At 53.7% G+C, this 140,323-nt stretch overlaps 4 protein-coding genes across 6 annotated transcripts; 1 reads left to right on the top strand and 3 right to left on the bottom strand.

Moving 5' to 3' along the window:
* The first annotated feature begins 34,716 nt into the window (after positions 1-34,716).
* On the top strand, positions 34,717-51,305 carry PICK1 (protein interacting with PRKCA 1). Of its 2 annotated transcripts, none has more exons than XM_065886740.1 (13): positions 34,717-34,900; positions 35,059-35,156; positions 36,285-36,396; positions 39,814-39,942; positions 41,762-41,828; positions 43,045-43,134; positions 45,539-45,592; positions 46,342-46,404; positions 47,371-47,504; positions 47,898-47,990; positions 48,813-48,863; positions 49,859-50,003; positions 50,468-51,305. In XM_065886740.1, the coding sequence occupies exons 2-13, from the start codon at positions 35,116-35,118 to the stop codon at positions 50,740-50,742; spliced, it is 1,254 nt and encodes a 417-aa protein (XP_065742812.1). In that variant the 5' UTR covers positions 34,717-34,900; positions 35,059-35,115; the 3' UTR covers positions 50,743-51,305. The 2 variants fall into 2 exon arrangements, with proteins under 2 accessions (XP_065742812.1, XP_065742813.1); XM_065886741.1 differs by having other exon boundaries at positions 34,764-34,802; positions 50,468-50,855.
* A 2,213-nt stretch (positions 51,306-53,518) lies between these two features.
* On the bottom strand, positions 53,519-57,864 carry SLC16A8 (solute carrier family 16 member 8). Its single transcript, XM_065887795.1, has 4 exons — positions 57,651-57,864; positions 56,776-56,919; positions 55,713-56,534; positions 53,519-53,835 (listed from the first exon to the last, which is right to left on the bottom strand). The coding sequence occupies exons 1-4, from the start codon at positions 57,862-57,864 to the stop codon at positions 53,519-53,521; spliced, it is 1,497 nt and encodes a 498-aa protein (XP_065743867.1).
* A 2,421-nt stretch (positions 57,865-60,285) lies between these two features.
* Positions 60,286-86,818, bottom strand: BAIAP2L2 (BAR/IMD domain containing adaptor protein 2 like 2). Its single transcript, XM_065888130.1, has 14 exons — positions 86,768-86,818; positions 85,597-85,672; positions 84,796-84,882; positions 84,251-84,312; positions 75,554-75,625; positions 75,214-75,330; positions 74,279-74,425; positions 64,636-64,788; positions 64,176-64,314; positions 63,786-64,008; positions 61,612-61,770; positions 61,071-61,278; positions 60,562-60,605; positions 60,286-60,361 (listed from the first exon to the last, which is right to left on the bottom strand). The coding sequence occupies exons 1-14, from the start codon at positions 86,816-86,818 to the stop codon at positions 60,286-60,288; spliced, it is 1,614 nt and encodes a 537-aa protein (XP_065744202.1).
* Positions 86,819-88,289: 1,471 nt separating this feature from the next.
* PLA2G6 (phospholipase A2 group VI) lies at positions 88,290-129,254 on the bottom strand. 2 transcript variants are annotated; one of them, XM_065886799.1, is made up of 16 exons: positions 129,046-129,254; positions 117,379-117,594; positions 116,183-116,366; positions 114,422-114,609; positions 112,118-112,214; positions 110,767-110,949; positions 107,077-107,185; positions 105,870-106,028; positions 104,042-104,120; positions 101,487-101,650; positions 99,571-99,721; positions 91,073-91,209; positions 90,547-90,701; positions 89,221-89,388; positions 88,616-88,689; positions 88,290-88,466 (listed from the first exon to the last, which is right to left on the bottom strand). In XM_065886799.1, exons 1-16 carry the CDS (start codon positions 129,252-129,254, stop codon positions 88,322-88,324), a joined length of 2,418 nt encoding a protein of 805 aa, XP_065742871.1. In that variant the 3' UTR covers positions 88,290-88,321. The 2 variants fall into 2 exon arrangements, with proteins under 2 accessions (XP_065742871.1, XP_065742873.1); XM_065886801.1 differs by lacking the exon at positions 105,870-106,028.
* Between the last annotated feature and the right edge of the window lie 11,069 nt (positions 129,255-140,323).

The following is a 140,323-nucleotide window of genomic DNA, read 5'->3' as shown; positions in this document are numbered from 1 at the left end:
ACTGCTCTGGCATTTTGAAAATGGTGGCACGTCCTCCCAGTCCTGGGTGTGTACTTCTGAGCCTGCGGCGGAGTGGGGACTCACACTGGGGCAGAGAGCCTGGCACTGCCCGAGAGTGACAGTGCCTGATGCCAGCTTGGCAAGGTGGGCCTCATCTCCCATCTACGCCTGGTCCAGACAATGTAGAGGGCTGGTGAGAGGAGCCTGAGCAGGGGAGGCTGGAGCTCTGGTTCCACCTGGTTGGGCTGGGTCTCTCCCTCCTCAGATGGTAGGACTCTGGGCCTTCCAGGTGTGGCCACCTGGGCTGTATCTAGGGGCCTGCTGGGTTGGGAGGAAGAGTTCAGAGCATCTGAATGAGGCATGAAGCCTCCTTGACATCTCGGGGCTGGAGGGGCCCTCCGCTTCCCGCAGGCCTCTCCATAGCACCGGCCAACAAGTCGCCCACCTCTGCTGGCACACCTCCAGTGACATGGAGCTCAGGCCTCTGCACATGGCTCGCTCTGTCCTTGCCCAGCCCAGAATTTGGGGAAGTTCTTTCTGAAACGTGTCTCCCTATAGCTTCTGCCTTATGGTTCCAGTTCTATTCATTGGAACTGCAGGGAACAAGTTAAGCCTCCCTGAGAATCGATTTCCTTGCCTGTAAAATGAGAAGGATCGTCCCTGCCCTCCTGCCACGTGGCAAAGGCTGTCATGTGGCTCTTGTGGAAAGTTCTCCAGATTTTCCTAGGCTTCATCTAGGGTTTCCTGTCCTTGGGAAAGGAAGGTGGGGCCGTTGCTTCTGTAAATAAAGGCAGAGTTTTCTGAGAGGACTAGCTCAGGGTGAGGCCCCAGGCTTTGGTCAGGATCCGGGCTAGGCTGTAGTCAGGATTAGTACTCGGTTTGGGGCCAGGGTCAGGGCTCGGGCTGCAGCTGGGGCGAGTTCATTCTGGGAGAGGGTAAGGGCTCCGTCTGGGGTCAAGGTCAGGATTCAAGCTTGACCCAGGATAAGGGTTCATTCTGGGGTCAAGACCAGGATCATTATGGTTTGGAACAGGGCTCAGTTTATAGATAGTGTCTGAGATAGTTTATCCTGGAGCTAGAGTAACGACTCAGTCTGGGGTCGGGGCTCAGGCTGTGAAGAGGGGAAGTGTTCGTTTTTGGTGCCAGGATGAGGATCCAGTCTGTGGCCAAGAAGGCTCTACTAGCGTCCATTTGGGGTTTAGAGTCAGGCCTCTGGTTGTGGTCAGGGTCAGGGTCAGGCCTCAGGCGCAGGCTGGGATCGAGGCTCAGACTTTCACCCTGGTTTGATGGACAATCTCTAACTGGAGTCAAGGTTCCGTCTGTGGCTATGGGTCAGGACTCAGTCGGAGGCTGTGTTTTTTTACTATTAGGTGACATTGTTTGGGGCTGAACTCTTGAATATGCTTTTTTTTTTTTTTTTTTTGCATCTCGCTTTCTAATGGCTCAGCTCACCAAGGTTTTTCATGGCAGACGCCAGTCTCCAGAAGCCATCACCAGAGCTGGCAGCACCAGGGTGTGCCAGGAGAGCACACAGCACAAGGGTTGCCAGTGAGGCAACATCTCTCCATGCGGCCCATGGGAGAAGACCAGAGTGCGATTGATATATGTGAGCAGGGGAGGCTGGGGGTCAGATACAGGTCAGGGTCAAGATGGCCTGGGCAGGTGAAATCCTCTCCAGACTCTTCAGAGGTGTGAGAACCAGGCCACTGCCCTCAGGATTTCCAACAGATTCTTGGGGGTGGTTTGGGGTTGGGAAACATGGCTGATGTGGAGAAGAGTGGCCAGGGTGGGACGGGGTGGAAGAGGGTGGAACAGGAGAGAAAGAGCAATTTCAGGGGCATCTGGCCCTTCTTTCTGTGCAGACGTGCCTTGCATGGTGAATCGTGAATGTGTGTGTAGACATGTGTGCAGGTATGTGGGCTGGGAGTGTGTTGATGGGGAAATACTTGTGCCTGTGGGCTTGTGTGTATGGATGTGCCTATGTCTGGGAGTGTGATGGTAACAGCATGCATGTGTTTGAGGGGGCTCGTGTATGGCTGTGGGTGGTGTCATCATGGGGGTAGGGTGACACTGTCCTCCACCCTCTACATTCCCTCCATCCCCAAGCTGCTGGTGCCCCTTCTTCAGCCCTCAGCCTCTGCATCCCCCGAGGGTCCTGGCCATCCCACATGACTGGCATCTGAGCCCTTGACAACCCATCAGCTGAGAGCCCATGACCCACTGTCTGGCAGCAGGAAGCACTCCAGGAGCAGTCCTCTCTGGAACAGTCCATGACCTTGCCAAGAACATCCTCAGGAGGCGATGGGGGAGTGAGACTCTCAGGTTATGGGTCCTGGTTATGACCCTGTGGACCACACACCTCCCAGATCACCCAAGCACAACCTAAATTCACAGGAACCTGTCAAGGGAAATAGACCAGCCCAAGGCAAACAGAGGGAGTCCTATGGGAGGACAAGGGTGGGCACAGAGTGGGGGCACCAGCTGAGGCCAGGCCACCGTCAGGGAGGAAGGTGGCATCCCTTCATCACGTGGGTGTGGCAGCTCACTGCAGTGGGATCTTCAGTGCCTTTTGAGAAGGTCAGGCGGGATCTGAAGGTCTGCTGCTTGTCCCCCCCTCCATTGCCACTGTTTTCTTGGTTCTTTTTTGCCATCACCGTCCAGTACCTGAATAGGTGGAAGATGGCCCCTGGACGTTTCTATGCCCTCGTCCTCTTGTGTTCTCCGTCTCCTTTTTCTTAGCCCCCCTTCCCCCAGATCTCTGGGGTTTCTTTCTCATCCAAAGGTCAGCTTCACATTCACTTACCTCAGGGTCATTATAGGGTGTCATTGTCTGAAGGGACTTGAGTGCCACATCCACAAGTGCGGGCCCCGAGTAAGAGGGCTGCTCTGTGTATGTCACTCCTGCCCCTTCACTCAACCACTCACTGAGGCCTATCGTGTACCAGGCCCCCGGCCAAGCATCCAGGGCACAGAGGAGGATCCTCGGGGAGCCCACTGCCACCTTGGGGGACAACAGCCAGCAAGGGAGGGCTGGGCTAGGGGACTGCCCAGCTGGGGAAAGGCATCCTTGAACCTTATTCAGGTGTGCAGATAAGGAGGAAAGGCCAGGCAGGGTGTGTGTGTTGTCGGGGAGTGGCCCAGAGCTTGCTGATAAAGAGGGAGCTTGGCCTCGGGGCTGCTTTGCCGAGCTCCTCCTCATGGTTCGTGGGGAGGAACTCCAGAAGAAATAGTATAGTTCAAGGGTTAGACCCAGGCGATGCTTTCTAGCCTTGTAACCTTGGAGAAGCTAATGAACCTTTTTTTCTTTTCTTTTTTTAAAAGATTTATTTATTACTTATTTTATTTATTTTTGGCTGTGTCGGGTCTTAGCTGTGGCACGTGGGATCTTTCATTGCAGCGTGCGGGCTTCTCTCTAGTTGTGGCGTTCGGGTTTTCTCTCTCAAGTTGTGGCGCGCGGGCTCTGTAGTTTGCAGCACGTGGGCTCTAGCTGAGAGAGCGCGGGCTTAGTTGCCCTGCAACATGTGAGATCTTAGTTCTCTGACTAGGGATCGAACCCTTGTCACCTGCATTGTAAGGCAGATTCTTTACCACTGGACCACCGGAGAAGTCCCGCTAATGAAACTTTCTGAGCCTCAGTTTCATTATCTATAAAAGGGCATAATGGCATCTGTCTCCTGTGAGAAGTGTGAAAATGACAGTCTCACCTCTTCCATCCTTTAAATGGGGCCACAGACTTCACTACTCTAACGGTCCAAGCAGCTGTCTCTGACTTTTTTTTTTCTCCACGCCGCACCGCACGGCATGCAGGATCTGAGTTCCCAGAGCAGGGATGGAACATGTGCCCCCTGCAGTGGAAATGCAGAGACTTAACCACTGGACCGCCAGGGAAGTCCCTGTCTCAGACTTTTTTGATTGTGTGTCCTTCTCAGTAAAAATGTGGGGGGCACAATGTCCCAAATGTGTACAAATAGTCCTCACTATCAGAATCTGTCTGGCTCCTGAGTTTGAATGGCAAGAATCCAATGCCAAGTTTGATTACTTAGGCCATTATTGAAATACGTTTGGTTCCTGAGTTTGGGGTATGAAAGGTATCACAGAATCTATTAGAACAGAATCTATTCAGTTCCTAAGTCAGATCTCAAGGTGCACCTGTTTGTTTATTTATTTACAGATTATATACGTGTACTCTATATTAAACATATGCAAAGTAGAAGTTTCCAAAAAATGAGTCAAAAAATTTTTTAAATTAATTAATTTATTTTTGGCTGCATTGGGTCTTCGTTGCTGCATGCAGGCTGTCTCTAGTTGCAGTGAGCGGGGGCTACTCTTGGTTGTAGTGTGAGGGCTTCTTGCAGTGAGCGGGGGCTACTCTTGGTTGTAGTGTGAGGGCTTCTCACTGCGATGGCTTCTCTTGTTTTGTTTTTTTTTTTTTTTTTTTTAATGTCGGTTCATTGGTTTGTTTATTTATTTATTTTTGGCTGTGTTGGGTCTTTGTTTCTGTGCGAGGGCTTTCTCCAGTTGCGGCAAGTGGGGGCCACTCTTCATCACGGTGCGCGGGCCTCTCACTATCTTGGCCTCTCTTGTTGCGGAGCACAGGCTCCAGATGCGCAGGCTCAGTAGTTGTGGCTCACGGGCCCAGTTGCTCCGCGGCATGTGGGATCTTCCCAGACCAGGGCTCGAACCCGTGTCCCCTGCATCGGCAGGCAGACTCTCAACCACTGCACCACCAGGGAAGCCCGCGATGGCTTCTCTTGTTGCGCAGAACGGGCTGTAGGTGCGCGGGCTTCAGTAGTTGTGGCTCGTGGGCTCTAGAGCGCAGGCTCAGTAGTTGTGACACACGGGCTTAGTTGCTCCGCGGCATGTGGGATCTTCCCGGACCAGGGCTCGAACCTGTGTTCCCTTCATTGGCAGGTGGATTCTTAACCACTGCGCCACCAGGGAAGCCCAAGAGAGTCAAAGTTTAAATGGAAAGAAATGCTAATATTTTCTTTCTGCACCCCACTGGGTCATTTTGTGTTTCCCCTGGGGTGTCTTACCCTTCTTGGAAGATTTCTAGGCTGAAATGAGGGGTTTTGAGGGGTAAGGACGCATCCAGAGTGGTTATCCCAGAGGGTCTGAGGGAACCTAGTCATAGGAGCCGTTGGTTACCAACACACTTCACTGTGCCTCTGTACCACCCCCACCCTGTGCTGGGCCTGAGGTGTCAAGGAGGAGACACAACATCTGCCTGAAGGGGGTTGGTGATGTCTGTTCATCTTTTTCTATTGCTCTTAACCGGTTACACAGAAAGGAAACTGTTTCTCTTTTTTAAAACTTTATTTATTTTTTAATTGAAGTATAGTTGATTTACAGTGTTGTGTTAGTTTCAGATGTACAGCACAGTGATTCCGTTATATATATACACACACACACACACATAAATACTTTTTCAGATTCTTTTCGTGTACAGGTTATTACAAAATATTGAATACAGTTCCCTGTGCTATACAGCAGGTTCTTGTTGTTTATTTTACATATAGCAGTGTGTATATGTTAACCCCAAACTCCTAATTTATCCCTCCCTCCCACCTTTCCCTTTTGGTAACCATAAATTTGTTTTCTGTGTCTGTGAGTCTGTTTCTGTTTTGTAAATAAGTTCATTTGTATCATTTTTTTTAGATTCCACATGTAAGTGATATCATACGATATTTGTCTTTCTCTGACTTACTTCACTTAGTATGATAACCTCTAGGTCCATCCATTGTCTCTCTATATATGTACCACATCTTCTTTATCCATTCATCTGTTGATGGGCATTTAGGTTGCTTCCATGTCTTGGCTATTGTAAATAGTGCTGCAATGAACACTGGGGTGCATGCGTCTTTTCGAATTATGGTTTTCTCTGGGTATATGCCCAAGAGTGGGATTGCAAGATCATATGGTAACTCTATTTTTAGTTTTTTCAGGCACCTCCATACCGTCCTCCATAGTGGCTGCGCCAATTTACATTCCCACCAACAGCGTAGGAGGGCTCCCTTTAAGAAAATGGTTTCTTAAACTCTAAAAAGAACTTCCTTGAAAAACTGTCTGTGCCTGGTGCCTTTTTTTTCCCCCAGTGGTAAACTACACATGACATAAAGTTTACCATGTTAACGATTCTTAACTGTACAATTCGATGCCATTAAGTACATTTACAACGTTGCACAACCGTCACCACCATCCACCTCCAGTACTTTTTCATCTTCCAAACAGAAACTCTACCCATTAGACAGTAACTTCCCATTCTCCCCCCACCCCACAGCCCTTGATAACTACTGTTCTGTTTTCTATCTCTATGAGTTTAACTACTCTACGTATCTTATAGGAGTGGAAGCTAACACTATTTTTCCTTTTGCATCTGACTTCTTTCACTTAGCATCACGTCTTCAAGGTTCACCACGTTGTAGCATGTGTCAGAATTTCCTTCCTTTTTAAGACTGAATGATATTCCGTTGTATGTATAGGCCACATTTTGTTTATCCATTCATCTGTCAGTGGACACTTGGGTTGTTTTCATCTTTTGGCTATTGTCGATAATGATGCTATGAACACAGGGGTACAAAGACCTGTTCGAATCCCTGCTTTCAATTCCCGGTGCCTTTGACAGAGAGGATTCTTTGACAAGTTTTCCCGTGGTTCTGGGTCCAGTGATCACAGTTCTGTAAATTACAGCATGCCGTGGGGCTGGTCACAGTTGTATGTGGGAGCACAAGACGTTATGAGGGCGCAGGAAGGCAGACGAAGGGACAAGTGGGGGGTACGGGCACTTGGTGGCTGACTCAGGATTCCCCAGGCCGACGGTGTGGGGAGGGCGAAGCTCGGAGGGTGGCTGGAAGGTGGTGCATCTACGCAGGGCACGTGAATCCACCTGGCTGAAGAGTGGGGAGAGCGGGGCAGGGACCAGGCCATGGAGGGTGTAGTCGACCCTTCGAAGAACCCAGGTTTCTCCTGGACGGAAGAGAAAGCTAGGAAGATTCTTGGATAAGCTTGGGAGGGGGACCTAGGTAAGACTGTTCCACCCCAAGGTCAGGCTCAGCTGCATGTGCCTCCCTGAACCAGGGGAGGCCGGGTGGAGGGGAGGCCTCTGCCCCACAGTAGGTTTCTCCCTTCTTGGTGTCTCCCGGCCTCTTGCCCACCCAAGGGGCCTGGTCTCCTTTCTGGTCTCTCCACCCGCCCTGAGAAGACATTCTCCGGCTGCTTGACCTCTTCACGCATTTGACATTTCAGTCTTACCTCAGTCCCCTTCCCCAACAAGCATCCTGGATGTGATTCTGTCTCTGCAGACACGTGTGCACGCACACTCACTGTGCCCTTGCACACAGCACCACGCACACACGTGTGTGCACACACGACACCCCTCACTCCTACACGCACACGTGCACACACACACACTCACACATATGCGTGCACACGTGACCGCAACACTCACACACACACAGTCTCCCCTCCCCCACTTCCTCCCATCTCTCTCGTTTCCAGACTTCTGGGGAGGTGAGGGGGCAGCTACCATTTACTGAGAAACCACGGGGTGTCGGTCACTGGGTTTGGCTCTTCCCATGTCTCCTCACGACGGTCTTCCTGGGTTGTTACCATCCCCGCGTCGTACAGGTGCACGAACACCTGGGGAGCTGACGGTCCCCCAGGAGCTGCCGGATCCGAACTCTGCAGACCCCCGCGGCACTTTTCACGGCCAGCTCAGGGCTTTTCCCTGTCATAGACTCACCTCGTCAAGTTGACCCCAGGGTCAGAGCCATGTTCTCTCCTCTTGTGTCTCCTACATGGGCTGGAACTCTGAAGATGCTCAATAAATTCTCTTAGGACTTCTCTGGTGGCGCAGTGGTTAAGAATCCGCCTTGCCACTGCAGGGGACGCGGGTTCGAGCCGTGGTCCGGGAAGATCCCACATGCCGCAGAGCAACGAAGGCCGTGCACCACAACTACTGAAGCCTGCGCTCTAGAGCCCGCACGCCACAACTACTGAAGCCTGCGCGCCTAGAGCCCATGCTCCGCAACAAGAGAAGCCACTGCAGCGAGAAGCCCACGCACTGCAACTAAGAGTAGCCCCCGCTCGCCGCAACTAGAGAAAGCCCACATGAAGCAACGAAGACCCAACGTGGCCAAAAACAAACAAACAAACAAATTCTCTTAAATCAATGATTCTGAATTCTGACATCAAGGGGTGGTCTCAGGAGCCTCAGTTGTGTCCTTGTGCTGTCCCCACTGTCTGGAATGTCCCCCCATCCCGCTCTCAGACTCCCTTTCAGGGCCCGGCCCTGGGGCCATCATCGGGAGACGCCCCTCCATATCCTTGTCCTCCATGTTTGCGGCGTTCAGTTTGGGCCTCACCTCCCCACGGGACTCTTTCATGCTAGTGGTTTGTTTATTCATCTGTCTCCCCCATGGGACAAGGAGCTCCCTGGGGACAGAGCTGTCTCTGATTCACCTTTGGGAGCCCAGGTGCTCCTGTGGGCCACACAGAGCAGGCTCCTCGGGAACATGCCTCACGCGGGAGAACAATGCAGGGTCCCGAACCTTCTCCGAACATGCATTTGGTTCAGGTCCAGACGAAGGGGGGCTCTCCTGCCTGCTCTTGGGAAGGCTTTGGTGGAGGCCTCCCTACAGGTGCCACTGCCTGAATCCCCCATCGCCCCAGGCATGCTGCCTTCAGATGCACCAGGTTGGGGAGGAGGCGGGCGTGGTGGGTGCCCTCGGCCATCCTCCTGGGCACTGAAGCCCCGAGTGGGCAGCTTACGAACAGAGCCGCCCAGTTTCTTCCTCTCTCCTTCACGCCTAGGGCAGCCGGCTTGGTTCACCTTGGGGACCTGGGTCCCCTTCCCTGGGTCCCTTTCCCTTCCAGCATGGACAAGGCAGTGGGTACAGATGCAAGAGTCCAAGGGACTTGGGATCAGCCCTTTCTCTGCCACCAGCCACCTCTCTGGGCCTCAGTTTCCCTCTCTGTACCACTGGAGGGGGGTTCCCTGACCCTCGGGCCCTCCCCAGCTGTGCCCTTCTTCGACTGTGAGATTCTGAGAGCAGAGGCGGGAAGGAGCAATGGCCCCTCTCTCCCCACCACCTCTCCCTGTCCCTCAGGGTCACCCCAAAGACGCCCCCTCCCCCGGCTCCCTGGAACTTCCCTGCAGCTGCAGGCCTGGTGAGACAATTGGGTGTTTTAGAGAAATACATTTTTGGGCTAATTTGCCATGCATAAGTGTTTCTCTTACCCTTTAAAGGCGGAGAACAAAGAGGCCTTTCTGCACCCGGACAGGCTGCTGGGGAGGGGACCGCAGCTGTACCGGGCCGAGACCCTCCTCCCTCCCTCATCACTGCGAGCGCCCCGCCATGCCGCCCACCGCCCCCCAGGAGAGACAGCCTGGACTTTCCCAGCCTCCCCCAGCCCCCTGCCCCCACTGCCTCTGAGGCCTCTCTGGCCCTGCCCCTCCCCCGCCCCCACCCTCCCACCAGCTGCCCCAGGCCAGAGGGAAAGTGTGCGCGGGTGGGAGGATAGATGGGGAGGGGGCACGCGGGGAGAGAGCAGCTTTCCACGTGGCTTGCTGGGGTGGTGATGGCCTGGCGGGGTGTGTGTCAGAGTTCCTGCGGCTTATGCCCTAGGGTTACAGGGTGCGTGATGGTGTCCGTCATCGGGTGAATCGCCAGCGTGTAGGGGGACACGGCAGTCACTGCCTTTGTTCAGTCGTTCATTCGTTGGTTCATTCATTCAGCTAATCACTATTGAGTCCCCCCCACGGGCAGGTCTCGGGTGCGCCTGTCCCAGAGGGATAGAGAGGCCCCGACGATCACAATGAAGTGCACTAACTTCACATGCTGCCTGGAGGAGGTGACACCTGTGGGAGGGGGCTTCGTGATCGAAGGTGCAGAGGCATGAAAATAGGTGTGTCGTCCTGCATGGGGACGGGGCCCTTGTGCACAAGGGGGTCAGGAGCAGCCTCCTGTGCCGGGGTGATGGTCCTAGAGCCGGGGGATTCTGCAGCACGCCCTCCCTCACCAGAGCTCACCACCGGCACCTTTGCTTAGGCTGTTCCTCCGCCTGGAACCCCTTCCTCTCACTCCCCTCTGTTCTGAGGCCACACCTCTCCTCCTGGCCCCTGACCCTCCGCCATCAGGGCCGGCCCCTCAGCTGTCCTGGTCTGTCTCCCCGGCACACCCAGAGACAGCCTGAGAGCTGCCCTTTCCCTGTCCGCACCCTCCCCCATCTTCAGAAGCTCACGGAGGGCATGGCCTCGGGTGTCTTCCCAGCACCCAGCACAGGGGCCGTGCTCAGGAATGGAGCAAGGAGGGCTGGGCGGCCCTCTTCTGTACTTCTATCAGCAGCGCTGTTTCCTGAGCACTTATTGCACGCCAGACACCAGATGCAGGCACATCTGTCAATTCACTCAGCTGTGACAACTACATAAGGTAGGCGCTGTGACCTGCCACTGCTCTACAGATGGGGAAACTGAGATACGGAGAGGTTAGGATTTTGCTAAAGGTCGTCCTACTCCCAAGACAGGAGGCATCAGAGTCTGGGCTGTAGACCCTTACATCAGCATCGCCCAAGGGCCACCGCTCCCTGGAGCCTTCTGGGATGGACTGGCCCACACTGGGTTCTCCTTCCCACATCCTGTGGTTTGCTCTGTTCGCTTCATCCCTGGGCCCTGACTCTGCCCCGTGTGGCTGTGAGAGACTGTGAGACGCTGCGTTGAGCTGCAGGGTGTCGCCCCACGAGAGCCGTGGGGGGCTTGGTGACTTAGACAAAGAGGCAGGGCCAGGGTGGGAGGCTTGGCTGTACAGCGCTGCCTTAGGGGCAGGGATAGCCTTTGGTCCTTGGATTTCAGAACCAACAAGGGATTCAGAGCCCCTTCTAACAATCCCATCCGGTTCCCTCATGCTCAACGTGCCCAATGGCACAAGTGACACCTCTCTGTGCTCCAAACGCCGGCTCAGGTTGACTGCTCTGTCGCTTCAGGACGCTCTGAGTGTGTGCGCACGCGCACTCTCGGGAGGTGAGGAGAGGGCAGAGAGCGAGAGGGACACTGGCTCCACAGCCACCTGAGTCCTCTGTGCGGGCTGGGGAGGAAGGGGCTGGCATCTACCCCGCCCCACCAACACATGCACTCCCGGATGCACGCACCCTATGGAGGTCGGAGCCATACAGGCAGAGAGCGGGACGTGGCTGTGGACCCCCGGGGGCTCCAGGGGAGGCCCGGTTGTGAGGGGCAGGCGGCTCCGGGCCTGTCTGAACAGGGGCGCTGAAACTAGCCACAGGCCTCGCAAGTCCTGGCAGCTCCATCACGGCCCGCTGACTGGCGCTCATGGATGCTGACTGCATGCCTGGCCTGTGGGCAGGGCCCGGGGTGGGTGCGCAAGGCCCCTGCCCTTTCGGAGAAACCCCTGGTCCGCAGGAAAAGAGCACCCGGGAGGATGGAGTCCAGGGGCCTGAGCCCGAGCCGTGTGTCGGCTGCAGGGTGTTTGCGGGGAGAGGCGAAGGCGGCAGAGGAAGGGGTGTCACCCACTGCGGAACTAGGGAAGGAAACTAGAAGGTGAGAGGCTGATGGGCGGGAGGGGGATATATTCACAGACCCTTAGAACGTGAGAGGTGGGTCCTTGGAGATTACCTCGTTCATACAGGGGGGAAACTGAGGCCCAGGGAGAAGAGGGACTGGCCCAAGACAGCGACGGACCCAATTCAACAAGCAGTTCCTAAGCCTGTGGGGCACCAGGCTGAGAGCTCAGCCTTAAATAAGGGCCTGTCATGCCTCAGTTGGCCGTGGTTCGGTGGAACGTTGGACACACGGACAGATAAGCACTGCCCAGAGCCATGAGCGTGACCATCAAAGAACGTACAAGGCAGATGGGTGAGGGGGTGATGGAAGACTATGATCTGGGCAAGACCTCTTGGCAGAGGTAACATACGAGTTGGGCTTTGAAGGATGAAGAGGAGTTCAAAAGGCTGAACAGGGAATGAAGGGATTCGTTTCCAGGTAACCTGGGTGGTTTAAGTTGATTCTTGCTTTTGCCACCCCTGAGGGCAGCAACCAGTCTGTCCTCCATTAACACCCCATTCCGCTGGAGACCACAAGCAGGCTGGGGGTGGCAGGAGGGTATTGGTGTGTTTCTGCCCTGAGGCAGGGGAATGGATTCAGCGTTTCCCAGAGCCCCAGGCCCTGACAGAGTAAGGAGGACTTCAAGAGGCAGAGATGAGGGAAGGGCATTCCAGAAGAAGGGAACAACATAAGCAAATGCCTCTTCAGCGAGGATCATCTGTTTCTCTGTAGCCGGAGCACAGGGGCCAGGAAGGGAGCCGTCCAAGATGCAACATGAAAGATCGGCTGATGCTGGGACTGGACTGCCCTGTGGCAGGAAGGAGATCCCACGAGATTTAGCACAAGAGCGACTCCCCCAAGAGCCCAAGACTGGGCTGAGAGGACCCAGAAGCCTCCAGGGAAGCCAGGAGGTGGGACTCCTGGACGGTGGTGTGCTGGTAAGTGCTTAACAACCAGCTCGGTCAGGGAGGGGGTGGCCACAGAGGGATGAATTGCCAGTGTTCACACTGTGAAAACTCCCACCGGGGCCGACTTCAAGCTTCCAAGGTGACATCAACAGGCTTGGAAAATTCCAGAAGGTTTAGCAATTGGCTCTCACGAGCGGGTAGGGGCCGACACCAGCACACTACTGTATCGTGAGCTTTAAGCTGTAGCTCCGGCGCTCAGCCCTGCTTCTCTCCCGGTTCACTCCCGAGGTGACCATCAATGGGAGCCCAAGGATGGAGAGGTACAGAAAGGGACCACTCCGTGGCTTGTCCGCCACACTCTGAGACCCCAGGCCCTGTGGGTCTGAGCCTTAGCTCATCTGCTCACATGCTGGGTGACTCAGGCCAACCCCTCCCTCCTCTGTGCTGACTCGCTTTTGCAGGATCACTCCTGGGATGAGAAGATGGCACAGTGGGGAAGAGGGGATGGGGCAGGATTGGGCTGTGAAGGCCATGGGAGCAGGGGCAACGGTTCCCTGGGGATGAGGGACAGGCCCACCCCCAACCCCTCTAGCCCCAGCTCATTTGCCCGACAAATCCATCAGATCACCGGCAGGGGGCGGCACAGGTGAGCTCCTGTGAAGTGAGGGGCTTGGGAAGCGGGGTGGGGAGCAGGGTCGGAGGCCCTGGGCGAGAGGTATGTAGGTGGGCTTACAGAATAACACCTCAAACCCTGACAATGGAAGGGTGGGCTTCCGGGCCTTGATACATGTTGGTGCCTCTGCCTGATGCCGCCCCGTCCCTTTCTGTCACTTGGAAAACCACTCACCCATCAGGCCTCAGCTCCAGAACACCTCTACCAAGAAGCAGAGCTTAAGAGCACGAGTCTGGGCATCATCAGACCTGTGAGGCCCTGGACCATCTGCTTAGTTTTCTCAACCTCACCTGTAAAATGGGGACAACGAGGCTAGTAGCTTGTAGGATGGTTGCAAGGGTTACATGAGATGCACACGGCACAGGGGCCCCACTTCTGATAACCGTGATATTATTATTCCTTGTTACTCCCCCTTCCCCCATGCCCTCTGCATCCCCACATTGCCTCGTGGATACCCCTTCGATCAGGTTGCAATTATGGCCATGTCTGTCTCTTCCGGGGGACACCGGACCCCTGAAGGTGCGGACTGGGTCTGATTTGCCTCCGGGACTAATCCTGGCCAGGTCCCCGGCCTCGGCCGTGACATCGACCCATGCAGTGTCCCGGCCAAGTGGCTGCTCCTCCCGGAGCCTCCGTTTCCTCACCTGTGACCTGGATGATCTCTGAGGCTGCTTCCAGCCCCAAATGCTGTGAGTCTATGTCCCAAGCCCAAGTCACCACCCTGCCCCCAAACCAGCCCCCACCCCGCTTCCCCGCCCCATCAATGGCTCCACTGTTCTCCAGCGACCCCGGCGTGAAACTTCAGAGTCATTTTCGACTCATCCGCCCCTTCATCCCCCCGCAGCTAATCATCAGCCACGACAGTTTTTCCTTCAAAACGCTGCTCACATCCGTTGTCCCTCCCTGGTAGTCTAGTCCCCTCCGTCTGAAGTCTGGATGATTTCGTCCGCTTTCTAACTGGCCAGTGTCCCCTCACCTTCCATCACACCCAGCAGAGCTCTGGAAATGCCACAAGTGCGCTCCTAGGAACGCACCCCTGTGAGCCAGAATGGGATTAGCTGCCCTGACTGTCAGCGAGGGCCCGGGGGAGGCTGGGGTCTCGGTCTTGGGGGTAGAGGGAGCCCCGTGTGGAGTCTGGGGGTGCACATAGTAAACGCCGACCCTTCCCCGTCATGTCCCGAGTGGGTCACCTCCCGAGACAGCCCTCCTGGCGTGCACACGCATGTCCACGCACACGTCTCAGTCACACCTGTTGACTCTGCTCTTTGTTACGCGTGGTGCCGAGCGTGGGCAGGGGCTCCGGGATGGTGAAGACACGGGCTTCGCAGAGGAGGGACCGTTCAGCGGGGTCTTGGAGGACGAGGCGTAGTTCGGCTGAGCAACGATGTTTCCGGTGGGGCAGGCAGCCGCTCCATGGTGTGGGTAGAGGGGCTGGGAGGCATTCGGTGTGGCCAGTGCTGAGAGGGACCGGGTGGGCCAGGGACGGGCTCCCCGCTGCCCAGGGGTGAGCAACGGCAGGGACCCCTTATCGCCATCTGTAATTCATGTCCCCTGAGCGGAGCTGACTCCCCCAGACACGGAGGCAACTCCTCTGTAAAAAATTCAAAGTGACAGTCTGTGGGCCTGACACTTTGCAGTTTACACAATGCTGTCCTTCCCTAGGCCCTTGTCTTTCTTTCCTGTGAGGTGGGACTGGACAGGGCTTGTTGCTTGCATTTTACAGATGAGGAAGCTGAGGCCCACAGAGGGGTAGGAGCTTGTCCAGGGTGACCAGCTGGTCTTGGGCAGAGTCAGGCCTGGAAGCTCCCTGGTCCTGGATCCCAGAGTCTAGAGGTCACCGGCAAGGGAGGGGGCTCAAGCCTGGTAACCCAGGTCCTCCTGGGGAGGGGCAGCCTCTGTGGGACTAGATGGGCCGATAGGTCCAGCTGCTGGGAGCCCTGGACCGAGGATCGTGCCCACTGGGTCTCGCCGGGGCAAACCATGCTGGTCTGGCTCAGCCTCTGCCACGGAGCCCCCTTCTGGGGTGCGCTGGGGGCAGGGGTCTGGCCCGAGGAAGCGGGAGGGACTGGGTGGCGGATTTGTGTTTCCACTTGATTTCCTCAGTTGTTTTCCAAGACCGGTGGCAGGATCCCCAGGGGCGGGGTGGAGGCGGGGAGGCCACCGGAAGGCACCACGGCCCTGCTGCCCGCCCCCCACATGACTCCCCCGACTGACGACAGTGCGTGGAAGCGCCTCGAGGCTTCCGTCCTGGCGAGGGTGTGACATGGGCCAGGGCACTGGGCCCGCGCTTGGTGACTTCCCGCGTGACCCGCAGTGTCTCCAGTGCTCTTTCCACTGGTCCCAAACTTTAGACTGTGAGTGCCTGCGACAGCCACCCGACCCCACTTGCAGCACCACCCCATAGCTGGGCACCCAGGACCCCAGTTCTCCCAGTTCCCCTCCGACCTCTCCAGCTGCCCCTCTCAGCTCCATGGCCAGTTCCCCCTCCTCCAGCTGCCTTGCCACAGGCCATCGGTCCCCGACTGCCCCAGCCAGGCCACCCTGGGCTCACGTCCCCACTGGTTGTCTTTCCTGCCTTCCGGGGCTGCCCTCGCTCCGCTCCGGTCCCTGGCCTCAGGCCTGGCCTCTCCCCTTTCACTTCCCGCTGCGTCCTGGGCCTATTTGCACCTTCTCAGACTGGTGGCGAGGAGTGGGGTCAGCTGCTCCTGGCTTCAGGATCCGCTCCGCCACCTCCTGGCTGAGTGGCAACAGTTGAATTGCAGCCCTTCTCTGTGCTTCAGTGCTGGATCTAAGGAGATAGAGGTGCTTGGCACAGGGCGGGGTGAGGGAGGTAACGCAAGAGTTCAAAGGAGCCAGGCTTCTCCCAGCGTTAGAATCCCAGCTCTGACACCAGCTGTGCACCCCTCAACAATGATGATGACAGCTCCCTGAGCCTCAGTTTCCTCCTCTGTAAAATGGGTATAATAATAGTTCCTTCCCATTGGGACGGAATGAACTATTCCCACAGGCGGGATTCTCGACCTGGCTAGGGAAGGCTTCCTAGAGGGAGTTGTGCCATACAGCTCTGAACAGTGGGTCAGAATCAGCCAGAGACAAGGGGGGTGGGTGCTCCACAGGGAGGGCAGGGCTTGAGCAGAGGCTGGAGATGGAAACCGGGAGCTTTAAGCCCGAGGCTGGAAGGGGTGGAGGTGAGACTCGGAACTCTGGCCTAGGAGGGGCTGGGGCTACCCAGGATCCCACTCCAGCCTCCCCACCCCACCTTGCCAGCCAGGGCACAGCCCTCACCTTTCCTGCTCTCCCAGCTGGTTCCCTGCTCCATGCCTTTATTATGCTGGTCCTTCCATAAGCCCTCCGGTGCCTCCTGGCCTATGCAAACCCTACCCATCCCCCATGATACTTACAACTACAACTTGCTTCCTCCAGGAAGCCTCTGGGCCCCCTGCCATGGCCATGCCCCTCTCCCTCCCCCACTCCCTCTCTCTCCTGCTCCTGTTTTCTCTCACTCCTCTGCAGCCCTGCCTGTTGCACAAATCCACCGTGTTGACCATCCTGTAAGTGGTGCACAGGCCTGGAACCCAGCAGGACCCCGTGACCATTAACCACCATCAACAGTGCCTCCCTGCCAGCTTTACACCCACCCGTGCGTGCACAGCTCTCACCTCATCTGATCCTCACCACCACCCTCTGCGGCCAGAAAGGATGAGGTCCATTTGACAAATGAGGATGCAGAGGCTTGAGAGGCCTGGGCTGCCTACAGCAAGTCAGTGGGGGCAGACAGGATCACAGGGGTCTCTCTCTCACCTGTCCCACGGTGTCTACCACGGCTGGGGTGCTTTCTGTTCAGTTGGAACCCCCAAATCTGTCCTGTTTTGTCCCTCTGGGCCTCACAGCCTCCCTCTCCTACCCGCTGGCCCCTCTGTTGTCTGAAGCCCCCTCGCACTGTCACTACTTTCTGTGGCAACTGCCCCGCCCCCCTCACAGCTCCAGCCCCACCTCACAGCTCCAGCCCCAGCTCATGGCTGCGGCTCTGGCACTTGACAGGGCTGAGCTGGGCCACAGGGGCATCGAACACGCAGAGGTGCAGGGCAGGGCCTAGCATTAGGGGTCGGGAGGCACTGCCCCTTCAGCTGGCGACCACGTGCCATCTCTCACCTCTTAGAGCCTATTTCCACCCCCTGAGGATTGATCTGTACCCACACGTGGGTACAGATGTGGTGTTAAAGATGAGGAATCTGAGGCTCTGGGAGGCCAGGGACCTGCCCGAGGTGGAAGGCAGGGTGCTGAGCTCCTGCTTTTCTGGGCTGTTTGCTGATGTCACAACACAGTGGGGCTGGGGGGAGGTGGCTCCCGAGAGCCCTTTGTGAAGCTCGAAAAACTGCCCGAAGAAGAGGCTTTGTTCTTCGACCAGGGGTCTACAGGCAAGGATCGCGCTCCAGCGGGTCCCCTTCGGACGCCTGGGACCCCACCATCTGTGAGATGCCCCCCACCCCGGAGCGGGGGGAAGCCTTGCTCTCTTTAGGGCCCTGCCTGGCCCAAGGACCATGTGACCCGTTCTTAGCACCTAGAAAGTGCTGGGCCAACACTTACTCAGAGAATGGTTGCACCTGTGATGGGAGGGTGGGAAGCCGGGGAGGAGGAGTGCGAGAGGGGAGCACGCAGGGTTAGGGGCTGTGGCAAAAGTCCTGCTGGGTCTCCAGCTCTCGCCCTTGACCTCTGCCGTCTATCTCGCACACGGCAGCCAGAGAGTCCTTGTTGAAATGGAACTCAGACGACAAGAGCCCTGCTCCAAGCTCCTGTGGGCCCTTCACACCTGGGCCCCTCCAGCCTTCCCGGTGATCTGACCCCCCGGCTCACTCTGCTCCAGCCACTCTGGTCTCCTAGCTCTTCTGAGACTCACCAGCACAGTCCCTCTCAGGGCCTTTGCATGCGCTCTACCAACTGACTGGAATATTCTCTGCCCAGATGTTCCTCCTCTCTCCATTCAGATCTTTGTCGAATGGCACACCCTTGCAGGGGCCTTCCCTGACCACCATTTCTAATGTAACCCCTCCTGTCACTCTCTCCCTTTGCCCTGCTTTGTCATCGTCGAGCTTGTAGCCACCTGCCATTAGCCTGTTTACTTGTTCCTCAGCTGCCCCCCGAGGGCAGGGCGGCCTGTTTGGTCCACTGCTGAGCCCCAGAGCCGGGTCAGCGCTGGGCACAGGGCTCCACGTGTATTTGTGGAGGAAGGAAGGAAGGAAGGATCTCTTTCTCCTGCTTATTCATGGGGTGCCTCCCACACGTGGCCCAGTGTCAGGTGCTTTTAGAACGACGGGCATCAGCAGAAGGGACCACTGCTCACCTCCGCCAGGCTGGCCGCGAGGTACACGTGACGAGCCCAGAGCACAGTGGCTTCTTCCGGTACCCTGTGCCTCATAACAGATGCGGTCTCTAGAGGCCTGAGAACCCGGGCTCGTGGGTCGAGGTGGGAAGGGGAGAAAGCTGGATGGGGCTGAAAGAGATTTAATTAAAGTTTGGAAAAAACTTACAGCAAAACTCTGCAAAGACGGAAGGGACTTCCTCAGGAGGAAATACACCGCCTGTCAGCAGAGGGAGGCTGGTGGAGGCTGGGCAGCCCTGGAGCCGGGACCAGCCCTAGGACCTGCGGCCGTGCTGCCAGGACTCGGAGTGGAGGGGTGCCCTCGGGGTGGGGTGGGCCGGCCCTGAGGCTGGAAGCAGGCAGGGGTCACACGTCTGGCCAGGCCCAGGCAGCGGAAGCCATGGCTCCAGTCCCCCGTCTAAAGGTAGCTGGGCCCCGGGCCAAGCGGCCATCTTGGGGCTCTGGGCCCTCCGACCGCAGACCAGGCCTGGGAGACAGGAAATTGCGGGCTCTGGGCCGGAAAGGCCCCCCAGTGGGCCCTCGCTCCCTCCCGCCTCCCAAAGTGGCCTCGGGCTCCTGCGCCCCGCGCCCATGGGGTTAACTCTCTCCCTGTCTCTCTCTGCTCCAAGTTGTTTTCCAAGCGAGGCAGAGAATGGTTCTCTTGTTACCAACATGGCTTCTGGGCATTGGGTAATGTGCGCCTCTTCTCCCGGCTGTTCCACAAAGGGACCTTTTGTTCCCCTCCCTGCCCCTCTCTCTGGCTCTTCCCCGGCCCCCCACACACCCACCCGCTCCGACTCCCTCCTGCCCGCGCCTCCCGCCCTGCACGGCACCCCCGGGCCGCCAGGAGTGACCGTGGCCTGGCCGTGGCGCCCTCCGTCCCCTGGCGCCCCGCGAGCGGGCGCAGGGCCTGGTGGCCGAGGCGACCGCCTTGCGGGCGGCCAGGTGGCTTCTGGGAGGCCACGGGGGGCAGAGTACGGGGTGCCTGGGGCACCATGTGAGTTCTTGTGGTGCACCTCCTGTCCCAGGGAGGGGACCCTCCGCCCCCCACCCCAGGCCTCTTCCCTGCCTCGAGACAAGCTGCCCCTCCCATCCACCATCCCACTCCAACAGCACAGCAGCCTCGGGGTGGGAGTGACGACCCATCTTCCCCCCAAGGTGGAGGCTGAGGCTCGGAGGGGGCGTGCCCTAACCAGGTGCTGAAGCGGGACCCAGCTGCGTGCCCCTCCCCGCAAAACCTCGCTGAGAGAGAGCCCTCAGGATGCACCCCGTCCCACGGGAAACACCGGGATGGGGCTGAGGCTCCAGCAAAAACCTAAAACCAAGTTTTCTGGAATTTTTTTGAAAATGAAACAGAATGTGTCCAAGATGGGAGTGTCAGGAAGCCAGTCGGTATTGAAGTGCCTGCCTGCTCTCAGGGAAGACGGTCTCTGTCTGCTGTCCCCTCCCTTTCCTCTCCTGACGGCCCTGCAAGGCAGGTGGGGATGGGCTGACGACGCATTTTTTCAGATGAGGAAACTGAGGCACAGAGAGGCTGCCCAGCCAGGACTTGGGGCTCACCCAGGTGACTTCTGCCCTGGTCGTCTCTCTCCAACACTGCCGCCCGCCCACCCCTTGAGAGGTCTGGGGCCTTGGGGAGGGGACTTAGGCAGATCCCAGCAACGCTGGTTCCCTTGTCTGGAATCGCAGGAGCCAGAGGCCCGAGGAGGTTGTGCTCAGATTCTCCAAATATTCACCAACTCCTCCATCTCATGCTGTCCCTGAATTTACAGTACTGTGAAACAGTCACTGTGACGTGAAGCAGAGCGAAGTGACCGCTCGGGGAGCACCCGCACGGTGCTAGCGGCGTGCAGTCACCTGTAACCTCCGTGCTGGGCTGGGGCCTTCGGTCCATGGCAAGAAGAGGTAAAATCGGTTGACATGATGATGGATGGGATGGGGCGGGGGAGCAAGGGGGCCAGAGGGAGAAGGAAGCCCCTAGTCCTGCCCTCAAGGAGCCACAGTCCAGGAGGAGTGACATATCAGTAAAGAGCCAGCATGTTGCAAGACAGGCAGCCTGGGAGCTCATCACCAGGCTGGGAGGTGGGGGAAGGAGGGCTTCCTGGAGGAGGTGACTGTGCATGGAGCCTCAAAAGATGAGTGAAGGTTCACCAGGCAAAGAAATTGAGAGAGAAGGTGGGGACGGAGCTGGTGTCGGGGGTGAGGCTGGGAAGACAGCGAGCGGTATGTGTTGGTGTGGGGAGGCCCCACTAGGCCCGTGTGCTGGAGCAGAGTGGGAGCAGGGAAGGTGGGAGAGCTGGGCAGAGGGAAAGAGCCGTGTGGGATGCAGAGGGCAGGGAAGAAGGGCTCCTGAAGACTGCACTGGATCCTGAGGGCAGTGGGGTGGTCACTGAAGGATTTTAAAGGGGTCGGATTTGTGTTCTAGAAAGATCTTATGGGCTGGATCTATGCCAGTCTGGTTTATGACTGTTTTCCCAGCACCCAGATCAGTAACGGGCACACAGTAGGGGCTCAATAAATGTTTTCAAGCAATACATGAATGACGACAGTGTACCCTGAGGCTGTGGTTGACTCCAGCACTGGGACCTTGGGCCCTCAGTTTCCTTACTTGTAGAACGAGGGTAACAACACCTGACTCCTGGGAGGTGAAAGGAAGTAGCACGTGCAAGGCCTCCCTCGGTGTCCTGCACGTGGTCAGCCCACCACGACCCGAGCAGCATGTGCTGTGGGCAAGACACAGGCAGGGACCCGGGTCAGGAGCGGTGGAGTCACCCAGCTGAGAGAATAATATTAACAACAATAGTGTTTATTAAGGGCTTAAGTTCTGGGACTCCCTTGGTGGTCCAGTGGTTAAGATTCTGCGCTTCCATTGCAGGGGGCGTGGGTTCGATCCCTGGTCGATGAACTAAGATCCTACGTGCTGTGTGGTGTGGCCAAAAAAAAAAAAAGAAAAAAAAAAAAGGGCTTAAGTTCTTCACACATTTTATTCATATAATCTTCAAGACAAGTGAATGGAGAAGGCAGTATTTTATAGGTCATCCCAATTTTATCGTCCAGGAAACTGAGGATCAGACAGGTGAGGTGACTGGCCCGAGGCCCTGAGGCCAGTGAGTGGTGGACAGAACTGCACTGGACACCAGAGCCCAGCTTGTGACCACTAAGCTGGTGATGGAGACAGGTCAGGGCAGCCGCCAGGGCAGGGAGAGGTGGGGGGACAGAGTCAGACTGATGGACCAGATGGTGGGGGCAGGCCTGGGAGAGGGAGGTATCAAGGATGCCCCTAGGTTCTGGCCTGGATGACCAGGTGGAAGGTCATTCCATTTCCTGAGTGAGGGACACAGCAGGATAGGCAGGCTTGGGGAGGAAGGACATGCTGAGTCTGAGGGACTGTTAGGGTGTCTGGGTGGGGATGCCCGGGAGGTCTGGAGTCTAGGCGGGGTGGTCTGGATGAGGGTGAAATGAGCTCATAGGGCAAGTGGAAGGCATGTGGGTGGGTGGAGGAGCCCCAGCCCTGGAGGTGATGTCGACAGCAGATGTTACACAACGTTGACTCTGGGCCAGACATGATCCTAAGCCCTGGTATTATTTAAATTCTCCCAACAAATCCTGTGAGGGAACACCATTACCATCCCCATTTTATAGATGGGGAAACTGAGGCAAGAGACATTCCGTTTGGAATGTCAGAATAGGTACATCTGTAGAGACAGAGAGTAGAGTGGTGGTTCCGTAGGGCTGGGGAGTTAAGGGAGTTAAGGGATGATGTCTAAAGGGCACAGGGTTTATTTTGGGGGGTGATGAAAATGTCCTAAAATGATTGTGGTGATGGCTGTACAACTCTATAAATATACTAAAAAAACATTGAATTGTGTACTTCAGATGCGTGAATTACATGTCAATAAAGCCAGGGGAGAGAGAGAGGCGCCCAGCCAGTAGAGGGAAGCAGGGCTTGGAGGGGCAGGGGAGCCTCAGGAGTGGGAAGGAGGGCGGTTTGGGTGAGAAGCTGGGGGAGGATGCTGTCTGCAGCATCAGCTGCTCCCGACTGGTCCAGGGTGTGAAACCTGGATGTTCCTTGGGGTTTGTCAGTCCAGGTTCCCTGGTGACCTGGTCCACACTGGTTGGGGACCCGGCCCTGTGGGTGGACGGGCCCTTCTGGCAGTGGAGGTCGCAAGAGGAGTGCGTCATCCTTTGGGACCTGGACATCCTTGCCCTGGATGGAGATTTCTCCACCTCAGGAAGCAGTAAACCCCCAACCAGCGATTTTTGGAGGCTTGCTGCACCTGACTTTGGGTGGAGGCTGGGGAGGAATGAGGGTAGGAAAATGCTTCAGTTGCTCTTCCTGAAAGAGCGAGACCCCCAGTCAACAGCTCACCCAGAAGTTTTGCACCTCAGCTTCTCCCACAAGAGGGCCCCGGAGTCTGCTGGGAGTCCAGGAGGACGGGAGGGTGTGAAGGGAAGGCTGGGGTATGGCGGTCCCCCTTCCTCCCAGCACTGATGCTGGTCACCGCCAGGAGCACATCCCGGCCTCCCGACTGAGAATGGCTGCGACCGACCCATGGTCCCAGCCAAGGATGGGGATGCGTGGAGAGGCTCGAGGGGCCCCCTGGGCGTGAGCCAGGCGTGGGGCATGTGAAGAGCAGGAGATGAGGCAGCTCTGGGCAGCTCCCCAGGCCTTCTGTGGCCACAGCCGCCATGCCCCTTCTGTTCAGGGCTCATTCAGCACCCCTGCACCCCCGCCCCATGCCTCAGGACTTGTCTCCGTGATGCAGGAGGCTGGCAGGGAGACTGGGCTAGGCCTGCGCTCAGGACCTCCATGGGGCCAGGATCCCGTGAGGGGGGCGGAGCATGCGTAATTCTCTCAGGAGGCTGAGGCTCAGAGGGTCTTGCTGGAGTCCCTACACCCCCATCAGGCACTTCTCCCTGGGGAGCCCCTCACGGCCCCACTCAGAGCCCATTTCTTCTCCTTTATTTCTATTTTTATTTTTTGCGGTACGCGGGCCTCTCACTGCTGTGGCCTCTCCCGTTGAGGAGCACAGGCTCCCGACGCGCAGGCTCAGCGGCCATGGCTCACGGGCCCAGCCGCTCCACGGCATGTGGGATCTTCCCGGACCGGGGCACGAACCCGCGTCCCCTGCATCGGCAGGCGGACTCTCAACCACTGCGCCACCAGGGAAGCCCCTCTACTTTTTGATGCAGTTGTGGTGCTTCGATTTCCTAGATCAGAGCAGAAAAGAAGAAGATCATTAGAAAGGTGCATGGAGCGGGGGAGGGAGGGTCCAGAAAGAGGGAAATAGTTGCTAAAACTCAAAACATTTGCCGAGAGGGTCTGTCTTATATTTAATTATTCTTATCATAAAACAAACGCAAACCACAGTTGCTGACTTGGCTTTAACAACATTTGTAGCGCACTCTAAGGGAGGACCCAGAGCCACTGTATAACCACAGGCCACCTGTGGGCACTGCCAGGCGGCTGGTCACAGGACCCATGGATGCTGTCCTGGCTGTCACTGCTGAATGCCTTGATACAAGTGGAGGCTGCATTTGTAGGACATTTTGTTAAAGCAAGCTAGGTATAAATAAAGACTTATGCCCACAGATGTCTACTGCAACTCACAGAATAGTGGAAAACTGGCCACTGCCTCAGTGTTCAGCACTGGGGGCTTGGGGCTTGGTGAAACGAATCACAGCACCTTCCTATGACAGAATGTGATGAAGTCACTAAAAATGATGCTTATGAAAGATTGTAATAACATAGGAAACGCTTTTGGTATAAAACCAGGATACAAAATGGTATTTGCATATATATTACATCAATAAAAAGAGAAAAGGAAAAACTAACTGCTGTGAGCTCGACTTCATTTCACAACATATAAGGAAAAAACAGACAGAAAACACAAAAACGCTCACCTTATTTATTTCTGGGTGGTGGGATTTAGAGTGATTTAAAAATTTTTAGTACTTTGTCTTTTATTGTATTTCCAAATTTCTACAATACACACTTTCAAGTTATTTGAAATAAAGGCAAAGAGTGTATCCTGTATTTAAGAAAGAGTCTCATTTCTCTGGAAAATCTTTTTATGTGGATGTGAAAGATCTTGGACTGTATTTAATACTCTGTATTTTTCAGCTTGAGGTAAGGAGCTTGAATCAGTTTAGGAATGCATTTGACTACAAGTAACAGAGAGCGGGTTGGTTTTTCCCCATAACAGGAGGTCCCTGTTAAGCCAGGCAAGGCTGATGTGTTCAGCAATGCCGCTGTGGAAGCAGATCTCCTGTTTTCCACGCAGAAACCATCTCTTTCAAGCTTCTGTCCCCCATGCCATTTCTCAATATTCTGGAACTAAGAACAGCTTATGCACACGCTGCCCCACCCCAGCCCAGTGACATTAGGATGTTAGAGAACCTCAGGTGGACCAGGCAGCCCAGGTCAGGGTATGCCTGTGGGAGGCTGCTCCTGAGGAAGTGACCTGTCCAAGGTCACACTGCTGCTCAGTGAGCTGAATGGCCAAAGGATGGATGGTCACATGGAGTCCGGATTAGAACATGGCTCTCCCCCAAACTGCCAAGTCGAACCATTTGACGTGGCACATGAGGACCTAGAAAACCAGGCCCTGCGGACCTACTTACTCAGCACTGAACTGCTGTGGCTCACAGACACCTCACCGGTTTTACTCTGAGCCTTTGCTTATACTGTTCCTTCTGCCTGGAATGCCTTTCCCTGCTGCCCCCACCCTCTTTGGTCTAACTTCTACTCACCCTTTGAAAATCAGCCCCAGCATCATTTCCTCCTGGAGGCCTTCCTGACCACCTGGCTGGGCTAGTGGCACTTTCCTGGCACTCATAGTACACTGTGCTTGCTGCTTCTACCGCACTTGGTTATACTTTTCTGTTCACGTGCTGACTCCCCTCCCCACCAGCCTCTAGCCCCTTGAGGGAGGACTGTGTCTGATTCATCTCAGCATCGGCCTGGCCCCAGTCTGGGCACATTTGAGCAGGAAGTCATAGGACTGGCTCTCCCTCTGCTCCTGCAGGAGCCTTGACAAGTCATAGCCCTGTTTCCCTGCCCCAAATGTGGGGGAGTTGGGCTTCACCAGGTCCCTTCTGAGACCCAGTCATCCTTAAGAAGGCAGGGCTGTTGGTGGTGCCCGAGATCCAGTGGGGCAAGGGGCCCTCCGTCAGGATGGACGTCCCCTGTGGCCACCTGCCCTGCTTAATGGTAGGGATGGGTTGGGGTGGAGGGCTGCATTCTGGGCCTCAGCAGACCAGACTCCACCAAAGAGGCTGGCCCTGTGTCCCCGCATCAGGGAGGGCGGCCCCCAGCACTTATCAAAGGCCAGCAGGGCCCCCTCCCTTGGAGGATGACTGGGAGGGGGAGGGGATCTCCCTGGGGCTGCTAAGGCTGGGCCACTGCCACTGACAAGCCGGCCATCCGTCAGCCTACAGCACAATGCGGCCATTAACCCCTGCCCCCTGCCCCTTTTTAGCCACTTCCTCTGGAGGGCTTTCCCCCTCCCCACGGAGAAGGGAGGGGAGGATTTCTGTTAAGCCTCCCTCTTCAATGAGGGGCCCAGGAGCTATGGTCCCTTGGCTGGTTTGGGGAGTCGCAGCTCTGTGTCCCTCCCAAAGCTCAAGGTCCCAGGTTTCCAGCTCCACCTTCTGCAGCCACCTTGGGGGTCAGGTGGTGCCTCCCCCCTCTGCCACCCACGGGAGTACCCTCGAGCCAAAGTAGTGTATATGAGGAGGGACAGAGAGGGACCCTGAGAGAGAGACAGGGATAGGGATGGAGAGTTTCTGCGAGACACACTTTAGACTCAGGGATGGCTCCTTTCCATTTACACAGAACATTCAAAGGGCCATTACAGACAAGTCCCGCTTGTGAAATTCAATGCGAGAACCCTAAGTAAGATATTAGCAAAACAAATCTGCAATGAATAAAAGGGATATATACCTCATAACAGAATTTTGTTTATCCTAGAAAGGGAACCGTGACTTTACATTCGAAAGTCTATAATGCCATTTATCACGTTAATAAATTAAGGGAGAAAACTCACATGATCATCTAGGCACTGGCAATAAATCTCAACATCTACTTCTGATAAAAATGTTTTAGCAAACTTGGGATCGAAAGGAATTCCTTCAACTGATAAAGATTACCTACAGAAACCAGCACAAACATAGTTCTTAAAGGGCCAACAGATACATTCCTTAAATCAGGGACAAGTTTGCCCTCATCCATGCATCTATTCAACATTGTACCTGAGGCTCTATCTGGGGCAGTAAGACATGAAAAAAAATAAACAATAACAACAAAGTATAAGGATTGGAAAAGAAAAAGTAAAACTGGCATTATTTGCAGGTGATACGATTGACTACATAGAGAATCCAAAATGATCTACAGGCAAATTATTAGAACTACGAAGGAAATGTCACAGAGCTAGAGATAGGATCTTCCTACATCAAACCAATAGCAAAAACCCAATTGCAGGGACTTCCCTGGCGGTCCAGTGGGTAAGACTCCGCGCTCCCAATGCAGGGGGCCGAGTTCAAACCCAGGTCGGGGAACTAGATCCCACACGCCACAACTAAACATGTCGCAGCAAAGATCCCACGTGCCACAACTAAGACCTGGCACAGCCAAAATAAATACATTAATTAATTTTTAATTAATTAATTTTTAAAAAATTGCAGCTACAACATGTGGATGGATGAACCCTGAAAACACGACGCTACGTGAAAGAAGCCAGACACAAAAGGCCACATATTATGATTCCATTGCTATGAAACACCTAGAATAGGCACATCCATAGCAACGGAAAGTAGCTTAATAGTTGCCAGGGGCAGGGGAGAGGGGGGAGATGGGGAGTGACCGCTAACGGATATGTTTCTTTTTTGGGGTGATGAAAACATTCTGAAATTAGATAGAGGTGGCGGTTGTACAACCTTGTGAATATGAACTGAATTGTACATTTGGTGAATTTTCTAGTGTGTAAATCATATCAATAAAAAGTAATTGCATTTATAAACAACAGAGCAAACAAAATATGATTTTAAAAAGTCCTCCACTTACGATAATAACGGAAATTAAATATAAGAAAATATTTACAGAGAAAAGCATAAAATATTACTGACGTATAGCCACGCTGGAAAATAGTTTGGTAGTTTCTTAAAAAAGAAAATATCTTCTAACCATATGACCCACTTCTGGGCATTTATTATAGAGAAACAAAAGCTCATATCCACCATGACATATGTACATGATTGTACACGGCAGCTTTATTGGTAATAGTTAAAAATTGGAAGCAAACTAAATGCCTTTCAGTGAGTGAATGATTAAACAAACTGGTACCTCCAGACCACAGAATACTACTTGGCAATGAAAAAGAATTAACAATCAATACATGTGAGGATCTGGACGGAGCTCAAGGGAATTACGCTGAGTGAAAGGAACTATCTCGAAAGGTTGCATGCTGTGGGGTGACGTTCTCAAAACAACACTGTAGAGATGGAGCACAGATTAGCGACTGGAGGAGTTTGGGGGGGGAAGGGGGGGATGGGTGTTGCTATAAATGAGTAGCACGAGGGGTCTTGTGGGACAGAGTTCTGTATCTTGATTTTGGTGGTGATTATATGAATTCACGCAGTTGATGAAATTGCATATGGACCTACACACACACACACACACACACACACACACACACACAGAGGAATGCATGGAAAATTAGCGAAATCTGAACAAGGTCTGTGGATGGTACCAATGTCAATTTCCTGGTTTGGGTAAAGTGCCATGGTTATGTAAGATGTCACCATTGGGGGAAACTGTACTATTTTTGCAACTTCCTGTCAATCTATAATTCTTTGAAAACAAAAAGTAAGACAAAAAAATTACTGGCAGACATTAATGAAGACCTCAAAGATTGGCTGGAAAAAAAATAAATGCTGGGATGGGAGTGGGCAGGATTATGGCTGAAGATACAGTGGCTGAGAGGTTTAATTGGTAAGGCTTGGTGCTGGGTAAAAAGAGCTCCATTATCCTTTTTTTGGTCTAATCTTGTGCATTTGAAATTTTCCTTAATAAGAAGTAAAATAAAGAAACTAAAAGAAACGCAGAGAGACAGCCACTAACTTGCATAAGGAGATTCAATATCTTAAGGATACCAGCTCTTCCCAAATTAATGTCTAGATTCAGTTCAGTCCTGATCAAACAGCAACAGGGTTTTGGTAGTGCTTGTCAAGCTGATTCTAAAAGCAGTAAGAAAGGGCAGAGCACTAAGAATAGCTGAGAGGGGCTTCCCTGGTGGCGCAGTGGTTGAGAGTCCACCTGCCGATGCAAGGGATGCGGGTTCGTGCCCCGGTCCGGGAAGATCCCACATGCCGCGGAGCGGCTGCGCCCGTGAGCCATGGCCGCTGAGCCTGCGCGTCCGGAGCCTGCGCTCCGCAACGGGAGAGGCCACAACAGTGAGAGGCCCGTGTACTGCAAAAAAAAAAAAGAATAGCTGAGATACTCCTGAAGAATGAGGTAGGGGCACTTGCCGACTAGCCAGGCTTATTATAAAGCTCTAGTAATTTGGCCAGTGTGGTATTTATTGGAGGAAGATGGACAGCTAGACCGATGGGACAGAACAGAGAGCCTGACACAGACCTGACACGTATGGATCCTGAGGGCGGGGTGGGGGGCAGGTCAGAGGGGAAAGAAGGAGAAGACACAGTCACAGCTGTGTCACATGCCATCCCCACACCTTCCTGTGGGGCTGGCTTTGCTCTTAGCATCCCAAGATGCCATTTCACACTTGGTGGAACTCAAAGAGGGCCAGGGATGCCCAAGGCCTTCTGGCTCTGGTCCCAGTCTCTTTCCAAAGTGGGGTCCTACCAGACCTCCCAGCCCCGTGTCTGAATCATGGGCCCCCGTGCTGAACTTGATGATTCATATAATCTCTGGGGGGGTTCCTGGAACTACGTAGGTATTAACTTCCCACTTGAGACTGAGAATCCCTGACCTAGAGAAAGAGAAAGAGAGAGAATGACGGAGAGAGGGAGAGACAGAGAAGGGGAGAGGGGGGAGAGAAAGAGTGAGAGAGCAAAAGTCCGTCCCTCAGCAGCCAGCACGGCTGCGCTGCCAGGGGCGGGGACAATCAGACACTGTCCGCCTCCCTCTGCCCCCCGGGCTCCCACTGGCTTTCATCACTGACCTAACCCTGGGGGCAGAGCACTAGGCGGGGGCGAGAGGGGAAGGTCAGGGGTCAGCCCATTACATGCCAAGCAGAACTAGGAATAGAGCTGCTTTGGGGGTGGCTGGGGAAACTCGGGGCCCCACGGGAGCCCACATCCCACCTCTGGCCAGAGGCAGCCGATTGGAGGAGGCAGGTCGAGAAGAAAGGTGAGAGCTGCCCATGGAGTGAGGGCCGTGGCTCCCTCAAAGCTAGGAACGGGCCTCTGGAAGGATACAGTCTAACCCCCTGCCCACCCACTGCCGCCCTAGTGGGAGAGGTTTCCTTGTCCCTAGGGGGATCAGGTCCCCACCAGCCCAGGGCTCCCTTCTGCCTCCCCAGCCCAGCTTCCCAGTCGGGCCACCCCTGCAGTCTGATTCCCCACCTCGCTTCAGACTCCAGGAGGGGGAGGCGATGCCCCCGCCTCCACGACAGGCGTCTCTGGCTCCCTCAAGCTGCCGCTAGTGGCCTGTGCACTCCAGCCAACGCACAGATCTGACTGTTCTATCCCTCCTCTGCTAGTCTCCTGTGGCACCTCAGTGCCAGGCTGATAGGGTCTGGGGTTCTGATTCTGAAATTGGAGACCTCCTCTACCTCTGACCACTGCCTGGTCTCTGGGATCCTAGTGACGCAGTTTTTCATTCATTCATTCATTCATCAGGTATGCATTGAATGTACTACTTGCCAGGCGCCATGCTAAGTGTTGGCGATAGAGGTGTGACCGAAACAGGCCAGGCTCCTGCCCTCAGGGAGCTTGCAATTTGGAGAGAAAGACAAGAAGCCAGTTAACAAGCAAGCAAATGCATAACCCAAACTGTGCTCCACGTCAGGTGGGAGATGAATGTATGTTCTGAAAGAGACTAGCCAAGGGCTGTGTTTTAGCTGGTGCTCATCGAGGGCTTCCTGGAGAAAGCGACAAGGGAACGCGGAAGTAGAGATGAGGATGAAGTGAGGGAGTAGCATACCCGGGGGAAGAATGTTCTAGGCAGAGGAAGCTACAAGAGTAAAGGCCCTCAGGTGGAAACATTCCAGCATGTTCCACGAACAGCAAGCCGCCAGAGGCCCTGAACAGAATGTGAACAGGGAGAAGCAGCCAGGCCCAGATTTCTAGCTAAGGACCTGAACTTTATTCTGCCTGTGATGGAAAGACATTAGTGGGGTTTGGGCAGAGGGTGTCATGGTCTGACTTAAATTTAAAATCAGCACTCAGGCTCTTATGATACCCATTTTACCCATGGAGACTAAGGCTCAGAGAGGTCAAGGGACATTTCCGGGGTCACACAGCTGCCATGGAGCCAGTGCTCTGTCCAGCCCATCCACCAGCTCCCACAAGTCCAGTTACACCCTTTCCCATTGGGCTCCCCTTTTATTTTGGGGTCTTGCCCAGTGCTCTGAAGTGGGGAATGTTACCTGGGTCAATGCCTGCCACTCCCACTCATGTGACATCTGGCAGGGCAGGACCTTGCTTTTCTTGCCCCCTGATGTGGAAATGGCCAATACGTGTTAGCTTCTAGTATTACTGCTATTATCTTTTTGCTTTAAAAACCCATGCTCTGGGCTTCCCTGGTGGCGCAGTGGTTAAGAATCCGCCTGCCAATGCAGGGCACAGGGTTCAAGCCCTGGTCTGGGAAGTTCCCACATACCGTGGAGCAGCGAAGCCCGTGTGCCACAACTACTGAGCCTGTGCTCTAGAGCCCTCGAGCCACAACTACAGAAGCCCGCGTGCCTAGGGCCCGTGCTCCGCAATGAAGAGTTGTCCCCGCTTGCCGCAACTAGAGAAAGCACGCATGCAGCAAGAAAGACCCAACGCAGCCAAAAATAAATAAATGAAATAAATAAAGAAATTAAAAAAATAAAAAAACAACCCATGCTCTAAATCTCTATGCTGATGTTGAATTGAACTGAATTCCACCCACCCACCCCTGGTTACTTGACCTTTACAAGGGCCCATGAGGCCAGGGGTGAGTCAGTAAGGAGTCAGGCCTTGTTCTGGGGCCATGGCAGCACTGAGGGGTGGGCACATCAGGCACAGTTCAGCACCCATTGCCCACAGACTCCAAAGACTCCCCAGCCAGCCCTGAGATAGGCGGGGCAGTGATAGTGACAGGAATGGTGGGGGGGCGGGGAGGGGGGGAACTCCGGTGCCCCAGGAAGTTTTTCTCCCAATGGCCACTGGGTGGCAGCACTTCCCCAGGAATATGGGATTGTGGGCGGGGTGGGGGGGCAAGCTTTTCCTGATTGAATCTGAGGCTCAGAACCCAAAGGTTAGAATCTTGGAGGAGACCTAGGCCCAGAGAGGACTTGCCTGGGGTCACACAGCTTTCAGTGGCCGGGCCAGGCCAGGGGTCACCCTCCTGCCTGGATGGACTCTGGAGCAGCAGGAGGGGGAGGGGTAGTTCTCCCTGTGCTCTGGCCAGGACTTGGTAGCCTGATCATGTCTGTCACTGGCCCCACTGTCTGTCTCCCCTGCCACACTGTGATTCTCTGAAGACAGGGGACTGTGCCTTGTACCCACTGTCGCCTGCACCAGCTATGTCCTCTGCCTGGGTCACCCTGCCCCTCTTCTTGACCCGGATCCCACCAGCACCTCCTTCAAGACTCAGCTAAGATGTCAGTTCCTCCAGGAACCCTTCCCTGGCCTTTGTCCTGGGCAGAAGCCCCTCCTATGGGCCCACAAAACATCCTGGGCTCCTCCTAGGTGGTGAGGCCCCCAGGGCAGGGATCGTTGGTGTAGCTGAACAGGCTCACCCTGAGGATGCACAGACGCTGTACATTCTGAGCCTGTGACACAGTGGTCCTCAGACTGCAGGAGACATTGAAGCCACCCACGGAGCTTTGTGAAAATGCAGCCTCCAAGATTCCCCCTTTCCCCGGAGACTCTGATCCAATAGGTCTGAGACAGAGCCCAGGAGCCTACACGTGAGCTACTTCCCAGGCGAATCTGAAGCAGGGGCCCGAGCGTCCTAAGGTCCTCGAAGTGTGCCATCAGCCCTGCCCTCTGAAGTAGTTGGGCAAAATGATTATAATGAGGAATGACAATAAAAACCTCTGATGTCATCAAAAAGTCTACAAATAACAAATGCTGGAGAGGGTGTGGAGTAAAGGGAACTCTCCTGCACTTTTGGTGGGAATGTAAGTTGGTGCAGCCACTATGGAGAACAGTATGGAGGTTCCTCAGAAAACTAAAAATAGGATTACCATATGATCCAGCAATCCCACTCCTGGGCATATATCCAGACAAAACTATGATCCAAAAAGATACATGTACCCCTATGTTCATAGCAGTACTACTTCTGCCTGCGAGAGGTGGATTAGAGCTGGGCCTGGGAGATGGGGAGAACAAGGAAGAAAAGAGGAGGCTGGGCATCTTGCCCTCACCTGGGGAGAGGGACTGGAGTGGGCTGGGTGGGGGGTGGTCAGGAGGCTTGAGGGACATCTGTGTCATGTGAATTGTTTACAAAGCACTCATACCTGTTTCTCCTTTTTATCTTGATCTTTGGGAGAGTCATTTTCCCCAGTCTACAGATATCTGAAGCTCAGAGTCAGGTAGTGACTTGCCCAAGATCCCCTAGCTACAAGATGGCAGCATCTGGGCTTGATCTAGGGCTACTGTGAGGTGGAAGAACCACAGTCCATGTTAAATTATCTGGGTTTGGAGACTGCTGATTTTTTAGAGTCGAAATTCTGGCCTGCAAACAGGGCTTGGAGGTCCCAGCCCTAGCTCTGCCGCTGACCACGTGGGAGACAAGGGGAAGTGCCCCTCTGAGTCTCAGTTTCCTTACCTGCACAATGTGGCTGACAATACTTGTTCTTCTCTCACGGGGTCGAGGTGAACTTTGAAATCCTGTGAAAGTGATCCGAACAGTGGAGCAGTCGGTACATGGGAAAGTCGTCGCTGTTGTGGCGTTCTGCACAACTGCTGAAACTCAGATAGTTCCCTGAGGATGGGGTGGGGTGCAGCTCCCATCAGGCCATGGGATATGTGGATAATCATCCGTCTGCATTTCTCCTTCCTCTGCTGCCCCTGGGAGGAAGCTGGACAGGCCTGGGCCCATGCTGCCTGGATGAGGCAGATGCCAGCGCTGGGTCTCTGGGAGTACCAACCCGCTCCGGGGAACTTACTTTACACAATACCAGTGGCAGCAGAGGTTGTTGGGGAGATGAGATTTGGACCCTTCGGCTGGGAAGCACTGATGGCGTTCCCTGAGCCTCAAGTACACAGGGGCTGTTACTCTCAAGGGGACCCCAGGGGAGCTGCTCAAGACTAAGGAAGGAGCGGGGGTGTGAGGAGTCTTTCACTAAATATCACGGAAAGCCTCAGCCTCAGGGCTCTTAGTTTGCATTTGGAGAAAGGAGGCTCGTAAAGGAAAGGGAAGGGAATCCAATCTGTCAATAGCAGAGCCGCTGACCACAGGTGTGCAGGTGTTAAGACGGGCACTGAACTAGGTGGCAGGAGTCTCAGGGTCGAGATCTGGATCTTATATTAACTGTGAGTGGCTCTGGACTCTCTTCCCCTCTCTGGCGCTTAGTTTCCTGGCCTGCAAAACTCCTATTAGGCTGGCATCTCGAAGTATCCTTCCAGCTCGGACACTGTCATTCTAGTAGAGGAGTGACGGCACCCTAGGACGGGGTGCTGAAAATGTGAAAGGGAAAGTGTCGGGGTTTGTAGTCCACTGAACTTCTCTGGAGGTCTCCCCGCCTAAGGATGCTTCCGTTGCCACGGCAACCAGCCAGGCAGCTTGGTCCCCCGGCGTCCCGCTGAGGAAGCTGGGAAGAACCCTGACCTTACCAAGATGGCGGCGGCCACAGGGCAAGGGGCGGGGTTGAGCGCCGTCGGCCTGTCCGGACGTTTCCTCTCTTTCCGCTTTTTCATGCTAAAGGGGACCTTCCGTCAATACTTGTTCTCCTTCCTCGTTCTGGGAACCCCGGGAGGCAGGGAGGGAAGGGTTGCCTGTAGGGACCCAGGCAAATACCCAGTGCGGGAAGACGGGACTTCCGCGTTCCCCCGGAAGTGACGCGACAGTCGCGGCCGCCGACAGGTGGAACGGCAGGTGGGTTCAGGTGCCAGCCTGGCCCGGACCCGGCTGTGGTACTGACGCTTCCGGTGAGCGACAGAGGCCAGCTCCCAAGGGCCTGGAGACCCGTGGGGCGGGCTCTGGAATCTGAGGCCCCGCCCTGGCCTGGAGTCCCCCCCGGTACCTAGTAAGAATCACCTACCCACCCCCCACCCCGGGGACTACCCCAATCGTCCGGAGGGGAGTGGGAGGGCCCGGCTCTCCCAGATCGCCGGGGTTGGGGTTGGGGTTGGCATTTAGGCACTGGTTCCCTAAGCTCTAAGCTCTTTTCTTTCCCGGATCCAGTTCCCCATTCCCCTGCGGAGCTGGGCAGTTAGCCAGCCCACTGAAACTCTCGGAACCATGTTTGCAGACTTGGATTATGACGTCGAGGAGGATAAACTGTGAGTATGTTGTTACCCCAAGTCCCACTAGTGCAGGAGCCCCAGGTCTCTCAGGTGCCTGGACTTACCAGTTCCACAGACCCTGGCTTGTCAGCAGATTAGGTCTCGTACTGTAGCAGAAATGAATCCTGCCCTTCCAGGAGCTCACCATCTGTAGGGGGCTGTGGACACATTGATGGATAAATACAGTTCAGGGCCATAAGGGTGCTAATGGAGAGTGACCTGGCTACGAGGAGAACCGAGGAGGCCAAGCAGTGCCTTTTCTAGGGTGTTCAGGGAAGGCTTCCTAGAGGAGGTGACAGTTGAGCCACATTTTGAAGGATGAACAGGAATATCATAAACATACTTTCCTCCCCAGCGTAGATGATCAGTGGGGCAGAGTTTCAAAAATTAAGTTAGTTTCCTTAATAGAATATATACTCCCGCAGAGCAAGGAGAGGGTCCAATGCCTTTCTGTGTCCTCAGCACTTAGTATGGTGCTCAGCATCAATAGGTTGTTAGCAAATGTTTATCAAGTGAATAAGAGAATAAATGAGAATATTTACCACAAAACATAAATAAGTGCTAATGTATAGTGAAAACTGAGAGGTAATTGAGTACAGCAATTGACAGATGGGTGATGGATAGCTTAACAGGAGAAGGCTTCCTGGAGGAGGTGGCTGTTATGTTCCATATGTGCCTGAGAAGGTGACAAGGATAGAGTCTGACTCAAATCTTAGAGAGAGAATGAAGGAAAGGGAAGGGGGACCTATTTTTACGGAGTGCCTGCTCTGAGCTGGGGTGGTGTTAAGTGCCTTCCATGTACTTTCTTCCAAGAACTTTGATAAAGTGGCCATTTTTTATCCATACCATTTTATGGATGAGGAAACTGAGATGCAGAGTGGGTGACTTACTCACCCAAGTCCCACAGCTGATAAATGGCCGAATTGGGATTTGATCCCCCATCAGCATGGCTCTAAGAGCTCTGTGACGTTCCAGCACAAAATGCTATCTTTTTGGCCAAGTGAGAAAGAGAAACGGCTGTGCAGCACTTGGAGGCTCTTGGGGGTTTTAGAAGGCCTGTCTGTCCCCATCCCCTCCAGTCATCCTTTCTCCAGGGGACTCAGCTACACATGCTTCTCTCTCCAGCGGAATCCCTACTGTACCTGGGAAGGTGACCTTGCAGAAGGATGCTCAGAACCTGATTGGGATCAGCATTGGAGGAGGAGCCCAGTACTGTCCCTGCCTGTATATTGTCCAGGTATTGAGTACTTTGGAGGTGGAAGGGAGGTGCTGGAGGGGGCGAGCCACCTCCCTACGTGGGCGTGACAAAGGTTCATTTCTCCCCTCTGCACAGCCGACTCCTCGTTCTCTTCAGAGGGGCTTCCCCGAACACCCACTGTCAGTAGGTCCGCCCTTGTTTTCCTCTATCATTTCAGTCTGTTCTTTTCCTTCTCAGCACTTATCACCATCTGTACTCATGGATTTGCTCATTAGTTCTGTGTCTAACTTCTTGTCCAGACTCTTTGCACTATGAGGTCAGGATCCCAGTTTGCTTTTTCACTGCAGTCAGCACCTTGTACAATGCCTGGCAAATAGCGGACCTTCAATAAAAATGTCATCGGTGAATCAATAAAATCATCAGCCTTTGGTACTAACACAAGTGAAGCATAATGGAAAGACTAAGACTATGAAATAACAATGGCCTGAGTCCAAGTGCAAGCTTCCCTGCTTATTAACTAGTTACTTAAGCTCCCTGGGCCTCAGTCTCCTCACCTGGAAAATGGGGATATAAAATGTGTAGATCTGGGCATCTTTGGGTTGTTGTGAAGATTAAACAAAATGACATCACGCAACGTCCGGCCCTTAAGCAGCACTCCCTCGATAGCAGCTGCGATTATTTTTACGACAGTTCACTCTCCCAGATGCTCTGCCAGCGATACTGAACAATTCTGTGGTCCTTATAAGAAGGGCTGCCCTGGTGATGTTCTGTCAGCTGTGACGCAGGAATGGGGACAGGCCTCGTTTATTATGTGGCTGGTCAGAGTCAGTGATCTTTCTGTAGCCTTGGAAGGAAGCTTGCCCCCCTCAGACATAAACTTGACCTGGATTCCAGCTATGTTTTAACCTTCTCAGCTATGTAGCCATTGGTGGCAGATGGGAAACTGCAGTTTCTCTGAGGATCTTGCAAAAGAGTCACTTCTAAGGCCTAGAAGATGGAGATTCCCTGCATCTGGTCTTGCCTGCTTAGGGTGTGGCCTCTACAAGCGCTTTGCCCTCCTCTGGCCCAGGAGGTGTTAGGGAGGCCTCCGCCAGGCCTGGCCTCCTTGCCATCTCCCCCTCACCACCTGTGGGGGGCCAGGTTTGTTCTTAATGTGAACTGTGATTATAAAATAATAGAATTGATTTTTCTCAAAAGTCAGTTTTATTTTTAATCAAAGGCTGTCTGACTTGCTTTGAACAAGTCAGGAGTACTAAAAGGCTAGTGTGAAATAAGCAATCCCCTCTGCTCGAGCCTTCTCGCCGCCCTTCCCCCACCCCAATCCCAGAAGCAACGCCGCTTCCCGCCCTTTTAGCTGTCGGTTCAGGTGTGAGGTCCCATTTTCCTCAGTAAGATGCTTAGCCTGTTAGTTTTTGTTCTATGTCAGCTTCTCTCAGTCTAGGAGCTAAAAATTTAGCTTTCTTCCAAGACCTATCTATCTATCTTCCCAACACAGATATCGTGTCAATTTTGGTTAAATCAGTATCAGTACAACAGACATTATCTTCGGGAAATATTTTCTGAGGGCCTGGCCAGGCTCTTTCGTAGCCACTAGAGATAAGAAAGCAAGAAAACAGAGACCCCGCCCTCAGAGAGCTCGGAGCATAGTAACTGCTGTTTTTTGGTCTTTCTTTTTAAATGGTATCGTGTTTGCATATGACCTCTGCACGTCCTCCCGTATAGTTTATTATTATTTTTAAAATTTATTTATTTACTTATTTATTTTCGGCTCTGTTCGGTCTTCGCTGCTGCAGGCGGGCTTTCTCTAGTTGCGGCGAGCGGGGGCTACTCTTCCTTGTGGTGCACGGGCCTCTCACTGCGGTGGTTTCTCTTGTTGCGGAGCACGGGCTCTAGGCGCGCCAGCTTCAGCAGTTGTGGCACGTGGGCTCTCAGTAGTTGTGGCACACGGGCTTAGTTGCTCTGAAGCATGTGGGATCTTCCCAGACCAGGGCTCGAACCCGTGTGCCCTGCATTGGCAGGGGGATTCTTAACCGCTGCGCCACGAGGGAAGCCCTCGTGTGGTTTTATAGGTGAGCAGACCCAGGCTCCTGGCCCAGGTCCCTAGCCGGCTAAGTGGTAGAGGCCAAGTTAGAAAGCAGATCTGACAGGCTCCAAAGCATCCATGTGCTCTCCTGCTGTACCAGATGGCACTGCCTGAAGACTCTAGAAATGCTGGTCCCTGCCCGCCCCCCCGCCCCCCCACCTTAATCCCTGCGGCTGCTTTGGGGGGCCCAGAGGCTTCATTGCAGATTGTCTGCCAAAACCCACAACGGTCTGGGAAATGTCCGCTGCTGAAGCTCCAGCAGGATGTGGGCAGGGAGGCCAGTGGCCAGCGCTGGGGTGGTGGCGTTCCGTGTCCTCCGTGTTCCCTAGAGAAGGGGTCATGGAGGGTTGTGTCGGTGGGGAGGGAGCCTGGAGTTGAGTCTGTCCCCCTACTTTCTGCCTTGCCTTCCACCCACCTATGGATGTTTCCAGAGGTCTGTTTCCTGGCCTGCCGGCAGTTTCCAGCAAAGACTAGTTCTCTTTCATCAACCCCCTCTGCAGGCCCTTGGATCCCCGCTGTTCCATCTTCCAGAAATGGCTGTATATCTTTTATTGTCGTGATCTCCTTTACCATTCTTTTTCAAATAATTATGTTTTTATTGTGATTCTGGAAGGTAGCAGAAAGAAACGTTTGTCTTAATTATTTCATTTTTTTCTTATAATATTAACGTATATGAAACATCATGAAATATTCTTTCTACGTGCTTTGCATAGAAAACTTGGAAACTAAAGATAAGGTATAGGGGAGACAGCTAATAATTTTGGCGTCTCTCCTGGCGGTTTTTGCCTGGTGTGACTTTTGTATTCTTGGGTCCGTCTCCGCATACACTTGTGTAGCCTGCTCGCCCCTCGCCCCGAGCGTCCCCCATACATCTGTCCTTTAACAGACACATTCAGCCAGTGAGTGCAGACCCTGTGTTAGGGGTCATCTTGGGAGAAGGGGCTCACATGCGTGGCGGGGCCCTTGCTCCTTGGAGACAGAGATGAAGTGCAGGGACTGATAAGTGGTGCCTTGGGGCTCTGAGTCAGCTCAGTGCAGTGTTGTTGGAAAAAAATCTCAAGAAATGGCTTGGGAGGAGCAAACACTCCTGTGGTCGTGTAAGGTTTTGTGTATTTGATACCAGAAGAGGAAAGTCTCATCAGTCGCATTTACCTCCAGTTCCCCCTTCCCCTCCCCCAAGAATGTGGGTCACTCGTTTCTGGCTGTTAGGGTGCTGTCTCCCCTTGCCCTTCTCCAGCACCACTTAAGGGATAGAGGGCAGAGACCAGGACGGAGCTGGGTGCTGGTTGGGGTGGAGGGAATGACTGTCCCCCACCAGGTTTCTTCCCAGTTTTCCTTTTCTCCCCCACCCTCCCCCCCTTATGCACCCACAGGTGTTTGACAACACCCCAGCCGCGCTGGACGGCACCGTGGCAGCTGGCGATGAGATCACCGGGGTCAATGGCAGGTCAATCAAAGGAAAAACTAAGGTGGAGGTGGCCAAGATGATTCAGGAGGTGAAGGTAAGGGCTGCTACGGGACCTCCAGCCTGCCAGAGGGCCTGGAAGGGGGGACTGGCCCTTTCACAGCTCCCTCCTCGGTGCATCAGGGTCTGGGTCACATCCCGGCTCCGTGTTCATTCAGTAGATACTATTTATGATCCAGGACTTGTGCTGGGCCTTGGTGAGAGAGTGGGCACCAGGACTGAAAGGTCCCCGTCCTCGAGCTCCAAGGGGAGCTGTCAGACAGAACCACTCCTCAGGGCGGGCCAGTGCGTCCCCAGTCAGGGCTGGAGCCGAAGCTGGAAGTCTGAGGTGAAGCTACCTGGGTCAGTAGACATCCAGTAAATGTCCACTGGGCCATGCTGGGCCCAGGAAGTTGTAAGAGGGAAAGAGGGACCCCTCCGTACTACCCCCGTCCCTGTAAGAACTTTCAGTCCCCTGGGCCCTGGGGCAGCTCCTGGTCCAGCAGATGGTCTCCTGTTCTGCACTCTGCCTGTTCCCGGCTTCCCCCTCCCTGCCCCCGCTGCTCCAGGCCAAGGCCTTTCCCGCAGGGCCCCTCCCTCCCTGAATGGCAGGGAGCATTCTGGCCAGTCCTGGAAGCATGCAGCCCTTTTGCCATTTCCTAGGGATTTTTGCTGCTAGTAGCTCTTGGGAAACCAAGACAGTGAAGGAGGTGCAAGGCCACAGGATGACCTAAGAGTCTGAGAGTCGAGCGTCCCAGCTGTGTGATGAGCTCCCTCACCCCGTCCATCCAAACCTCTCCTCACCTCCCATCCGTCCTCCGTGTCCTCTGTACCGTGTTTCATCCTGGCACAGAAGTGGGGTGCATGTGCCCCCTCTGGATCCCCTCCCTCATCCCCCCATCCCTACTCAGCAGAACCCTCCTCGTCCTCCCAGGCCTGTGTCGCGCCCCCCCCTCACGTTGCCCACGAGAACAGGCGCTTTCGGTGTGTGAGCACAGCCTTGCCATTGCGCAGGGACTCCCCAGCTCCCACGTCTGGGTGCCACGCAGAGATACGGCCCCTACTTTACTGGTGCCCAGAGTGGGGGGGAGGATTTGCTCGTGGTCGCACAGCTGGACCAGAGCCCAGGTCTGACTGCCGCCGCGGCGCTCCTTCCTTCCCCCACAGCTGCTCTCCACGCGCCGTGCTGCAGCCCGAGAGCCTTTTGCATCTACCCCGATTCACTGCTTGGGGTCCTTAGGAGGCAATCTTGAAATCCTGTTTTGCATTTGAATGGATTCTGTCCCAAGTTCAGAGGTCTTAGGATTTGGAGAACGAGAGAGAGTGACCTGGGTGGCCTCACGTGGTCAGGGGAGGCTTCTCGGGAGGAGCGCCACCTCTCTTCCAGTCACTAGACTGCAATTCATGTAATTTCCCGGAATTGCACTGGCCTCCCTTGCTGGCCTCAGGCCCTTGGGGGCTGGGGCTGCCCCTGCACCTGCTTCCTCCATCCCAGCACCAGGCACAGAGAGTGTGCTGGGACAGTTTGTGGAGCGAGTGGAGGGAGGATGGGGATGGTTTAGAGCGCGGGAGAAGATCCTCTGTGTGTCAGGACTAATGATGTCGCAGAGCTTTGGAGTGTGGCCGTGGCATGGGGGTGGCGGGGGCACAGGACATCAGAGATCGCCAGGCTGCGAGCTCAGTGTCAACAGGGACCTGGTCTGCCCCTGTCCCTGCTGATTCTCCAGGGCCTGGCGGGTGGTGAGAGAAGGAGGGACCTTTTTCCAGGGCTCAGGATTTTTTCATGACCACAAACTCCAGTGAAAACAGGCCTCTCCCGGGAAGGGGCTTGGGGTCCGGGGGACTCCGTCACCACTCTGCTCGTCCTGCTTTTCCAGGGGGAGGTGACTCTCCACTACAACAAGCTACAGGCGGACCCCAAGCAGGGCATGTCCCTGGACATCGGTAAGCCGAGCTGCGGCGGTGGCGTCCAGGGGCCCCATAAGGCCCCGTGCTGCCTCCTTACGGCCATGCATCAGTACTCACATGGATGTGGTCTCTGACTCTTCTGACCGAGCCGATCCAAAGGGCCTGGGAGGACCCAGGGGTGCTCCCCCTGCAGCTGGTCCCAGGAACCTGTCCCTGGTTTCTCCCTGCCCTGTGTTTTACCCACCTTCCCCCAGCCACCTCCTCTAGGACCTTGCTGCCCTAGGGTTGTCCTTTGTAGTGCAGCCCTTCAGCTCACCAGGCCCAGTCCCTCACCCTTCTGAAAGGGAGGGCAGCCCAGCCCTGGCCTGGTACCTCATGCCCACCTGCATACCCCTCCTCAGCCCTGGCCCCTTCTACACACCTGCTCCCAGAAAGGCTCAGGGTCTGAACTGGACCTCAACTTTGGGACAGAAGCCAGCCCTTCTGCCCATAGCATGCCGTGGGACATGTCGCCTCCTGCTAGGGGGTCTGGGCCTTGGTTCTGTGGAAGCTGCAAGGCTCAAGAGCTGGACAGAAGCTTCAGGGTCCTCTGGGCCAGACACTTCATTCCAGATCAAGGCCCGAGATCCAGAGAGATGCTGTGTCCCCTGGGTGAAGGCACACCCAGATCTCCTGGCTCCGGGATCCAGCACCCTTTTCCTACACCCTTGGGCCACAGCCTCCTCCTGGTTTTTAAGGAAAGAGGCTAAGGGCCGATCAAGTCTGTCCTGGAGGTTCTTCTTCTAAAACCCTCTGGTCCCATCCTAGTCCCCTTCCAGGGACCGAGTATGTGACCACATGTGCAGCAACCGAGTCTGGAGCCTGATGCCAGTTGTCACTGATGGTGCCTCTGCTCCCGGAAGTGGAGGAGAGACGGAGGAGAGGTTCTCCGCGGTCGGCCTGTCAGCTGGTATCAAGCCTGGGCAGCTCTGGGCTCTCAGTGGTAGCCAGTAGCCACTTTGAGTGCCAGGCCCTTGGTTAAGCGCTTTACATATTTACCCTTCCAGGCTCCCAGCGCCTCCCTCAGGTAGAGAGTGAACAGGGCGGGGGCCCAGAACCCCTCACTGGGACCCTCCCTACTTCACAGTCACCCACACGCCAAACCCCGGTTCAGCCCCTTCTGCCCCTAGTGTTGCTCTGAGTCGCGATGGGGCGGGGATGGCCTGGGGGCCCAGACTCTACCTCACTGAGTCCCTTTCTCACCTGGTCCCAGTGTTGAAGAAGGTGAAGCATCGGCTGGTTGAGAACATGAGTTCGGGGACCGCAGATGCTCTGGGCCTGAGCCGGGCTATCCTGTGCAATGGTGAGTCCCCTCCTTCCACCCCCTGACCCTCGGTCCCGGGGACTCAGGCCCAGGCCTCAGGGGCAGGGGCACCATGGCTGCCCACCAGGCTGCATCCTTGGAGGCCTCTCCCGCTCCCAGAGCATTCACAGTAGTCAGCGTAGGCATCTTACAGCCAGTGTCTTCCATTCCCCAGCAAGGATTCACAGGCCCAGGTCACAGATGAGACAAATTCATGGTGGGGAGGTGCCTCCCTCCAGCTCCCCAAGCTGGTGCCTTCGCCACTGCCCCCAGCTGCTCTCACGCAGCCAAGGCCTCCCCCCCACCGCCCCACGCCAGCCCATTTCCACCCTGTGCCCTCTTGTCACCCCAGCATGCACTGCGCTGCTCCCACACTGCCCGCTCTGCCCCGCCTCTCTCCAGGAGGTGGCGCTGCTGCCCGCATCCCAGGGCTGGAGGTGGCTGCCCGCCTAGGGCTGGGGGAAAACCGCGTACACGCACATTCACGCCCACGCATGTGCGTGCGCGCGGGCGCGCGCACACACACACACACACACACACACACACACACACACACACACACGCGCTCTCTCCCCAGGGGGCCAGTGAAGCACTCGGTCCTGCTCCTGCTGTCACCAGCCTGAGTTTATAAATAGCAGCAGCTCTGCTGTGTACGTGTGGGGACAGATATAAATACCTACGTACATTGTAGGCTCAGCTGGGCACACTGGGCTTTATTGGCTGGGATGCAGGGGAGGGGGGGTCTGAGCTTGTTCCAAATGGGGTACAAAAGTGGCGGCTGCTATTTCCAGCTTCTTGGTGTCTATAAATCCCTGTTACTGTAGTTACCATGCGTTGGGATGAAATTAGAACTGGTTGTTGTGTTTTTCCCCCCAGACCTTGCAATTTCCCCAGCCTTAAATAGGGTTTCTAAAATTGAAGCTGTCATGATGTCCCATGACCTAGCTAAAAACAACAGCATGGCGCTTACGTGGCTCCTTCCCTGCCAGGCTGGCCAGGGGCCAAGGCTCTGGGGAGCCAGGGCCTAGAGGCCAGCCCAGTGGCCGAAGCCTCCTGAAGACCTCCGAGGCGCTCCCTTCCAGCCCCCAGAGCCCGGGCCTTCCTCCCTGACAGCCCAACACACAGCCGCCTTCTCTGCCCAGAGAAAGGCCCAGGCCCGGCTTCTGCTACTCCCCTTCTCTCCTGCCACTCTGAAAACCCTGGCCCAGGTCAGCACAGGAGCCTGGGGGGCAGAGGGCACCCCAGCCTGCATAGCCCTCGCTGTGTGCCTTTAGGCAAGTTGCTTTACCTCTCTGTCCCTCGATTTTCTCTATAAGATGAGCAAAGTAGTCTCTGCCTCCAAGGCTCATGTGGAAGAAGGACTGAGCTGCGGGGAGGGCACTCAGTAAGGCCAGGCCCCGTCTAGGAGGTGCCGGGCAAGGAAGCCACCGACGTGGGCCCTGCCCTGCATTTGCTGCTAGTGCCCCCGGTGGGGAGTTGGGGGTGGACCTCAGCCCTGTGGGAGTGGAGGACGGTGCCACTCGCTGCTGGTGGGAGTCCCACCCACCCCGATCTGGAATGCGGCCCCCTCCCTGGCAATCCACTTGCTCTCGTTTTGAGCCCTTGAGGTGAGGCAACTGCCCCTGCCCCTCAGCTTACAGCCCTTACTGTCCCTGCCCGTCGTGGCCTGGCCACTGCCGCTGCTGGACTATAAGCCTTGAGGGCACAACTCAGATTTCATTCACCACGGTCATTCCTGGGCCTAACGGGGTCCGGCGCACAGCGGGTGCTCAGTAAACTACCTGTGAAGCCAGCGAAGATGATCACCAGGGCCCGCTCCCGTGCAAGGTCCTCCTCAAAGCCCTCGCTGAGTTTCTCTCCCCTCCCCGATTGCTCTCGCCTCTGAGCCGGCCGGTGGTGGGGGGCTGCCTTGGAGCCTACCTTAGAGTTGTTGTCGAGGCGGCCCGTCTCTGCTGCTTGTCTCTGCCTGCCTTGCTCCTCGGCCATCAGCAGGGAGTTGTTACGAGTCCCAGGGCCTTGACTGCCAGCCATGGGCCTGCCTCCTGCCGGCCGTGGGGAGCCACCCGCGGGCTTGGCCTTGGGAACGGCCCAACTGGTTTTCACTCCTGATTTCCGGAAGTACCGGCATCCTCTTCACCTTTCTGCCCCTTCGCTGTGTCCCAGCCTGCTGGGGTGGCGCTTATCTCAGGAGCATCCTGAGGGCTGCCCTGCCTACCTCCACTTGTCTGGGTGTGCCAGGCTCTCTGCAAAACACCAGTGAGCCCAGCTGACCCTGAGGTGCCAAGTCCCCTCCCTGGGACCACGTCCTGTGCTGCTCCTCTGGGGGCGACCTTGCCCCTCCCAAGCCTGGCTCAGGTGACCTGTGGGTCTCTCCCCTGACCCTGTGGCTCTCTGATCCCCACAGATGGGCTTGTCAAGAGGCTTGAGGAGCTGGAGCGGACCGCCGAGCTGTATAAAGGTGGGCAGGCGCACCCTCTGGCTGGCAGCCCCATGGTGGGTGGGGTATCCCAGTCTGGAAAGTGCCTGGCACTGGCTCTGCCCTGGGGTGGAGCTCTGGAGCCCTGCTCTAAAGATGATGGCAGTGGGGGCAGAGTGCGAGCCTATGCAATTCTAGGACCATGGCCATTAAATATACTTAAGGAAAAAAAATCTTAAGACATACTTCTTTTTTTTAAAATAAATTTATTTTTGGCTGTGTGGGGTCTTCGTTGCTGCTCGCAGGCTTTCTCTAGTTGCAGCGAGCGGGGGCTACTCTTTGTTGCGGTGCGCGGGCTTGTCACCGTGGCTTCTCTTGTTGTGGAGCACAGGCTTTAGGCTTGCGGGCTTCAGTAGTTGTAGCACACGGGCTCAGTAGTTGTGGCTCGCGGGCTCTAGAGCACAGGCTCAGTAGTTGTGGCACACGGGCTCAGTTGCTCGGTGGCTTGTGGGATCTTCCCAGACCAGGGCTTGAACCCGTGTACCCTGCATTGGCAGGCGGATTCTTAACCACTGCGCCACCAGGGAAGCCCAAGACATACTTTTTCTGATTGTAAAAGTAATACATGCCCATAAAAATCAAATAATGGCACATGTAAACCTAGCGAGAAGAGTCTGAAACCCAGGAATAGTGAGGGCCTCGGGGTGGGGTGGGCATTTGGAGGCCGTGTCCTCGGCCATTGTGGTCCCCACCATGTGCCCCCAGCCCCCTCGGTTGGGTCTCTCCCACAGGGATGACAGAACACACCAAGAACCTCCTACGGGCCTTTTATGAGCTGTCGCAGACGCACCGGGGTAAGGATGCCCCACACCTGCTGCGTGACCCTGGAAAAACCCTTGTTACCCTCTGGGCTCAGCGCCTCCCCTACATCCATACAGGGAGGGTGCGGCCAAGCTCCTCCCTGGGGCCCTTCTCGTGCCCACGCTCAGGCAGACACCGCAGCATCTGACCTCGGGCCAGGTTTGGGCTGGGCACTGTCTAGATGCTGGGGTGTAGCAATAATGGGGCCAGCGGGGAGCAGTAGACCAGCTAGTCTTTTTTTTTTTTGGCCGCACCGCACGGCTTGTGGGATCTTAGTTCCCCGGCCAGGGATTGAACCTGGGCCCCCTGCAGTGGAAGCGCAGAGTCCCAGCCACTGGACCGCTAGGGAAGTCCCCTAGACCAGCTTGTCTTCTGTGGGGCACAGTTACTCCTCCGGGCCCTGTCCCGTCTATCTGTACTGCCGCTTACTATGTGCGAGGCCCTTCCTTATTTGTGATCTCGTTTCCTACAAGTTTGTTATTAGTTGGGCAGGGCAGCTACAGTTAACCCCGTTTTGCAGTTGGGAAAACAAAGCCCAGATAGAAAAAGTGGTCACGCAGCTCCTTAGGGGCAGAGTTGACCTAAGGCCCAGATTCCCAGACTAGTACTCTGCCCCCAGACAACTTCACCTCCTTCAACCTTGACCTAGCCTTCTCCATGGTCTGGTCGCTGTGGGGAATGAGGGCCAGCTCCCTTGGATGTAGACCCGGCTTCCTCAAGGTGTAGACTCAGGTGTCTACACCGGAGTCTACATTCCCTGGGGATGTAGGTCCAACTCTCTTAGGGGTATAGATTCACCTTTCTTGAGGTGTAGACCCATCTCCCTTGGGACGTAGACCTCGGGCAGACCTCGGCCTCCAGCCTGCCACACCCCCCGCCTTGCTTCTCCCCAACAAATCCCTGGCTTCTCCGTTAAGGGGTCAAGTAGGGGCAGCCTTCAGGACAAACTTGTCACGCAGCCTTTGGGGACGTGTTCTCCGTGATTGGGGTGCGGGAGCCCCAGCCAGCTGCGAGCGAGGCTTTCGTGAAGTTCGCCGACGCCCACCGCAGCATTGAGAAGTTTGGCATCCGGCTGCTGAAGACCATCAAGCCGGTAGGTCCCGTGGAGCGTGTGTGTGTCAGCACGTGATGGGGGAGGGGGCGGTGTGGCGAGCGGAAGGGGTCCTGTTCTGGACTTGGAGCACCGGGGGGCCGGCTCTGGCTTGGTGTCCTACACAGCTGACCATGCGTGAGGCACTCCTCCTCCGCGGCCTCAGCATCGACCTCCCGGCTCTTTTCTGGCCCTGGCTCCTCCGGAGTTACAGCTTGCCCGTGACCTGGTCTGTCTTCTCGTCCTTGAAACGGACAAGGCTGTCCAGGAGCCTTTGGCTCTGACATCTGAGTCCACTAGAAGCATTGACACATCAGTGCCATTCCTTGCCACCCTGGCCAGCCTGACCCCTCTGCCCATGGGGGCTTAAGCGTCCGCCCCATCCTCCCCTTCCAGATGCTGACGGACCTGAACACGTACCTCAACAAAGCCATCCCAGACACTCGCCTCACCATCAAGAAGTACCTGGACGTGAAGTTTGAGTACCTGGTAAGTGGTCTCCAGCTTCTGCTGGGGTGTGGGCCTGGCCTGCTGGGGTCAGAGCCCACCTGAAGATTTGCCTCTCCTCGGTCAGCTACACGGTGGTTAGCAGGGCAGGGCCAGAGTCTCGGTCACATCTGATTGAGGAGGTGGGACCAGGGGCCTAGGAGGTGCTGGGGAATCAGGCAGCAGCCTAGGCCCTGCTTCAGCTGTCCAGAGGAGCCCCTGGGAGCCTGGGGTGGGTAGAGCCCTCACTCTGGAGCACTCTGACCCCATGGGAATCCTTTTGGTCACTTTTAACAATGGATTAGACTAGGTCAGTGGTTATAAAGTGGGTACCAAGGGATGTTAATGAGTTTTATGTTCAAATAATAATTCTGTGGTGAAAGGAGATGAGGAGAAATACTCCATCAAAGAGGCCAAGGTCCTTTGCTTGAGGACTTGTCAGAGCTTTTGGTAGACCCATACGTACCATGGGTCTTCAGGGGCCTTCCCAAGCTCTTTGGACCATGGAGCCTTTTTTCCCAGAGCATCTCTTGGGACTTGAGTGTGGTAAATGCTGGGCTGTCTCTCAGGCCCTTTCCACCCTCCTAGATGAGTGCCCTGGCTGTCCTGAGCCTCCTGAGCGAAGGCCGGTCTGACTGAGGGGCCAGCCTCTGCCTGACACGTCTCAGCTCATCCCAGCTGGGGGTGCACAGGGCCCACGAGGCCTGGCACACCGGCTCCTCTGGGTGGCTGAGGGGTACAGCGTGGCATGGGAGGAAGGGGACGTCAGGGTGGGCACCCAGGTGGTGCAGCCCCTCCGACAACCTGGCTTCACCTGTCCCACAGTCGTACTGCTTGAAGGTGAAGGAGATGGATGACGAGGAATACAGCTGCATTGTGAGTGCCACGGGGTGAGGGAGCGTGGCTGTGGTATTGGAAAGGCTCGGGGTGCACAAATCTTCCCCTGCCTACCTCACAGAGCCCCAAGAACGGGCTGGGTCTGCCAGGGATAGCAGGTGGGCCAGGCCAACCCAGGAGAGGCCTGGGGGTTTGGCCAGGCTCTTGTTTCTGGAGGTTTGGGGTGATTCCCCCACCCCTGGCCCCTCTGGGCCTTGGAGTGCTGGCCAGCTTGCTGTGGGACACTCCCAGTGCCTGCTCCCAGACCAGCTGTCCCCCAGACTTTGTGGGGCTCTTGCAGGGAAAAACTGACTTTCCTCACTCCTGAGAGGTGGTGTTTTACTTCTTTTAAATTTTTTTTTATAGATTTTTTAAATTTTTAAATTTTTTTTTATGTATTAATTTTTGGCCACGTTGGGTCTTCGTTGTTACGCGTGGGCTTTCTCTAGCTGCAGCGAGCGAGGCTACTCTTCACTGCTTCTCATGACAGTGGTTTCTCTTGTTGCAGAGCACGGGCTCTAGGCGCATGGGCTTCAGTAGTTGTGGCTCGCGGGCTCAGTAGTTGTGGCTCGTGGGCTCTAGAGCGCAGGCTCAGTAGTTGTGGCTCACGGGCTTAGTTGCTCCACGGCATGTGGGATCCTCCTGGACCAGGGCTCAAACCCGTGTCCCTTGCATTGGCCAGTGGATTCTTAACCACTGCGCCTTCAGGGAAGCCCGTTTTTAATATTTTTGGTATCAGGGTCCATCTAGGACTAAATATTCATTTATTTAATATGGCAAGGGTTTGGGTTTTAGGTTGTTTTTTTCCACAAAGCTATCACTAAGCGCTTCTAGCAGTCCTGGCGCCTCAGAAATGGTAGCTTTGAAGAGTGCCGTGCTGTGCAGGGGTGTGAACCCGAGGGTCGGCTCTGCAGCCTCCCTGCCCCCACCCCCCTCTGCCCCAGAGCAGGCTCCCCACCCCGCCCAGGGTCCCTGATGTGCTTCCCCTGCCCCAGGCTCTAGGGGAGCCCCTGTACCGCGTGAGCACAGGCAACTACGAGTACCGCCTGATCCTGCGCTGTCGCCAGGAGGCCCGCACTCGCTTCTCCCAGATGCGCAAGGACGTGCTGGAGAAGATGGAGCTGCTGGACCAGAAACATGGTGAGGGCTGTGGGCTGTGGGCAGGCGCCCGGCCCGCGGGCCACACCCTGCCTCGGGCAACCCCTACACCATCCTCTCCCCATTTCACAGCTGGGAAAACTGTGGCCCAGAGAGGTATAGTACTTACCTGAGCTCCCAGGGCCAGCGCATGGCAGAGCTCTGAGTCAGACCCAAGATGGGAGCTTCCTGGAGCCTGGCCTGGGTGGGACTGGCCGTGCCCCGTGGGCTCCTTGGGGTGTAGTCCACCATCCCACCACCCTGGCAGGCCTCCTCCACTGCCTGACTGGGAGCTGGGAGGCGGCCTGGCTTCTGTGCAGGGCTGGGCAGCCCTGGCCTTGCCCCCTCCCGGGGCACGAGGGGTCAGTGAGGTGCATGATGGGATGCCCAGGAGGGCAGGGAGGGTCTTCTCCACGCGCAGGCAGCCCCGGCCCACTGGCGCCCGTCTGCCCGCCCTCCTGCCCCAGTCCAGGACATCGTGTTCCAGCTGCAACGCTTCGTGTCCACCATGTCCAAGTACTACAACGACTGCTACTCAGTGCTGCGTGACGCCGACGTCTTCCCCATCGAGGTGGACCTGGCCCACACCACGCTGGCCTACGGCTTCAGCCAGGATGAGTTCACTGACGGCGAGGACGAGGGGGAGGAAGACGAGGAGGACACGGCAGCCGGGGAGCCATCCAGGGATGCGCGAGGGGCTGCCGGGCCCCTGGACAAGGGCGGAAGCTGGTGTGACTCCTGAGTGCCCCCTTGGGTGCGGATCTGGGGGGTAGGGCGAGTGGGAGGACAGCAGCATGGGAGTGGGGGCAGGGCTGCCGCACAACAGGGTGGCGCATGAAGGCCTGCTGGCTTGGGGCGCCTGCCTCCCTGCTCCTCTGTCCCAGCACAGCGAACCCTGGCGCCCGCCCAGGAAAGGCACCGGGCCGTGGCCTGGGACCTGGACACTGGCCCCTCCACCTTCCCTCCCCACCTCCCCAGCCAGCTGGAGAGCTTGGTCTCTGGACCTGCCTTAGGAAGGAGAAAGAGGGCAGAAAGGAAGAGGGGCTGGAGGTGGCGGGGAGTCCAGGAGCCGTTCCTTGTGGGCACCTCCACTGGTCCCCCGGAGACCTGCCGGGAGGGGGCGCGGGTGGACCGCCGAGCTTGGGACCAGGGTTTCACGTGCACCCTCACCTTGCCCTAGGCTGGCCCCACCCCAGTCCACACTCACCTCGGCGGCCTTGATTTGTTTTATTCCCTCGCTCAGCCACTTCCCTGGGGAGGGGCTGGGCGCTGGGCCTGTACTGAATAAACACAAACCCAGATGGAGCTGGGCTCTTTGCAGTGGCCTCAGACCCCTCTCTCCCCTCGACGTCCCCCTCTTCTGCCCCCTGATCACCAAGGCAGGGCAACAAGGTTTACTGACATTCCCTTTATAGCACTGACTCCTCACAGCAGTTCTGTGGATTAGCACTACTGTCCCCATTTACAGATGGGAAACTGAGGCTCAGAAGAGGCTTGCCCAGGGCCACATGGTGTACAGGGACAGAGTGGGATCTGGACTCGGATCCATCAAATTCAGAAGACTCCACTTTTCCCCATGCCTCCCAGGCTTTCTGTTCTGTGGAGCCTCTTACATCCTCCCTTGTCTTTGATCCTTCAGTGCTTCTGGCCATGAACTCAACCTTTATCTGGGGAAGGGCAGGGCAGATACTGGGTCAGGAGGACCCAAGGCCCCAAACTGGGGAGAGTGTTAAGGGTGCCCCAGCCATTCCAGGTCGCCTGTTCTGCCAGGCCCAAGGGGAGAAGCCCAGTGGGCGGTACCACGCTAGTATCCCAGGTGTCCGGCTTCACCTGGACAGTCCCAGTGCACACCTGTGGTCCTAGTGTAACTATTAATAGCGGCCCTTTTCACTCTCAAAGTGTCCCTGTTTGGACAATGAAATACGTGCTCGTCCTGAGAATGGGAGGGGTGCAAGAGGGTGTGAGAGGTGGGCAGGGTCCACAATGGCCGGGGCGGGGGGTCCCGGGCAGTGACCTGAATGGGATCCTCAGGCAGGACTGGGAGTGTGGAGAGAGGGATGGGCTGTCACCACGTAGATCCCCTAGAACTGTCAGACTATACCACCTCCCTGAAGGGGCAGCCAGTGTGGAGGCCAAGGGCACAGACTGCATCCGACAGCCTAGGTTCCAGTCATAGCTTCTGTGACCCTGAGCTACCTCCTCAGTTCCTGTGCCTCAGTTTCCCTATCTGAGTGTGGCTAATGAGGGTACCTACCTTCTTGGGTCCTGACTGAGGATTAGATGAGTTAACATTTGTGAAGGGCTTAGCACGGTGCCTGGCACAGTCAGTGCTCTGTGAGGATTTGTTAAAATAAGATGTAGTCACTGTTGTAGTGGCTCAGGGGAAAGCACAGACACGGTGTAAGTTGGCCGGGCATCTGCAGGGGCTCCCCACACCTTCCTGGGGCATGGATGGAAAATGAGACTAGTGGGGAGGGGGTCACCAGTGGAATGGGCTCCCCTGAGGAGTACGGATGAATGGAATCAGGGCCTGCGGTGGGAAGGCTGCTTCCTCCACTGGGCCCCAGGTCACCAAGCTGGTGATTTGGAGGGAGGGAGGCAAGGAAAGGGGTGTCTAGTTTGTGGGAAGAGAATGAATACTTAAACAGATCCCTAAACCTTCCTAGCCAGGGTGAGACCTGGAGCTCCCTGCACTTGACTCAAAGTGCCATTGAGGAGCTATCCCTGGGACTCCACTGGCGGGCGGGGGAGCAGATGCCAGGGTCCGCAGTGGCGTCCGTAGGGACACGTGTCCAGAGCAAGGGTCCCAGGACACCCGAGTTTATCCCCTAGAGAGAGGAGACCCAGAGCCGGGCTGGAAGAGGGTCCCTCTTAGGAAGGTGAGGGGGCAGGGCAGGTGCCGTTTCCCCCTCCGCCACCCCCCTGCTGTCCACAGGATGGAGTCAAAGAGTCAGGCACTCTCCACCTCCAGTGTGCGAGAGGAGCCCGGGGCTCAGGGCCAGGATCCAGCCCCAGCCCGCCACTCGGACCTGCGCTCTTTCTCTGCTCCGGGCTGCTCCAGCGGGAGGTGCTGCCAGCGAGGGCTTCAGTGTACAGCTCTGAGCAGCGGGGCTGGAGCGGGACACTTTCCCCTGCTGTCCTCCACCTCTGCCACTTCCTCCCCAACACCCACGGCAGGGGATGGGGGGTGGGGAGGCGGTTGGAGGGCCCCAGGGGGAGCCTCTCAGACTCCCTGCTAACCCATCCCCAGGTAGCAGCCAGAGGCGCAGGAACAGAAGCTCTTTCAGCTCAGCTTTATGGACTTAAGATTGACACAGGCCCACGCCCTGCCGTGCACAGCAGCTTCACTGGCGGGGCCAGGGCCAGTGGGCAGAAGAGGGAGGCAGCTCCCTGCACGGACCCTGGCGGTGACCACCGGAGCAGCCTCCCGTGTGCCAGGCCCTGTGGGGGCAGCCGGGGCTCTGAGAGGGGAAGCCCCATTCCTGAAGTCCCTGGCCACCCCACCTAGTGCCCCCGCGCTACACAGACTCGGAGTCTAGCCCCGGCTCTGCCTCCATCTCGGGTTCCGAGGGCCCAGTCCCTGGGCTCGGCACCGCCAGGGCTTGGAGGCCACCGGGCTCCTCGGCGCTGGTAGGCAGGGGCTCAGAGTCCACTTCGGCCTCAGCATCCTCCGTGTCGCTGGCCCCGCCCTTGGTGCCTGGGCTGGGTGTGGTGTCCTGAGAGCGGCGCAGGCAACACTTGGTGGCGACAGCCATGAAGACCCCGGCCAGGGCCACCTCAGAGCCTGCCAGGTAGAAGATGATCTCGTAGTTCTTCAGTGCGTCCACCAGGCGGCCTGCGGGGAGGGCGGATGGGGAGGTGAGGGTCTGCGGGGGAGCCCACCCTTCACACCCACACCGTCAGATAAGGGCAGTGCTCTTGGTGGGGCTCACGGGTAACACACACACACACACACACACACACACGCCCCAGTCTTTGTTCCCATTTTACAGATGCAAAAATCCATGAGGGTTCTGCCATTTGAGATCTTAAAACCGTCACTTCACCTCCCTGGACCTCAATTTCTCAAGTGATATGGGGCCTTTGGTGAGGCAGCACTTAGTTTACAAGGGACCGCCTGTCCTCGGGATTCCAGCCCAACATGTACCCTGGAACTTGCCCAGCTGGGGATATTTGACCCGGGAGTGGGGAGAGCACTGGGCTTAGCCCTGCTCTCCTGGGGGCCCCTAACTCTTGTCCTTTCCACTTAACCTCCTTGGTCTTCAGGAGCCTGGCTCAGCTCTCCCCGCAACCCCCAGGCCTCCCCCCTCCCAGGAGGCCCCGTGTACCCAGGACTGAGCTACCATTAGCATGGGGGCTGGGGGCAGGGCTTGTAGAACTCCTTTCCCTCTGTGTATTTCCAGGTTTGCTATCACAAGCACATGTCACTTTCATACTCGGCAAAATCTTTTACTTGCAAATCTTTCCCCGAAAGTGTGGCTCCTCAGTGGGCTCCCCCCTCTCTCGGAGGCATCCTTGTGGCTGTCCACAACAGGCTGTGACCTCTCAATCTGTATCTCTGAGGCCTTGGGGAGGTTCCCTGGAGTCCTCCAAGCCAGCTGCCCGCCTGAGCCCCTCTGAGCAGTACCCCAAACTTGCCTTCCTGACCCCTGCCCAGCCAGCCAGTCCCGCCCCTTCCACACACAGCCCTGTGGTGTCCCTCACCTTCTTCTCACCCCACGTGCCTTCTCTGCCTATCAGATCCACCCCAGGGTCACCCAAGAAAATGGAAGATGGGTCCCTGAGCCTCTGGCTGGTTTTATAGCTTTTGGTGGTTGGGTTTGGGGGCTGCTCACACAGGGGTTCAGGTTCAGTGCAATTCCCACTGCACTGAAGTGGAAATTCAAGGTCAGGTGAGGTGACAAAGCTTGATGACGGCACTCAGCTAGCCCAGCCCTGGAAGAATGGGCAGCTCACCTCATCTCGGGTGCAGCCTGGGCCCTAGCAAAGGCAGCCCCCATCATTGCTCCATCCTACAGCCTGACCTCAGCTCTCTCCTGCTCACAGGCAGGCTTCCTGCTGTTTCAGGGATAACCTGACAACCCAGCAAGACCCTAATGTCCCCCACCCCCACCTTTCTGATCCTAGCTCCTGCCTTACTTGTATAGGAACAGTGTCCCCAAATACTCCCTGTGCCCTCTCCTGGGGGGTCCTGCCCTGCCCCGCGAGACTGCCTTTATGCCAGCCCCTGCAGGAAGCCTTCCCCTACCACCTTGTCATGAGGATTTTCTATGATGTGTAGAGCACCCATCAGGCGGTGTGCACGGTGGAAGCCTCCCGTGCCCGCCTCTCTGTGAGCGTAATGAGCCCGCCCACTCTGCTCCTGGTTCCCCAAGGACTCTCCCTACTCCAGTCACCCTTAGAGGCTGGGGACACTAAAGCACTCAGATACAGTGTTTCAAAGGTATGGGCATTGAGCACTGGGCAGGGCCCCACTCTGATTCTGGGACTGCAACCTGTACTGGGCCTCTGGTGGTACCGCCTGGAGGGGAGGGAGGCTAACTGGCCATGGTAATGGGAGTCTACCCCACCGGGCTCTCTCTCCCCCCTCCCCACCCACCATGGGTCCCTTCCCCTCTCTCATCCCTGGACGTTCCATCTGGGATAGGGAGGGGGCTTCCTTTGGGCTTAGGGGCACTAGGCCGCGTCACCCTCTCCTCCTGTGGCGCGCACCGGCAGAGGGCGGTCCGATGAGCACAGCCACAGCCTCGAGGAGTAGCACCAGGCCCAGCGCACTGGGGAATCGGGCCGCACCCACAGCCGCCATGAGCACCTCGAACTGCAGGGCGCCCACCATGCCGTAGGAGAGGCCGAAGGCGACGCAGAAGGCGACAAGGGCGCCGTAGGTGCGCGCGCGCGCGCTGCTCAGGTCCGTGAGCCCGTTGGCCATCAGGGCCAGGCTGAAGAGGTAGGCGACATGCGGCCGCAGGCGCACCAGGCCGGCCAGGGCGCCGCACGCCGGCCGCGCCACGATGTCTACGAAGCCCACGATGGAGAGCAGGAAGGCAGCCTCGGAGTCAGGCACGCCCGCGTCCTTGGCGTAGTTCACCAACAGGATGGCGGGCACGAAGAGCCCGAGCGCCATCAGGAACTTGGTGACGGCGTACACCGCGAAGGCGCGGTCGGCGCACACGGTCACGTCCAACAGGCGCCGGCGGGTCCGGCCACCAGAGGGCGCCTCGCGCAAGCGCAGTCCCGCGCTGTCCGCCTCCGCCTCCCCGGGAGCGTCGCCCGCGCTCTTACTGCGCGGCCGCGGCCCGGGTGGCGGCCGCATGACGGCGCCGCACGCGCAGCAATGCAGCAGGAGGCCGCCGAGCAGCAGGAAGCCGCCGCGCCAGCCGAAGTGCTCGAGCAGCTGCTGGCCGAGCGGCGACAGCGCCGACAGGAACACGGGGCTGCCGGCCGCCGCCAGCCCGTTGGCCAGAGGCCGCCGCCGCTCGAAATACAACCCCAGCATGATGAGCGACGGCTGGAAGTTGAGGGCCAGGCCCAGGCCTGCGGGCGAGGCGGTGCTGTGGCGGGCTCCCCGAGGGTGCCCCCACCCCAGGCCCCGGCGGGAGGGAGGGGCGGGGTCCCGACAGGGTGTGCAGACCCCGGGGTGGGGGGTGGGAACGGGGCCGAAGGATGAGGACCGCCCCTCGTGGGGAAACTGAGGACAAGAGGTCTTGCAGCAAGGGCTGCTGACCCCCACCTGCACCCCGACCCCCACGAGGAGGAGAGCAGTGGGCGCCCTCACCTGTGAGCACCCCAGCTGTCAGGTATAGCTCCAGGAGGCGCGTGGCAAAGGATGCTAGGACCATGCCGGCCGAGGCCAACAGTCCACCCACCAGCATCACCGGGCGACAGCCAAAGCGGGTCACGAGGATGCTGGACACCGGGCCTGTGGGCAGGGCAGGATCACCAATCAGGCTGGACCCCTCTGTGGCAGACACTCCAGGCTTTGTACCTCCCAGCCTTGAAAGACGGCTTGAAGGAATGAGGTCACCCCCGGTTCAGAGAGGGCAGTGTTGTGGCCAAGGTCACTAGCTTGGCTGGGACAGACCAAAGAGAGCCATATGGGGGGATGCAGGGGAGGAGCCTCTATACTGGTCCCCAGCCCTCCTGAGAACATAAAGCAGAAGGGGCGGACCCCATTCGCTTTATTACTTTCACAGCTGGAATCACAGCTTGAGCCGCCTTCCTCCCCAGGCTTCCCCCATCCCTCTCCTCCACCCCTCCACGCTGCCTGGCCAGGATATCTCCAGCATCTCCCCCACTCCACAGGTGGTTAGAGCTTTGGGACTGGGAATCTTAATTAGATCTTAGTTTTCCCACCTGTAACATAGGCGGGTGTGGGTCTTTTGACAGAAATGGAGGGGCCGGCCCTTCCAGCTGGCCAAGCTTGACAGGTCAGCCACCTGGGTGCGGGCTCCACCTCTGGCCGCTGCCACCCTCCTGCCCTCTGCTCCCCTCTCCGGTGCTAATGTTTCCACAGGAAGGAAGGGGTTTCCATGCCCACCCCGAGGGGCCTGGGGGAAGATGCTCAAGGGGTCGGGTGTCTCCTGGTCCCTGATCCCTATTCTCAATCCTGGGCCTGGGGGAGGGGGGAGGGATCCGCGAGGGGGCGCTGACCTGTCCCGTAGAGCATGGCGAGCATGATGGAGGATACCCAGGCCGTGTCGCTGTAGCCCGCGCCGAAGTCGCGCATAAGCGCGCGGAAGAAGACGCTCACGGCCTTGGGGAAGCCATAGGCGAAACCGGTGACCACGAAGCAGGCGCCCAGCACGGCCCAGCCCCAGCCGCCGTCTGGGGGGCCAGGGCCCCGCCGGGGGCCTCTAGTGCCCATCGTCACCGCCTCTGCTGGAGAAGAGGGGACAAGAGGAAGCAGCGAGGGTCTGTAGCCCAGACAAGAAAGGGGGATGGAGACCCCGGTGTGGGGAAACTGAGGCACAGGGCTACCCACAGGAGCCCTGCTCGGGGAATGGAGCCAGGAGGGGAAACCGAGGTAGGACCTCACCCCGAATCTCCCCTCCTCCAAGGGGCGTGAAGGATGAGGGGTGGGTAATAGAGTCGTTCCCACCTGAGTCTTAACTTCAGGAAGACTCCCTCTGGAGGATACTCCTTGCCCCTCAGGACCTAGTAGTGTCAGGAGAGGGGGTTCGGATGAGTGGGAAAGCCGACAGCCAGTGTGTGACCGGAGGCATGTGTGGGCACCGGCAATGTCCCCAGGGTGTACATGTGAGGGTCTCAGGGCAACGGAACAAACAAGGTGTGGGGTGGAGGGGGAGACAAGTGCCAGTGGCAAAATGGGTGGAGTTCATTTTCCTCCTTGGCCTTGGGGTATGTACCTGATTTTTCTCAGTGATCAGGAATGTCTATTGTCATTTAGAAAATTATGAAAGGAAAACCAAAACATGTTGTAACAATGTTAGCCTCGTCCCAGAAGCCAAGGGAGCTGAGTTCCAATTCATCCCAGCTTAGCCATGGATTTGCTCCGTGACTTGGGCAGCTCCCCTCCCCTTGCTGAGCCTCAGTTTTCCCACCTGTAAGGTGGGTGACTGATCACCCCAGACCAGCTGGGGACCTTGGTGTGGGGAGGGTCAGATCTCTGGCTCCACTGGACAGATGCAGACCTTTGAGGGGGCACTGGGAGAGAGACCCTCTGCCCTCCAAACCCTTAGCAGCCCCCAACACCTCCACATTTCCAGAGCTCCACCCAGGGGTTCACACAGCACCCCTATTGCCCCCATAACAGACCAGGAGAGGGGCCTCACAGGTAGGCTAGACCAGCCCACAGCTGGAGCCTCCCTCCTCCTGCAACCCCTCTGCGCTGGGGTCTCCCGCCTGGCCTTGGGCAATGCCAAGGGCCCCGTGGGACTCTGCCCCTGCCCCACCAGGACCAAGTTCTGGCTTGGTCACCACAGCTGCAGCCACCTGAGGACCAGGACAAGAGGTGGTCCCTGACAGCCATCGCTGCACACTTACCTGAGCCGTCCCGTGGGTTTGGGTGTCCAGCCTCGCATCTCCTGAGGCCTGCAGGGAGGGGCCGCCCCACTGGCTCCCCTGTGAAAGCCTAGCCCGATGGGGGCCGCAGCTGAAGACTCCCAGGCTTCCCGCAGATCAGCCGCTCAACAGCTCGCTCCCCCAAGCCTCGGGCTTAGTGTTCCCCACCCCCATCCCCTCTAAGAGGCTTTCCACTGGGAGGGGAGAAGGGCCAGGCAGCCACCACAGCACAGGGCCAGGCTGGGCTGCGTGGTGGGGCTCCCCGTCCCAGGCCCATCCAGGGAGAGCTAGAGATGGGGGGCCCCTTCACCGCCTGGAGCTTCGGGCAGAGAACACAGAGAGCCCTGCCCTGGGGGGTCCGAGTGGTACAAAGGGCACAGCCCTGCCCTAGAGAGACCCCACCAGCCCTAATCACCTCAATTCCTCGCCCACCCTCTGCCCCCAGGCCACATTCCAGGAGGGGCCTCCATGGCTTTCCCCTGGATAAGGCTAATCCCAGCCAGAGCCTGGGACTGAGGGGGGTGGGGATGGGCCAGAACAAAGGGTGCTGTGTCCCAGGGCACCGGAGGGTGACTTGCTGATGGTCCCAGGCCTCAGCCACTGCCATCCGTCCGGCTCTAGGGAACCCACAGCAGAAATGAGCCTGGGCCAGAGATGGGGGGATACAGCTTGCAGGAGTTAGGCCAGACCTAAAGACTTAACTTAAAATGAGGGATGTGAGGGGCTGGGAGTGAGTGAGGCCTCCCAGGGTACTGCCAGTGACATTTAGAACCTTCTGGACTCCCTTCTCCAGTGAGAGGTCTCCATCCCCACCCTGTCCCACCCTGTACCCCAAGTCAGACTCCACCAGTCCCGCTGCCGTGTCTCACTTGCTTTATTTCTCACCGTTTACAAAAGTTAAACAGGGGAGGTGTGTGGAGCAGGGGAGGGGGGTGTGCAAGGGGCTCCTCCCCAGTGGGACAGAGAAGGGGGAAAGAGGTTGGGGGGCATGAGGCAGGCCCCCAGGGAGAGTCCGGGGCCCCTGGAGGGGAAGAAATGGTTCTGTCCCCCACTTCCGGCTGCTTTATTTTGAAGTCCGCAGACCCCAGGCCGGTGCCTTTGGAACTGCTCAGGCTGGGGCGTGGTCTGGGGAAGGGCAGCTGCCCCGGTACCAGGGCCCCGGCTCCTTGGATCCACTGCTGCTGCTTCTGCTGCTGCCAGCTCTGGGCAGCCCCCAGGCAGGTGTCGGGGGGACGACCTCAGACCCCTGGTGGAGGAAGGCACCTCAGTGGATGAGGGGCGCTGAGCGGTCATTGGTGACAGTGGGACGCAGCTTTACGGTGGCAAAGGGGTTTGTGCCCCTGTTGGGGGAGAGGAGGGGGTAAGAGGGGCCCAGGTCCCCAGCTGGCTGTGGATCCAGGGAAGGCAGCTGGGCATCTGAGCCAGGTGTCCCCCCTACCTCCTGTCCCCGTCGGTTCACCTCCACTCACGCCCACATTTGTCTCCCCTCCACAGCCCTCTGCTGAGCCCGGCCCCCTCTGACCCTCACTCAAGGACTCACCGAGGGAAGAGCTCTGGGGGTTGCTGCTCCCAGGACATGAGTTTCTGCAGTGAGCGGGGAGGGAGGGCCAGGTTTGGGGGGGAAAGAGCAAGAGAGCCCCTGCCCCACCCCCCACTCCCCAATCCAGCAGGGCAGAGGACTGGACCAGAGGCCCCTGCAGCACCAGGCTTCTGGGAAATGAGGTCCAGCCTTCCGAAACCCAAAATGCTGTGAGTTTCAGACTTGAGGAGCCTCTGGGCCAAAGTGCCATCTCCCAGGGCTAACACCGCCCCCAGGGGAGGCCTTTTCCAGTGCTCCCAGCAGGAGCCCAGGGCTCCCATCCACTAGAGGAATGCGTTCCCCCCACCCTCCACCCCAGACTCAGAAGCCCATCCCACCCCTCCCGGCACAGATGGGCAGACTGAGGCTGGAGAGAGCCAATGGCAGGGCAGGGAGGGTTACCTGGTCTCCAGTCTTCCTGCCCACCGGACCACCCCAGGGTTGAGGGCAGACTGGGGGAGGGGGCTCACCTTGATGTCACTGGCCACCCCCATGCTGCCCATGCTACTTCGGCGGCTGCCAGGCAAGGGTGTAGATGCGGGGCTGGGGGTGCGGCTCGGGACCCGGCTCGGGGTTCGGGAGCGGGACTGGCCATCCCAGTAGTCTGAGGATGCTGTGGAGTTGCCTGGCCGGTCCAGGAGGTCATCAAGGCTGTGGCTGCCCCGGAGTGGGTAGGACCTGAGCCCAGAGAAAGGAGGGACGGGAAGGGGGTCAGGGGTCAGGCCCTGCTGCAACCCCCCACCCCCACCCCATCTGCTGGGCTCCTGAGCATCCTACATCCTCCTCCCTTGCCCCTGGGTGAAAGGAGACTTGGCTTGAAGGCAGTCCTGAGAGGAGGCAGAGGGATGGACACATGACCTTCACACGTAGAGAGATGGGGGTGCCCTTTCTCCAGGAGCTGAAGGAGGTTGGGCTAACTCCGGACTGCAGCTCAGAGATGCCCTTCCTGGTGGCTGGGGCCACCCCCCACTGGAGTCCCCGCCCCTGCCCCATCTCTGACCACAGCGGTACCTGGAAGGCAGCTCATTCATAGGGCTCATGGGGTTCATGGACGTCACTGGGTTCAAGGGGTTCGTGGGATTCATGGAGGTCACGGGGTTCAAGGCATTCATGGGATTCATGGGCAGCTCCTCCAGAGGCTTCACATAGGCCTCGGGGAACCAGCCGCTCCTGTGGGGTGGAAGCAAAAAGCCCGACAATGGTGGTCAAAATACCGTTTCTAAGAGGAGCAGATGATTACTGGGCACTGCTGTGTGCCAGGCCTGGCTCTAAGAGTAACTCATTTCATCCTCTGAAGGAGGTCTTTCCTGACATTCAAATTCACTCATCCAGCCTCATGTCCCACCAGGGGCTGGGGCGCCTTAGAGAGGAGGAACTGGAGATCCGAGAAGGAAAGCATTGTATCCACAGACATGATTACAAGGGTGAGGCAAAGGGGACCGGTTGGGGGGACCAAAGGCAGCTGTAGGAGCCCAGAGGATGGGGAACCAGAGCCGGGGGTGCCTGGCTACCAGCCCTCCACCATAGGCCCTCTGGTCCCGGTGACCCCAGCCACCCTGCTCTTGGAGTCTTTGTCTGGCTGGAGGCTCATTACTGCATCTTCAGAGCAGCCAGGGTTGAGGGAGAGGCACTGTGATCCATGTTCCTTAGCCTTTTCGGACTCCACGGAACCCATTAGACTCTTGCAGAACATCTGGGAAAGTGTTCTCCAAACAGCCACCTTAGATCCCCAAACCCGATCAATAACATTCTCACCTATAGGTAACTGGAAGCTATTTCAAGTCAAACTGACAGAGTAAAACCGTTTCAGAACGTTTTACTTCTGTCTTCACCATAAAGTGCCTACTGATGAAACTTGCCATTGTTTTCCCTGAGTCACAGAAAGAATAACGATGTCCCAGGAACGCGGTTTGAGAGCTCAGATCTGGGTGGTTTTATAATCAGGTCCCCAGGAGGTTTGCTACACACCTGTTTTGGGGACTTTCAGGGAGGCACCCTGCTCTGCCCTCTGATGCGGGTCTGCAAAGCAGGTGTTTTTTCCACTACTCGTGTTCTTAGTCGCGTCTCTACCCACCGGCTCCTCTTTCCATTCCTGATCCATGCGGTCACCTGCCATCCACCCATCTATCTACACGTCATCCCATCCATGCATCACCCATCCATGATCCATGTGGGCAACCACTCAAGGACCACCAATCCACTAACCCAACCATCAGCACTTGCCCACCTGCCCGCCTCTCTATCAACCCACCCACACACCTCTCCAGTCACCCATTAATCGATACATGCACCCCACATCCGTGCATCCTCCCATGCCCCCTTCCATCTACCTATCTGCTCACAGGAGCACGCATCCACCTGCTCACCCCATTACGCCCTCATCCATCCTCCACCTGTCCGTCTACTAATCACATGACCATCTCGGCAAGCGCCCTCACGTGCACTTGCTGACTTCCCTGTCGATGCTCCATTCATTCGTCCCCTCTTCTTGTCCTCGTTCATTCCTCTCTCCTTAGCGTGAGTGGGCGTGGGCACCACACAGTCTCTTGCCCATAAAGCCCGTGGGGGACATTGCCCGGCTCCAGCAAGCTCCCACCTTCCCCTTTTTCTTTGGCAGAAAGAGTGATCCCTGCTTTCCTCCAGGCTTACCGCGACTGCAGTGTACTCCCTAGCCTCCCCCTTCTACTCATGGTGTCAAAAGCAGCCCGTTTATGTTCTTTAAGGATTTCCACTGCGCCTGACTGCAAGGAGGTGAGCACACTCAGCTTGCAAGGTCCCAGCACCGGCCCTGCGCCTGGCCCCCCTCTCTGTCCATTCCCTCCGTCAGAGCTTGGCGGACTCCCTCAGGGTGGAAGGCAAGCTGCCCCCTCTCTTAGTGTAAAGCGCAAAGTAGGTGCTCAAGCAATAGGGTTTCTGTATTGTTCCCACTTGTGAGAGAACCTTCCCATTCCCCATCCTCTACCACCCTCTCAAGGGCCACCACCCTGAACTTGATAAAGAGACTCTTCCTACCCTCGTTGAATGGATGAGGAAACGGGTGTGGGACGAGGAGGGGATGGGGGATGGGGGATGGGTTGTTCGAAGGCCCAGGGACAGCCTCCATCCTGGAAGACTCAGTTGCAGCTGAAGTCCAGGCTTTCCGGTCCTCCTTCCAACCCACCCTGCGCCCCGAGGCTCCTACTCACGTGGATGAGCCCTCCAGCTTGCCATAGAGCCAGCCATTCTGGGCCTCCGGTACCAGCACCTCCACAACGTCTCCGGCCGAGAAACGCAGCAGCGTGTGGTTGGCGCCCTCCGAATGGGAGACCAGGGCGCGGACTCGCCGGGCGCCGCCGCCGCCCCTGCAGCCCGGGCGCTCGCCGAAAGAGTTGGAGCGCGAGCGCTCAGTGCTGATGCTGTAGAGCGAGGCTGCCGAGGGGCAGGAGAGCGCCGCGGCACGTGGGTGGGAAGTTCTCCCTGGCGTCTACCCTCGATCCCTCCTGCTGCAGCGCAATCTCGGTTCCTCTTCCCGGCCCCGGGTCCCCAACCTGGGTACCTGGCCCTCCCTCTGCGCTTCGGGCGCCGGGGGTACTCACAGGCGGACGGCGTCCGGGGCAGGGACCGGCGGTCTGGCTCCAGCTGGGACGCGTATCTCGCCTCAGTGGGCTCGGGGCCGTGGGAGCCGGAGCCGTGCCGGCTGCGTGGGGAGCCGAACTCTCCCAGAGGCCTCTGGGGCTGCGAGGGGAGACGGGCAGGGGAGGGTGGGGCGGGGAGGGGCGGGGCCGCGGCGCCCTAGTCCAGCCCCCACCCCCAGTCCCAGGCGTCGGCGGCGTAGGGGTTCTCTGGCCTGCGGCCGAGCAACCACGGGGGCGCCGAGGTCGTGCCGGGGTGGAAGGGCCGGCCGAGGGGCGCTTCGAAGGACGGGACCCTCGGGGGAAGGAGGCTCCAGGCGGAGGGCCTCAGGCCCCAGGGCCCCGCGGAGGGTGCCGGGGGCGGCGGGGGCGCGAACGGCGGCGGGGGCGCGAACGGCGGCGGCGGGGGCGCCCAGGGCCTCACCATGTCCAGGCGGGTGGGCGTCAGGCGGCCCGAGGGGTAGGGCGGCCCCAGCAAGGAGCCCAGCAGGCCCGGGGAGTGGGCGCGCGACGGACTGCGGCTGGCCTCTGACTGCTCCTTCCACAGCAGCACGCGGTTCTGGAGCATCCCCCGGGCCTGGCCGGGTGGGGACACGGGGGTCAGCGAGATCCAAGCAGACCCCAGAATCCCGGGGACTCAAAACTGGCATCCTAGACCCGGGAACTCGGGCCCTGCAAGCTGAGGATGACCGGACTTTCCAGCTGGAAGGAACCAAAGATCGCTGTGGTCACTTTGGGTTCACCCACTGGCCAGCCCTCCCGGTCTTTTGTCAAAGGCCCCTCACTTTTCCTGGAGGAGTTTCCCCTGACCCATCTCTCAGTCTTGGGCTTTGACGGGGGCTCTCCCACTGTCTGATGCAGGGGTAAGGGTGCAGTCCAGGCTTGGCTACAGAGATGGAGTCAGGTATGTGCACCTACCCAAAAACTGTTACCAAAGAACCCAGTCCCAGAACTTACCCTGGAACCATCTGGAAAAATATATTCTCTCACCTCACGGGGTTTGCTAAATGGATAGAGCGAAGCTGGCATAGGCACTTCAACTAAGCAACAGACAGTGGCAGATTTCTGATGACATCTTGTGTGCTCCTGGATCCAACTGTACCTGAAACCCTTGAACTTCCCAGTGACTAAAATAATAAACACCTTTTCTGTTTAAGCCAGTTTGAGTAGTTTTCTAAAAGAAGACATCCAAATAGTTTTTCCAGTCTATCCGTTTAGTTTACGTAAGCATCCCTTTTCTAGTATCCCCAATACACGGGCATCTAACTCTGCCTGAATACCTTCAAGGACAGGAAACTCAGCCGCTGACCACATAGTCCATAATAACTTAGGGTGGGAAGGTTTTAAACGTTAGACCTGCTGTGTGTATTAATCATGTTTTTAATTTTCTGTACTTTATGATGCTTTGACATCGTGGGGCCTTGTCAATCTGAAAAGACTGCACCTCACAGGGCCAGATAATTCCTAGAGATAGTAAACAGTTTGCTTGGAGCACACCTTTCATATGCAAACCAACCAGCCCAAAACCCATATCCCCAATCACCTCCTTCTAATTCACACACCAAACCAAAGTTTCCCCTGCCCTAAATCACCCAAGCCAGGTACCAGACAATTAGAATAACCCCTATAGCCCAGAGCCCACTGAAATTATTCAAACCGTCCAATCCTAAACTTACTTAAACTTGCTTACCCTTCTTTGCCCAACCCTTCCCATGGAAACCATAACAAAGGTTCTGGGCCATGCTTTCCCCTGGCTCCTTCTGCCTCTTGACCAACCCCCAGTACTACTCCCACGTGGCCCTGCGCAGTGTGTCATGACCCTTTCTCTTGGGAAGTGTGATATGTAATAAAACTTCTTTCAGTGGCATTGACCTCTCTGTGTTGTCGCTCAGGTCATCCTAGGTACAATCAAAACACTCTGCTCTCCAGTTATCAGTGTCTCTCCATTTTCTACTCCAATACTCGCTCCCTCAAGGCCAAGTTCAGGACTGTCACCTTAGGAATAATAAAAGCTTCCCTTTGCTGAGCATTTACTCTGTACCAGGCCCAGTGTTAAAGACTTTACCTCCATTATCCTATTCGATTCTCCCAGCAGCCCTGCGAGGTAGGTGCCATTATTATCTCCATTTCATAGAAGAAGATGCTGAGGGTCAGAGCAGTTAATGACTGGCTCGAGGTCTCTCATCCAGTAAGCAATGGAGTGGCCTGTACTCGTCTGTCTTGAGGAAGCTTCCTGTGACTACATTTCCATGATGTTTCCCTTCAGTCTGGCCCAGCTGCTGAAAATTTGATCTCAGGCAGCAAAACAGAAAGCCTCAGTGCCTCAAGTCACAGGAGCAGCTAGTTAGTTCAGTTGGTGGCTAGGTGGCTGCCCCCTCTGTTGCCTTGCATAGTTAATTAGCAAAACAGCACAAAGACAAAACTCCAAAGGCCTTTGTGCGCTTGTTTCAGAGGCAGTAAGCAAAGTGAGACCATTAAGTTTTGCTTATCGTATTTAAAAAAGGGTTTTTGTCCAATTTGAAAGTGCCTGCCAGGGTGCTAGGGGGTTCTCGGAGTAATGGCCTCAGCACTGAGTCTTGGCCTGGACGGCACTCAACTTCACTGGCTCCCCTCAGCCCTGCCTTTAGGCAGTTTAGCCAGTGGTTGGCAAGAAACATAGAGGAGACCAGGGGAGAATGTTAAAAATATTTACAGAGTGGAAAAGCCATTCTGGGACTTCCCTGGTGGCTCAGTGGTTAAAAACCTGCCTACTAATGCAGGGGACACAGGTTTGATCCCTGGTCTGGGTAGATCCCACGTGCCGTGGAGCAACTAAGCCTGTGCACCACAACTACTGAGCCTGCACTCTAGAGCCTGTGAGCCACAACTACTGAGCCTGCGTGCCGCAACTACTGAAGGCTGTGCGCCTAGAGCCCGTGCTCTGCAACAAGAGAAGCCACCGCAATGAGAAGCCCGCGCACCGCAACGAAGAGTAGCCCCTGCTCGGCGCAACTAGAGAAAGCCTGCATGCAGCAATGAAGACCCAACGCAGTCAAAAATTTTTAAATTAAATTAATCATGTAAGAAAAATATTAAAAAAAGAAAAGCCATTCTAAGTATGATACAAACCCCCTAAACTATAAAAGACTGATAAATTTGACTAAATAAAAATAAGTTTTTTACCACGGCAAAATTCACAATTAGCAAAATCAAATGATAAAGAACAAACTGGGAAAATAATTTGCAACTCATCACTGTGAAAGGGCTAATTTCAGTAACATATAAAGAGCTCCTACAAATTCATAAGAAAAATGGAGGAAAAGATACTGACCTGTCACAGTAAAGAAAATCAAATGGCTCTGAAACATGAAGAGATGTCAATCTCACTTATAAGACAAGCGTAACAAGTGTAAAACTACACTGAGATACCATTTTTATCTTTTTGATTACCAAAAATCAAAAAGTTTGCCCGCATACTGTTGTCAAGGAAACAGGGAATCTCTGCCATCGCTGGTGGAAGTGTAAATTGGTACAGCCAATGCTTATATCCCTGGACTCACCAATCCCATTTCTAGGCATTTATCCTAGAGGTATACTTACACAACTGCGATAAACCCAGAGAAGCTGACGGTGAGGTAGAAAGGCGTGTTATTGACTAGACTTGGACTAAGCAAGGACCGATTATTGGAGGCAGATGAGAAAGACACCTTACTGTGCTCAGGCACTTAAGAGCTCTTTAAATCTTGTGCACTCGGCGTACAGATATACTTAACAGGTAAATATTTATGCTTCACTGTCTTAGGAGTTAGATCGTGTATGTCCTAAAGCCCAGCTGGGTCAGACAACATGCTACCTATTCCCCCGTACCTAGGGGAAGTCTGGTTCATTCAATCCACAGCTCCCTCCTGAGGGGGCGATCACTCAGCAGGAGGCAGCCAACGGAGGAGTCAGCTCTCCTCTTAACGTTGGAGGCTAACTGTTCAAGATACAGGCGGAAAGGAGTTTCCTTCCAAAGAAGATGTACACACGGCCAGTGAGTACAGGAAAAGGTACTCAGCCACCAGGGAAATGCAAATCAAAACCATAATGAGATACCACTCCACACTCACTAGGATGGCTAGAATCAAAAAGACAGACAGTCACAAGTATTGGCAAGGATGTGGAGAAATTGGAAACCTCATAAACTGGTAGTGGGAATGTAAAATGGTGAAGGAGTGTGGAAGTTCCTCAAACAGTTAAACATAGAGTTACCATACAATCCAGCAATTCCACTCCTATATACCCATGAGAAATGAAAACACACGTCCACGGAAAAACTTTTACGTGGATACCCATAGCAGCACCATTCATAATAGCCAAACGGTAGAAACAAGCCAGGTGTCCATCAATTGATGAATGAGTAAGTAAATGTGGCACATCCCGATGATGGAATCCTATTTGGCGATAAAAAGGAATGGTGTACGGATACATGCTCCAACACTGATGAACTTGGAAAACATGACGTTCAGGGAAAGAAACCAGTCACAAAGGACCACGTATTGTATGATTCCCTTCATATGAAATTACCAGAAGAGGCAAATCTATAGAGACAGAAAGTAGATTAGTGACGGCGTAGAGCAAGGGGGAACGGGAGGCTCAAGGAATGACCGCGAAGGAGTACTGATTTTTTTTTTTTTTTAACAGTAATGAAATGTTCTAAAGTTGACTTGAGGCAATGGATGTACAACTCTGTGAATATACTACACCACTTTAAAAAATATATTTATTTATTTTGGCTGTGCCAGGTCTTACTTGCAGCATGTGGGATCTTTTAGTTGCAGCATGTGGGATCTAGTTCCCTGACCAGGAATTGAACACGGGCCCCCTGCATTGGGAGCGTGGAGTCTTACCCACCGGACCACCACGGAAGTTCCTATACTACACCGTTGAATTGCACACTTTAAATGGGTGAATTTCATGGTGTGTGAATTATATCTCAGTATAACTGCTTAAAGGAAGAAGCAGCAGCTCCTCCCTGAAGGATCACTAGGTGGGGGTGGGGTAGGGTGGGAGAAGGCCGAGTCCTGAGCCCGGGGCTGGGTGCGGCGGTGAGAGTGGGAGAATGTCAGCCGGGGCTGGGATCAGTCACTGGATCCGGCCACGTCTCCCACCTCTGCTCTGCACCAGAGGGTCCCTGGGATCAGAAACAGAGACTCAGGGAGGACCTGGCAAGGTAAGGACCCCGAGGTGGGGAGGCGGGAGGCGGCTGCCGGCTGTTGGGGGCAGCTGACGGCAAGCACTCGGGTCTCCTGAATGGGAGCCTTTGTTTTCGTCTTTGGAGGGGAGAGAGCAGGGGCAGGAGGACCTAATCCCGCTGGGCTCCTGCATAGGCCAGGCTCCACCATCGCACCAACCTTCCGCAGGGGTGATTATTTCCCTCCTTTTCCAGATAAGGAAATGAGACTCAGAAATGAAATCACTTGCCAGAATTTGCAGCCAGGGCACAGTATTTGGGAAACTGAACAAGAATACAAAGAAATGGATATAGAAACTAAACAAGACTACAAAGAAATAGAAAGTAATGGAAAGAGCAATGAGGCTGGGGGAGGGGCAGCGGGGCCCATGTTTGTGGCATCAGGAAAGAGAGGCTGGCTGGCTGGGTGGGTCTCTCTCAGATACCAAATAGAACCAGAGCCTGATATGTCATCTGGGCTCAAAGACTCTGTGTTCAATAAATGAATGAATGAACAAATGACATTGGAAAAATGCAAGGATTTTTAGGGAATGATGGAAGGATGGTTTCCCAACAGCCCTGGCCCCTCCCCTCCTGCAGATTCCATCATCCCCCTCCCCAGAGGGGTCAACAGCTGGGCCAGGCCAGGGAGGTGGGCAAGTCCACATGCAAGAAGGGTGATTGGGAGGCTTTGGCCCCTGTTGGACTTTCACAGAAGGCAGGACAGAACTTTGACCACCAGTGGGCTCGGGGCCTGAGGATCTGCAAGGCAACAGGGCTCAGGGGCCCAAGCAGTGCAGTCACAGAGACACTTGGGTAGGGCAACATCAAGTGTCCCTCCTGAGTGTGCGCTGAGAGGGGCTGCTGGCTTTCCTGAGTTCCAGCCATCCATAGGCTTGGGCAGCTGCTAGCCCCTAAGGTCCTTCTTTGTAATTTAGAAACAGATGTTCTGTCTGGATGGACACAGCCTGGTGGCTACACATTTGGTGAGAGAATGGCCTCTTTTTTTTTTTAATTTTCTTGATAATTTTTTTTTTTTTTTTTTTGCGGTACACGGGCCTCTCGCTGTTGTGGCCTCTCCCGTTGCGGAGCACAGGCTCTGGACGCACAGGCTCAGCGGCCACGGCTCACGGGCCCAGCCGCTCCGCGGCATGTGGGATCTTCCCGGACCGGGGCACGAACCCGTGTGCCCTGCATCGGCAGGCAGGCTCTCAACCACTGCGCCACCAGGGAAGCCCTTCTTGATAAATTTTTAAAAATTGAAGTATAGTTAATTTACAATGTTGTGTTAGCAAAGTGATTCACACACACACATATACCTTCTTTTTCAGATTCTTTTCCATTATAGGTTATTACAAGATATTGAGTATAGTTCCCTGTGCTATATATTAGGGCCTTGTTGTTTACCTTTTTTATATATAGCAGTGTGCATATGTTAATCCCAAACTCCTAATTTAACTCTCCCCCCACCCTCCGCTATCGCCTTTGGTAACTATAAGTTTGTTTCTATGTCTGTGAGTTTATTTCTGTTTTGTAAATAAGTTCATTTGTATCATTTTTTAGATTCCACATATATGATATGACATATATCATATATCATATGATATATATATGTGGAATCAAAAAATGATACAAACGAACATATGATATTTGTCTTTGACTTATTTCACTTAATATAATAATCTCTAGGTCCATCCATGTTGCTGCAAATGGCATTATTTCATTTTTTATGTCTGAGTAATATTCCATTGTGTGTGTGTGTGTGTGTGTGTGTGTGTGTGTGTGTGTGTGTGTATATATATATATATATCACATCTTCTTTAGAGGATGGCTTCTTTAGAGGATGGCAAAGGTAATGATGCTCCTTTCTTCAGGCAAACACGGTCTGCACCAGTATGTTCAGCTTGGAGAGCAGAGCATAGCTCTACTCTCAGCCAGGCTTCCTTGTGCAGTACACAACCTGTACAACCTTCCCTAGAAGCCCTGTCTGCTGTGGTTCTCCACATGAGAGGCTGAGTGACAGCTGATGCTTGCAAAAGGAAGACCTGGGGCAGAGTGGGGTCCCACTGGGTAGAGATTGCTCCATTCTCCTGCCCCCCCCCACATTTGCCAGCACCACTGCCTGAGCCCTCGCAGTTCAACTCAACCCAGGGTGGGAACAGGACCATGAGGAGGCAAAGGAGAGAAACAAGGCACTTAGTGGAGGACCCAGTGGTCAGCAAGGAGAACACAGCAAACCACCCTGGCAGCTGAGAGGAGGGAGTGACAAGCTTAACAAGGACTTGATAAGGGTACTTACTGCAAAACAAAGACCTTCTTACCCAGACAAAGCATGATGTTAAGATTTAAAATTGAACAGATGAACAGTCCGGGGTGGGATAGGGAGGGAGGGAGGGAGACGCAAGAGGGAGGAGATATGGGAACATATGTATATATATAGCTGATTCACTTTGTTATAAAGCAGAACCTAACACACCACTGTAAAGCAATTATACTCCAATAAAGATGTTTAAAAAAAAAGAGAGAGAGAGGACAGTCCTGTTGAGAACAGAATCAGACGCTTGCAGATCAAGGAGGAGAAACATCTCAAAATACTAAGAAGAAATGAAATAGACATGGTGGGGGAGAAGATGGTCATAGATGTGGAGGCTCAAATGATTGGAGTTCCAGCAAGAGAAAAGGTAATGATGGCAGAGAGATGATAATTAAAGAAACAGAAGAGGAAATAGCTCCCCAGACCTGAAGAAAGACTTGAGCCTGCAGGCTGAAGGGCCACCGACAGGCGCTCATCTAGGTGGTACCGGGACAAGTCCCTGAGTCGCAAGGACACAAAGAAAATCTCGAAACATCCATAGAGAAAGAGCCTGTTACTTAAAAGGGAAAGCAGACAGACCAGCACTTGACTTAGCATCTACAACACCGAGCACTAGAAAACAGGGGCAAATCATCTTGGACCATGAGAAAAAAAAGGCTGCAGCTCCTTCAACCAGCCAATATGCCCTCACCCGCAGGGTAAAAGTGAGACGTTTGCAGAGATGCAAGGATTCCGACAGTTTATATGCAGAAAACACTCCTGCAAGTTCTCCAGCCATGCCAATTAATCAAAACAGAAACCTCAAGACAGTGGAAGGTGAAAAGGATTGAAAACAGTGGTAAGCATTGTATCTGATCCTATGTGTGGTGAAATGTTAGTGGACGATGGTGGTGCACTGGCCGTGGTAATACATGTATCTAAGTACGGATCCTTGAAATAGAAGGGCCATGGTGCAAAGAAGTGACTAGTGAGGGTCTGGAACTAAAAGTCCTTAAGTTTCTTGGCAAAACCAAGAGGTGGTGGTTTGGAAGGATGAGAAGAGGAGTACAGACTTTACAAGCCTCATCTTAGAGCATCAGGGAGGGCAGGAAAATCCTTCTCAAGGTCTCCCCTTATGGGGTGAGGGAAGCAAAGGACCAAGTAGTGTGTGTGTGTGGGGGTGGGCATTATTTTTTGAAAAACATAATAGACAAATATATATGATGATGAGGGTCACAGAGTGAGGTCACCATGAGCAGAGATGAAAAGAACAATAGGCTTTCCAAAATAATAAACGGGAGAAGGATGTGGAATTAAATAAATTAAATGACTCTCAGCTAAAATTGGGGTAGGGGCAGGCCTGTAGGGGGAGCTCACATACCCTGCTACGTAGCCTCAATTATTCCAAGAAGGAAGAGAAGCAAGCCCACATCTCCCACAGGCAGTTGGTGCCTACTTTGTTATCCAGCAGCAGAAGAAAACTTCTCCCCCAACCCCCACCCCTGTGACAGCCCAGCCAATCAGACTGTAGCAGCCCAACCAATGAGAAACCTCCATACTTTGGACTCCCAGCTTCCTCCAATGGACTCTTTGGTTATTACAGCCCCTCCCAACTCCTCTCGTTTCCCCATAAAACAAGCTGTCAGTCCCTGTTCTCTGGATTTGCGCGTGGTCTGCCATACTTCAGGTAACTTGAGTTGCAGTTCCTCTGACTGTTCCTGAATAAGCTTGCTTTTGCTGGTAGAATAACTGGCTATTATATTGTTAAAGTTGACAGAGGAATGTATATTTTATCAAACTGATGAGAACAAGAATGGGAGAAAAAGAGGAAACGACAAAGTAAATACAGTTAACTCAAGTTATCCAGAAAGAATAGGGCAGGTATATCAGTTGTTCGGTTAAACGGGAATGAACTGAATTCTCCTAGTGGAAGACATAGACTGTCAGACTGGTCAAAAGTCAAAACTGAGCTATATCTTTGTAACATAAAACACTTAAAGATAAGAAAAGAGAAAGTAGGAAGGGCAATATTAATGTCAAAGTGGAATTAAAAGTATCAGACTGGATTATGAGATATATACATAAATGGCAATATTTACAGAGAAGGTGTAATAGTCAAGTCATAAACCCCACAGCACTAAACAACATGGCAGCTAAATGCAGAAAGCAAAATCCACTAGAAATACAATAGTCCAGCAGATCAGACAAAGCAAGACCATAGAAGATTTAAATACCATGAGAAAATTCATAGACAGTAATTGAATAAACCTATGAGTTAATGATTTTGTGAATAGTGAGTGTATGTAAACAGGAATGAAAAAATAAATGGTCCATACATGAATGAATAAATGCAGGAATTAGTGAATGTGAGAATTTTAAAAAATCATGACAATAAATGAATGAATATGTGATGATACGGATAAAGAAATAGATGGAGAGAGTAAATAAGTAAAATAAATATCTCCAGGGTGGAAGGAAAGAAGGGAATGGGGAGGAAGGGAGGGGAATTCCCACACACAGCCAGCTCACAGAGAGCACAGCCCCCAGAAGGCTTCATTTAGCTGTCCCCCAGCCCCAGCTCACCCGGCCAAAAAACTGCAGGAAGGTGTTGGAAAGCAGAAGGTGCTTCTCAGCCAGGAAGCGGTAGCGCCGCTTCTCTTCCAGCTCAGCTGCCCGCTGACTCTCAGACACGAAGGCCTGCATCTGTGCATGCAGCCGGTTCACGCTCTCCTGGGGGAAAAGGGGATTCTGGCTGGAGGCAGGGGGTGTGTCCCTCATCCCACTCCCACGAGTGCCAGCTGTCTGAAGCCTCTCTCTCCTTCCTGAACCAGCCACCTCCTCTCGGAAGCCTCCCCTGAGCACCCAGCCTGCCCTGGCTTCTGGGCCTGCCCTCTCATGTGTATCCTCATCCTGACGAGCCTGGGTTCTGCCTGCCCTCTGGCCCGGGCACTTCTCCCAGGTAGGACTGGTGTCGGAGCCATCCTTCTGGCACAGGGCCAAGCACAGAAGTGAGAGAGTTGGTTTAATGAAAATGCAAATTAATTGATTAATAACCCCCTACTTGGGAGCGAAGATTTCAAAGAGGAGAGATATGAGCTTATTAAAGGAGCCAGAAGAGGAGGCAGGAAAGGAGATAGAGGTCTTGGAGGCAGAGGCCAAGGATGGGGCCCTGAGCTCGGGAGGAGGGGCTGGCCTTAGCCAGGGGGCAGGAGGGAGGGGGAGGGGGGCGGGGCTGCTGGTGGATTCTGAGGGCCTCAGGTTTTCTCAACGAAGTAGGAGAAGCAAGGAGGCCAGGGGAGTGTGGGGAGGGCCAGGCAGCGACAGGACAAGGAGCGGCGCTGAGGGTGTCCCTGAGACAGTGATGCCCACCCGCCAGGGGCTGGCTGACCTCTCCAGCTATGCTTGCCACACAGGGTGGGGCAGGACACGCTCCTGGAGTTGGGCCGGTGCTGGGTGGGAGAGCTCCAGCGGGTGTTGGGGGTCCCCTCGGAGCCCCGTGTCGCCCCCAGCCCCTGCACCTTCATCTCTCGTGCATTCTTGTCCCTCTTGCGCTCCATACGCCACAGCTGGGACATGCACTTCTCCAGGTTGGCGGCTCGGTGGCGGTACTCCATCTCGTAGTGCTGGCGGCTGTCCTTGGATGGGGTGGAGAGAGGAGGGAGACCCCCGTGTCAAAGAGCTCAAGGCACCTGGCTTATGGGCCAGAGTACTGGACAGGGGCAGGGACTCAGCTGGGAACATGTATAACCTGGGGCCAGTCAATGCCCAGCACTGGCCTCAGTGTGCCCATCCCTCAAAAGGGGAGAGACGGTCCTGCTGGTGATGGGCTGTGGGGCCAGGATGCGTGGCCAGACTCACTTTGATGAACTGCATGTCCAGCTTGGTGTTCTTCTCCATGTGCTGCAGCAGGTCTCCATGGAATGTCTGCACCTGTGTGGAGTGCAGGGTGGGGGTGATCAGGGCGGCCCTATCATCCCCAGGCCCCAGAGTTCCTTGCACTGCTCACTCCAATACATTGCCCACTGCATTCCTAACACACCAGGCACCTCGCCAATCATCAGAGAGATGGGTAAAACAAGAGCACCTATTTGGATGGAGGATTAAATGGTTAAACATACAAAACATTTAGTGCAGTCCCTGGCTTGAAACACATCCTCCATAAATGTGTCGACATCTTCCGGTTCTTAGTCTCAGTCTGTGCCTTGATTATGCCTGGAATTTCCTACCAGTCTTCAAATACCAGCTTCGCTGCCCCCTCTGCTGGGAGGCCCCCCTGACTCCTCAGGCAGAATTCATCGCTCTCTCATTTTGTTTCTGGCATGTGTACAACTTGTTTGTTCATTGTTCGCTCCTCCAGCCATAAGATGGATTTTCTTGCCGGGCCCCTGGTCATAGCCTGTTTGTACGGGCAGCATGAACCAGGTCTGTCCCATCTCTGTGTCCCCAGCACTGTGGGCTGGGCCTGGCCCAGCAAAAGAGCTCACAACTGTTGAGGGCTTCACTGGGGTGGCAGGTTCCCGTGACAGGTGAGAAGGAGGTGGCTGACCACTTGGGTGGCCAGGAGGACCAGGAAGGCTATTGGGCTCAGGCTCAGAAAAGCTTCGTTCTAGCCGTTTTGGTTCTGCCTCCAATTTGCCCTGTAACTTTGGATGAGTTGCTGCCCCTCCCTGGGCCTCAGTTTCCCCATCTTTAATGGGAAAGTTTTGCCCAGATGGTCCCTAAGGTCCAGCCCTAGAACCCAATGAGCTTGATTCTGTGGGCCTTGGTGGCCAGCTGGCATGCTCCCCTGTGTCCCCCATCAGTGCTCCCTGGGTCACTCCCTGTTGTTAAGACATCAGACCTAAATCCTTCCATCTGTACTCTTTGCAAAGAGGAGCATCTCCCATCCTGCTGCCGCCTCTGGGGACACTTCCAACTCTGCTCAGCCTTCTCTGTGTGCCTGGCCTTTCCCCTCAGGAGTCCCTGCTCAAGAACCCTCGGTGGGGGATTTCCCTGGCGGTCCAGTCGTTAAGACTTCGCCTTCCAATGCAGGGCGTTGCAGGTTCGGTCCCTGGTCGGGGAGCTAAGATCCCACATGCCTCGCGGCCAAAAAACCAAAGCATAAAACAGAAGCAATATTGTAACAAATTCAATAAAGACTTTAAAAACAAAAAAAAGAACCCTGGGTGGATCCTGGCTCCTGCCACAGGGATCCCCAAGCTGTGCTCTGGGAGCTCTGTCCCTCAGGAAAAGGAATGCTGGTCGTCGGGAAAGACCAGTAAATTATAAAAGTTCTCAGTTTTTCTTCCACAGTTGTTTCTGAAACCTTGCTAACTGCTGGTCTATAAGGGAGCTTGGGTGTGGCCCCCTCAGGACGAGCCGGGCCTTAAACCCCTGAGTGTGGCTGCCAGTGTGTGTTTTGGGGGGTGGCACGGGATCAGTGTTACAAGCCTCTGAGTCCCCATTTCTGCCCCATGGGGGCCCTTTTCTGCTGGATCCAGGCAGTAAGGAAGTGAGCCTTCCTGACCGATACCTGCGGGACCTCCCGGTTCAAGGTTCTGCTCCAACACAGGACATATGTTCCTGAAAACTGCCACATCCTGCCAAATCGCCCAATTAAACAACAGGGCTTATGGAAGATGCAGGGTTGGGACTGATGCTCAAAACCCAGGCAACGTGGCAACCAGAGCACTAATAGAGACGGTGAATGGTACCTGGAGAGATGAACTTGAACCACGCCTGAGGCCGCGGAAAATATTAAAAATGCACAAAACCGATAGAATGGACGCACTGGCAACACCTGAATTACTGCAGAGCTGGCTTGTTGAGGTGATTCAGGAGGAGGTGGGGCTGTCATGATGGTGGAAATGGGAGGCTGCGACACCCACCCCAGCTGAGAGCCCCGGGAGGCTGGGAGTGCTTGTCCTCCCCAGGGAGGCCTGGGTGCAGGAGCTCTTTTAAAATGTTCTTAAAATACAGCCTGGGGCTTCCTTGGTGGCGCAGTGGTTGAGAGTCCACCTGCTGATGCAGGGGACACGGGTTTGTGCCCCGGTCCGGGAAGATCCCACATGCCGCGGAGCGGCTGGGCCCGTGAGCCATGGCCGCTGAGCCTGCGCGTCCGGAGCCTGTGCTCCGCAACGGGAGAGGCCACAATAGTGAGAGGCCCGCGTACTACAAAAAAAAAAAAAAAAAAAAAAATACAGCCTGAAGGGCTATTGCTGTCAGTGCGGCAGACAAGCTGGGGGCTTTACCCTTCTTCCTAAATCCTAACTTTCCCCTCCCTTTGCCTAGGAAACCTCACTTATGAACAAGCCACTTCCACGTCATAGGGTACGGCTCCTGCCTCTAGTCGCATAGGGACTATGTCACGCCACGGAAACATGCATTAGAGCAGGACAGGTGGATTGTAATTCTTCTCATTACCAGGGCTTGGCTGTGATCGCCAACAGCATAGAAAACACAGACCCAGGACGCCCCAATCAGACGGGGCCCAGGCATCAGTGGGTTAATGGAAAGTCATTGTCAAGCTCCCGAAGAAACTGATCTAATAAGATGTTGATACTTGAAGAGAACTTTGAACTCTCGCTGTGGGGGAACCACAGGACTGCCTATAACTAGCCGGTGGCTTCTGAAACAACGAAGTCACCAAATCCAGGGCAGGCTGAGGAATTCCCAGCAAGTCAGAACAGAGGCTGCCGTGCCCTGCTCCCCTCCCCCTGGGACACGCTCCATTAGCGGGGTCCTGTGAGCCCCTCAGTACAGAAGCTGAGAGCAGACCCCCTGCTGAGAACATGCACTGCAAGTTCTATGTATCGAGTTATTCCAGTAACTTGAGAAATCCTTTTGCTTTTGATTCAGGAAAATCCCTTTGGAAGAATTGTCTCTGTGGGCTGACCCCAGCTCCTTTCTTCCCATTTGCTCTTGAACACCCTCCATCAGGCTCCTGCCCCACCACGCCAGAAAGAGTGTTGTTCTCAAAATCACCGAGACGGCACCTCGCTAAGCCCCATGATCAATTCTCAGGACTCACCCAACTTGCCCCTTCATCATCATTGGACACAGTTGGCCACTCGCTCCTCCTGAGACAAGTTCCTCCCTCAGCTTCCAGCCCACCACCCTCTCCTTGTTTTCTTCACACGCCCCAGCTGCCTCTTCTCTGTCCTTTGCTCAGTGTCCCTCATCTCCCTGGTCCACGAAGGTTGAGTTGCCCCAGGGGCTCAGCCATGGGCCTCTTCCCTTCTCTATCTACACCACTCCCTTGGTGAGCTCATGCAGTCCACTGGCTGATGCCTCCCAGATGTATGTCCCAGCCCAGATCCTCCCCCAAACTCCAGTCTCATCCATATGACAATACGGGCTCCATTCAGCCAAGAGGAAGAGACAAATATTGAAGATAGGCTATGAAGGTCTAACACACAGATAATAAGAGTCCCTGAAGAAGAAACGCAGAGAAAGAGAACAAAAAAAAAAAGTCTAAAAATTGTAACTCCAGACAAGTTTCCTGAAATTAAAAAAAGAGAAAGATTTCAAACTACATATTGAAAGAGGATACCACATAACTAAGAATATTGTCCCAGACTGACCAATATCAAGAAATAGTCTGGAAAAGTTACTAGATTTAAGAAAAAGAAAAAAATTGGGCATCTAAGGCAAAAAAAGCAAGTGATTTACAATGGAAGAAATAGATTATCAGACTTTTCAACAGCAACATTCAAGATGAAAGAAAAAGAAAGAAAAGAGAAAGAAAGAAAGAAAGAGAAAGAAGGAAGGAAGGAAGGGAGGGAGGAAGGAATGAAATTTGAGCCAAGAATTTTATATCCAGCAAATCTGACTTTCAAGTATAAGGAGAACAAGCTGTTATCTTGGTGTCAGAACTCAGAGAACATTGTTCACACGAGCCCTTCCTGTGGGGACAATCAGAACAAGGCCAAAGCGACGAGCAAGACATGGACACGTGGTTTGAGGTGAACATTAAATATGTAGTTACTTGTAAACAAAGATCAATGAGGGTGAAAGGGGAGCAAGCAAGGCGCAGCACCTCTGGGTCCTGACAGTGTAGACAAAGCGCAGCTGCAGATACTCCGTTTTTCACACACTGAAGATTTGTGGCAACTTTACGTCGAGCAAGTCTATCGGTGCCATTTTTCCAGCAGCATTTGCTTACTTTGTGTCTGTGTCACATTTTAGTAATTCTCGCAGTAGCTCAGACTTTTATTATTGTCATAATCTGTTATGGTGGTCTGTGATCAGTGATCTTTGATGTTACTATCGCAAAACATTACGACTTGCAGAAGGCTTACATGATGGTTAGCATTTTTTGGCAATAAAGTACTTTTAAATTAAGGTATGAACATTGTTTTTTGACATAATGTTATTGTACACTTAATAGACTACAGTATAGTGTAGACATAACTTATATCCACTGGGAAACCAAAAAATTTGTGTGACTCTCTTTATTGTGATATTTGCTTTTTTGCAATGGTCTGGAACAGAACCCACAATATCTCCAAAGCATGCCTGTATTTTGAAAGTGGGGAGATGCTGGGGAGAGCAAACGTTAAACAGATTTTAACAGTTCTCAGAAATCATATTGGTGGTGGTAGAATTACTATCATTATTCAGAGACTGTTGTGTATATGTAACATGAGATAAACAAACGGTAACTATGGGATCTTCTTATTCTTTCATTCTCTGTATCCTTAAGAATCAGGACTTTTTTTTTTTTTTGGGGGGCTGCGCGGCACGGCTTGCAGGATCTTAGTTCCCTTACCAGGGATTGAACCCGCACCCATGGCAGCGAAAGCATGGAGTCCTAACCATTGGACCACCAGGGAATTCCCAAGAATTAGGATTCTTGATGTGGAACAAAAGAGATACTGGTGGAATAGGGAAGAGGTTAAGTAAAAATCTAGTGCTGAATCTGAATTGGAAGTATCAGTATGAATTTATGAAGTGTTCTATATATATATTGTCACGTATGTATGTGTATATATATGTTTGTACAAATGTATGTATGTATGTGTGTATGTATCTACGTATATATGTATGTATCTAGGCATATATCTATGTATTTAGGCATATGTAGCATATCTATTATATGCACATGTGTATGTATGTATGTATGTATAACACTGGCCACTGAAAAAGCCTAGGAGCAACAATCAACCCAATGGACACCCCTAGTGCCCAGATTATGGTCTTGAAATACCACTTTCCACTAAAAGCAAAGAATAAAAACAGGGCTTCATGGGGAGATGGCTGATTGTATGTGCAGAGCAGCAAAGTACCAGATGAGGGCAGAACATCTTGTCAGGCTGGATGGCAAGGAGACTGTCCAAACCATGAGAGTTACGCCAAAGAACTTGTGCGCCAGACTGAAGAGGCTTCTGCTGGTCAAAGCGGGGACATTTTCAACTTCAGTGAAATAATGATGGCAAAGGAGTAAAACACAACAAATATGTTTAGATCTATGAGACTTGACTAGATACTAAAAAATATGATACTAAAAAATATTATAGTGATGGTACTAGTAAAAAAAATAAAGCTAACCGGTCACCTTCAGAGGATGGCAGGGAGAAAATTCATGATCTTGGAAGCTGACAAGGCGGGAATAAGCCTTTATCCTGTCTTTCCCATAAGAAGCGTGCCACTGGGTAAAAAATAGCACATAAGAAGAAACGTCTCTTTAGAGAAATATTCCAGTTCATAAGTGAAAGAGCAGAATAACAGCATCTCGTAACTCCCATGTATGAGTGGGTGCGGACACACAGCCTCCATTGCTGTTATCGTCACAAGGCGGCAGGAGCCACAAGCCTCCTGATGGAAGAAGCCAGCACCCACTCTAGTCTTGCCAAACGGATGGAACCTGAGTCTGATCAAGCTTCTGGGTCCAGAGGACAGAGGAACAAGCTGAGCTGCATGAGGATGTTTGGAAAACCAACAGGTCAAAAGGTCCCAGGCCCTTCAACAGATAAATGGTAAGGAAAAGAAAGGGATGGAGGGGGGGCCAGTAGATTAAAAGAGACTCAAAGACATATTTAAAAAGAGAGAGAGCAAGACAAATGCTAGCATCCAGGGACATACAACTGGGTGATCAATTACGAAGAAACACAAGGCAGTGTCGGACCAGTGGTCCCTTTTGGAGGAAGAGGGGGTCTGTGATTTGATGGGGGCATGTAGAAGGGCTCCAGGAAAGGCTGGCAAAGTTCCTGACCCGGGTGGGAGTTTCAGAGGTGGTTTGCCTTGTAATGATTCATTAAGCTCGAATTTGTTCAGTGACACTTTCTATGCCTGTATTTTAGTTTACAATAAAAAAGCTTTGGTTTTTGAAAACCAAACTTGAGTCAGATCCTGTCATTCCTTTGCTCAATACACTCAGAGGCATGGCCGGAGTTCCGACAATGCCCTCAAGGCCCGGCCCCTTTAGCGGCTGGTCATCTCCACACTGGCCTTCGCTGCCTCCACTCCGGCCACGTGGGCCTCCTCAAGCCTTCCCATGTGCCGATCCCTCTGCCCAGGACACTCTTTTTGCAGGTGTCTCCCACTCACTCCCCACCTCCATCAGGCCTCTTCTCAATGTCACCTTTCTAGTGCCTTTCATCTCGAGCACATCTGTTAAAAATTGCATCCCTCCAATACTTCCTACCCCCCTTCCCTGGTCTATTTTTCTCCATAGCTTATTTTGCATCTAACACATCACATCTGTACTCACTTACTTGTCCTGGGTTTTGTCTGGTTCCCCCTTGGGCAGAGCAGGGGGCTGTATCCCCAGTACCCATAGCAGTACCTGGCACAGGGCAGTAAATAGTTGTCGAATGAATGAGCCCAAGGGGGAGGTGGCCTCTGGTGTGTTCGGCCCAGTATGGCTCTGGCCAAGGGCCCTGCCCTGTTGTCACAGCCAAGACACTGGTACCCAAAGAGGGCAGCTCTCCTTACAGAGCAGGCCTGGGTGACACTCGTCTGCGTCCAGCCCAGGTGTGCCACAGGTGACATGGAGAGCCATCAGACACAAGGACAGGAAGTTGCAGGCTGCCAGCGTGACCCATGCTCTGTAACTCCCCGCCCAAGCCCCAGGAGGTGGCACGGGCTTAGTGCTAAGCCTCAAAGTGCCTAGGAGAGGAACCCAGGGTCCTGGTTTTATCGAGTGTAGTGGATGCACGTTTTCTGCTGGTGAATTTGTTCCCCATTTCAACATGGTTACCAAACTGATGAGTATTTTATGGTGTCCCCAAAGAGTATCCAGACCTCCAGTGGTTTCCCACACACACGTTTGAGAACCGCGCACTTCCACGATTAGTTGAAATTTCCTTCCGAACTTTCCAAGGTTCCTCGCAGCCAGCCCCGCCCACCTTTCCCTCTCTGCCTGCCTCCCATCCCCAGCTCTCTTCTGCCTGATGTCATGCTCTGCACATGCTCAGCCCACGGCAACCTCTGGAAGGTCCTCTCCCTCTGGCCCAGCCCCACTCCCTTTTCAAAGCTTATTCTTTCCTTCCCAGTCAGTGAAGCCCTGCTTGGTGCCAGGTCCCTGTCCCAGGCCCTGGAGTTACAGAGAAGACCGTGTCCCAGCCCTGGCACAGCTTCCAGCCTTGGCAGGGATAGAGATGGGGGTAAATTCTGCTTCTAATGATCATCGCTAAGGTACATAGAAGGCTACAGGTGCCAAGGCCAATAGTTTATACTTATTAATACAATTAATGCTCACAAGAATCCTGCAAGGCAGTTATTATGATTATCTCCATTTCACAGACAGATACACTGAGCCATAGAGGTTAAGTAGCTTGTCCAAGGTCACAAAGCCAGTAACTGGTGGAGCTGGGCTTTGAACCCAGGTGCTCTGGCTGCAGAGCTGGTTTTCTTCACCACTACTTGCTAAGAATGGATAGAAGCATCTGTTGAAGTCCAGAGGGAGGAGAGACTGAACTTGCCCAGGAGTCAGGGGAGGCTTCCTGGAGGAGGGGGTGACTGTGCTGGCCACCAGGGGTGGGGGTGGGTGGGTCCTAGGCTGAGAGAACAGCGTGACAGCAGCCCATGGTGGGGATGCCAGGCGTGTCTGCAGAGGGCAGCTCTTCCGGCTGGCTGGGCTGTGACTGGGGGTGCCAGGGAGGCTGCTGGCTCAGCAGGACTTGGAACCCCTTACCGAGGGGCCGGGTTTAGTTCTGCAGGTGGCAGGGCCGTAGAAGGGTTTTCTCCTAGGTGTGTAAGGTCAGATCACTGGCTGCTCCCTGGGGAGGCAGGTAGGGGCAGGGCCTGATGCACGTGGGGGACGGTCCTTTCGCTTCCTGGCTCCTCCACTCACTCTGGAATCTTGGGCGAGTGGCTAGATCCCTGAGACTCAGTTTCCTCCTCTGTCAAATGGGGATAGAAATGGCACCTGCCTCCCAGGTTGCTGGAGCTTGAACAAGATGTGCAGGTACATGTGCCCAGCAGAGCTGGGCCCTGGCAGGTGCCCAGAAGGGCAGCCGCAGTTGTCATGTCACTAAAGTCCTCTCTGAGGAAGGGTGTGGAGGCCCTCGTCCCCCATAGAACGCAGCCCACTCTCCCAAGTGACCCCTCCAGGCTGTGGGGTCTGGGACTCACCACCACCTCCAGGTCAGAGTTCAAGTGCCGCTGGGTGTCGGACATCTGCACCAAGATCTCACCTGGAGGCACGGAGAGCAGCAGCTTCAGTGCGGGGACCTACCCTGCCCACCCTCTTCCCACCAGCAGCTGTCAGAAGGGCCTGCCCAAGGCTGGATTTGGGGATCAATTTCCAGGGGTTCCCCATACGACTCAGGACCTCTGGCAGCACCTGTCCTAGCCGTGGCAAAGTCCTGCAGGGAGGGGAGCGGAGGGTCCCTGGCTCCAGACAAGAGTCTGGGCTCTGGGCCTTGGGCTGCAAGACCTCTGTCTTTGGGGGGAACTTCCTGGAAGGGCCAGACTGTAAAAGGAACCCTCTCTGGGACCTGAGAATGGGGGGCAAGGCCGGTCCTGGGCCTGAGGGGAGGCACCAGGGAGGCAGGCAGAGGGGGGCCCGGAGCCTGGAACACAGGGGGAGGCCGGGCGGGGGGAGGGGGGCTAGGAGGAGTGTCCCCCAGGCCTAAGAAGAATGGTGGGGGAGATGGAGGGGAAGAGGCGTGCCTCACCCAGAATCTGCGAGGTGGAGCTCTGCAGGGCCTGCTCCCCAATCTTCTGGATGGCGTTGAAGTACACTTCTGCCGCCTCAGACAGAGCTGCGTGGAGAGAGGGACGCGTCCAGCCCCAGACGCCTCCTCCATGTGCCCCTCCCCACTTCTGGAGGCCTCTCCTTCGGGCAGGAGAGAGTGTGGAGGCGATGCCTCGGGCTCTGGTGTAGGTGTGTGTGAGAGGGACGGGGTGCCCTGGGCGGCGTGTGTGGAGAGGGGGCATCGGCCAGAGGAGGGGCGTGGAGGAGGGGGGGTGAAAAAGCGGGGGATGGGCTCTCCCTGCGGGGCAGGGCGCAGGGCAGCTGCCCCCAGCACAGGGCCTCGGCCTGTGTCTGTCTGGGAGGGGGCGGGGTGCAGGCATCTGTGTGTGCCCAGGAGGGCGTGGGCGGGTGTGTTGTGAGGCATCTAGTGGGGCTGGGGGTGGCATGGGCTGAGGTCACTGCTGTGAGGGGAGGGATCGGGTGACACTCAGCTCTGGGTGTGTCCCTGGCTTGTCCATCCGGCAGGTGGCTCACAACCGTCTGCTGATTAGCTCTGGGGGTGGGGCAGCGGCTGGGAAATGGGGGAGATGGGAGCTGTTTGCACAGGCGCTGAGCGAGTGGTGAGGTCTGGCTGTAGGTGGCTGGAAGGGGGGCAGGTCAGGGCGCCAGGCTGGGGGTGCAGAGGTGGCCTGGGTATGGCAGTGGGCTCAGTGGCGGCATCAGGGTGACAGAGAAGTGTGTGTCGTTGGGGTTTTGAGAGCCTGCAGGGCCTGGCACTCACCGTGGAAGGCCCGGAGGTAGTTGTTCCCCAGGTACACCAGGTTCTCCAGGGCGGGGTTGAACTGCTCCATGATGCTCTGGAGTCCAAGGGTGGTGGGAGGGTAGAGATGGGGAGAGGAAGACGGAATGATGGGCCTCAGGATCAGGGCACCCCCAACGCCAGTGAGAAGCCTGACTCAGGGGAGCCCGCCTAGAAACCTGGAGTCACCCAGAATTCTGGCTCTCGGCTGCAAGGACCTCAGAGGCCAGGATCCAGACCGGGGTCCCCTTGGCCGGCTCCAGATCACCACCTGCCCAGCAGGAACTTGTGCCTGGAAGGTTCTCCTCCCACTGGCTGAAGCCTGTGGCCTGTCACAGCGCCCAGCTGGGCGTGGCTCAACGCTGCCTTGAGCTCAGCCACCTCAGGGGCAAGGGCAGACCTTGCCCTGCTCAAAGAAGAGCCCCTGGGGAGCAAGGCTGTGGCCGAGTCCCTTGGGCCGCCGCAGGCCATGGCCAGCTGGAGAGCACCCTGTGTAGAGGACTTAGACTTGGGTCTTGATTCAAATCTCAGCAGCCCCTCTTCTTCCCTTGGTGACTTTGAACTAGCTGCTCAGCCTCTCTGGCCTCAGTTTTCTTATCTATCAAATGGGGTGATTATTTTCTACCTCAAAGATAGGGTGTTGTGAGGTTTACATGTTGAAAGGGTCCTGCACACAGTAGGTGCTCAGTAAATGTCTATGGAGACCGCAGCAACCCCCCTGGAGTCGAGTAGGAAGTTTGAGTGAGGGGCTCAGAAACCAGAGAGAGACAGACAGGGAGACACAGAGAGAAAGAGACAAAGAGAGACTCCCCTACCCTGGGGCGGCCAGGTGGCTCTTCGGGCGGGCCCCCTGCTCCCAGCTAAGGCCACCCTGGGCGCTGTCCTGGCTCACCCAGTGTTGGGGAGTCTGTCTCAGCAGTCCTGTCACTCACTGGCTGAACCCGTGCTCTGGGAGCCTCAGGTTGGGGCTGGAGTGGCCGACTGCCCCCAGGGACCCCCACCCCCATGCCCACTGCTCAGCCCAGCCTGGTTCTAGGCCTTCTTTCTTGGAACAAGCTGCTGCTATGCTCACTCTCTGTCCTCCAGAGCTGGCCGACCTTCAAGCCCTGGGAGCGGGGGCGGCAGCCGGGGCCTGGGCCATGCACACACTCACCTTGTAGATGGCCATGGTGGACCTGTAGAACTGGTCCATCTCGGGGGCCATGGAGTGGGCGCACCCGGGCGCTGAGTAGAAGGCTGGTGGCACTAGCAGGCCTGGGAGCACCGGGGGTCGGTACCCTCCAACGCCCACTGCTCAGCGGGCTGTGAAGGAGGCTGCAGAGCGGGACCCAGAGATGGAGGGCTGGCCAAGGAGGAGGTGGCAGCTTAATTATTCACCAGCCAGGGATGTCAGAATGCGATCTGGGGCGTAACCAGACCCGGTGGGGAAGGCATTCTGTGACGCGGGCGGGTTCGTGTGACCTGCGCTTCAATTATTTACCCCTCTGAGCCGCGGACCGGTGGGCACGCGTGGATGGCCACTCTCCTGGGTCACCCCCTCTTCAAGGAAGAGCCTTTCCCAGGCCAGCAGGGACCCCTAGCTCTGGGGGACCCCTGCCCTCCCACCTGCCTACACTGGACAGTGCCCACCCTATTGGGCTCGAGCTGTGCAGTGACCACCCCCAGACCCTCCCTGCAGGCGGAAGTCACCCACGGCTCGTCACTGTTCTCAGGCCCCCTCTCTACCCTGAGCCCCTCAGACCTGCAGCCCAGGAGCTGAGGCTCCTACGCCCGCTGCCGCCCGCCCAGAGACGGGACAGCACAAACCCTGGAGTCGCACAGACCTGCGGGCACGCTTTGGCCCTGGTCACTTGCTGTGTGACGGTGCCCGAGCCCCCTGCCCTCTCTGGGTCTCATCCCCTCCTCTGGCAAGTGGGGCTCTCCCTCACCCTCCACCGTGGGGCAGGCGGGCCTGGCGGCCGCCTCTGCACACCCTCAGGCTCTGATTTGGGGAGGCCTAAAGAGGAGAGGTGTCCCTGGCCCGCGGAGCCTGGGAACCAGAGCTTCCATCCGTCTGCGTGGGCACAGGCAGGTGACAGCCAAGGCTGAAGGTCAAGGCTGAGGGGGGCTGGCGGGGGTGGGGCACTCACACCACAGTGCACACAACACAGGCAAACCAGAACTGAACCATTTATTTCACAGCTCGGGGCAGTCCCTGGAGCCCCTCCCCACTCATAAACCACTTTCTGTTGGGAAGAATAACTTAAGTCACAGGAGTGGCCTTTGAGAGCTGAGGACAGCTCGTGGGTAGGCGGCTGGGGTGCGCGGAGGGGCAAAGTCGAACGGGACACCCCACTCCTAGGTTTTCCCTCCCGATGGGGTGGTGATGGCCCGCGTCTCTGGCTCCACCCCCAGCGGAGAGGGCAGAGGGTAGAAGGGGTCTCTGCAGCTCCAGGGGCCCGGGAAGAACCTGGGGCCCTCTGGGAGGCCTTAGTGTTTGAGCCACCTTGGGGGTGAGGGAGCAGCCTGAGTGAGGCCTGAGGCTTCCTAAGCTGGAAGGACACAAAGAGCCAGCAGGCGGGGACAGAGCGGGAGAGAGGCCTGAGGACCAGCCTTATGCAGGAAGCCCCGTGCCCCGCTAGGCCGGGGCTGTGGACACAGAGCTGCCTGGGCCTGGCTCTGCCCCGCCTCCCAGCTGGGCCTGGGGACAGCTGGGGGCCCGGCGGCCTCACGGGGAGAGCAGGAGCTGGATGAGCTCCTGGAACTGCTCCCGGTGCTCGTAGATGTAGACCTCAGTCTCCCAGAGGGCGTTGACCAGCACCGTGTCATTGACCTCGTCCAGCATGATGTCTGTCCCCAGCTGGGGACTCAGTCTGTCCGGATCAAGGAGGAGGGGTCACCCCCAGGACACTCGGCCTGGGTAGGGGACAAGCGCTAGGACTGGGGCGGACTCGGGACACACAGCACCTCCTTGGGGAAAGGGAAAGTCCAGGCTGGGGACTGGGGCCAGCAGAGCCCTCACCTGAAGTACTGGATGCCAACCATCTCGCACCAGGCCCGGGCCCGGTCCACGGCCCGCCCGTCCGGATCTGTGCACTGGTGAGAAGCAACCTCTGTGAGCGTCCAGCGCATACCACACACACAGCCCCTGCCTGGGGTCCCCAGGTTCCAGGTTGGCTTAGCCCCCTATCAGCAGAGTGACTTAAGGCAAATCCCCCTTTCTGGGCTGCAGTGACTGTCCCAGCTATGCAGAGGGGCACGGTCTGGCTTTGACAGGTGGGTCGGCAGCGTTCAGGGTCAGTGAGCATGGAGGGGCTGAGTGGACAGGCCTCCACCTCCCTGCCCCCTTAGCTTTTGTCCATCTGACATTCTGGGCTTCCACACGGGCTGTGTTTGAAGGAAGAAATCCACAGCTAAAAAATGCTTGAAAATCCCACTGGAGGTGGTCACCGAAGGTCCCTGCCAGCACTGAGACACTATAGGGGAAGGGGAACGCCCCTGCCCCGAGCTGGCTGAGGAGGGTCAACAGAGCCCTGCCATCTCCATGACACCCAGGGTCCCACGGGAAGCCTCATCCTGGGGCTGAGATCCCAAGGGAAGTGGGCCTGGGGAGGGGCCCATACTCACACATTCCACCACCATCTTGCCCAGTTCCTTGGCCCCAAAAACAGTCTTGGCCAGTTCCCAGGGGCTGCTGGGACGGAAGACGTCCACACAGGTCACAGGCACCTGCGGGGACCTCCCTGTCCCCAAGGAGACGACAACGGAGAGTTTCTTCACCTTGTTGCCCTGACCCTGTTGGGACAGGACAGGTGAGAGGAGGCCTGCCCCACAGATGGGGGGCACCCAGGGGTAAGAGAGAGGCTCCCTGGGGGCTTGTGAAGAGGAGCACAGGCCTCCTGTGGCAGAAGCACAGCCTGCGCCGCCTCTCTTTTGCTTCGGAACAAGTTCTCCCGCCAGTCTTCTGGGCGACCTTGGCAACCCACCTACCCAGGCACCCCATGCACTCAGACGAGTGATGTTTGAGCACCCTTCCCCATCCCACAGTCTCTCGCTGATTCCTTCTTCCTCCAGGAAGCCTGCCCTTCCACATGTGGCCCCTAGAGAGCGCTCACCTCCCTGCCGCCTGCGGTTTCATCAGGGGCTCGGTGATGACCGCAGTGACAACTACAGCCAACAAGGATGCGGCACGCTCAAGGTCAGGCACTGTTCTAAACACTTCACAGATAAGAGGCCACGGAAGCCTCACGACAGTGCCCAGGCAGGTACTATCAACAGCCCTAGGCAGTGGTTGAGGTGAAGCGCGGGCAGAGACAGGCCCCAGACCCAGAGGCCCCCCCACCACACTGCTTCTCCTGAGTGGGCCTTGCCCACCTCTGCACAAAGCTCCTCGGGCTGAGGGCCGCTTCTCTTCCTCACGATCACTGACTCTGCGCTGCCCCATCCCCAAAGGCCTCAGCATGGGCTCCCCTCCTCTGTGAGCCCTTTCTGAGCCCTCATGTCTCTCAGCAGGGGTGATGGTCCTGGGCCCCACCACAGTTCTCTGTCACAGCACCTAAAACACTCGGATGGATGTGTCCTTGTTTATGGACTGTCTCCCCTAAATGTGAGCTCCCCAAGCGTGTGTCCAGGCCGGGCAGCGTGGCTAGGCCTGTAAACCAGCACATACTGGTATGCATGCTGTCCTCCCCACACACAGCAGATGCTGTTAATTGATCATAACACCCTTCACCACCTAGTCCGGATTGGGCCTCAGAATCCCTCTTAGCACAGTGCTTTGGGCAGACACCACCAATCAGGCAGGTTCAAGTGTGACATAGAATTGCTGTTAAGTGCACAAATGAATGAATGTGTGAAGAAAAGCCATTTGCTCTCCCAGGAGTCAGCCCAGAGTACAGTCAAGACCGCTGTGGGCGGTCAGTTCCAGCCCCTCCAACCCGAGGTGGCTCTCACCTTGCGGATCAAGTCCTGGTTGTACTCATGGATCTCCGTCATGGCGTCCAGCGTGGGGTTGTTGGCCAGCAGCCCGCCATCCAGGAAGCGCCCGCTGGGCCGGAAGTAGGTGGGGGCTGCCCCACTGCTCCGGGCTGCCCGCCACACCAGCTGCTCTGCGGGTGGGGGAGGAGGGGGCCCAGTGGCACAAGAGATGTGCGTTTCAGATCTAAGGGTGTGTGTGTGTATGTGTGCACATGGCACTGTGGGAAGAGGGTGAGGCTGGGGACTCTTCAGAAGCAGGACCGACAGGCCATGCTGTCTGGCCCCGCCATCCTGGTGGAAGGCAGGGTGCAGCCTGCCCGAGGCCTGATGGCTCCCTGGCTCTGCCGACCCTCAGCTGATACCCTTGGGAGGGACGACCAGGGCAGTGGGTGGGATGGTGGTGGGCTGGGGGTGCCTGGCAGCAAGCTTGCGACTCCCACCCACCAACATGCAGCCTCTCGGGCCAATCACTTCCCACAGATGTATCAAACATGGTTTTGACCTGAGGGTTGAGTTGGAGGCTTTAGGTTAACGTTCTGGCCAATACGAGGCTCCCGTACACACTCTGGGGCCTCATAATTCCGGAAGAGGTGGAGTTCAGCCGGCTGCCGGTCGGACAGTGTCCCTGTCAGCATCACCCTGGAGAGAAACAAGGAGCAGGACACTGAAGCCACTGACCCATCCGCCCTTGACAATCCACCTTTGGGAATTTTTGTCCAAACCACCGACGCACTAATTCTTAAACTCAGCATTCCTACTTCTGGGAACCCATCCTAAGACACCCCCACATGTGCGGGGAGATAGGCACACACTAGGCTATTAATGGCATTAAATCAAACGACTGGAAACAACTAAGCGTCCACCAGTGGGACGGTTCATGCTCCGCGGCTCCCCTGTGCGGTGGGGTCTGTGTCGCAGGAGAACGGCTGAGGTATTGCTTCAGGCACTGATGGATGGTGAGCGCCGAGATTTATATTTAAGTGGAAAAAGCAAGGTTCAGGACAGTGTGTATAATATGCCACCATTTATTTAAAAACAAACCCCCAAAGACCCTATGTACCTATTTGCTTGGTCAGAGGGTAACTCTGGAAGGACCCATGTGCAGAACCTGGCAACAGTGAGCTGCCTCTGGGACAGGGGACTGCTTGGGGGCTGCAGCTCCAGGACAGGAGTCGGGGGAGACTTTTCAGCATGTCATCTCTGATACCTAATCAGTGTTCTACCATGTGAGTCTACAACCTATTAAAGAAGACTCCTAACTGTCTCAAGAGACTCAGACATCCTTAAATACTGAGGGGAGTGTAGACTGACACAGCCCCCTTGGAAACTAATATGTATTCAGACCCTTACAAATGTCCTGGCTCTTTTTAAAAAAATTTATTTTCTTTCTTTATTTTTGGCTGTGTTGGGTCTTTGCTGCTGCATGAGGGCTTTCTCTATTTGCCGCGAGTGGGGGCTGCTCTTCGTTGAGGTGCGCAGGCTTCTCATTGCGGTGGCTTCTCTTGTTCCGGAGCATGGGCTCTAGGCACGCGCGGGCTTCAGTAGTTGTGGCACGCGGGTTCAGTAGTTGTGGCTCGTGGGCTCTAGAGCACAGGCTCAGTAGTTGTGGCGCACAGTCCCAGCCGCTCTGCGGCACGTGCGATCTTCCTGGACCAGGGCTCGAACCCGTGTCCCCTGCACTGGCAGGCAGATTCCTAACCACTACGCTACCAGGGAAGACCTGTCCTGGCTCTTTGATCTGGGAATTCCGTTTCGGAAAGTCCAGCCTAAGGGAATAATCTTGGTTACAATGAAAGCTTTTTGTTTAAGGCTGTTCATGCAGTGTAATTTATTACAGTGAGAAGTGAATGCTCTACATGGAAATAATAGGAGGGAGCGCCTAAACAATGGCATGTTTTGCAGCCATTTCAAATTACACTAGCAAGGAGTTGAGACTAACACAGAAAGGTGTTTGTTACAATGAAAAATATAAAGAAAAGGGAACAAAAACTACGCATGGGAAAAAAAGATTAGTTTTCCACCTCTAAGAATCTTGTGGAAAGGTTATTTGAACATACCTCCCAATGAACAAAAAACTAAATGCTGGAAAAAAATTTTTTTTGATCTTCAAAGCACAGAAGGGGCTTCCCTAGTGGCACAGTGGTTGAGAGTCTGCCTGCCGATGCAGGGGACGCGGGTTCGTGCCCAGGTCCGGGAAGATCCCACATGCCGCGGAGCGGCCGGGCCCGTGAGCCATGGCCGCTGAGCCTGCGCGTCCGGAGCCTGTGCTCCGCAACGGGAGAGGCCACAGCAGTGAGAGGCCCGCGTACCGCCAAAAAAAATTTTTAAAAAGCACAGAAAATTGGGTGATTGGGATTGACATGTATACACTGATGTGTATAAAATTGATGACTAATAAGAATGTGCTGTATAAAAAAATAAATAAAATTCAAAAAAAAAAAGAGCACAGAAGATCTGATAAGATAGAAAGGAAAGATGAGGGTAAACTCTGAGGATAAGCAAGAAGTCACAGAGGTAAATGGAGCACAGACACATCTCTGACCTGAAGGCAGACACCAAACTATCAATGTGAGCTTCTATGCTGATGGCCTCATGGGGCCAGAGGGACAGAAGTCAAAGCCCAGGGTTCACTGAAGGTTAGGGATCTAATGGGAGACCCTCCCCACATTAGGTTGTAATCCCAAAGGGCTACCCTCTTGGATAAGGGTAAACCAGAAATAAACCTGCCCCTTTCCCACGCCTGGAGGCTGTGAGTAAAGTTGGCTGGCATTAAACAAAGAAAGGAGGAAAAAAAAAAGTCCCTGCAAATGTATAACCACAAACTAACCCTCCTGCAGATCTGTAGTCTAAATTCTCATCACTTGGGGGGAAGTTCCAAAACCTTCATGCCAAGGATTTAGTTACAGTGACCCTAGATGCTACTGTACATGGGTACCTGGAAGATACAACATAAGACACTCTGGAGAAGATACCCTCATTCTAGGCTTCACAGAATCTGCACATATTTCTCAACACTAAGGAATACCACACAGTTCCAAAAAAGGTGGGGAGGGGGACGTCAAGAAATAAAACACCATGAATAAAAATAAGCATAAACAACACAAACAGCAAAACATACCTACATAGACAGCAGTTATTTGAATCCTCAAACAAAGACTGTAAAACAGCTATGCTTGGGACTTCCCTGGTGGCACAGTGGTTAAGAATCTGCCTGCCAATGCAGGGGACACGGGTTTGAGCCCTGGTCCAGGAAGATCCCACATGCTGTGGAGGAACTAAGCCCATGCACCACAACTACTGAGCCTGCGCTCTAGAGCCTGCGAACCACAGCTACTGAGCCCGCGTGCCACAACTACTGAAGCCTGTTTGCCTAGAGCCCATGATCCACAACAAGAGAAGCCACCGCAATGAGAAGCCCATGCACTGCAATGAAGAGTAGCCCCTGCTCGCAGCAACTAGAGAATGCCCACGTGCAGCAATGAAGACCCAACGCAGCCAAAAATAAAATAAAATTATAAAAAAAAACAAACCAGCTATGCTTACAATGTTGAAAGACATCAAACACAAGCTTGATAATATTTTCAGGGAATAGAAAACTATAAGTAATGACCTAGAAGATCTGAAGAAAAAACAAAGAGTACTTCCAGAAATTTAAATAAATAAATCAATAAAAATTCAATGAATAGGTTAAATGGAAAATCAGATAAAGTTAAAGAGAGAATTAGTGAATTGGAAAATAGGTAAGAAGAAATTATCCAGAATGCAACGCAGAGAGATAAAATGAAAGAATATACAGGAGAAGTTAAAAGATATGAAAGACAGAAAAGCTCTAACATTTTCAACTGGAGTTCCAGAAGGAGAGGCAAGAGAAAATTAGGCAGAGGCAAGGTTGAACCGATAATGACTCAGGCTTCCAGAACTGAAGAAAGACATGAGTCCAAAGATTTAAGAAGGCCAACAAATCCCATGCAGGATAAATTAGAAGGAATTCATAACTAGATATATCTTAGTGCAGCTGTAGAGCACCAAAAACAAATAAACCCACATATAAATAAAAGCAGCCAGAGGAAAAAAGACTACTTACTTTCAAAGGAGTAAGAGTTAAATTGAAATTGACTGCAAGTGTAACAATGGAAGCCAAAAGGTATAGAATGATAGCTTTCTTGTTCTACAAGAAAATCACCAGCCTAGAATTCTATACTCAACAAGAATGAGAGAGAAATAAAAGAATGTTCAACTGATAAGGGTGAAATACAACTAGTTCCAAATGATGAGAGTGAAATAAACCTATTTTCAAACAACTCTGCTAGTGGAGAATTCACTACCAGCAGACCATCTCTATGGGAAAGGCAAAAGAAGGTACTTTAGGCAGGAGGAAGGTGGTCACAAGAAAGACTGTAAAGCAAAGAAATGATACACACGTATACATACACACATACATATGCATACTCATACACATACACACATACATGAGCTGGAGCCAGCTCATACTGGCTCGTGAGAACCTATTGCTAAATCTCACGAGCTGGTTGTTAAACTGTTGGTAGCTTGAAATCAGCCATGGTGGGGGTATTTACGCCATGGGAATTGGCAAACACTAAAAACCAGGGTTTTATCCCCCTAGAGATCTGGTTTCCCAGCTCACCACTAGATAAATATAAATAAACATCAACTTCAAAAAACAATATCTTGTGAGGTTTTAAAAAAACAAGATAGATTTAAAATTCAGAAAAGTAATTATTGGGTTGGCCAAAAAGTTCGTTTGGGTTTTCCCATAAGATGGCACAGACCTAGAGACTGTCATACAAGTGAAGTAACTCAGAAAGAGGAAAACAAATAACGTATATTAACGCATATATGTGGAATCTAGAAAAATGATACAGAAGAACTGGTTTGCAAAGCAGAATATAGATACAGATGTAGAGAACAAATGTATGTACACCAAGGGGGGAAAGTGGGGGGTGGGTGGTGGTGATGGGAGGAACTGGGAGATTGGGATTGACATGTATATACTGATATGTATAAAATGGATAACTAATAAGAACCTGCAGTATAAAAAATAAATAAAATAAAATTCAAAAAAAAAAGAGAATGATTTGTGCCATCCAAATTCTTCTGCAATTTTCTTTAAAAAAAAATCCTTGATTATCTGAGGGGGGATAATGGTACCAATTAAATTTAGACTTCTATAATATGCACTAAAAAAAAAGACAACAGAAATGAGTGCATAAATTTCAAACTATTGGGTTGGGGGTGGAATGTAATGATTAAAACTATTCAGTAAATCCAAAAGAAGGCAAGAAACACGGAACAAAATAGGATAGCATATGTCGTCCCCCAAATATGAGTAATTATGTAAGTATAAACGGACCAGCCACATAAACTATTAGATTAACGATATGAGGGCTCTGATAGCCAAACCAATCAGCTGAAACAGACCTAACTAATTAAATAACCTAAATAAATATATTACTATGCAATAAAAATCTATAAATACACTAAATGCACAGATCAGATAAAGAACAAGTCCAACTATAGGCTATTTACAAGAGAGACATGTAAAACATAGGGATCAAGAAGGCTGAATTAAAGCACGAGCACAGACACACCACATGCAGATATAACCAACGAAAGCTAGGATAACTATACTAATATCAGACAAAGTCAAGGCAAAAAGTATTCTGAGAGGGCTTCCCTGGTGGCGCAGTGGTTGGGAGTCCGCCTGCCGATGCAGGGGACAAGGGTTCGTGCCCCGGTCCGGGAAGATCCCACATGCCGTGGGGCGGCTGGGCTCGTGAGCCATGGCCGCTGAGCCTGCGCGTCCGGAGCCTGTGCTCTGCAATGGGAGAGGCCACAACAGTGAGAGGCCCGTGTACAGCAAAAAAAAAAAAAAAAAAAGAATAAAAATAACAGGTGTGTAAGACTGCTATAGATAAAATTATAAAACTGTACTGACAAACTTTCAACAAATGGAATGTTTTGCTATGTTCCCTAATTGGAAGACTTGGTGTTTTAAGATGTCAATTCTCCCCTAAATAAGCTCACAAAAAACTCCTATATATATAATAGATAAACAACAAGGTCCTACTGTATAGCACAAGGAACTATATCCAATATCCTATAATAAACCATAATGGAAAAGAATATGAAAAAGAATACATGTGTGTGTGTATAACTGAATCACTTTGCTGTACACCAGAAACACAATATTGTAAATCAAGTATACTTCAATAAGAAAAAAATAAAGCATACAGATTCAATATAATCACAATCAAAATCCCAACAGGATTTGCTTTTCTGTAGAATCTGACAGTCTGATTCTACAATTTCTATGGAAGCGCAAATAGCAACAAGTAACCCACATCTCATACGGCACTTCTACGTGCTAGGTGCTTTTTACGTGCTTTATAAACACAACTTTTTTACTTCTCATGTAAGCCCCAGGAAGCAGGCAGTATATTGTTCCCATTTTCGAGAAAAGGAAACTTGAGGGTACATGCTCTTAGCTACTTCTCTGAAGGGCCTCCAACAATAGTCCTGAAGAAGGACAAGGTGGGGAGCCCTGCTATAAACTTGCTATAAACACTGCAGAATAAGGGCTCCGTGGTCAAAAACAGACCCAAGAAGGACCCTGGACCCACTGCAGAGGAAGCAAGGCCTGTGATGTGGAGGGAAAGACAGACTTTTCACAGATGAGGCTGGGGAAACTGGTTATTCGTGGGGAAAACAGGAAATTGGATTTCTCCTGATACAAAAATCAACTCCAGGTTGATAAAAGACCTAAACGTGATAGGCAGATCGAGGGAGCTTCCCGACCTGAGACCCAGGAAAGCAGCTCCATGCCTCCAGTTAAGGAAGGGTTATTGAATGGATATAAAAAGCACAAATCATAATAAGGAAAACATTTCTAAATTCTGCTGCATTAAGAACATCTGCTCGGGCTTCCCTGGTGGCGCAGTGGTTGAGAGTCTGCCTGCCGATGCGGGGAACGCGGGTTCGTGCCCCGGTCCGGGAAGATCCCACATGCCGCGGAGCGGCTGCGCCCGTGAGCCATGGCCGCTGGGCCTGCGTGACCGGAGCCTGTGCTCCGCAACGGGAGAGGCCACAGCAGTGAGAGGCCCGTGTACCGGAAAAAAAAAAAAAAACAAAAAACTGCTCATCAACAAAACACCGTAAGGAGAGTGAAAAGACAAGCCTAGAGTGGGAGAAGAGATCCATCAAAGGACTAGTTTTCAAAATATAAAAAAGAGAATTAAGAAGCCTCATAACCCCCAACACACAACCCAATTTTGCCCAAAATGGGTAAAACACTTGAATAGGAACTTTATAAAAGAGGAAATCCAGATGGTCTCTAAACATATGAAAAGGTGTTCAACCCCACTAGTAATAAGGAAGATGAAAATTCCAATCAACAGAGGCAGTATCTTTCACCCCAGATTTATAGACAAAAACGTTATAAAGCTAAATTGGTTTGCCAATAACCAATGTTAGCAAGAATGCAGAGTGCCAGGAACTCTCAAACATGGCTAATGGGAGTGGAAATAGAAACCACCACTTTGGAAAACAGCTGGGCAGAATCTAAGGGTTGAGGCCAAGCAGACTTGGCAGCTCTACTCCTAGGCATGTGCCCCATGGGGTCTTCTGATAAGTCCCACGATGTCCACTGCAGACTCAAGAGGCCCAAACGGAACAACCCAAGTGCCCGTTGAAGGTATCTGGAGAAATAAACTGTGGGGGCATAATCATATGAGCCGTGAGAATGAATGAAGCACAGCTTCACCCAACAGTAGGGACCATGCTGACAAATGCGGCATTGACAGAAGGAAGGATAACACACAAAAGGATTCCGTCCAAGCCCAGAGACAGGCAGGACCGGAACCGTGCTCAGGGCTGCATTCAGGTGCCGAAACTAGACAGAAAGTCCAGGAAATCCGGGTCACAGGAGAATGGTTACCTCCGTGGGAGGTGGAGGGGAAGCAGGAGCTATGATGGGGGCTGGCACACACTCAAGGGGCTTTTGGACTTGGCTGGTGGTCATATGTGGGTGTCTTTTAGAATTATTCATGGAACTGTTTAATGTCCTTTTCTAAATGTATGTTCTATTTCACCATAGAAAAGAAAAAAAATGTCTAGGATAAAATATACAAAAAATGTTTTTCAAAACATTAACTTTTGGTTAATAAATCATGGATATTTTCCTCCTCTTTTTACTTTCCAAAACTTCCAGATTTTCTTAAAAGACTATGTGTTATTATTAAATGGAAAAAAAAAAAAAAAGCTTTACTATGAAAAGAAATCCTCCCAACTCTCCAGGGCTCGCTCACACCTCACTTCCTCCAGGAAGCCCTCCCTGACCACCTTGTTCTCAGTCCTTTCTCCCCCTTGCTTCCACGGATAGTCAGTTGCTGAACACTTTTCAGGGGTCTGCTCTGGGGCAGGCACTGTGCTAGACGCTGGGGCAACGGAAAAACAAGGCAGTCACGTTCCTGCTTCACGGAGCTCACAGTCTGGCAGGCGAGCCAGGCGTTAGGCAGACAGTAATGTAATTCCAGGATGGGAAATAAATACTACAAAGAAGCGAGGTGCTGAAGGTTCTTCTGGGACCTCTTAATAAGCACATGCTGCCTTGCGTGGCTGCCATTTTTTAGGTCATTTATCTCCTAACCAGATCGTAAGCCTTCCCACCTGATGGTTGCATCACCCCATCACACACACACACAGGCAGTGCCGGGGGCAGAGCTGCGCTCAGCAAGTGTGTGTGTGAGGGACGAGAACCGACCCCCTTTGAGCCAGGGATGTGCTGTTTGGGTGGAACAACATCAGACATGGGTCGAGGGTGTTCTGTACCTGTGTTCCCCAGCCGACCCCCCCCCCCACCGCCCCGCATTCAGCTTTAATCAGACCAGGGCAGGGAGCCCTCTGCTCCCAGGAAGAGCTGACGGGGTGCATGGCTGGGGCCAAAGCCGCTGTGCTCCCGAAAAGGAGGAGAAGGAGGCTTACTTGGGTTTCTTGACATCCGTCATCTTGGTGTGCTCTCCAAACTCCCGCTTCAGGAACTCCTCCAGGGGCCCTGACTCGTAGGGCCGAGAGCCCTGGAACACCTCATCCTTCATGCGAAAGTACACACCACGCATGTAGGCCATGGACTTGCCTAGGAACAAGGGGGTCGGAGGTGGGGAGAGATGCGAGGGCTGCCCTGACAGGGGGCCTGAGCACAGGAACCAGCGGGGTGCGGGGGGCTGATTTACCAAAGCACCAACCAAGCCGGGGCTCCTGGGACCATCTCGCAACTTCCCCCACAGGCAGAAACCCCCTTCAGCAGCCCCAAGGCTCGGCACTTAATCTTGTACTCGTAATTTGTATGTTTTCTTTAAAGAAGGGGTCCTGAACGTGTAAAAGCTTATAAATCTAGATCCACCCCATTTGCCGTGGAGTAGAAAGACCAGCCCTGTCCCGCGAGAACAGACAGCTTCCAAGGGGCAGGTTGCACCTCACAGTACAGAGAAGCTGCCCAGCACGCCTCAGCCGGCCCAGGGGTGTGCAAGCGGGGGGCTGCGGAGGGGAGGGCTTCTGCCCACAGGAGAGGTTGAACTAGGCGTCTTCTCAGATCCCTTCCATAGCCCCCGGGTGCCTGAAGGACCCTGCATAGGGGATAAATGTCCCCTGAAGAAGGAAGTGACCCTTTCTGGAGGAGAAACTAGAACCTCCGCCCACTCTGCTCCACACCCAGATCTCATGCCCAGCCGGGCGGAAGCCAGCCCTGAGCTGGCCCTTCTCTCAGGGGAGACCAGAGAGGGGACACAGGGCCCCAGAGGCCAGGGGACAGAAGTCCCAGCAGCTTTGCCGACATAATCCTCCTCCTCCCAGGGCCCCACGGGACGCTGCTCTAGGTCACCTCCTGGGCTGGCTGTGCCCCATGTCCCTCCCACGCACACCCTGGGCTGCCGGGCCATGGCCTCCTCACACTGGGAACACCCGGTTGCCTATGCCTCCCCCATGGGACCCGGGGCTCCTTGAGGTGGGGCGTGCACCTGACTCAGCCCTGCACGCCTAGCACCCAGCACAGGCCTGGCCCGAAGGCCTTGATGTCCTGGAGGGGGAAGGTCCTCTCCTGGTGCCTTCAGATCTGCAGGACGAGTTGGAGAGCATGGAACCCAACCCAGGCAGGGATCCCCAGTCGGGGATGCTGAGACAATTCCCGCCGGGCGGTAGCTCGTTCAGAGAGGACCCCCCACATGCAGCATCACGCAGCCCAGACAGCTCCATAAAGGAGACACTGCTCGAGCCGAGACAAGGCCTACCCGGAAGTCTGTCCAGTAAGCAAAATGCCCCGTCACCTCTGGGAAGCTGTAGTGACAGCAAACTGCGTGGGTTGTGTGTGTCGCTGGGGAGTGCTGGGATGGGCGTCCTTGGGACTCCTAGCCCCAGCAAGCCCTCCAGTGGGCCGTGTGACTTTGGGTCACCTCTCCCCCCAGGGCCTCCATTACCCTGTGTGGGTAAAATGAAGTGTACAGACTAGGGCCCTGGCATTCGTGACCCCACCGAGTCACATTCCTCATTCCTGAGGCCACCAACTCCACCCACCCTCAGAATGCTTTTCCTCATTTCCAGCAGTTCTGAGGCCCTTCTGTGTCTGCCTTGCAGGGGCATGGCAACCGGTATAAAAATGCTCCCAACGCTGAGAGTGAAACCAGTTCTGTCCTCTGTGGCTGGGTGGGCATCACCCTAGCCCACCCCCCAGCCCTTCCTCCTTCCAGCCTCGGATCCCAACACCCCAGCCCCCCCCCGAAGGGCCTATGGGCCCTCCCCTCCCCCATGACGTTCTCCGCAAAGCTCGGAGAACAAACTCAGCCCCATTTGAGGGCAGGTCTCAGCCCCAACCCGTCCTGCCTCAGCACCCCAGGGGCTGCCCTCACTGTGCAGGATGGCCAGGGCCAGGATGCCCCCCGTGCTGGTCCCCGCCACCCAGTCAAAGAGGTCCTTGGTGGCGATGCCCGAGGCCTTCTCAATGGCAATGAGGAGCTGGATGATGACGAGGCCTTTCACGCCCCCTCCGTCCAGGCACAGCAGGTGGTCGCGGCTGTGGTGGGGACAGCAGTGGGAGAGAAGAGGGTCCCATTACAGCCGGCACTTTGCATGCCGTGTCCCTGAGCACCTGCCCCGTGGTAGCCGCTTGAGCGCGTGGAGACCAAGCCCTGCAGAGCTCGTGTGCTACCGGGGCTTTGGGGAGGCTGTAGCGAAGTCAGTACAGGAATAAACACAGTACTTCAGGAGGCGAAAGGTGCAACAGAGAGACAGACACAGGAAGGTGAGGGCAGCAGGGGACAGGGAAGACTTCCCTGGCCATGTGCCACCTCGGCAGACGCCTGGGTCTGTCTCCCACACTTTGAACAGGGGCTCCCCAAGGCCACTTGGTTTTGGTCAGATCCAGATCCCCAGTCCCAGACCTGACCCGAAGCAGGTGCCTGATGAAAGTCTGTTTGAATTAAACAAGGCTGGGGGAAGGGCTGCTCTCCTGCGGCCGCAAGGAATGGGCGTCCAAGAAGGTCGGGCCCCTCCAGCCAGGTGGGAGCAGCACGGAGGAAGGACCGTCTGTGCGTCAGGAGCCATAAGGAGCTTCCACCAGCATGAACTCACTTAAATGCTCCAAACCCCTTCCAGGTGGATACTCCCTGTCACCCTGTGCATATCTGTGAGGACACGAAGCTCAGAGTCACACAGGTGGATCTGGACCGGGGTCTGGGGACTCCCGCGTCACACACTCTCCAACACATCCTGACCTGTCTCCCTACGGCCTGCCACGCCCAGCCCCTGCCCCGGGGAAGAAGGCCTCTATCGTCTGTGCTCAGACCTGGAACCTTCCTTCCGGTCTCCTCCTCTTCTTTCTATCCCAGCTTAAATGTCACCACTGAGAGAAGCCTGCCCGATGCCATCAGGACGCTCCCGCTCAGCCCGCCCCTGCCCCACCCACTTCTGTGGTGCAGAGCCCTTCTCCCTTCCATCCGCAATTGCTTTTGGTCACTTGTTTGCTGCCTTTCTTCCCCCCTTGAGGGCAAGGCCCGGCTCTGCGGGCGGGAGGCGTCCCACGGACACACAGCTGGTAGATGGAGGAGCCTGCGCCGCCCGCCTGCGGGGTCCCTCGTCTTTTCCTGGACAAGCTGCCCAGCCCTGCAGCAAGCCCAGAGCGTGTCAGAGGAGGCGGTGCTGTCGCCGGAGGCCTGCGGGGCCCCTGGCCAGGGAGGCTGGAGCAAAGAGGCAAGAGACCTTTCTGAAGATGTGGGGCTGGCAATGGAGGGAGCAGGGCTGAGCTGTGTGGCTTAGAGACCTGCGTGGGGAGGTCCTCACACACCTGCGTGGGGAGGTCCTCACAGGGGTATCCCGACTCTTGTCTCAGCCCCACCTCTAGGGAGGGCGCTCAGGCTTGTGCAGACTCCCCAGTCCTGCTGGAGAATCTGCTGCCTCCTTCCTCTTACCGGCGGGGACCTGTCAGTCCTCCCTCTGGTACCCTGCTTGGCCCCTGCGCAGGTGTGTGTGTGGGAGGGGGGGCGCAGTGGGAGGGAAGGGGGAGACGGCCAATAGGGCAGGTGCACCCTCAGGGCACATGGCACAGGGTGGCCGAGGAAACGAGTGGGCTACAGCAAGGGGAAGCCGAGCCTTCTGACGAGGAGAGGCCCAGCCACCGATGTGGCTGCCTGGTCCTGGGAGCTGCTTCTGGGAGAAGAGCTTTCCCCGCAGGGGAGGGCACTAGGGGTGCAGCCAGGAGAGAGCCTGCAGGAGCAGAAAGGGCATGGACTCGGAAGCCCTGGGCTGAGTCTGCTCAAGTCACTTAACCTCAGTTTCTGCATTTGCAAAACAAGGTTACTAATGCCTCCCTAGGAAGGCTGTTCGGAGCACAGGAAAGTAAAAAACAGAGAACAAATAAACCACCTCCAGCATCACAGGGAAGGGTGGAGAGAGCACAGCTGACAGGAAGCACGTTTGTCCTGGTAACTCGCCAAGCTGGTGGGCACTGATTCTGACAACCACTGTCACCAGGGACTGTCCTCAGGGACAGGGCTTGGGTTTCTTCCCTTTGTGCCCATCACCCCAGCCTGCCTCCTAGAATGGGCCTGGGTATACGGCAGATACTTGGGGAACCAACCCACCCACTAGCTCTTGGAGGGAGGCAGGGTCAGCATCAAGGCAGCTGAGGGCTCTCTCCAGAGGAGAGCTGGGCCACCTCCCCCGACAATCCATGACAGGGTCGGAGAGAGAAGGGACAGGGCCGCAGCCAGCTCACTGTGTGGCCCCGAGTCGGCACAGTGATTGACGGAGAAGCAGGCCCAGCCTCCCTAAAGACTCAGTCTCTTTGCTGTGAACTACAGAGAGTGCGAGCTACCCTGCAGAGCCAGATACAGACGAGAAAAAGTCCCACACCTGCTGCATGGCACCCAGCAGAGGGCCTGCCCATGAGCCTGCCCCCGACACTTACATCCGCTTCTCGTCCCTCGTGGAGCTCAGGATGAACGCCGGCTTCCGGGCCCGGGAGATGTGCAAGAGGTCCTGCAGTTCTGTGAGGCACAGGGCAGGGGGGGCTGGGGCCAGGCACGTGCCGCTCCCCGCCCCCCCATGGGTCCTGAGGGCAAATCTGGAGCTGTGCCCTTACCCCACTGTCCCTAGCAGGAGCATCCGCTTCCCACCCCCTGGAAGGGCTCTTCATCCCAGGATACAGCAGGGCCAGAGGCCACAGGCCCCTCAGGGAGCGATGGGCTGGAATTCAGAGGGGAGCCCGCTGCTCTGGGAATGGCAGCCCACCCTGCCCGGCCAGCTCCCGATTTTCCTGTCTTCCTCGCAAAGTTGACAAAGCATTTCTTCCTGCACAGGAGCCGGTGCTGCTGACAGCCGCCGTCACAGAATCACTGCCCCGATTTACAGATGAGACTCAGAGAGGTTATACAGCTCAGCCAAGGTCATTTAGCCAAAAGGGCAGAGTTAGGACATTCCTCGGGGTTTAACTCCATGAAGGAATGGAGATATCCTGACCATCTTCCAGATGCCTCTTGCCCTGATCCCAGGTCTGGAAACTTCCCCAGCGGCCTCAGATCGGATGCACCCACCCATAGCATCCATGTTTTCCCCTGTGCCCAAGGCCCATCCCACGCCCACCAAATGGATTAGCTGCCCTCCTGACAAGCAGCCCGGCCCCAGGTCGCCCGGCCCAGCAGTGCCACGTCATCCCGATTCTGACGGGCCCTTCCCACAGCTGTGCATGGAGTCTAGAAGCAGCAAAGCAGGACGGCAGGCTGGCAGGCAGTGTGTCTCCCCCTCACCAGGGCAAGTGGCCAGAGTGGACAAGGTAAGTGGGAGACTGACCAGGAGAGGCGTGGACAGAGCACCAGGGAGAGGGGCTGCAGCTGAGAGGAAGGAGCAGCGGGGACTAGAGCTGCAGCGAACTTGCGGCACAGCGGGCTCTGCGGCCCCTCTAGGCCCAGGGCATTACCCATCTGACGCCGCGCCCCAGGCCCACCATCCAGCCTGGCTTAGGTGGCTGATTGCCTGTAAAATTGAGAGATAACGATGGGGGGCAGGTCCTGGGTGGGGAGGGGCAGGGGGAGGAGAGAGGCGGAGCCAGAAGGACTAACTGTGGCTGCCAGCTCTGCCCGTCCTGAGCTCCAGGGTTGGCCGGGGTATCCTGGCTGAAGACGCTGGTGTCTGATTCGCCAAGAGTTAAAAAAAAAAAGCACCAGCTTGCCAAGGATCGGTCTCTGACTGCCCTGTTCAGGGAAGCCCGCTCCCAAACGATCCAGGGCCCTGGGTGGGCCAGCCCACAGAAGCCCAGAGAAGGTCCCCGCCTCCTCAGGGGCTGTCTCCACGGACACCAAGGATGCATGGGGCAGATCCTGGTTGCCTGGCCAGTAGGTCACCAATGGGGCCGGAAGAGGAGCACACAGAGATCTGACAGAGATTCAGCAGCGTGGCCGAAATGCTCCTGGTCATAGTCAGAGGGCCGAGGGCTCTGAGCCACCACCAGCACTCCTCACTGCCCACCCGAGCTCCCAGGGCACAGAGAGGCCAAGGAAGTACCCACCTCATGGGTGTCCAGGGCACCCTCTGGGGGAAATGGACCGCGGGCCATTAGCCAGGGACCCCAGCAGCCTCTGGGCGCTATGGGTTGCTGGCTGCACCCGAGGCTGACAAATGCTGCCCACCCTCCTTTGCTTCCTTCAACAACTTCTCCCATGGGGCCCCGTTTCTTTCCCACAGGGACTGCTCTGACCCAAGGGCCTGGGAGCCAGGTAGAGAGGAGGGGAGCTGCCTACCTAGGTTGTTGAAGCTGATCGGTGGGGGCTGAGATCTTCCCAGGGAGAAGGAGTGCGTTGCTACGGAGCACTGCTCCACTGAGACTCCCTGGACGGGTGGGGAGCGGTAGTCGGCCCCCACAGTTCTCAGCAGAGTTAGGAGCGCCTTCCTGGTGACGACTTGTCATGTTTGGGGACGGGGAGATTGCACAGCGTCAGAAACTGTCGATGTGCAAGTGGGAGGTCCCTCCCTTCCACACATGGTCCCCTCTCCCAGGCCATCTGGGTATGTGGGGGGTCGGGGGTGCCCCAGAGCCCTGATCCCACCCTGACAGGGCGTGCTGACTCTAGTCTGTTATATCCAAAGCAGCTGCCCGGGGCTGGGGCGGGTCCTGGGAGTCGGACTTGGAACATGGAGGGAGGAGGTCGGTGTTGCCTGGCCCGAGTGTTTGAGGAACCCCCGCTTTCCCTTCTACACCAGTCAAGGAAGCAGGACTCCCACCTCCACGTTCGGCAATTCTTGAGGCTTTCAGAGCTCAGCAGGAACGAACCGGCCAGTGGGCATTTACTCCCATCTAACGGATGGGATAACTGAAAACGCACAGGCACACACGCTTGCTAGCAAACGCTATCAGGTACACACCCGCAGCAACCTCCACAGTTCCCCGGAACCTTCCAGAGGGCGCCAGCCTTCCGGTGAGGAGGATCTGCTCTTTCCAGCCCTGAAGCCAAGGCTCACTGAGCCAGCGCGCAGCACATGCATGGTGCCTGTGTGCACGAGGAGTGCACACGTGCCATGTAGCACATGCCTGTGTGCACCGGGGGTGACACGTATCATGCAGCACATGCATCGGCTAGTGGCTGCTCTTGCAAGTGGCTCCGTCAGTGAGTTCCCCAAGAGTGGGGACGAGGGCTGCTGCTGCTGCCTACCCCGCCCCCCACCCCCCAGAGTCCTGGCACCCTGAGGCAGGATGGTGGCCGCACAGAAGAGGACACTGCCTTGGCAAGCCTCCTGGGGCCCCCATCTAGTGGTCAGGGGCCCTGTTCTTGGGAAAAGGAAACTTCCCTCTGGGCCTCCCACTGCTCCTAGCCACTCTGTGCAGGGAGCAACTGGGGGCGGGTATGGACAGGACGTGGGCAGTTGATGGCTGGGACTTCCCTGCTCCCCAGTCCCTGCACCCCACACCCACCCCTGCCCAACTCTGGTCCCAGAGTACAGAGCACATACGTTTGCTATTCTTGGAGGCCATGAACGCAGGAGTTTCTCCAAAGTCATTCGGAATGTCCACCTCTGCCCCAAACACAATGAGGGCCTTGATCATCTCCATGTTGTCTTTCTGTTGGTGATGGAGTGAGGGGGAAATATGCAACAGCTCAGGGAAATGAAGACAGAAAGGACCCCAGCCTCTTCCCCTCCAATCCATCAACTTGGCGGACCTCTCACCAGCATGGGGAGAGACACTGGAACCCTTCTGACCCCGACCCGCAGTCAATCCCATATTGCACAGTCTACAGTGGAAGGCCACTGCCCTGACAAACAGGCTTACAAGTATCCCCAGGTGAGAATTAAAAAACCCAGCCCCGCCAGCTCCTTCTCTAAAGAAGCAAAACATCTATGACCCCCGACCCAGGAGCCGTGGGGCCACTGAAGGATCAGCTGCTGGTCGCTCACAGGACCAGCAGGAGAGGGTAAGTGAGGAAAGGCCCCCATCGAGTCCAGGGCCCCGGTTCTGAGGGGGAAACCGAGCACACATCCTCCCTGACGGCAGCCCCCTCCTCAGAGAATGCGCAGTGAACGTCTGGAGGCTGGGCAGCGGGGCCGGGCTGGGCGTGTTTTCCCAGTACAAATCAACAGACTGGCTGCCAGGAGACCTGAGTGCTGGGCTTATCACCTCCCTCTCTCGGGGCCTGATTTCCTTGCCTAGAGAATGAAGAGGTGTGTCTAGAAAGCCGTTTTCCAAACTGCTGTTCATGTACCATTAGGATGTATATGGGCACAGGTAAACGTGTGTTTTAACCATTAGTTATGTATTTCTTCTTTGGTCACCTTTTATTTGTGGCACTGGTTTACCACCTATGGTGGTAATATCACAGTTCCTTCAAAATAAAATTGAAGCTTCAAAGCAAGCCAAATTAAAGCAATGATTAAGTACAAAATTGTAAAAGTGGCTCGTGAATCCGCCAAAAACTGCATACATGGTTAGGCAGGTGACTGGAGTATGGAAGCAATGGCCTATGTCAGCAGTTCTCAAAGTAAGCACTGTGGACCCCTATGAACACGGAGACCCCTTGGAGGGTTCAAGAGGTTAGAACCATATTCATGAAAACATCAAGGTGTCGTCTGCATTTGCACTGTGTTAACTTTTGCACCGATGGTGTAAAAACGACTGTGGATAAAACTGCTGGTGCTTTAGCATGAAGGCACCAAGGCAGTGGCCCCAAACTAACAGTCATCACGCTTTTCTCCTCTGCCACGCACTCATCGTAAAAAGTAAACTCATTCATTAAACAGCCAGCTTCACTTAAGAAGGCCCTTGATGAAGCCGTAAGAAATGTTAATCTCATTAAGTTTCGACACTGGTGTATTCGTTGTCATAAAATACACAGTATGCACAAGGCATGTCTGTGGCCTAACCACGTATGATGGTTGTCTCGGGAAAAGCACTGCGTGACTGTGTCAGCTGCAAGCAGAAGGAGCTGCTTTCTTTGCAGGAGAAACTGTTTTTAGTCGAGAAACAACTGGCAGACAAACTACAGTTGTTCAGCATTGGGTATCTAGGAGGTATTTTCTCAAAAATGAATGCGGTGAGCCTATCACTTCAAGAAAAACAGCTAGCAGTATTTTGTGCCAGTGATAGAACTCAAGCTTTCAAACAATAACTGGAATTCTGTGGGCTTCCGTGGTGGCGCAGTGGTTGAGAGTCCGCCTGCTGATGCAGGGGACACGGGTTCGTGTCCTGGTCTGGGAAGATCCCACATGCCACGGAGCGGCTGGGCCCGTGAGCCATGGCCGCTGGGCCTGCGTGTCCGGAGCCTGTGCTCCGCGACGGGAGAGGCCACAACAGTGAGAGGCCTGCGTACCGAAAAAAAAAAAAGAACTGGAATTCTAGAACACTGCTCTGTGTCATGATGGGCTTGACAGCTTCCCCGAACTTAAAGACTTTTCTGATGAAATTGTGGTGATATTTACAACTGTGGGGTTTTGAGACTGTATAACAAAATGGGTCAACATCTGGTAGCTAGGCATACTCAGCAAACCAATGTCTTCCAAGAATGACACGAAGTCGTGCAGGGGTAAAGATCCAGGCAAAGTGCAAAAGATGCCAATGGTTTTCACAGTAACAGAGTGAAAAGTCCGAGGAGATGATTTCAGAGTGTCCACTGCAACCAACTTGTCAGAAACTACCCCTTGTCAGTTTTGGTGCAATACGAAAGAATATCCAGGGGGAATTCCCTGGCGGTCCGGTGGTTAGGACTCCACGCTTTCACTGCCAGGACCCGGGTTCAATCCCTGGTTGGGGAACTAAGATCTCGAGAGCCACGCAGCGTGGCCAAAAAAAAAAAAAAAGAAAAGAAAAAGAAAAAAGAAAGAAAGAAAGAATACCCACAATTATCTGCAAAGGCACAACTACATATCTTTTCCAACTATGTACATATCTATGTGAGGCCAGAGTTTCTTCATATTTTTAACATATGCAACAACGTACTGAATAAATGTAGCAGAAGACAGGAAAATCCGTGCCTTCTCTGAAGCCAGGCATTAAAAAGATTCACAAAAATGTAAAACGATGCCAACTCTTTTCAATTATTTTTTGTTTTGGAAAATAAAGTCGATCTTCCATAAAAATGTTACTAATGTTAGCATGGGCTTGGTAAATTATTGTTTTTTTTAAATGAATTAATAAGTACCTTGAAAATCCCTCACTTCTAATTTCTAATATGGTAAATACGGATAGATAACATTCAAATAAACAGTCTTTGAGATTCTCAATAATTTTGAAAAGCATAAAAGGATCAAACAGACCAAAAAGTTTAAGAACTGTTCAACTACATAATTCAAAGGGCCCATTCGGTGCTAAAAATGTCCACAGTTTTATTTATAGTTTCAGTCTCTTGGGCAACATCCCCTCTACAATTATGACCTTTGGTATAAAACAGGATGTCTTTTACTTTGTCCTAAATCTCCTTCTTTTAGAGTTCCAGGGGAATCTCCTATTCTATCACTCCGAGACATGTTGAACAGAATTATGGGTACATATGGTTTGCTACAGTTATATACACACACACACACACACACACACACACACACGTCTGTAACAAATAACACTCCCTCCCCTGCATTTAGTATGTCCATGATGTAGTTGTCTAACCAGACTGTAGGGGCTTTAAGGGCAGGAACTGTGCTCTCTAATGAACCAGCAAAGGTGACCAGCAGCTACCATGGGCCACCAAGATGTGTAAGCAGGCCCGGCCTTCCAGGAGCTTGGCGTCTACCAGGGAGATAAGGGCAACATGCAGATGAATAGTTTTCCCTGATGACGCAGGGAAGGAGAACGAACGTCTCGGGGATGCTTACTCCACGCCAGGTCTTACATGTGCTACTTAGACATCCCTCATGGAGTTACCGGGTGTCTATTACTGAATCCACTCAACCACTCTGTCAGGTGGGTACCAACACCTCCATTCTCCAGATGGAAGTCAAGGCTGGCAGAGGTGATGTGAGTTGCCCAAGGCCACGGTCAGTAGCCAGAGCTGTATTTTCCCCTCTCACAGCATCCAGATGTCACATGGGGGCACGGGAATGAGAGGTCCTGGAGCACAGAGGAAGGGGCTCTTATTCTGGGCTCAGAGCGGGGCATGCCCCAGCCCTGCTGGTCACCTGCACCCCTGCTGAGCAGGCAGTAAGCCCGGGGCTCACCGACATGGCCAAGTGCAGCGGCGTGTTGCCGTGCTCGCCGCGGGCTTCGGCGTTGGCCCCGTGGGTCAGCAGCACCATGACGCAGTCGAAGCGGTTGCGCATGACGGCCACGTGCAGGGCTGTGTTCCCCACGGAGCTGGTGCTGTTCACGTCGCAGCCCCGTTTCAGCAGCAGGCGGGCCATCTGCGGAGACAGGGTTCCGGCCCGAGTCAGCAGGGTGCTGAGAGCAGCTGCGGCCTGGGGCACCTGGGGGCACCTGGGCAGGGCCACTTCCTTCAGGTCTCGGGCCTCTGGAAAGCTCCAGCAATGGGAGGAGCCAAGGTGGTAGGCCCCAGTTCTGGGGGTGGCCCCAGATCTTGCCTCCCACACCGGCCACACCCCAGGAACTAGGGGACAAAAAGCTGAAGCTGTGGTGACTTTTTCAAAGGGCTTCAGGGTCCTTTCCTGGAGCTCACAGGACCCCATCCCTCCCTGCAAAGGTTCCTCTGGGCCCTGCCCCAGAAATGCCCCACTCCCTGCCACCCTGCCCGGGACCCTGCAAAGGTATGACCCCATCTGGGCCTTGGCAACACACACCCTTGCTCACCCAACAGCCCCGGAGAGCCTGGACTTTGGACCCTGACGACCTGAGCCCAAAGCTCAGCCCCACTTCACCCCCATTGTCCGAGCTTGGAAGGGTCACTGTACCCCTATGCACCTCAGTTTCCTCTGCTGCGAAAATGGGAATGCAAGTTCCCACGTCACAGAGTGTGCTGACCAGGAACAAGAAAACATTCAGGAGGGCCCGACTTGGTGTCTAGCTCCTGGTGTGAAGGTATCCACAGTGGTCGTCAGTCTCTTCCCTCCTGGCCTGTCACATTTATGAGTATCCCATCATCTCTGAGGGCATCCAGTGCACTGATAGCTGTGCTTCCTGGAGATAAGTGATCAGAGACCTCCATCCTCCCAGGGGCTCAGAGCTTAGCTCAGGGAGAGGCCTCAGAGGAGATGCCGGCCAGGCTCTCTATAGACGAAACGAGAGCCACCATCATCACCATCGGCATCACCACCATCCGTCACCTTCTATTTGCGATGAGGTGCTTGACAATTTATGAGGAATTTTCTCGCGCACTGCTTTGCTGACTTCACGATACCTCCACAGGCAGGCCACAGATCCCCAGTTCACACATGAGGAAACCGCAGCGGGGACACTCACCTGCAATGCCAGGGCACCATCCCTCCTTGGGCTTATCTCCTGGGCCCCCAAGTGCCTCCCGCAGAGACCTCTCAGGAACCTCCTTCCTATAGGTAGCTAAGGAACAAAGGGCTCTGGGACCCTCCCCCTGCCCGGCTCACCCTCAGACCTGCCTACCTCTGCGGTCTTGGCCCAGTGGAGGGGGCTGGCTCCATAGCGAGGGTCTTTGCTGTGGATCTGGGTGCTGTCCATGCTGACAATCATCTCAGCACACCTGGGGAGAGAGAAGCCACGTGGGAGTGAGGAAGGCCAGCGGGGGCAGCCTGACACTGGAAGAGGCCACGAATCAAGGCTTCGTCTACTGGTGAGGGAGAGCTCCTGCAAATACAGTTGCAACAAAACCAACCAGCATGCATACGGTGATACGGCAACGGTATCCTGAGCCCCTCAAGTCACATCTCAAGCCCCCTCCTCCAGGAAGCCTTCCTTGCTGACTTCGGTCAGCAATGATCACGCTCACTGGTGCTGGCTGCAGCGTCAGACAGGCTTGAGGTTAAGCCCCAGCTTCCCACTGGTGACCTCTGGAAAGTGGCTGGGCCTGTCTGTAACATGGGTGCCTGTGACTAGCACACGGCCACCCTCTATCCTCCCCTGCTTCCCAAACGACTGGTGTTGCAAGTAGCGACTGCGTCCCGTAGGAGGCAGTAGGCAGGGTGGTTACAAGTGCAGTTGCTTTCCACTCCTAGATCGACAACCAAAAGAACTGAAAGCAGGGGCTCAAGAAGATACTTGTATGCCAGTGTTTACTGCAGCATTACCCACAATAGCCAAAAGACGGAAACAGCCTAAGTCTCCACGGACATACGAACGGATAAGCAGAGCGTGGTATATAAAATGGAGTAATTCCGCCCTAAAAGGGAAGGACCTTTTGATACAGCTACGACACACACGAACCTTGAAGACATCATGCTAAGTCAAAGTGGGGTCCTGGGCCCAACCCAGCTCTCTGTGAAGCTCGGCTGAGCCAATACCAACAGCAGAGGGGCCCCCAGATTGGGGCTGGGATGGAACCAGTCCCAGTAACCCTAACACTTGTGATTCTTGGAGTATGAATGCGCGGGCTGCCACGTGGCGACAGAGAGATGTGCCCCCTTGGAGCCCTGAGAGGAGCGTGGCTGTGTGCGGGGCGCACCCGAGGTATGAGACGACTCGCGTTGTCTCATCTGCAACGATCCACACGGGAGGCCTGGGGTGTGGTTGCAGGTGTCTGAGGAGGGAGCAACCTGGGCCACATCGGGATCTTGGAAGTAACCTGGACCTAGAAGGTGACTGAAGCCAGTAGGGTGGCTGGAGCCAAGCTGGAGCAGGGCCACCGTGCCAGCCCTTGGGTATGGGAGAGCATCGCTCATCACGTGTGTCCATTCAGGTTGCAACCTGCAACTCAGTAACTGGGGGTGACTGGGGGTGGGAGTGCTGGGATTGTCTCCAACCATTTGGTCAAATCTTCCCAAAAGTTCTAGTTCATCTTGGCTGTACGAGGAAGAATCAAGGAAAGGAGGGTTTGTCCAAGCTTGCACCAGACCTTCAAGGGGACATCAATGCCCTCCAGGGGCCGAAAGGTGGGTGCAGACCCCAGAGGAAGGAAAACCCTGAGGGAGGGGGAGCGTGCCTGCCCCCAACCCGAGGGCAGCCCCTCTGAGCTCATTTCTTGCTGCCCGTCTACCACATGGCTCTGGAAAGTACTGGGCGACTTCTGTATCCCCTGTTCCGGGCTTTCTCTCAACCACCTCTGTAAGGCACAGTGCCTGGGACTGAGGGACCACCTGACTCATTCACTCACTCATTCATTCTAGCTACTGTACCTGCTGGGCAGTATTTTGGGATAGTCATCTCTTTTATCCCTCCTACATACACACACGCACGCACGCGCACACACTGCACGTGGAGAAGAATTATCCTGAGACCAGGTTTCCCAGGGCTGGGGAGGAAGGAAGAAATGAGTGGTCTAGAGCTCCCCAGGACATGGGCCTGGCACCTGAGTCCCAGCAGTGCCACCCCCCAGGAAGGAGGGATGCATCAGGCGGATGGGGCCCTGGGCCACCTTGCTAAGCATTCCTAGGTTTCGAGTTGGGCAAAGAAGCTGCACCAGCACAGCAGCCGTGAAGGGGCTGCTCAGATCAGATGTGGTGGCAAGTTTAAGACTGTTTATCTCCAGTTTGGTAGAGGGAGGCTCACGGTCAGCAATTAAGGTGCACGACTGAGCAACTTTCAAAGTTCTGCTCTCTGCACAGCAGAGCTCGTGGGCCGAGACTGACACCCCCACACGTTCATCAAACACTTTCTTTGTACCAGGGCAGCCCTTGGCACCAGGATCTGACACGCACCTAATGAGCCTGTGGAGGCCACCGCTCGCCTGGGCAGGGGGACTGGCCGCGCAGACGGGAGGCCCCTCGGATCACGTGGGGCAGGGCAGGGTCTTACCCCTTCCGGGAGAACTTCATGGCCACGTGGATGGGGTAGCCGCCGGGCCCCACGACGTCGCAGCGAGCGCTACACAGCAACAGCACACGGACCATCTCCTGCTTCCCCAGCTGGCAGGCCAGGTGCAGCGGGGTCAGCCCTCGGTTATTCACCTGGTTCACGCCCGCCGATGCGTTCTCCCCTAGGAGCTGACAGCAAGACCTCGCGGTGGGCAGGCGCCAAACACAGCGCGGCCCCTGGCCTGTCCCTCTGCTAACATCCACCGCTGTGGCCGTCCCTCTCTGGGGCCTCAGGGGAAGGGAAGCTGGACTCCACGAGAACACTGACAAGAACTTCAAGAGAAGCCACCAAGAAAGGAGGCTTTGGGGAGAGAAAGAAGCTGACTGTGCCAGTATTGGCTGGGGCGCTGGTCTGGCATGACCGTGGCGTGTATGAAAAATTTCCCAATCAGGAAATGTGAAAGAGGTTGTACCTAGGATGGGCACTGGGGGTCTGGGTGGGAATGAGACTTGCTTTCCATTGCATACCCTTCTGTCCTGCCTGAATTTTTCAGCTACGTGTAGGTATTATTTTTTCATTAAACAAAACACCAGTATTAATAAAACGGCCATGAGGATTTTAGTTCCTCGACTGTGGTTGCAAGCCGTTTCCCTGAGGTTAATTATGACCCCTGTGCACCCCTGTGACCGGCTGGGTCTGTGGACAGGCTAGGGACACAGCAGGTGCTGGCCGAGGTGCTGGCATCCAGGCCCGATTCAAGGGCCAGCCCCACCGCTCACAGCTCCGTGGCACCCCTCCCCGGGCACAAAACTTCGCTGAACCTCAGTCTCTTTGGCGAAGAGAAGAAGCTAACGGCCCCCACCCACAGAGGTTATCTTGAGAATTAACTAGAACACATAAAACACTGAGTACAGGGTCAGGCACGGGACCAGCGGTGAAGGACAGCTATTGATAAGAGTGTGTACCCGCCCTCCGAATCGACGCAGGCTGTACGTGGTGCTGTGCTGGGCACACAGTGGGGTCTCAGTAAGGGCAGAGTTCAACAGTGGGGATAGAATTCCCTTCCCTGACAGCACTAACCATAAGACAGGAATCCATATTTTCTGGAATAATGTGGTCCCATTCTGATGCCAAGGCACAGAGAAGGATATAACCTTTACAAGAATCTTCTAATTCTAGGCAATAAAATACTGCCCAGTATTCTGTCTTTTCTATCTGATATATAAGGTAGCCTTTTCATCATTTGATCTACTTGCCTACAATCTTTATTTTTTATTTTTCTGCCCAGCTAATCAAAAATTTAACGGAAGGAGTGCCTTTGGTGCAAATGCCTACAGGAGCCAGATGGAGTTTTGTTTGTTTTGAGTTACTGTAAAAAGTTAAGCTCAGGTCCTGCTGGACGATGGGCGCCTCCAGGCAGGGGCTGAAATCCACCCGGCCCAGGGGCCCAGCCTACGGTGAGTGCTCAGGAGAAGCTGAATTAAACTGACTGACGGGACTAGACCTTGAGCTCGGTTTGCTGGGTTGGAGGACTTTCCCAGGGTTGTAGGAGCAAAGTGGCCGAGGATGTGTCTCCTTGACAAGCTTGGGGAGGCAAGTGCCAGGTGGGGCTACACCCTCCACGAAGGGGCTCAGGCCTCAAGGATCAAGGTGGGGACAGTGAGAGGCCCGGAGGGACACCTGAGCCCAGAGGCCCAAAGACAGCTGCGGCCGTGGTAAGGAGCGGCCAGAATCAGTCGCCCTGTCTCCACCCCTGCTCACCTGCAGCACTTGGGAATTGTCACTCTGGACAGCGTAATGGAAGGCGGTCTCTCCGTTGTTGTCGGTGACGTCCATCTGGGCGTGGCAGTACTGCACCAGCTCCACCAGGATCTCCCAGTCGCCCTTGCGGCAGGCCAGGTGCAGGGGAGTGCAACCCTCCTCATTCTCCCTGTTGTTGGCGCAGCTGCAGGGGAGGGCCGGGGAGGTGAGGGGTGTGGCACGAGGTGGGCGGGGCACTGAGAAAGCCAAGTGCAGACGCAGGGGAGGTGGGGGAGGAGCCCAAGAGCATTCGTGCCCTGCTCAAGCTGGCTGGTTCAAACTCAGGGCTGAGTCACAATTTACCTGTAACTGATGTGACCTGTATCAGTTTTTAGTTCAGTTTGCACACCTGTATGAGGGATGTGCCCTAGGGCCACACCAGCCTTAAGTGGGCAGTGGGGTGGCATAGAAAGAATCGCAGAAGGCAAAAATCTCACCAACCTCGGGCAATTCACTTAACTTTTCTCGGGTCTACAAAAAAATAAAAATAATACCTGCCACGCCTGCCCTAGGAAATCGATAGAACTATTGTGAGATCAAACACCATTACGTCCAAGATCATGCCGGTAAACTGTAAAAGGCAGTGAAGATTTTTGAGCTTTGGGCCCGGGAGCTGAACCAAGCTGTCTGAAGCAGAGAACTGGAGGTGTGGCTACCTCAGGGCAGGATGGTGAGCTCGAGTCCTCTGGCTGGCACGGGGCCCTCCCCAGGGGCCTGTTGGCCGAACAGACATACGAGACTAAGTGTTCCAGCTTCCAGAAGGGCAACCAGGCCTTTGGAAGGAGACACCAAGGATCTGAAGCCCCTTCAGCCCTCTGCAGCTGAGTGACCTTGCACAAGTCACATAACCTCTCACTGGGATGACACTACTTCATGGGCATGTTGAGAGGATTCAAGTTCATGGTGGGTATAAAACAGCTACCAGGGGCCTGGCACCTGGCACCTGGCACCCCAGAAATGTTACATTGTTCCTTCTGACTTTAGTCAGCATTCCCCTGCTCTAACCCAGAGGCAATGCTGCCCCTTTTGAAGTCAAACGTTCTGGGCAACCTTTGAGTTTATGGAGGGGAACTGAGGCTGGACTGAGACTCCCCATCCACACCCAGTATCCCCAGGGTCCTGCCCTCCTGCCCCACCTGGCCAAGCCCCCCGCCCACCTGATGATGCGGCTGTGACGGAAGCACTCTCGGATCCCCAACTCCACCGCCAGGTGGGCCACCGACCAGCTGGGGTGGTTGCGGATGAGGTCGGTCAGCTGCTGCAGGACCTCAACATGCAGGATGTGGTTGGAGCTCTCGTAGAAGGGCGGCAACTGGGAAGAATACTGCTGGAAGTTTACCAGGGCATCGGCCTCTGTCTCCAGCTGGAAGAGCCTGAGGAGCCAGGGCAGAGGAGGAAGACACAGAAGTGAGCCGGGAGGAACCCTTGGCCTGTGCCCTTGATGGAATCTGAAGACTTGTGTCCCTGCAAACAGGTGCCTGCCTGCTTGCTGCTGTGGACTGACCTGCTCCAGCTGGACTCCCTTCGCCCACCACACACACACACCCCTAAATGGAGTTGGGGCTTTCTTTTTATTTGAAAAGATTTCCTTTCCTTTCTTTCTTTTTCAAAAAATATCATCACGTATATTTCCACAAGCATTGTTGCAAATCCATGGTCCAGCATGAAAGCAAAACTCCCCAGGCACATGAAGAGATAAGAAAACAAGAAAGATGGGACTTCCTTGGTGGTCCAATGGTTAAGAATCCGCCTTCCAATGCAGGGGACGCAGGTTCGATCACTGGTCGAGGAACTAAGATCCCACATGCCGCAGGGCAACTAAGCCCACGTACCGCAACTACTGAGCCTGCACGCCACAACTAGACAGCTTGTGCGCTGGAACTACTGAGCCCCCGCACTCTGGAGACTGCACACCACAACTAGAGAGGAGCCAGCGTGCCACAACTAGAGAGAAGCCCGCACACCACAACGAAGAGCCCATGCGCCGTGACAGAAGATCACACATGCCGCAACTAAGGCCCAGTGCAGCCATAAATAAATAAATATTTTTAAAAAAGAAAGTATGAAAGAAAACCAACAGAGACAATATACAAGAGAAAAAGACCTATAACTGGGGGGTCTACAAATACTGAAGTTACCTGACACAGACTTTAAAATAACTATGACAATATTAGGATAAAATAGAAGATTTACAATTTTGGCAAAACACTTTAAACTATATAAAATAAAGAACCAAGTGGATGTTGCAGAATTTAAAGATACAATTGCCAAAATTAAGAGCTCAGTGGTTAGGTATAATAGCAGATTGGACAACGCTGAATAGAAAATTGTGAAAAGGAAGATAGGTAAGAAAAAAGTAAACAGAATAAAGCATGGAGAGACAAAAGCTTGGAAAATACAGGAAACTAGATAAAAGCCATAGAATATATAATGTAAAGATCTAACATACATATAAGTGGAGATACAAAATCAGAATAGAAAAAGAATTGTACAGAAGCCATATTTGAAGAGTTAATGACTATGAACTTTCCAAAATTGATGGAAAACATTATTCCATTAATTTAAAATATTCTATAAATCCTCCTCTACCCCCCCCCCACCAAATCCACAGTTACATTCCTCCCACTGAGCCACTGAGTAGTGGGAATTTATGTGTCTTTACCCTTTAACCTGGCTTTGTAACTGCTTTACCAAGAATATGGCAGAAGTGATGCCGTCCTAGTTTCTAGAGCAAGGATTTAAGAGACTGGAAGCCTCTACCTCTTTTTTCTTGGGACCCGGCCATCATACCACAGGGAAGCTGAAGCATCATGGAGATGACTCTTGGACCCTTAACCCTGGATAAACTCCCAGCCAACAGCCAGTACCAATTTGCCAGTTATGAGTCATCTTAAGAGTGGATCATGCAGTCAAGCCACCCCAGCTAATACTATGTAGAATCAAACTGAGCCTTTCCCACTAAGCTCTGCTCAAATGGCAGATTTGTGGGCTAAATAATTGATACTGTTTTAACCCACTAAACTTTGGGAGAGTTTGTTGCATAGCAATAACTGAAAATGACACATGTTGGTCAACATATTGTAACGTAGCAATAACTGACACATGTGCCATGTAGCAACTGCTGAAAACAAAACGCAAAGAGAAAACATTAAAAATAGCAAAGAGAGGGCTTCCCTGGTGGCGCAGTGGTTGGGAGTCCGCCTGCCGATGCAGGGGACACGGGTTCGTGCTCCGGTCCGGGAAGATCCCACATGCTGCGGAGCAGCTGGGCCCATGAGCCATGGCCGCTGAGCCTGCGCGTCCGGAGCCTGTGCTCCGCAGCGGGAGAGGCCACTGCAGTGAGAGGTCCGCGTACCACACACAAAAAAAAAAGCGAAGAGAAAAAATGTTTTCAGAGGGCAACCATCAGACTCAACAATGAAACTCAACAATGGAAGCCAGAGATAATGAGATGACATCCTTAAAGAGCTAAAAGAAAATAAATGCCATGGAGAATTCTACACCCAGAAAAAAAAAAAAAAACTTCAAGTATGACGGTGAAATTAAAATATTTCACTAGTCAAACAAACAAATGCACCAGAGAGACAGACTGACTGACTGTGACATTAGCAGACCCAAATAAAAGGAAATACAAAAGGATTTTCTTCCGGTAGAAGAAAGTTGATCCTAGATGGATGGTCAAAGATGCAGGAAAAAAATTAAGCACCATGAAAATGGTAAATATGTGAGTGAATCTAAATAAATATTGACAGTATAATGCCTTGTTGGGTTTAAAATAAAAATATTAATAAAAAACAATACATGGCATAGAAGTCTGGAGTGGGATAAATGCAGTTAAAGGGTTCTAAGACCCTTGTATTGTTCTGGAAGAGGCCAAAGTACCAATTATACTTCAGTAAGGCCAAGGATGTGTGTTACAATCTCTAGGGTTCTATCAAGAACTGTGAAGGGTACCATACGACCCAGCAATCCCACTACTGGGCATATACCCTGAGAAAACCATAATTCAAAAAGAGTCATGTACCAAAATGTTCATTGCAGGTCTATTTACAATAGCCAGGACATGGAAGCAACCTAAGTGTCCATCAACAGATGAATGGATAAAGAAGATGTGGCACATATATACAATGGTATATTACTCAGCCATAAAAAGAAATGAAATTGAGTTATTTGTAGTGAGGTGGATGGACCTAGAGTCTGTCATACAGAGTGAAGTAAGTCAGAAAGAGAAAAACAAATACCGTATGCTAACACATATATATGGAATCTAAGGGAAAAAAAAAAGGTCATGAAGAACCTAGGGGCAAGACAGGAATAAAGACACAGAACTACTAGAGAATGGACTTGAGGATATGGGGAGGGGGAAGGGTAAGCTGTGACAAAGTGAGAGAGTGGCATGGGCATATATACACTACCAAACATAAAATAGATAGCTAGTGGGAAGCAGCCGCATAGCACAGGGAGATCAGCTCAGTGCTTTGTGACCACCTAGAGGGGTGGGATAGGGAGGGTGGGAGGGAGGGAGACGCAAGAGGGAAGAGATACGGGAACATATGTATATGTATACCTGATTCACTTTGTTATAAAGCAGAAACTAACACACCATTGTAAAGCAATTATACTCCAATAGAGATGTTAAATAAATAAATAGAAGAACTGTGAAGGGTTTCAGATTTTACCCTACTTGCAAACTAACATGTTAGCCTGACACAGTTTCATGGATGCTGGCAGAAGACACAGGTTCCTGGATGAAGGACAAAGGACAATTTATTACTCGCAGCAGTAGCATTTGTGCCAGAGTATCAGCATTTGCGCCTATTCCCTGGGATCCATTTCCCAGAGGGTGACATGAAGAGGGTCAGGTGACACCTGCTCATGTTGCATTAGAAGACAGAAACCCTGAGTGTAGGGAACTTGAATCTGTTATAATCATCAGTGAGAAAATCTGTCTAATCTTTGCTCTGGAGGAAAATATTATCTTTATTATATAGAAGAGTAAGCAAACCTACCCTTTGCTCGAGAGAAAGACTCTACCTGTATCTTCCAAGGCTGTTCACAATACAAACATGCTTGTAAAGACAGTACGAAACAAAACTAGTCAGAGCCTCTGCTTGTAAGATGTACAGAAACACAAGAGACCCAAGGAGAACTACCTCCCAAAAGCTATCATTAAAAGATAATAATAGAGTATAAATTTCCAAGCTAATAGAGATGGAAAAATAGAATAATAAGAAAACATTTAATCATAAATTGCAAAAGCATTATGCCAAGGGAAAAAACTGATTCATAAGACTACATGCTGTATGATTAAAAGATAAAACTATAGGGATAGAAAGTAGATCAGTGTTGGGGCTTCCTCGGTGGCAAAGTGGTTGGGAATCCGCCTGCCAATGCAGGAGACACGGGTTCAAGCCCTGGTGCGGGAAGATTCCACATGCCATGGAGCAACTAAGCCCATGCGCCATGACTACCGAGCCTGTGCTCTGGAGCCCGTGAGCCACAATTACTGAGGCCCACGTGCCTAGAGCCTGTGCTCCACAAGAAGAGAAGCCACCGCAGTGAGAAACCCACGCACCACAACTAAGAGTAGCTCCCGCTCACCACAACTAGAGAAGGCCTGTGCACAGCAATGAAGACACAACACAGCCCAAAATAAAATAAATAAAATAAATAAATTTATTAAAAAAAAAAAGTAGGTCAGTGTTTGCTAAGGGGCTGTGGTGGGTGCAGAGGCATTACTACAAAGGAGCACGGAGGAAATTTGGGGTATAACAAAAAAGTTGTGCATCTGTATTGTGGTGATGGTTACATGAGTGTGTACCTTTATCAAAATCCACTGAATGATACACTTAAAATTGGTAAATTTTATTTTTTGTAAATTGCATCTCAATAAAGCTAAAACAAAACAAAACAAAAACCAAAAAATAAAAAGAAGACAAGAAAGAAAGGAATAAAGAAAAGAAAACAGGTGGAAGAATAACAAAAAAAAAGCAAACAGTAAGACAGTAGATTTAAACCCAAATATATCAGAATTACATGAAGTATAAATAGACTAAATGTTCCAAATAAATATAAGAAATAACAGACTGGGGGCTTCCCTGGTGGCGCAGTGGTTGAGAGTCCGCCTGCCGATGCAGGGGACACGGGTTTGTGTCCCAGTCCGGGAAGATCCCACATGCCGCGGAGCGGCTGGGCCTGTGAGCCATGGCCGCTGAGCCTGCGCGTCCGGAGCCTGTGCTCCGCAACGGGGGAGGCCACAACAGTGAGACGCCAGCGAACCGCAAAAAAAAAAAAAAAGAAATAACAGACTGGATAACAGGGAAAAGAAAAGACAACTACATATTCTTTACAAGATTAAAATTATAAGGAAATATATAAATACTAACCAAGAGAAACCTGGTGAAGCTATATTAATATTAGAAAAAGTAAAGCTTAAGGTAAAAAGCATTGCTGGACACAAAGACGGACAATTTGTAATGATAACAGTTTCAATTCACTAGGAAAATATGATAATTATGTATCTAATAATAAAGCTCCAAAACAAAGTCAAACTTGACAGAATTAAGAGAACTAGACAAATCCACAGTCATACTGATAGATTTTAACATATTCTACTAGTTTCTTACACAAAAAGCAGACCAAAAAAAAAAAAAAATCCCTATTGGATATAGAACAATTAATAAACTTGACCTAACAGACATATATAAAGCATTATTCCCATCAAGTACAGAATACACATGCTTCTGAAACACACACACAAAATTATAAATATCGGACCCATGCTGGGCCATAAAGCAAATCGAAACAAATATCAAAGACCTGAGAATATTTAGACTATGTTCTCCAACCACGATGCAATTAAGCTAGAAATCGATAACAAAAAGATAACGAAAAATTTCCCATATGTTTACAAATTCACCAAGATACATACAAATTATCTACGGTTCAAACAGGAAGTCATGGTAAAATTTAGGAACTTTCTTGACTCGATGACAGTGCAAACATTATATATCAAATTTGTGAGATGAACTTCCACTTCTGGCTATGACAGAGGAGTTCGTACCAGACTAGCCTTCCTGGTGAAAACAAATATAAAGGCAGGATTAAATTCAAACAAATACCTGAAGGTTCTGGAGAGAACCAAACGCAGGCAAGGCGTAGCGGGCCAGGAGTTTAGAGAAAAGGGAAGCACACTGAGGTATGCCCCACATTTTTACTCAGGGAACTGAGGTAAGCCCCACGTTCTCATTCAGTTTAAAAAGAAAGAATAAAGGTAAAATATAGTCATTTTTAGAGATAGAAAAACAGAGAATTCACTGTCAGCAGACTTGCACTAAGAGACTCAAGCAGAAAGAAAACGATCTCAGATGGAAGCAACATAAGGCAGGAAAGAATAAAGAACACCGGAAAAGGTATTACGTGGGCAAGTCTCAATTGACTGTGTTTTGGGTTTTTTTTTTTTTTTTTGGCCGCGCCACACAGCTTGTGGGATCTTAGTTCCCTGACCAGGGATTGAACCTGGGCCCTCAGCAGTGAAAGCATGGAGTCCTATCCAGTGGACGGCCAGGGAATTCCCTGAATTGACTGTTTCTAAGAACAATAAAAATGTTTGGGGGTATATAGATAGAAATATTTACATATATATTTAATTAAAATGAAAATACATCACAAAAAGTTGATGAGATGCATAAATGGAACTGAAATATTCAAAGGTCTCTGCATTGTCAGGGAAGTGTCCAAGTACCAATTTAAGGTGGACTGTGGGACTTCCTTGGTGGTCCAGGGCTAAGACTCTGTGTTCCCAGTGCAGCGGGGCTGGGTTCCATCCCTGGTCAGGGAACTAGATCCCACATGCTGCAACGAAGAGCTCACATGCCACAGCTAAAGATCCCTCGTGCCGCAACTAAAAGAAAAAAAAGATCCCACACATGGCAACGAAGATCCCACATGCTGCAACCAAGACCCAAAGCAGCCAAATAAATAAATAAAATAAAAATATTTTTTAAAAAGGTAGACTGTAATAAGTCAAGGATGCATTTTGCAATTTTTAACTACTTAAACATTAATAAAACAGCTAATGATCAGGGGAAATGGCATTAGTATACATACAGCAGCATTTGGCTTAAACACAGTCAAAAGTTGGTTCTTTGAAAAGACTTTAAAAAATCAATAAACCCCTAACAAAACTCAATGAGAAATACAGAAAACCCGAAGTACCATCTTTTCAGATTCTTCAGATGTTAAAAAGAATAAAAGAGGACATTATGAACAACTTTATGTCAATGAATTTGACATTTCCTGAAAACACAACATACCAAAACTGACACAAGAAGAAGGAGAAAATCTGGTAGTCTGGTATCTATTAAAGAATTGAATACATATTGAAAAGCTTCACACAAAGGAGACTTCAGGCTCAGATGGCTTCACCCATGAATTCTTCCAGACATTTAAGAAAGTAGTAATATCAATCTTAAACAATTTTCAGAAAATAGGAGAAGGATTACTTCTCAACTTTTTTTATGCAGCCAGTTAAAGCTGACACCAAAACCTGATAAGAATGTTTTTTAAAAAGAAAATTACAGGATAATATCTCTCATAAACATAGTGCTGAAAATCCTAAACAAATATTCGATTTGATCTAGCAATATACAAAAGGGATGCTACATCATGACAAGGAGAGATTTATTCCCAGAATATATGGCTGCATTAACGTTTCAAAACCAACCGATCACCCAATCAATGTACAATTCACCACACTGACAAAATAAAGGAGAAACTAATGAGCTAATAAATGCAAATCTCAATTGTTTCAGTATGAGCATTTGATAATATACAACACCCATCCATGAATTTTTAAAAAAGGAAGCTCTTAGAAAACCGAGAATAAAAAGGAATATCCTTAATGCAACAGACGGTATCTGCAAAAAACTTAGAACAAACATCACGCTTAATGGTATGATGTTGAAGCTTTCCCTTTTGAGACAGGAATGAGATGAGGATGCTTGCTTCACCTCCTTACTCATCATTCTTACCAGTGCAGTACGGCAAGAAAAATAAATAATAAGTATAAGGATTGGAAAGGAAGAAGCAAAAACTGTCATTATGTTCATGATGGTATGATTATGTTCTCAGAAAACCCAAAAAGTCCTACAGATAAATTATTAGAACTAATAAATGAGTTTAGCAAGGTTGCTGAACACAAGATGAATGTACAAAAGATCAACTGCCTGGATATACACAACAACAAACAGGTAGAAAATTAAACTTTAATAAATATCATTTATTAGAACATCAAAACATGCCAAACACTAGGAATAAATCTAACAAAATATGTCCAAGACGAATGTGCAGAAAACTACAAAGAATTATTGAGAGAAATTAAAGAAAACCTAAATAAGTGGGAGGATATTTCAGGTTTTATAGTCTGGAAGACTAGACAGTATTAAGTTGTCAATTCTTTTTTTTTTTGCAGTACGCGGGCCTCTCACTGTTGTGGCCTCTCCCGTTGCGGAGCACAGGCTCTGGACGCGCAGGCTCAGCGGCCATGGCTCACGGGCCCAGCTGCTCCGCGGCATGTGGGATCCTCCCGGACCGGGGCACGAACCCACGTCCCCAGCATCGGCAGGCGGACTCTCAACCACTGCGCCACCAAGTTGTCAATTCTTACTGAACTGATCTATAGAGTCAGTGCAACACCAATCTTAAATCTCAAGAGCAGAAGTTTTGTTTCTTTCTTTCTTTGCTTGTTTGTTTTGTGGGTGGAACTTCTTTGTCCCATAAAAATGCAAAGAGTTGAGAATAGCCAAGATAATCTTGAAGAAGAAGGAAGTGAGAACTTGTCCTACCAGATATCAAGATTTATTATGGAGTTACAAGACAGCATTGTATTGGTGCAAGAAAAGAAAAATAGAACAGTAACTAGAAACGAATTCATTCCTACAGGGAGGGACGCCTAGATTTATGTCCAATGGCATTCTAGAGCAGTGGAAAAGAACAGTTTGTGATAAAAGGTCCTGGGAAAACTGAATCTCCAGCCGAAAAACAATAAAAAGAAACTTGAGTCCTATTTCACACCATACATTAAAAAAACATATATATTCCAGGTAGATTATCAACCTAGTTGTAAAAGCAAAACAAAATAGCTCCTAGAAGATAATATAGAAAAATATCCGACTTCCCTGGTGGCACAGTGGTTAAGAATCCACCTCCTAATGCAGGGGACACGGGTTCGAGCCCTGGTCCGGGAAGATCCCACATGCCGCATGCAACTAAGCCTGTGCACCACAACTACTGAGCCTGCGCTCTAGAGCCCGTGAGCCACAACTACTGAGCCCATGTGTCACAACTACTGAGCCCGTGAGCCACAACTACTGAGCCCATGCACCTAGAGCCCGTGCTCCACAACAAGAGAAGCCACTGCAACGGGAAGCCTGTGCACCGCAAGGAAGAGTAGCCCCCGCTTGCTGCAACTAGAGAAAGCCCGTGCGCAGCAACAAAGACCCAACACAGCCAAATAAATAAATAAGTGAGTAAATAAAAAGATACATGCACCCCAATGTTCATGGCAACATTATTTACAATTGCTAAGATATGGAAGCAACCTAAGCGTCCATCAACAGATGAACGGATGAAAAAGATGTGGTACATTCCATACAACGGAATACTGACTCAGACCCAGGCCCTGTCCTTCCAGAGCTCTGTGGCCTGGTGGGGGAGACAGATGTGCAAACAGACATGTGGCAATCCGTGGCAAGAGGGGCGGACAAAGGTACAGACACTGCTGAGGGAGAACAGAGGGGTGAGCACAGGCTCACAGAGCAGGGACACGTGAGTCGCAGGCCAAGGAGTGCGGGAAGAGCATTCTTAGCAGATGGAAAAACAAAGGCAAAGAAAACATGTAAAGAGTGAAGGTCTGTCCGGGCAACATGAGTCTGACACAAGCCCATGTACCCCACATTGACCCCACTGAATGCCGGGTCCTGATCCACCTTTTCTGGCTACTGCCTGAGCCCCTGGAGGGCAGAGACCTGCCACTGGTGGAGATGGGCTGTGGGCTGGATAAACAGTGAACGGGCAAACCTTAGGGTGTGTGTCCAGGTAAAGTCCCAGCACAGAGGGCCTCAACAGTCAGTCGCCTTTCGAGAAGTAAAGATCACGTGTCACACACGCTTTGATGATTCCTCCCAGGATTCCTGGGAAGTGCAGCCCTGCTTCTGCTGAGATACCAGCGAGGGGCTGGCGGGGTTCATCAAACAGCATATGTCACAAATCAATGTCAGCAGTAAATGATTAACTCGTACCAGGAAGAGAAGTATGGATGTTATCACAATGTACACGGCGGTGCTACAAGTGACCACCACGGGGCTCACCCCAGAAGAGCCAGGCGCCTGGACCATATGTCAGGCTGGGGGCCCAGGATGGGCCCAGCTCATCACACTGCAAAGCGGCCCACCTGAAGGAAAAGGAAGCGGTGGGCTCTGGAACCAGGATGTCTGTACCCCAGCTCTGCTATGAGTGGCTTTGTGACCTCAGGCAAGTTACTTAACTTCTTTGAGCTTTGTTTCCTCCTCTGTAAGAAGAGGTCAATAATAGCCCTACCTCTGGGGACTGTGGTGAGGACAGAGGGAGCTAACAGTTAGACCAGCGCCTCACATGCACTAATATAACGCGATACTATCATTGCGGCCGTCTGTATCAGCCAGCGTCCAACTCTCCACCCACAGGGGTGTTGTGAGACTCCCAGGCCTTAGGGAATAAAACCTGAGGATTCAGAAGACCCTGATCCCCTCCCCCAGCCTGAAGCTCTGCAGTTACAGAACAGGAGCACCTCTACCTGGAGGCTGGAAGCAGGACCCTCACACCTCCGTCCAACACACTTAAGTACTTTGGGGACAAAGCCCTCCAGGCAAGTAAAGGAGGAGACTTAAAAGACAGAACCTCGGCCCCCTGAAGAGGAAGTCCAGTACACCAAGCCTTCTCTCCACAAAGCGCAGGGTGTTCGGAGCAGTGGGGAACCCCCCACGACGACTACCCACAGTGAAAAGCCCAGGGCTCTGGCACAGTGCCCCCATCCCCCCAACAGCCCTCACTCCCAGCGACTCCCAGGCCTTGGCACCACCATTTCTGCAGCTCTTCAGAACCTCTGCTCCAGCCTCCCACCCTCCATCCTCCATCTGCGCCTCCCAGCTCACTCCCTGGACGACAGGACAGCCAGATGGGTGAACGAATGAAGCAAGACCATCAGCCGTAGCCCAACTCAGCCCCGTTCTGCCAAGCTCCCTGGACCCTGCATGTGGGGTCCTTGGTCACTCCTCTCCCCTTTTCCCAACCGGCCCTGCAGCTGCTCAGCTTCCTCAGCCCTGTCCTGGGTTCCTACACGTTCCTCTAGCCCACGGAGGGGGGACCAGCATGCCCTGAGAAGAGCAGCTGTCCACCCCTTCCAGGCTCCCCTGAACAAACCTCGGCCAACCAGCCCCTACAAGGACAGTCGTGCCTTAAGGACCCAGGGCTACAGGTGATCCCTGGGCCTTCCCCGATTTGACCTTCTCGGCTTCCCCATCCTTCCTCCCTCCCTCCATCTGTATGGGTCAAGCCTCGAGGGAGGCAACAGTCCTCCAGCCCCAGCCCCTGCTGCCGGGACCCTGATGGTCCGGAAGGTGTCGAGTCCAGGAAGCCCCTCCCTCTGTTTTAAAAGCAGCCCCACCCCCAACAGACCCCTCAGATGTCAACCTGAAGAAGCTGCTCTCGGCCAAGGGACCTCCAGGCTGAGACCTGGGAGGAGTCAAAGGAGAGAAGTGTGTGTGGGGCAACGGACCATCACCCACCGGAATCCACTCTGGGGGTTCCTGGGGTTGACCAGGATGCAGTCCCACGTGCGACTGGGAGCGTTCTGGAACAGACACAGCTGCTTTTCTTCCCGGACCCGGCCACTCGAGCTGTAGTCCGCCACGGCCACCGCCTTCACCCGGAATGGGTTGGAGAACAAGTTGGTGACGCTGCTGAGGGTGCTGACCAGGCGGCCAAAGAACTGCATCCTCCGTGGGGCCGGCGGGGAGGCCCCGCCACCTTCCCCCTCAGTCTGGAAGAAAACAGGGTCTCTGGTCAGCCGGGCTCGGTCTCCCATGCCCACCTCACCTCGCACGGCGGTTTCCTGCACGGGCACCCAGGTGGCTCCCCACCAGCGCTGCTCCCCGGATTCTGGGCCTGGAGGGACCTGGAAAGGAGGGGAAAGAGAGAGAAGCAGCACTGAGTGGGAGGGAAGAAGGGTTGATGAGAAGTTCCAGGGCTGCCGCTGTGCACAGGTGACCAGCAGTGTCCTGCCCGCTGACGCAGTTTCCTCATCCGCAGTGCGGGGCTGCTGTGATCAAAGATGGCGGACATGAACGCACGTGATGGGCGACCCTGCCCTGTACAAACGGGGTGTCCTCACTCTGTAAAGTATGGAGTTGACTTTTGGGAACTCAAAGAGCTTAGCACTGGTCATTTGAATTACACAAACAAAACCAGTGTCCCCTCTCTACTGGATGCCACAAAGGGACCAGGGTCATCTCACACTCCATCGGGGGCATTTGTCTAAAACCTTTGGTGCCTGCTACCACGGGCTTCCCAAAGAGCTCTGTGAGAACACAAGAGCAAGCTCCTCGGAAATGAACACGAACGTAAAGACTTAGAAACACTGCCATAGGTTTGGGTGGAAATTTTGTTTCCTACCCACAGGGTCACAGTTTCTGCTATGGAAACTGTCCCCAGTTTGGGTAACAGAATCAGATGCCTTATTTCCTGGGTTCCCAGAAAGCACACTACCTTCCTCAGGCAGGGCCACCAAAGCTGCATGACAACTGGCTGGAGGCCACCCCTGCCTCCGTGCCAGGATGTCACCTGCCAAAAGAGCAGGTCAGCTGCAGGCCAGAGCGTGCGAGTGTGGGCACCGCGGGAGAGCGTGGACATGCGAATGGATACTAGTCATACCCTGGCCTATGGGTGGAGGGAGGAGCGACGTTAGGGATGAAAGGAAAAGCAAGAGGCCTACAAAGGATCATCTAAAAAGGCAGCAAGGGTCAACAATAATCATCCCATCAGGAGACGCTTACTAAGCACTTACCAGGTAGTAGGCCCTGAGCTAAGCACGGCACGTAATTGTCTCATTTAATTCTCACAAATTGTATGAGGCAGATGGCCAAAGCACACCATGCAGCTTGGGAGCAAAACTGCATTCAAGGGCTTCCCTGGTGGCGCAGTGGTTGAGAGTCCGCCTGCCGATGCAGGCGACAAGGGTTCGTGCCCCGGTCCAGGAAGATCCCACATGCTGCGGAGCGGCTGAGCCCGTGAGACATGGCCGCTGAGCCTGCGTGTCCGGAGCCTGTGCTCCGCAACAGGAGAAGCCACAACAGTGAGAGGCCCACATACCGCAAAAAAAACAAAAAAACTGCATTCAAATCCCAGCCTCACCACTGACCAGCTGTGTGACCTTGGGCAAGTTACTTAACCTCTCTGAGTCAGTTTCCTCAACTGTAACATGGGGATCACAACAGTGCCTAATAACAGTACCTGGCAGATAGTAACTTTCAACAAACATTAGCCCTCTTTAGTTCCATCACCCCCTTTTACAGATAAGGAAACTGAGGCTTAGAGACCATGATTGAAGAGCTTTGAAAACGCTGTGAAGCTTTGTAATGTCTTTCCTTTTTTGATGTGGTGTGAGCAGACTGTGAGAGTCAGTTTCTCCTCCTTTAAAACGAGGACAACGCTCGCCTCTCATGTGCGGTGAGGATTAAATGAGAACGTTCATGAGGGTGCTTAGACCTATGTCAAGGTCCTTCTTTCTTCCACACTTGGGAGCTGAAAGGACAGAGGAGCTGGGTACCTGCGCCTTTCCCCACAGCCAGGGCAGAGGGGCTGGGATCCCAAGAGAAGGCATGGGACTTGGTATCCGGAAAAGAATTCCCCCAAAACAGAACACATGGCATGCACGGCAATATGCTTTATAACAATTTCTGTTTTGACACAGAAATGGAAGCAGCTTCAACACCCAGCATTAGGGGAATTGTAAGTTACGACACGTTACCCCCAAGACACCGTGTGCTCACTAAAGGCCGCTACTGAGAAGGCGGTAACAACTCAGGGAAAGCACGTGGCGTCGTTACAGGCTCGGTGGCAATAAGTCCATGATGCTCCCTGTGCTGTTCTGGGCTGCGAGCTCGGCCTGCAAAGCCACTGCAAAAAAAAAAAAAAAAAACCTGATAGAAAACATGCCAAAATACTAAGGGTAGATGAGAGTATTAGGTTTATGGGCAATTTTTTTTTCTTTCCCCTATTTTCCAAATGGTATAGAAAATTATTATATTTTTTTAATTTTTTTTTTTATTTTTTGCGGTGCACAGGCCTCTCACTGTTGTGGCCTCTTCCGTTGTGGAGCACAGGCTCCGGACGCGCAGGCCCAGCGGCCATGGCTCACGGGCCCAGCCGCTCCGCGGCATGTGGGATCTTCCTGGACCGGGGCACGAACCCGTGTCCCCTGCGTCGGCAGGCGGACTCTCAACCACTGCGCCACCAGGGAAGACCAAGCCCTATTATATTTTTTAGAGAAAGTGGGAGTGGGCTTCCCTGGTGGCGCAGTGGTTAAGAATCCGCCAGCCAACGCAGGGGACACGGGTTTGAGCCCTGGTCTGGGAAGATCCCACATGCCGTGGAGCAACTAAGCCCGTGCACCACAACTACTGAGCCTGTGCTCTAGAGTCCACGAGCCACAACTACTGAGCCCAGGTGCCACAACTACTGAAACCCGAGCGCCTAGAGCCCGTGCTCCGCAGCAAAGAGAAGTCACCGCAATGAGAAGCCCGCGCACAGCAAGGAAGAGCGTCTCCCGCTCGCTACAACTAGAGAAAGTTGCACACAGCAATGAAGACCCAACACAGCCAAAAATAAAAATAAATTAAAAAAAAGAAAAAAAGAAAGTGGGAGTGTAGGCTGAGCCTCTGGGGCCTGCATGTGGGGAGTCGGGGGGCGTGGGCGGGTCAGGCCTGGCTTAGAAAAGCAGCACAGAGGCTTCCCAGAGGGCAGGCCGCAGCACCGAGAGAGGCGCTCACAGGGAGCTGGGGAGTCAGGAGCAACCAGCGCCCACGGCCCACCTGGGTTAAGGAGGAGAGTCACCGTGAGGGTCCAGCTGGATGGAAGGCAGATGCCCTGCCCCAGAGGAGAACCTCCCTCCTCAGGGTCCCCAGGGCTGGTGGCGAGGGTGCCCCCCACGCACACCGACAGCAGCCTGGCCCCAGAAAGGACAGGCCTGGCCCTCCTCCAGCCTTCCAGGGTAGGCGTGAGGATGAAATGACACAGTGGAGGGAAAGTGGGACGCTGGCCACTTTGGGCACACAAACAGTGGCCACTGTCATCACGAGGTGGAAGAAAGGAAATGAAAACCCTGGGCCACATCCTGGACCGATTGTAACAGGCTGGCCTCGTTTCTGTCCCCTTCCTCCTGTCCCCGCCACCTCTGACCCTGGAGCCCAGGTTCTTTCCGGCATAGCTGCAGGGATGGGCGCTGGGCTGGGGAGCAGCTGCCACTCGGAGCGTGGAGGGTCCCTGCGCACACGACCCCACCTGCACCCCTCCCCCCACCCCCTACCCATCCCCGTCCCCTGCCTGGACTGTCCTCCCTGCCGTCTTCACCTGCCCCAGAGCCTGCTTTCAAGAAAGGGCTGTCAGACAGATAAATACACCCCTTCTCATCCTTCAGGACTCAGTTTACGTGCCACCTCCTTCAAGAATCACACCCTGCGCCTCCCCTCCTCCCAGCCCCAGGCGCACGTGTGCTTTCCTCCGTGCCCCACCCCGCCCAGTGCACGCCCACTGACCACTTAGCCTGGGATGGTGATGCCGTATCTGCTGGCTGGGGGGAGGGGGGCCCATCCCCCCTTTATGGGTTTATCCAAGCACCTGGCATGCTGTTCCCGTCTCACAGTGGGCATAACGTAAATGTTTGGTGAATGAATGAGAACAAATGAATGAACCAACTGGAGGCCCCGGGGGGCCAGCACCTCTGAGGCACCCCTCCCTCCTCTCTTCACCCTGTGCGGTGGTAACACACCACATGTCCCATTCCTCAGCCACTCTGACCACAACAGAAATGCCCAGGAGCTCACCCCAGCACAGGGCAACCTTTACGGGGCAACTGCTGGGCTTTGATCTGGAAAATTCGGTGCTTGAAGCTCAGCTCATTCATACTCCAGACAGGGAAACTCGTCAAGCTCGCTGCTGGACCAGAGGGGCAGGGTGGCTGCTCAGGAGGTGCGTGCCAGGACAGCCGGGCCAGGTGGCTGACCTCACGGGACGGGCCACATGGGGATTCTGGAAGCACACACAGAACTGCTTGAGTTGGAAATCAGGCTTTGTGAGCCCCAGCTGCTTATGACAGGATGTCCCATGATTGGAACGACCGGCACAGGACAGCCTCCGGTGCAGCCGACGTCACCCCCGTGCCCTGCCCTGGCAGGACGGGCTGAGAACACAGGGTCAGATCAGAGCACTGCGCCTCCCCTGACCCCCGTGGACTTCCTTCCTGCAGTGCTTGCCATCTGCACCTCCCAGCCCACGAGCGCATCACTGCATGCTGGCCCACGGCACATCCTCTCATAAGGCCACCTCGCTTTATGGCTGGCAGGGGGTTTTCACGGCTGTTAGCTGCCTCAAAGCTCACAAATGCCCATGAGACAGGGACAGTGCGATCGCTTTCCCTGTTTGGCATACGGGGCTACAAGGCCCAGAGAGAGGAAATGGGAGGTGTTGCCTGGCGACTGGACTCACGCCTTCTTCCTCGGACTCCTGACAGCACTAGCAGAGAGCCTGCATGGAGCACGCAGGCGCTCAATTAGTGCACGAGGAAAGACAGGATGAATGTAGGCATCAGGTGAAATGTCATTTCTACCTCTCATCCGAGCATCTGGGCCTCCAAGGCTGCCTCCAAACAAAACATCCCTCCAAGTGTTCACCCTGACCCCAGCTCTTCCCAGACTCTTCCCTAAGCCATCGAGGAATGGGGCAGGGCTGGCTCCTGTCACCTCGCACCCAACAACACTGCCCCATTCATTGAGCACCCACTGAGCACCAGATGCCTCACCAAGTCTGGGGGTAATAATCAGATTTATTCCTCAAAACACTCGTAAGAGAAGGCATACTTCTTCCCATGTTACACACAGAGGACTGAGGCACAGGAGGTGATGTAACTTGCCAGGATCTGAACCCAATTAGTTGGAATCCAGAGTCCCAGCTCGTAATCCTCAAGCGGCCTTCAGGAGAAATCCCGAACGGAATGTGGCTGAGTGAGGCTTGATGTGCAGACCCCTGTGTGCCAAAAGCCAAGGCTCTCGTGGAACGGTGCACTGCCATTCATATGGGCCAGAGCAAAATGGCCTTTCCGAAAGGGGAAAGGTGTCTCTTTCACCCACTTTGTTTAGCTGGACCACAGCTGGAAGCAAACTGCCCAGAACTGCTGCTGGAGTTCCCCAGCACGGGAGACCCCGATGACTTTAGGACGTTTTGGGGCTGGTGGCATGATACGGGGTGACCATTTTACGATTCACTCTAGAAATATTTATCAAGGACCAATTCTGTGGCAGGCACTGTTACAACTGCTGAGAACACACTAGTGAACAAAACAGATAAAATCCCTGCCCTCCTAGAACTTCTATTTTAGAGGGGGCTATAACAAAGAAGATAAATAGGCAAAATAAAGACATAGTTTCAGAATGCTGATTAGATACCAAGGAGAAAAATAAATGAAAGAAGGGAGACAGGAAGTGTCCATGTGGAGATTAAAATTTCAGATAGGGTGAACAAGTCCTCACCAAGAACTTGACCTTAAATAAAGACTTAAAAGAAATGAGGGCAAAAGTCATACGGGTATGTAGGTGGAGAGTTTTCCAAGCAGAGGGAGGAGCATGTGCAAAGGCCCTGGGGCTGGACCATGCCTGGTGAGTTCCAGGAACAGCAAGGAAGCCAGTAAGGTCAGAGAGGTAACAGGGAGCCAGGCAGGTACACTGAGAGGAGAAGCTATTACAGGGCTTGGAGCAAAGGAGTGATATTAACTCTGGCTGGATGCAGGGTGTAGAGAAGCATCAAGGATAATCTCACAGGTCTTCCCTGGTCGTGCAGTGGTTAAGAATCCACCTGCCAATGCAGGGGACACAGGTTCGAGCCCTGGTCCGGGAAGATTCCACATGCCACGGAGCAACTGAGCCCATGCGCCACAACTACTGAAGCCTGCACGCCTAGAATCCATGCTCTGCAACAAGAGAAGCCATTGCGATGAGTAGCCCCTGCTCGCCACAACTAGAGAAAGCCCGCACGCAGCAACGAAGACCCAACGCAGCCATAACTAACTAAATAAATGTATTAAAAAAAAAAAAAGAAGGATAATCTCACAGCTTGAGCCAGAGCAACCAAAAGAAGAATACTGCCATTTCCTAAAGATGGGCAAGTGCGTGTGAGGGACAGATTTTGGTAGAGGGTGAGGGAAGGGATGAAGGGGATGGATACAGGTGCTCAAGTCTAAGTACTTTAAGTTTGAAATTCCTAAGTTTGAGATGTTGAGGGAGCAAATATGTGTGTGTCTATCATTCAGCAGAAATGTCTGGACCAGACTGGAGATATAAATTTGGAAGTTGGAGTCAGAGTAGAGATGGTACTTAAAGCTATGTCACTGGATGAGATCACCAAAAAAAATGAGGATGGACAAAAAAAGAGAAGAGGCATTTAAGGCATGGACCTATTAAAATGCTCTCCCAGGAGCCACATTCTATAAAGTGAAGCTTGTAACACAAGACCTCCCCTTCACTACAGCCCCCACCTCTTCCCACACACACCCAGTACACACGTGCAGACACACACACACACACACACACTGCATTTAAATTTCTCCTTCCTTTATCTCTCGGTGATGTCATTCTGCTGAGTGAGAAGGAAATTCCCTTTTGAGGATACTGTCATTTAATAAGCAAGTAACCCACAGAAGGGAAAAAGTGCCCTGGGCACTTAGACAACTGTAGTGACCCTTACAGAGCAGAGCAATCCCACCACAGGCTCTGGTGTTATAAAGTACTCTCTTCAGATTCTAGCTCCAACCACATCAGTTGGTGTGAACTCTCTTCCTTATTGATTTAAATGGGAGTAACATTGGCGATGAAAGTAGCCTAGAACATAGCAAACGGTCCACTAATATTTGTGAAATAAATGAGGAATGAATGAATAAACGGTAAGAATAACATACGAAAGAGCCTGACTCATAGCAGATGGTCAATAAATTTGCCAAATGCTAAATGCAAGACAGTCTTTCCCTCCTTGACTTTTCATTCTGTCCCTTTCCCTTTTCTGCCAATGACACAATAGCAAACCCATGCATTTGTACAGGGCCATGCTGGTTACAAAGCTTTGCCTTCTACATTTTCTCAAATTTTGAACCTCATGGCAGCCTGAGGAGGGCAGGAAATACAATCCCCCTGTCACAGATGAGGAAACTGAGACTCAGACAGGAAATGGCCTACAAACTCCAGGAAATTTTTAAGGCAGAGACAATAACAAAAACACTGCATTCAGCCCAAGGGTGGAGCATCTGTGGTGCCAAACCAAACTTGCCTGACATCCTGTTGGGTGGGTAAGAGGGCAGGTGAAGGGAAAGACTCAGAAGTTTAGGGGAAGGGAAGGTATTTGAGGTCGTGTGAGTAGTCCATACAAAACATGTGCACAGGTCCCTGAGCCCTGTGCCCTCCCTGGCCCACAACCACCGGCCTGGCCGTTCCAGTCACATGGTCACAAGGGTCACACACTTCCTGTCGCCAGCTTCCAGGTCACCGGTGGGAGCAGGAGGTGGACACAGGACTGGGGGATTGGGAGACTCTGGGGTGACTAGGCTATGAGAGAGGAGGGAGCATGGGTGGCGTAGGCACAGATGAAATCTGGAGGCACCTGGGAGACAATAAGCAGGGAGAAGCAGGGAGTTAGAAATGGGGAAGAGTGATGGAGAACAGGGAAGACAGCTGGAGGGACACAGAAGGCAGAGATGCAGTGGGGGATCGGGTGGGAACACACAGAGGCGGAAAAATCGGGAGCACTTAGAAAGGCACAGAAAGAAGGCTGGGAACAATGACTGGGAACCAGACTGAAAGCTGGGGGCACTAAGAGGCACTGAGAGCTGGGGGACGACGGGAAGGGGTTGACTCAGAAAGTGAGGCACGGGATAGAGGAGAGACGCACAGGGAAGAAAGGGGGGGAACCCAGGGTCGGAGCTGGGGTCCCTGAGGGAACACAAGTTAGAGATGAGACAAGAGCGGTCACAGGATGGGAGCTGGGAACGCTTGGGGATCAAAGGGGCATTTAGGGGTCAAAAAAGGGTTAATGGAGGACATGCCTCGGAATCGGGGAACAAGAGGGAAGCCTGCGGGACGGTGGGGGTGAAGCCCAAGGAGTCTGGGGCACGGAGAAGGTTTGGGAAAGGTGCCCCCGGCCCCGCCTTCCCCGCGCCGTCACTCACCTCGGCTAACTCAGCACTTCTACTTCCTTCTACTTCCGCAAACAGACGCGCCCCGGGCCACGTGACAACCCGGCCACGGCTCTCCGCCAGTCGCCGAAGTCTGTGCTCCGCGAGAGGAAGGCGGGGGCGGGGCTCCGCCATCTTCTATAACTGCCCAATGGAAGGGGCTCCCATGGCCGAGGGAGGCCGGGCTTTGGGCTGAGCCAATCCTCGGCGGCGGGGCGCGGCCACGTCTGTGCGGGGCGGAAGGTTCGCGTTACCGCTCCTTGGCAGACATGTTAATGGGGGGCAGGGGGTCTCACCGTTCTCCGCCCTCAGCCCACTAAAACGGTCAGAGGCCTGAAGTCTGAACCTGACTTTTACGACGGCTCGTAAAGACAAAAACAAAACCAACAAAGATCTGTTAGGGCATAACAAGCAGGAACCTGCTTTGATTTTGCCGGGTACCTCCAAGCTAAGGTTGCCAGATTTAGCAAATAAAAATACGGGATTAAATTTCGATTTCAGCTGAACAATGATTTTTTAGTATAAGCAAAAAATACTTAGTTATGGTAAAAAAAAAAATTATTCCTTGGTTTCTGGCAGCCCTTCCCCAAGCCGATCTCAGGAAATATTGCAGCACTTTTAGTAGAAACTTGGGCAAATCACTTGGTCTCTCTGAACTCCTCATCTGAGAGTGAGCACAGTAATACCTCACGGGGTTGTTATGATGACTAGAGATAAATTAGTCCCCCTGCCTGCACATAGCGGGATTTCAATAAATGACAGCTGTGGGACTTCCCCCGTGGTTGGTCCAGTGGTTAAGACTCAGCGCTCCCTATGCAGGGGGCCTGGGTTGCATCCCTGATCAGGGATCTAGATGTCACATGCCACAACTAAGAGTTCGCATGCTGCAACTAAAGATCCCGCGTGCTGCAACAAAGACTGGAGACAGCCGAATAAATCAATAAAAATATGAAAAAATAAATGACAGTTTTTATCATTAGGAATGCTGAGAATGCATTAAATAGAAGGGAGGAGGCTGGGTTTTAGTCGCAAATCTGCTTCTGCCTGAACAGATCATGTCCCCTGTCCAGCCTGCCAGGCTTGGTTAGACACATTTTCTTCCCCCTAATTATTCCCCAGCCCTAGATCTAGATAAATTGTCCAAACTGCTCTCTGTTGGCATGGGAAGGGTAGTTTCTGTTTGTTATTCCTGTGAATAGAAGAATATTTCTGCCTGTCTGTCCCAAGATATTAGTGCCCAGACTGGGGGCAGCCAATGTAACTGGGGCAAGATTTAGTTAAGAATCTAGACAAGTTAAGAAAACTAACCACAGTAAGTACTATTTGTACAGAGCTTTGCCAGTTACAAAGTAACTTGACTTCACATCCATCATCTGGGGATTGTAGTTACTCTCGCTCATATTTTACAGGTGAAGAAACTGTTCCTTTAAACGAAGATTAAAATTTTGTTCGGAGTTTCAGCTTTGAGTTGAGAGAATAGGAAGAAGACTCAGAATTCTCAGTGAAATGTATCTTGCCCTCCGCACCCCCAAACAATTGAAGTTAGGGCAATGGTTGTCAGGGAGCTTGCAGAAGGTCGGGTATTCCACCCACTGCTGAGCAATCTGACCCGGGAAACCTCAGAGGTTCAACAGGATGAGTCCCATTCTTCAGCAAATACTCTCCCGTATTCAAGGTGAGTCTACAAGGCAGGTTTGGCAACACAGACACACAACTGAACCTGAAATGCAGAAAAGGCCAAGGAAGAGAGATCAATTATCTGGATCAACCTTTAGAAACACTAAAAGATCCATAGAGGAAATTAATGAAATAGAGTAGAAAGAAAGTAATAAATAGAAGAAAATAATACAGTAGATTCAAGGCCTGATGAAGTTGAGTGCCCCTCCCTTGGGTGTTTCTGGTGAAAACTATTAAATGAGTGGGTAAAGCAAGGTGAAGAATCCGGAGTCGGTAGGAAGCACTGAATGAGCGAGCAGTGGAAAGGGAGGGGGCAAGTAAGCACCGAGAAGGTACTCCTTTCAGTTTCTGCTGGATTTTGCTTTGGAGCAATTCAAGCCAAAGAGCTTCTCTCGAGGGGCTGTGCTCCCTGCAGCTACAATCATCCCAGAGCCCAAAGTCGACCCAAGTCCCCTCCTCAAAGAGTTAGATGGAAATTAACGAACATGCTCACCGTGAATTTTACACTTTTACCTCGTTTGATCCTCGCAACGATCCTGAGAAGTCGTACTATTATCTCCACCTTATAGATGGAGAAACCAAGATTCTGTCGGGGGAAATGATTCACAGAGTCACATGTCAGTGAGAGGCAGAACCAGAATCAAGACCTGTCTTGACTTTTCTTCCTACACGGCAGGAGGACCTACTATGTGTCAGGCAGAGCTCTTGGTGCTGAGGAAACCACAGTAAAGAAAACAGACAAAATCCTTGCCCTCACAGTGTTCACAGTCTTGTCGGGAAAGACAGGCAATAATCAAGACAGAGAGGTCAGACATAGCGTGTGCTTTGCTAAAGCCTTTGGGTGAAGTGTCATGATATTACCATCTTACTTTCAAAAACCCTAGTGTGTTGAATCTGGG

Source organism: Phocoena phocoena, chromosome 11 (genome assembly GCF_963924675.1).
Source record: "Phocoena phocoena chromosome 11, mPhoPho1.1, whole genome shotgun sequence".
Taxonomy (NCBI): domain Eukaryota; kingdom Metazoa; phylum Chordata; class Mammalia; order Artiodactyla; family Phocoenidae; genus Phocoena; species Phocoena phocoena.
This window is presented reverse-complemented; position numbering and strand designations above follow the sequence as displayed.

Coding starts and splice junctions, on each gene's coding strand:
- BAIAP2L2 (XM_065888130.1), bottom strand. CDS start 86,818: ATGGCCCCCGAGATGGACCAGTTCTACAGGTCCACCATGGCCATCTAC. Junction 84,883..85,596: donor CTACCTCCGGGCCTTCCACG/GTGAGTGCCAGG, acceptor CTCTCCACGCAG/CTCTGTCTGAGGCGGCAGAA. Junction 61,771..63,785: donor AAGCTGGAGGGCTCATCCAC/GTGAGTAGGAGC, acceptor TCCACCCCACAG/GAGCGGCTGGTTCCCCGAGG.
- PLA2G6 (XM_065886799.1), bottom strand. CDS start 129,254: ATGCAGTTCTTTGGCCGCCTGGTCAGCACCCTCAGCAGCGTCACCAAC. Junction 114,610..116,182: donor ACAATTCCCAAGTGCTGCAG/GTGAGCAGGGGT, acceptor TCTTGCTGTCAG/CTCCTAGGGGAGAACGCATC. Junction 110,950..112,117: donor ACTGGGCCAAGACCGCAGAG/GTAGGCAGGTCT, acceptor CTGTCTCCGCAG/ATGGCCCGCCTGCTGCTGAA.
- SLC16A8 (XM_065887795.1), bottom strand. CDS start 57,864: ATGGGCACTAGAGGCCCCCGGCGGGGCCCTGGCCCCCCAGACGGCGGC. Junction 56,920..57,650: donor CGCCATGCTCTACGGGACAG/GTCAGCGCCCCC, acceptor CCCTGCCCACAG/GCCCGGTGTCCAGCATCCTC. Junction 53,836..55,712: donor CATCGGACCGCCCTCTGCCG/GTGCGCGCCACA, acceptor CCCTCCCCGCAG/GCCGCCTGGTGGACGCACTG.
- PICK1 (XM_065886740.1), top strand. CDS start 35,116: ATGTTTGCAGACTTGGATTATGACGTCGAGGAGGATAAACT. Junction 45,593..46,341: donor GACCGCCGAGCTGTATAAAG/GTGGGCAGGCGC, acceptor TCTCTCCCACAG/GGATGACAGAACACACCAAG. Junction 50,004..50,467: donor GCTGCTGGACCAGAAACATG/GTGAGGGCTGTG, acceptor CTCCTGCCCCAG/TCCAGGACATCGTGTTCCAG.